The sequence below is a fragment of the Sceloporus occidentalis genome, unplaced genomic scaffold (assembly GCF_023333645.1).
Source record: "Sceloporus occidentalis isolate IW3139 unplaced genomic scaffold, rSceOcc1.0.p SCAF_232, whole genome shotgun sequence".
Lineage (NCBI taxonomy): Eukaryota > Metazoa > Chordata > Lepidosauria > Squamata > Phrynosomatidae > Sceloporus > Sceloporus occidentalis.
The window spans coordinates 467,528-611,706 of NW_028317212.1; the positions used below are offsets into that span (position 1 = coordinate 467,528).

At 46.9% G+C, this 144,179-nt stretch overlaps 7 protein-coding genes across 8 annotated transcripts; 5 read left to right on the plus strand and 2 right to left on the minus strand.

The window, feature by feature from the left end:
- The first annotated feature begins 11,987 nt into the window (after positions 1-11,987).
- Positions 11,988-20,996, plus strand: LOC149276639 (atos homolog protein B-like). The gene is made up of 8 exons (XM_089503419.1): positions 11,988-12,129; positions 12,569-13,860; positions 17,690-17,742; positions 18,174-18,273; positions 18,898-19,056; positions 19,723-19,791; positions 20,288-20,499; positions 20,843-20,996. The coding sequence occupies exons 1-8, from the start codon at positions 11,988-11,990 to the stop codon at positions 20,994-20,996; spliced, it is 2,181 nt and encodes a 726-aa protein (XP_089359545.1).
- Positions 20,997-25,565: 4,569 nt separating this feature from the next.
- Positions 25,566-38,266, plus strand: LOC149276640 (stomatin-like protein 2, mitochondrial). The gene is made up of 10 exons (XM_089503420.1): positions 25,566-25,607; positions 26,351-26,503; positions 26,885-26,984; positions 27,448-27,506; positions 28,011-28,112; positions 28,274-28,408; positions 35,096-35,240; positions 35,490-35,569; positions 37,588-37,716; positions 38,144-38,266. Exons 1-10 carry the CDS (start codon positions 25,566-25,568, stop codon positions 38,264-38,266), a joined length of 1,068 nt encoding a protein of 355 aa, XP_089359546.1.
- A 3,641-nt stretch (positions 38,267-41,907) lies between these two features.
- LOC149276641 (transitional endoplasmic reticulum ATPase) lies at positions 41,908-100,637 on the plus strand. Of its 2 annotated transcripts, XM_089503396.1 has the most exons (22): positions 41,908-42,382; positions 42,859-43,002; positions 43,117-43,240; positions 43,562-43,721; positions 44,167-44,319; positions 44,905-45,992; positions 93,056-93,167; positions 93,263-93,435; positions 94,115-94,257; positions 94,829-94,959; positions 95,050-95,181; positions 95,667-95,769; positions 95,881-96,014; positions 96,391-96,526; positions 96,762-96,874; positions 97,283-97,447; positions 97,764-97,886; positions 98,169-98,381; positions 99,058-99,366; positions 99,643-99,798; positions 100,071-100,225; positions 100,535-100,637. In XM_089503396.1, exons 1-22 carry the CDS (start codon positions 41,908-41,910, stop codon positions 100,635-100,637), a joined length of 4,545 nt encoding a protein of 1,514 aa, XP_089359522.1. The 2 variants fall into 2 exon arrangements, with proteins under 2 accessions (XP_089359522.1, XP_089359523.1); XM_089503397.1 differs by lacking the exons at positions 41,908-42,382; positions 42,859-43,002; positions 43,117-43,240; ... (1 more) ...; positions 44,167-44,319; positions 44,905-45,992 and adding an exon at positions 89,219-89,235.
- On the plus strand, positions 57,497-58,516 carry LOC149276642 (mitochondrial amidoxime-reducing component 1-like). The gene has a single exon (XM_089503402.1). The coding sequence runs from the start codon at positions 57,497-57,499 to the stop codon at positions 58,514-58,516; it is 1,020 nt and encodes a 339-aa protein (XP_089359528.1).
- On the plus strand, positions 64,402-65,394 carry LOC149276643 (mitochondrial amidoxime-reducing component 1-like). The gene has a single exon (XM_089503403.1). It carries the CDS (start codon positions 64,402-64,404, stop codon positions 65,392-65,394), a length of 993 nt encoding a protein of 330 aa, XP_089359529.1.
- A 6,009-nt stretch (positions 100,638-106,646) lies between the features above and the next one.
- LOC149276644 (protein huluwa-like) lies at positions 106,647-109,104 on the minus strand. Its single transcript, XM_089503421.1, has 3 exons — positions 108,460-109,104; positions 106,987-107,203; positions 106,647-106,807 (listed from the first exon to the last, which is right to left on the minus strand). Exons 1-3 carry the CDS (start codon positions 109,102-109,104, stop codon positions 106,647-106,649), a joined length of 1,023 nt encoding a protein of 340 aa, XP_089359547.1.
- A 6,231-nt stretch (positions 109,105-115,335) lies between these two features.
- LOC149276645 (dnaJ homolog subfamily B member 5-like) lies at positions 115,336-120,284 on the minus strand. The gene is made up of 3 exons (XM_089503399.1): positions 120,074-120,284; positions 118,444-119,045; positions 115,336-115,569 (listed from the first exon to the last, which is right to left on the minus strand). Exons 1-3 carry the CDS (start codon positions 120,282-120,284, stop codon positions 115,336-115,338), a joined length of 1,047 nt encoding a protein of 348 aa, XP_089359525.1.
- Between the last annotated feature and the right edge of the window lie 23,895 nt (positions 120,285-144,179).

The following is a 144,179-nucleotide window of genomic DNA, read 5'->3' on the forward strand; positions in this document are numbered from 1 at the left end:
GGGTTAATGAACGGGCTGCCATGTTTCTGGTTAAGCGCAGCATCCGTGGCCCCCGGTAGCGAAGGGGGGCTCCACAGAGAACGGCTAAAACCCAGCTCTCTGACTGGTTTAGGGTGGGGGTGCTGTCTCCATGGTAACAGACAACTTAGGAGTGAAAGGAAGCAGGAGACTTATTCGAGGTGGGGGTAAACCCTGCCAGGGGCAGAAAGCTGAGGGTAACAAAGTGCAGGGGGTACAATAAAGCGAGTATAGAGTGATGGGGGGGGTGAAACGGCGCCATGGAGAGTGCCCCCCCTCCATCATTTAACCTCATCCTCACTCGCACACCCAGCTATCATTTACGGGGTTAACTTCAGCATTTAACCATTTAATAGCGTTTCACACAAATTCTCTTGTATTTGCTCTCTAACGGCGCCAGCCGAAAGGTTCTCATAACGGTCTTTATGGAGACCGGAACTTGTCAGGAGGTGAAGATATTCTGAATGAAGTCACCTGTATTCAAGCAGGGATTCCAGCTGTGCTATAGCAGGTATCAGGTTAGATTATAGGAGAATAGGAAGCGGTCGGTTTCAGACTGTGCCATTCACTCCCAGACCCTGAGACTGGGGTAAAAGTCCTGAGATGGGGGGGCAAACCCTAAGTGCCCCGGGGGGGGGTAGCAGTGAGTGTCTGGCGGGCAGTATTCTCCTTTCTCCTTACACTACCGCGTCCTCCTCCATGCTCTGCATGCGCAGCCTCCTCCATGCTGGGTGCTGCTGGTTGCACAAGCGGATTCTGTGCAAACTTCCTGTTATTTACGGCCTCTGGAAACCAATTAAAGACCCCGAAGTCTGATATTTGCCTGAAAATGCCCAAAATTACGAGGCCAGTAAATGAATATTTATTATTATTATGTATTGTTTTATATAGCGCCATCATATTCCGCAGCGCGGTACATGTACTTGCATCAGCCGTGCACACTTTCTAGCACCGAGAGATGTGTCGCGATTTTGGAAAAAATAACCGCGACGGGAAGTGTGTGAAGCTGTGAATAGACATAAAGGGGAAAGTCGCAAGTGCATAGCGTGCGAATAGTAAATGCTGAGAGCCGATTGGCTGGCCGTCGAGGACCCTGTCGCTAGGAACGCAGCCCCATGCATGCGCAGTACAACCCGCTAGGAGCAGAGGGAGGGATAAATGGAATGTGTATCCAGGGGTTTATAATACATAATAATACCCGCGGTCCCAACACGCAATCAGATACAGTATTTAGTTAATAAAGCCTGCTGAGAACGCTGATACTTTGTTGCTGAGTTCTGTTACCGGCTGAGCATTATGGGAGGTGTAGTTCACACACAAAAGGAGAGAGGCAGGTCAGCTGACCTCACGAAGGCTTCACCTATGATTGGCCGCTAAGGACTGGAAAGCATTGCCACGGCCAGAGGCGGCGACGTCGCCCCGGTGGCATGTTACAGGCATGGTGGAATGTGGAACAGCCGGGGGAGAGATCGGCCATATATATAGCGGGCCAAAAATAACAACATGCCCGGTGTTCACTGACCAGTCCTGTGTCCTGCGGAACCGTGTCCCAGCGCTTCTCTCCACCTCTCAGTGGACCAGTCAGGGGAGTCTGATTACTACTATTGGCCCATAATCACCTCTGCAAAAGCAGGATACTGGGGCGGATCAGCGGAGCAGTGCCTGAAAAGCGGGACTGTCCCACGTAATAAAGGACAGTTGGCAGGCAGTAATATTTATATCTGTAGTAACATGCTATTTGCCTCTTTATGTGCCTTTTACAGTGATGGATGATGGGAGTTGTAGTTTTCAGCAGCTGGAGGGAGAGGGCCCCGTCTCTGCATCCAGGACTTATATCAGCGCATACACCATGCGGGAATGTGACGTTCTGCCGGTGTCACCGGAACGAGCCCCGGCGTACAGAGTGCAATGCACGTTACACTACATAAACCAAAACTCTTATTCCTCCCCAATCCTCCCTGCCTATCACCAGGCAGAGCAGCGAGGGAGTAACCGCTGCACCTCACCAAACACACGCCATCTGCCTGCATCCCCACCACCGATCGCAGGCAGCCATTTAACTCTTTATTTAAAGATTTACTATTATTATTATTATTACTATTATTATTATTGGTGAGAGGGATATGGAGCCGCGCTGCGCCGTGGCGGTGTATATCAGCGATTGGGATATGGAGCCGCACTGCGCTGTGGCGGTGTATATCAGCGATTGGGATATGGAGCCGCGCTGCGCCGTGGCGGTGTATATCAGCGATTGGGATATGGAGCCGCACTGTGCAGTGGCGGTGTATATCAGCGATTGGGATATGGAGCCGCACTGCGCCGTGGCGGTGTATATCAGCGATTGGGATATGGAGCCGCACTGTGCCGTGGCGGTGTATATCAGCGATTGGGATATGGAGCCGCACTGCGCTGTGGCGGTGTATATCAGCGATTGGGATATGGAGCCGCACTGTGCAGTGGCGGTGTATATCAGCGATTGGGATATGGAGCCGCACTGTGCAGTGGCGGTGTATATCAGCGATTGGGATATGGAGCCGCACTGCGCTGTGGCGGTGTATATCAGCGATTGGGATATGGAGCTGCACTGCGCCGTGGCGGTGTATATCAGCGATTGGGATATGGAGCCGCACTGTGCCGTGGCGGTGTATATCAGCGATTGGGATATGGAGCCGCACTGCACCGTGGCGGTGTATATCAGCGATTGGGATATGGAGCTGCACTGCGCCGTGGCGGTGTATATCAGCGATTGGGATATGGAGCCGCACTGTGCAGTGGCGGTGTATATCAGCGATTGGGATATGGAGCCGCACTGCGCTGTGGCGGTGTATATAGGTGATTGGGATATGGAGCCGCACTGCACCGTGGCGGTGTATATCAGCGATTGGGATATGGAGCCGCACTGCGCTGTGGCGGTGTATATAGGTGATTGGGATATGGAGCCGCACTGCACCGTGGCGGTGTATATCAGCGATTGGGATATGGAGCCGCACTGCACCGTGGCGGTGTATATCAGTGATTGGGATATGGAGCCGCACTCCGCCGTGGCGGTGTATATCAGTGAGTGGGATATGGAGTCGCATTGCGCCGTGGCGGTGTATATCAGTGATTGGGATATGGAGCCGCACTGCGCCGTGGCGGTGTACACGGAGTTGCAGTATAGAGTCAGACTCTGCGGTGGACGTGATGTTCTGCAGATCTCGGGGCCACGTGCCTGTAGCTCATCCAGGCCTGCTCCTCAGGATCCAGCCCTGTTGCATTCTGGGCTGCTTTGTAGTTTGAGGCCCACGGACTAGGATATCACCAGGGTGTAACATGTAGTGGCGTGGCAGAGCCGGGGGCGACCAAGAATAACAGGAAAGGGTTAATGTGTCCTCTATTAAATGTACAGAGAGATTAAAGGGTTAATGTGCAGGGGAGGCTGGCATTTCATGCGGTATGATGTGAAGCTGGCACAGAGGAAAGAGTTAATGCAGCCACCCTTACATGGGCAGACATCTTGCTTAACCCTTTCAGTGATCTGGCAAGGAAACAGTTAACCAGGAAAGACTCAAACAAAAGTTTAGCATTCAGGGTGAGGGGCTTCGCAGAGGGGGAGGGGTGTGATGGGAGGGGCATTATGGGGTAAATCTGAGAGGGGCAGGTCCTGCATTTCCCAACAACAGCAAAGTAGGATAGGGCTGGCGGATTCTGCCCAAATACCCCCAAGTGTCAGCAGCACCGGGGTAACCTGCAGGATGAGATGACACAGAACAGAGGGTAAGAGGGGCTGGGAGGAAGGGGTTAAAGAATACAAGAATGTGGGAGATGGGGCAGAGTGTGGGTGTAAAAACAGCTGGTTTGTGCCCCTCTTATTGTCTGTAAACGTCACGTGATACCATGCACTGTCCCTTTAAGAGCAGTGACCTAGAGCCTTATGTATCAACAAAGTAGCGAGACGGATTCGGGCTTCCTTTGCTCTTAAAGGGACAGCGCGCAGTTAGCGGGGGGGGGGGGCATGTACGGGATCTGATTTATTTAATTAAACTTGGTAAAAGCGGTGCAGGGAACTGAGGGGTTAATATAGAAGTGATTCAATACATTACTGGCAGTGCCGGGGTTAATTCGGCAAGGAGCACTGGAATAACGCAGTGCGGGGGTTAATGTTGAATGCTGAATATGTAAAGACTGATGTACAGAGTAAGGTGGGAGGACGGTATGTTAGGGAGCTGATGGGTTAATTCTGCAAGCTGATCTGGTAGCATAACGAACAATTCAGAGAGTTAAGGGTTAAAAAGGATTGTATGAAAAATACAGTTATTGTAGTGTAGGGGTTAACGTTGCTGCTTCAGATGGAGGTGCTGCACTCTGCTGTGGGGGTTTAGGGGTTAATAATGTGCACTACAGGGAGAGCAGGGGTTAATGCTGCTGGATGGAATGGGGGGTTAATAGCAGAAGGTGAAATGGAAGGCAGAGTGCTGCTGGTAGTGCAGGGGTTAATGCTGCAAGGTGAGCTGGGAGGATACAGACAGTGTCAGGGAGGCTGCAGTTTTGCAGTGGCATCCCTGCCCACCAATCGGAAAGGAGTGCCCTCCGCCAATCAGAGTCCTTCTTGTGCTTGGGGGCGTGGTTTTGGGGGGGGCGAGTACAGCTCCACAATCAGCTGGCAGCCAGGCGGAGTATCGGAGTGAGTGAGCAGAGGGGAGCCGGGCACAGATACCCCATCCAGCACTGGAGCAGATACCCCACCCCAGCAGCTGCCCCTGGGCCACCCCGTCTGTCCCCCCCCCTCCCAGCTGCCAAACCCAGGACCTGCGCACTCACATCCCCACAGTGCACTCACTGAAGTGCTTCCACCCCCAGGGACCTCCCTGCCCCCACTCACACTCTACCACCTGCCCCTCCTGGAAAGTTTGGGGTAAGTTTGAGTCAGTGTTGCTTTGCTTTGAGGGAGGAGGCTTTAGCGGGGTTGGGGGTGACTTGCAGGGGAAGCGGGTGAGTCAGAGCTGTGAAGCAGGAATCCTCACTATGAAATGGCATCTAATTATTGGCCCTTGACCAAGAGGCTTGCAATCTGATGCTGACTCACATCGTGCTTTGTATGGCATTCTGGTAGGATGGGGGAACATGGGGTTAACCCTTTTGCTGCTGTGCTGTAAAATAGGAAGTGGAAATATAAAATCTGAAGCAAATTGCTTTCTTTGTTCACCATCAAGGTGAGGTTGGTGGTTAAGTGGTGCAGCCTCCCAGCAGAAGTGGTAGAGGGTAATACAGTGAGAGTATTAAACATGCATGGGATAGACATACGGCTCCTGAATCTAAGACGAGACCAACGACTGATTAAGGTTTGAGTCGTTACAGCAGGCAGTAAAATGTCAGATTCTCTGCTTGGGCCTACAGGCTTTGTAAAGTCAGAGCCTCCATATTTAACCTGGTGGGGGGCAGATCTCGGTTGCCCTAGGGGGGCTTTGTGGGATTCCTGCTTAGAACTCTAGACCCTGCGAAGTATAGCAGTGTGTGCCCGGCGCGGTGGAGCAGCACCTGAAGCTGGTGGTTATTGGGCAAATCTTGGGGGGGGGCATTGACTCTGTATTGTGTACCTTTGCTAATATTATTCATACAGAGTCCGGGCCCCAGAGAGGTAAATCTCCCCCTCTCGGTCTCTCGCTTCCATTATAATTCCTGTTAGATCGTAAACTCACGCGCGGGGCCCCCAGGAGCCCAGAACATTGTGCCGGGTGGCAGCTCGTGGGCCGGCTCCTCTTCTCTCTGTATGTGTCTGTAACCCCCGCCCCCGGTATTTAAATTGTACAGCACTGCGGAATATGTTGGCGCTTTATAAACGATGATTGTTTTTAGGAACCTTAATAAAGATTTGGATTCTTTGCCGGAATCTTCGGAGAAGTTGTTTGTAACCCTTTGTTTTCTGTAACTGTGTTGGTGACCGTCTCAGCCAATCAGCTGATCCCCCTGTGCGGGCAGAACAATGTAATCGCTCCTGAGCGGCTCCCTCCCGCTCTCGGTGAAAGGCGCATCGGTCGGCGACCGGGTCGCAGTCTGAAGCCGCGGAGGGCTGGTGGCCCCGAGAAAGCAGTCTAATGAGCCGCTCTCTCAGAGAATAACTTTTAGCTTTCCCAGATGGAGCCAAACAAGCTGCGGCGGCGGGGTGTCGGGGTATCCAAGTGCCAGCCGTGGGGCAGAAGTAGTTGAGAACAAGCTGTTTCCTCGAGGCGCCCGGCGCGGATCCTTTCCCCGACAGATGCTGTTCTGCCTCCATACTAAATATGGGGCCAAAGCGAGCGGCCTTCGCTGCAGGACCCGTGAGCGCACGCTCATAGCTGATTGGCTGAGGCGTGTAATCACCCCATCAGCCCGTCTGCAGCCCGCTAGCTGCAGGGGGTCTCGGATCCTCTCGCTGGATCCTCCTGGTGTTTCTGGATGAAGACCGCCACACGCGCAGGGCTGCCCTTCATGGTCTAGGCTCCGCCTACGCAGTACTCGATAATATAACACATAGGACCTCGGGGGTCTCTTCTTCGGATGATGATTTTTGTTTGAATCTCGATGAAAGGCTCTGTCTTCTCTGGGGCCACTTCAGGCGAATCCATTCAGTGAAAGTGGGTGACAGTGTCGGGCTGATTTATCTATACAGGGGACAGGTCACTTATTTATCTATACATTATACAGGGGACCGGTCACTGATTTATCTATACATTATACAGGGGCCGGTCACCGATTTATCTATACATTATACGGGGGGGGGGCGCAAACCCTTTCTGCAAGTGAAGCTTTCCAGGGTCGGCCCTTCATGATGTATGGTGAAGTTAAGGAGCAGAAAAACAACTTCCCTTAGTGAATCGAGCCCTCTGTCCTGGTGATTTTCCCGGTGCGGACACAGCACTGGTTTTTGCCTGTCTGTAGTTCCTGTATGGAATAATTAAGGCTTTGCTTGTGGCCCCCGAGGGCCAGAGGTTTACGTCCTTGTGGACTGTAGTTCGGTGTCGTTGAGTTCAGTGACAGCAGATTATTTGGATGTTTGTGTATGAAGAGCGTGGCCGGGGGCCGTTACCGCCCGGGGTCTCTGGGGTCACGCCGCCGATCTGCATCTCCGTAATAATTATGGTCGCTGCTGGCTGATCGGAATCTAAACCCTACTCTGAGACTGTCCGTGGAAACTCAGGACAGCTGGCAGCTATATGAGTGACGTGTGAGTCACTGCAGATGCTCCTGTACTCGGCACTCGGCTCTCATCTGTCATCCTGTGCACACGCACCCCGAGCAGCGAGGCATCAGATAAATCACCGCTGGGGAGGATGGCCCCCTGGTGCCATTGGCGCAGGCCACTGGGGAGGGGGGTGGCCCCCTGGTGCAGACCGCTAGGAGGGGGCTGGCCTCCAGGGGCCATTGGCGCCCCCCCCATTATAACTTCTTGCCTCCGGGTCCTGCTGCCTTTTCCCCTGTTCTAGATCCCTTACAGAAAACACTAACCATGCGGTTCTAGAACTCGGCTGGGTGATTCCGGTCCGAATTCCTGAAATTAATCAGTTTTCATTTATTTTCATTCTGGGTTTTTGTTTTTTTTTTCTCAATATAAAGAACTTTATTGTAAGAAAAAAAAACATTTTAAAAAATCACGTGTAGTCGCAGCATTGGATTCATTATGATGTCATACTTTTTACAGATAATTTAATAAAATTCAGTTAATTGGCCCGTAAATGGATTCCTGATCGTTCTGGGCCGGGGTGAAGGTGGAGTTTATAAGCCTCTGACTGGGTACTAGGCTTTTAGCTCAGATTACAGCTGAACAAGAGACCTCTGAGGCTCTTTTTATTTTGGTGACTGAAAGGATTGACACACAGGTCACACCCTGCGTGGGGCAGACACGGACGGGGTACTACCCTCGGCACTCGCCTCTCGGGGATGTATAAAGTTTCGGTGTAGGGACTGGGTGTGGGCGAGCTTTCTCCTGTTATTAAGGTGCTTGTGCAGTTACAATGAAGTTGGGAGTCGTTTCCGTGAACGGGGAGAGGGGGTATTTCTTAGTTAATGTGTCAGGAGGGATAACTTAATGGGGAGGAATAATCATGTTGCTCTATGCCGATCCTGCTGCTGGTGGTTGAGTGATAAATAGGAGGCTGCAGTTTTGGGGTAGTTGATACTGTGCTTGGACACCCTTGAGCTGCCGGTTCAGCTTCCTCCTTTTACCCCTCTTATAGTAACCGTGTCTGAAGGGGGTTTGTAACGTTGCGATTGGATATAAGATGGTTCTAATAATAAAGATCCCGCGTTAATTGTTCGCTACGGGCCGTGACGCTATAGAGGTTAGTGAACGGAGAGCCTCAGGGAAGTCGGCGGGTGCTGCTCTAAGGGTTTCCCTGGGCGGCCGATAGGAAGTGGTTTCACCAATACGGCTTCCGGTGCTCCAAATACAATGCGTACCTGCCAAGACAACTAGACTTCAGCATCAGTCCTGGTTGTTACCTTGTTTCAGGAAATACCTGGCCTGTCAGCGGCCCCCGAGGACTGGAGGTTGTGCCCCGGTCTGCATCCTGGTGTTGGGGGGATAAAAATATCGTTTAAAGGGACACATACCCTACCGGCTGATCGTCCCCATCCGGCCCCCGTCTAGTCGCCCGTTTCTCCTGCTGTAAAGACTCAAACCTTAATCAGTTGTCGGTCTCGTCTTAGATTCAGGAGCCGTATGTCTATCCCGCGCATGTTTAACACCCTCACTGTATTACCCTCTACCACCTCTGCTGGGAGATTTAAAGGGACTGAGCAGCTTTATCTGCATTAAAGTACATATGATGGCTGGAGCGTCCCTTTAATGGCTTGTGTTACGGTGGGCTGCACGGAAACCCTCTGTGTGGATTATGGGGGCCGGGAACACAATGCCGCCTCTTTTCTTTGCTTTAGATGCACCCTACCCGGACTAATCCTGGAAAAGCCCCCAGTGACCTGCCGGAGGGGAGGCGCTGACCGTAGCATCAGTCAGCGATGGTCTCTTCCTCTGACTTTCAATTGGAATTTCTACCAATTTGTTAAATTATTGCGTTAAATTTGCGTTAAATATTTCTAAAACATCGCTCTGTATTCGTTTTTATGATTCTCGCTCTGTTATCTGATCCCCGATCTACTAAACCCCCCGACTCCTTATCATACTGCCTGTGGGGAACAATAGAATGGCTCGGTCTTGATCACCCAGCTGGACTCTCTGACTAATGAAAGTCTATGGAGGAACGGACTTCATTAGCATCGCCATAAAGCATAAGAACATTTCAGAATTTTTTATTTTTTTTTAAAGCATAATTTATATGGATTCATCAAATACAGGAAAGGGGAATCTTAATAAAACCCACGTGTCGCACGGTAGCTGGCGGTACAAAAACCCAGGTAGTGAAAGGGTTAAAATGTGAAGCGGTTCCGGCATGCAGCACAACGGAGACCGAATGCGGTCTCTCCGGGTGCGGGAAGCGTTTTACGTGCTGCCCATGCGTGTGTAAAGGCCGAGCTTGCACCTGTCTCTCGTCAAACTCTCATCTTTGCACTAAAACCGTTTTAAGTCATAAGCGTGAAAATGTCAAACGTTTTGGGGTTTATTCACCAAGCAAAGAGTTGGTGAGAGAATCACAAACAAGACCAAACTAGCCGAGTCGGGATAACGGCGCAATCTGAGATTTTTCCAACTCGGCTATTTTGGCCTAAATTTTGAAACTCCTTAAATGCTCCTGATATTTGCTCCCGTCCGTTACTGTCCCCCCCCTGTATTTGTTAACCCCCGCAATGCCGTCTCCCTCATCTACTTTCTGTAATAACCCCGGCCCCTGTATTGTAATGTTTTTATTTAAACTTGTACATACATACACACTCACACGTGCGCTTGATTTTGATTCTGAAATTTGAATCTGAAATTTCAAAATATATATTTTTTTATTTTGTATCCTTTTTTACACTCACTCACTAACGCACTCACTCACACTCACTAACGCACTCACACTCACACTGCCCTGTCTGTAACCCCCAATTGCACTGAAAGCACGACTCTTGTAAATATGATGTGTATCGGAAATCGCTCCCTTTTGGGGGGGGGGTAGCTGCAGGGGGTCCAGTAGAGGTTCCGGTGACCCGGGGGCCCCGCGTCGCCTAGGGGTGCAGCCCCAACAAGCCCGATCCCGAGGATGAGTGTGGCCCGTTGTACACGCTGCGGAATATGATGGCGCTATATAAATCTATAGTCTCCATAATGATGGGTGCAGCGCGGCCCCCGGGGGCCCTCCATGTCTGTATTTAATCCCCAAGCTATTCCTGCAGCGTGACCGCGGTTATCTCACCCGCTAGGAATTCCCTGTCTGCTCGCTGTGACTCGGTGGCCCCCGGGGGAAGGTCACAACCGGCTCCGTCTGGCCCTCGGGCCGCTTATTTCCCCCCCTGGGGGTTGCCGCCGGGTAATCCAGTGTCTGCCGGTACATCGTATCCTATTGGGTGGCGGGCGTCCCTTACTGGTCCCGTCTGCACTACAGATCCACATTTCCTATGGAGTATAACTTTCAATTAACCCCTTTAATGCTGTCTTTCTACTTAACGCTCCCCACTCCTTACTTCGCCCATTCTTTATAAAGAAGAGACTGCTGAGCACCTCGAAACTTATAAACGTCACGTTGTTTTCTGTTTGCTAGATGAGCTCCAACTGGGAGCCCCGGGTTACTGCTCTGGGAGTTATGGTGTTAAACAAAGTGGGCCGTCACTAACCCTTTCATTTCCAGTTTCATGTCATACTTTAAAAAAATAAAAACAAAAATCTTTATTTTAATTTTCCCCTTCGTGCCGTCTTCCCCTTTAAGGGATGAGGTCTCTTTGCTGTGTATAACTCACGCTCTCATTCGTCCGTCGTACCCCCCCCCACTGACGGCTGCCCCTGACATTTAGTTGCCCTCGGCTGACACCGGTGTAAAACTGGCGTTCCTCTGTTTCCATGCACCGGTTCTCGCCCGCCTTTGTGATGGGGCGTACCTGCTGCCCTGGCAGTGGCGGGGTTAAGGGGTAATCTCGCTGCAGAGTGCTGACAGAAAGTGCTGACCCCCGGGGCATGTCCTCGCGTGACTGGCGGCCCCCGCTTTTATTTGCCCCGCCGCGGTGTGAATTCATTGTGTTTCGGCTCGCGTCTCTCCCGCTCTCGTTGACACCTCTCTGTCTGACGTACGACTTTCTTTGTCTGGAACTTCCTTTCTTTAAATCTTGGATTTTTCACCCATTTCTTTGTTCCGTCGCCCGTTCCGCTCGTCTCTTCTCCGCCAGAAAATCCTCTCTGAATATTCTCAAGAAAGCGCTAGTCTGCCCGTCCCCTTATTCACTAAAAGCTCATTTAGTTAGGAGGTTTCTACTACTCTCGCCCATCATCTCGGAATCATGACCTCTGTTACTTAACGTTTTAAGGACCTTTTTTCCATAGTTACTGTTCCCGACCTCACGGTGTCCGGGGGATCGGCGCTGCGTGAAGGGCCGACCCGAGCAGTAAGAACCCGGCTTTAAGCGTATAATGCAAACCTCAGCCAGTTGGACCTCTTGAAAAGTACCCCACCGGTTAAACTATACATTATACAGGGCAGGGGCAATCTCTGGGGCGAGGTGTAAATCATTCATACCGCATAAGGAAGTCGGAAGATGAAACTGCAGCTCCTCACGCTCCAGCTTTAGTGAATTTAACCCCATTTGATACTTTGTATCGCACCAGTCAGAGCACTCTGTCCTGTAGAGCTTACAATCTAAATGATTTTGTTATTGGATATTCTGCTTCTGCTGAGGAGAATCAATCCCCCGACATATTTGCAGATTGTATCCGCTGCATTTTCTCTGTCTTATTGAGTGTTTGACTCTCTCAATAATAATATAAACCGGCTCTTCCTATTGGTTCACGGCTTTGTTTGTTTGTTCTCAGGGTTCCGAGTCTTTCCTCCGCACCGGCTCTGGTTCCGTGTTCTCGAGTTCTCTCCGGCATGGTGTGGAGTATCGACCTGAAGCCGGATATTGTCTGCAGGTGTAGATACCGTCATGGCCGGACTCGCCAGCTAGATGTGCCAGGGGTGGAAAGAAGCTGCCACAGAGGGGGCATTTACCTGCCACGGGCAGCGCGGCAACGTACAGGGGTAAGTGGAGGGGGGGTGGGAGAGGACCCTGATGACTCAAACCTTAATCAGTCGTTGGTCTCGTCTTAGATTCAGGAGCCGTATGTCTATCCCATGCATGTTTAATCCCCTCACTGTATTACCCTCTACCACTTCTGCTGGGAGACTGCTCCGTGTATCTACTACTACGTTAAAAGGGATACCCTTTTATACATACTATGGAACACATAATTTTCTCAATATTCTAGAGGTATATAAAGAATAAATTGTGATATAAAGGTGGATTTATTTATAGCGATACATTTATACGTTTTGTATACTTGGTGATGTAACGTTGTGATAAGTCTGGATTTATACAGTATAGTGTCCTGTTCTAGACTCCTCAGCAGCTGCCTAGGAGGAGGGGGAACGAGGTCCTTCTCTAATTTCTTGTGTTCTCTTCTTGCCTCCAGATGTGGAGCTCCGTCGAGTCCTCGAGGTTTGTGTGAACCTCAGAAGCGAATCCCCTCTCGGCTCCAGAGCTCAGATTCCTCCTCGTCCTGCCGTGAATCCTCAGCATCTCCTGCTTCTCCACCCGGCTGGATCCATGAGGCACATCCAGATGGAGACCGCGTCCACGGAGGAGGCAGGAGCCGACGGCTGCCTCCCGGCAGATATCACTTCAGCCGCCCCGGGCCAGCCTGGCTTGGTGGGCGGTGGGCCGGACCGCAAGGTACACTATCCCGAGAACGAGTTGAAGCTTCATAAAGTCTATCACGTCTCCATCACGTCTCCGCCGTCATCTCCATCGCAGGCTGGGCTGAAAACCTGCCACCGCCAAGCCTTGAAGAGAAGTCCGCCGCACCAGCTTCCCCCGGAACCCGCCAGGAGCCCAAAGAGAGCTCTCTGGGGACAGTCCCGCAATGATGGCCCGTATGGACAGTGTCATTTGGATGGAGACCGTCCAAGCTGCTCGAGTCTTGGAGAGGAAGAGGAGGACCAGGATACCTTCGACGACGGGCTGCTTTCTGACGAGATGCCTTTGTGTGGCTCGGCTCAGCATTTCTCCCACAGCGGGCTGCGTGTTATTGAGCACAGAGCGGAGGGCTTCCCACCCCGGGACCCTCTGCGCAAGCGCCTATTAGTCCATGTGCACACAAACCTTGGCTGCAGAAGGACGGACGCCCTCTCGCCTCCTCCATACACGTCTTTGCGCAATAGCCCCCCAAGAGATAAACCACTGGTTTCCCCCGAAGGATTGTCCGCATCATGTGAAGACAATGGGGCAAATCACCAGGCTGAGGGGGCAACTGCCAGCCGCCGGCACAAACTTGATAACGCCTTGCACAAAATTGCACATTCAGAGGCTTTCTTGGAAAAGGATGTCCATGACCCACAAGATGGTGGCTATTCTAATGGCGGTGGCATGGAGGCCGGGACTGCTGTAGATGAGATCGTGAAAGAACCGGTTACCCCGCGTGTGTCGGCTCAGAAGCTGCCAGATGGGGAGGACTTGGGCTGTTCGGATAAAACCCCTCCTGGGCTCGGCCGGCTTTGCCCCCCAGGGTGCAGCAACACGGGGGTGAAGCGGAAGCTGCTGCCGTCTGGCGAGGCGGCCGACTCCTGCTCCGAAGAGGAGGGTCAGAGCAAACGCTGGAGGCCGGGGCAGAGCTGCCAAGCCCTACACGGAGCCTGCAGGAGCACCGACTCCAAGGCTGCCCCCTTCTGGAACCATCTGTTACCGGCCGCCAGGAACCCCCAGAAGGTAAGGTCTTTCCTACGGTACGTGCGGGGTAATGAAAATAATCGCAGTTGTCCCTGGTATTAGTACATGATATGCCTCGTTACCTCCTGCCATTGGCGCATGCGCCTGTTCTGTTACCTCAGTTACCCCTGCTCTGTTACTTCATATTACGGTCCCCTCTGCCCTCTTACCCCCCCCCCCCCCCGGATCCGCTACTGAAAGGAAGTGTACAGTGCTGACAGGGGCTTTACTAGAGCTTGATTGCCATACTGTGTTATCGGCCCCCCTAATGGGCCGGTTGGGAGATCAGAGATCTCCTGTTAAAATGGGCCCGGTTGAGCTGGGAGTGTTCTGATTGGCTGTCGCTGCTCCTGTGTTTTCTAATGGTGCAGAGTGAATGGGGCAGATTTTCAGTCACACAGTCTGGAGCTTTCATATTCTCCTCTGATTTAACATTATCTGAGCGTCCCTGCTTGAATACAGGTGACTTAATTCAGAATATCTTTACCTTCTGACAAGTCATGTTTCCATTAGAAGGTATTTAATGTCTTAAGAGTCTCGGGGGCGAGTGCAGCACGATGGGCGGCCCGGTCCGGTCGCGCAGGCACGTATAGCGCCCCCTGCCCATTCATCAGCTCACTCGCAGCCACAGAGTCGGATCGCCTCCCTTTTGATTTTGAGAAGTCATCTGAAGCTGGAAAGCGTCCCCGTCCACATGTTGGCCAGAGACGTCTGCTTTGATAGACAGACATCTGTTTGCGGTTATGAGAATTAGACAGTCTGCAAACCGGGCGAGACTGCTCTGACTTATACCCTCGGCTGCGCCGGGCTAAGATTCCAGTGTGTTTTGGAGAGGAATTTTAGATTCCAGAGAGAGACGGCATCTGATTCATTTACAGAAATGCGCGCTGTCTAGGATAATGTGCACCTACCCCCCAATACAAATATTTCCTGTCACAGAAACACAATGTGCACCTACCCCCCAATACAAATATTTCCTGTCACAGAAACACAATGTGCACCTACCCCCCCAATACAAATATTTCCTGTCATAGAAACACAATGTGCACCTACCCCCCCAATACAAATATTTCCTGTCATGGAAACACAATGTGCACCTACCCCCCCAATACAAATATTTCCTGTCATAGAAACATAATGTGCACCTACCTCCCCCCCCATATTTCCTGTCACAGAAACATAATGCGCACCTACCTTCCCTCCCCCCCAATATTTCCTGTCACAGAAACATAATGCGCACCTACCTTCCCTCCCCCCCCAATATTTCCTGTTACAGAAACATAATGTGCACCTACCTTCCCTCCCCCCAATATTTCCTGTCACAGAAACATAATGCGCACCTACCCCCCCCCAATATTTCCTGTCACAGAAACACAATGTGCACCTACCCCCCCCAATATTTCCTGTCACAGAAACATAATGTGCACCTACCTCAGTTCACATTTATCAGTGCAGGCAGCAGAAGGGACATAAGGCTTTTTCCTCCGTGTCCAGTCCCCCCCCCCCCCCCCCCCCGGCGATCGGCCTCCGCCACAAACGAGGCACCGGCACATAGACATAGCACTGCGCTAGGCTCTGGGCACTCCCCCTCCTGCCAATCAGAGGGTGCTCGAAATACCGGCCAGGTGGTAACCCTAGCGCCGTCTCTTGAATGCGGGTGAAAAGGTTCCTGGAGCAGCCATTTTTTAAAATTTAATTTTAGGGGGGCATGGGGGGTGGAGCTTGGGAGGTAGAGTGTCACTCAAACTGGCAGCGCTACTGTGCATGCTCACAATTCTGCACATGCTCAGTATGCGTTCCCTGGAGAATGTAATCGGGGTTACGCTCCCGCTGAGCTCTGCCACTGCTGGGACAGTAGGACTGAGTGGCAATCTATTGAGGTAAATGATGATCTCCTCTAATAGATGTCAAAGTTAACCGCATTTTAATGAATGGAAAACAGAGGACGTGAGCCGGCTGTGGTTGCTGCGGCACCTCTTGGGAAGCGGAGCCGTCAGTCACTGTTCCGAATCAATGTTGTTGCGGCCTGCGCTCTGTTTACGAAGCCCCAAGTTTACCTGACGCGATAACGTTCTCAGAGATATGAAGTGAGCCAGAGCAGGCCTTGTATGATGTATAGATAAATCAGCGAGCCGGGCCCCTGTATAACGTATAGTTAAATCGGCGGGCCGGCCCCCTGTATAATGCGTAGATAAATCAGCGTGCCAGCCCCCTATATAATGTATAGTTAAATTAGTGTGCCAGCCCCTTCCACTTCCCAAGAGGTGCTGCAGCACCCACACGGCTCACGTCCTCTCCAGTTTTCCATTCATTATATAGATAAATCAACGAGCCGGCCCACTGTGTAATGTATAGTTAAATCATTGTGCCAGCCCCTGTATAATGTATAGATAAATCAGTGAGCCGGCCCCCTGTATAATGTATATAGTTCAGGACACAAGCCCTGAGTATGAAGATTCAAAGTGTCTTTTTACGGAGTGTAAGCGGGAGGGCCCCGCGGTTCCTGCTCTCCTGCCCCCTCCACACGCAGACTGGCTGGGTATTATAGGGCAGATCTCATTGTGCCCCCACACCTGGAAAATTCCCCCCCCTGTGTCACAGGTGTGCACAATGCAGAACAGCCTACAAAGGGTCAGGTGCAAGGGAACCAGCGCAGCTATACATCCCGGCATTCTAGGCAGAGTGGGTGGCTTTGGGGCGGCGTGTGATGCGGCTGTGGGTTAGTTGCCTGGTGTGTTGGGGTAAAAAGTCAGAGGAAGCGGATTCGCTGAAGCTGAAGAAACTTGGGGTAATGGACCCTCCTCTGCTGGTAGGTGGCTTTTAAACTGTGTGGATAAGACCCGTAGCTGCGAGTTGTGTAACTGGATCGTTTTAGGTAAAAGTTACGGGATAAAATTTAAAATATGCCTTCTTCCCCCATTATACCAAAACTGTACCCCCACCCCCACCGCGCGGAACTGTAACACGCGTTAAAGATGTAACGTAAAGACGTTTAATTTATTGAAAGGATGGTACATAAGTGGATCAGCCTCCCAGCAGAGGTGGTAGTGGGTAATACAGCGAGGGTATTAAACATGCATGGGATAGACATACGGCTCCTGAATCTAAGACGAGACTGATTAAGATTTGAGTCGTTACAGCAGGCAGAAATGGGTGGATTAGATGGGGGGCCGGATGGGGCCGATCTGCCGGCACATTTTGTCCATCTTTTCGGCAGCCGTTTTTGAGACTCCTTCCAGAAATATGAGATAAAGGTTGTTGTGATAGATTTGCAGCAAGACGGGCTGACGGCCAACCAGAACAATGTGAGGAATGTGCGCGGCTCCCGCTCCAAATCCGCTTCTGAAATAGCTTATTGTTATTAAATTACTTCTGTAGCACCATCGTACTCCGCAGCGCTGTACAGCGTGAATATTGGGGGGGGGGTTATATTGTGCCTTTAGTGTGACGTCATAAGTCATCTGGCTCCTCGTGCAGCTTTTAGCCTTGTAGCTCCCCTGTCTGCCTGCTTTGTGATTGGCTGAGATTCACTTATAGGAATTGTACATGCCAATCGGATGCGGACTGTTCCATCTGCTCACAAACTTCAGGTGACGTCGTGGAGCCCACGTTCTGGATAGACGTTAATATATCAGACACTATATCACAGTAAAGCTATGGCGCTGTCTGTCTGTCTGTGTGTCCCGGGCAGTATTTTTCCTGCCCTCTCTCTCCCACCCTCTCGCTCTTTGTTCCAGCCAAATGTTTTCTAAAGGTCTTTTTTTTTTATTATTTTTTTTCTCCCCACTGATTTCATTAAACTAACACTTCATGTTGCCTTTTGTATCAGAGCCCATCAGACTGCGCCCCCCGGAGGCTGAAAAGAGGACTGCGGTTAAAGACGTAAGCCCTGATCTGTCATATATATATATATATATATATATATATATATATATATATATATATATAATCTCTATTTATATTTTTTTTTTTTTCCCCTACTAGCACGGAAATATATAATTTTTTGCTGTTTCTATGGTCCCTATTTTTTTTTATTTTTTTTTTGCCCTTAAGGATGTATCATTTGTGTGGTTATATCAAACAATTAAAAAACTTAATTAAACCCACATGGTAAAAATGGCCAAAAAAGAAAAACATCAAACAGAAGAAAAAAAAAGTTAAATCGTCGGGGTTAATCAGTGTTTGGTTGATCATTTCAGCTGCACCCCAAAATCTACAATTTTTTTTTTTGGGGGGGGGGGTTGCATGACCCCAGTTTAAGTGCTCCTTCAACCCCGCCCCCGATGACGGTAACCGCGCGTCTCTTTATACAGGAGATCTCTCCGTAGCCCCAGAAAAGGACCTTCGGGCAGAAGCTGCGCCGGGAACTGGACGTCTTCTTGTATCAGCCGCTCCCTGCTGGGCAACTTCGAGGTACCTTCCACCCCGGAGCTCATTCGCTATCGTCCCCGTTATGGCTATCGTCCCCGTTATGGCTATCGTCCCCGTTATGGCTATCGTCCCCGTTATGGCTATCGTCCCCGTTATGGCTATCGTCCCCGTTATGGCTATCGTCCCCGTTATGGCTATCGTCCCCGTTATGGCTATCGTCCCCGTTATGGCTATCATCACTATTTTCGCTTTATCCTTTAGAAGATTTATTAAGCGATTCTCACCTTAGGCGTTGAGATCTTTCATCGATTGATCCTCGCCGCCCCTCGCCGCGTCGTCTTGCTGCCCTGGTTGGCGGTAGAGGCACCGGAATGCGGTGGCGGATCCTCTCTATGTGATTCCGGTCGCCGACCGGGACAGCAGGAAGCCGTTTTACCTGTAACCGCAGTTCAGTCGAATTACACTTTTTTTTTTTTTTCTTCCCCAAAATCCTGCATGTTATTGGTCAGGTTTTGCCGGTGACGGCTGCCGGCTTAACCGCCCGTCGCCCTTCCCGTTAGACGCCGTTCCCCCCCTCGGCTCGTGTGATGGTGGGGGTGACGCCGCTCCCCTCTCGGCTGGCTGTCAATGTGTGAGGATACAGCAGGGGTCTCTTGTCTTTCTCAGGAGTCCGTACTGAGGGGCCGATTTCCTCCATCCGGTCAGATCGAAGGATTCACGGCAGAGATCGGCGCCAGCGGCTCCTACTGCCCCCAGCATGTCACCCTCCCAGTCGAGGTCACCTACTTCCATATCTCCGAGCACAGCATGCCCTCGCCTTTCCTGGTAAGAACTTTATTAATAGCTGGTGGGATTTAACGCACTCGGTAGTAGGTAATAGATTGTAAGCTCACGAGATCAGGGCCTTATTCTCCTTTTCTACAAATATGTATGCCTGGTCCTGCTGTAAAGACTCAAACCTTAATCAGTCGTTGGTCTCGTCTTAAATTCAGGAGCCGTATGTCTATCCCATGCATGTTTAATACCCCTCACTGTATTACCCTCTACCACTTCTGCTGGGAGGCTGTTCCACTTATCTACTAGTAAAGTAAAACTTTTACATTATAAATTTACAGAAAAACGCCATCAACTTCCAGAATCCCAAACATTTCAGTTATTCTCGGGAGGGAAATAAAAACCGGTGAAACTATTTCAGGTCCCTGCAGCTCGTAATATTATCTGATTCATCTTGACGTAGAGACGTAATCTCTGATTTTATCGACATTCCGTTTGTTTTAATCTGTTTTTAAGCGGCCTGTTTAAGCACGGCCCTCCTCACCTGTTGCTTGTCCTGTCCTGCTTTGTACGGCGCTGTGGAATATGACGGCGCTATATAAAACAATAACTAATAACAAGTGTTCCCCACACGGGGTTCTGATACTTTTGTAACATCGTAACTTCGGTAAATCGCCCGGACTTCACTAAACGTTCCTGATTTTTCTTTTCCGGCAGGGAGTCGTTGATCTGGAAGCCGTGGGCAAGAAGGGTTACAGCGTCCCCAGTACTGGAACCATTCAAGTGGTAGGTTGGGGGGCATCGTGCTGAGTCCCGGACTTCACCCCCTGTTACATTATATATGAATGTATTCTATTATTAATTTGGGAGAAATATGTTTATTTTATGTAAATATTGCACCAGATTCGTGTTATTTGAACTGTTTAGGAAATAAAAGAGGCCTCTGTGCTGGAAGATGAACTATTAACTCTCTGTTTGCCGGAATGGACTTCTGCACAAAAGTCAAACATTTTGATTACAAATAAAAGGGCCGAGTTAAATAATAATAATAATAATAATAATGTATAATTAAATATTTGACTTCTGTGTAAAGTCCTGGTGTGCCTGCTTTTTATGATTTTACGAGATAAATGAAAGAAAATGTGGGAAAGGGTGAGCATCGTTGCACTGGTTTCCATAGCGATTGCTCCACGTTTAGAACCGTTCTTTTGGGATAAGGGCTGTTGCTGCCCCCTTAGTGTTTTAACTAATACAGGTTCCTGTCGCTGTGTCTCCTCCTCAGACCTTATTTAACCCCAACAAGACCGTGGTGAAGATGTTTCTTGTCACGTATGACTTCAAAGACATGCCACCCAACCACGTCACCTTCCTGCGCCATCGCATCTTCCTGGTGCCCGTGCAGGAGTCCGGAGAGGGGGCTGCGCAGGAATCTCCGGAGAGCGGGGCCGCCAGGGACCGGGCCAAAAAGATTCTGTGCTACCTCATGCACCTGAGGTACGGGTCGCCGTCCAGACCAGCCGCCTTTCATGGTTCTCACGCCATTAAAGGCTTATTATTCGTTTTTTATAGTGCCATCATATGCCGTAGTGCTGTACAACGGGTACTCAGTCGCTTTGCTGTTCCACAACGGACATTCCCTAAACTGGGTTCTCTCGTGTACCCGACTGGTGAGGGAGGGAGTGCGTGCCCGGCCCCGGCCCCCACACATAGCTTTCCTTTCTTACTGGTGATGTCATGCGTGATGTCATACGCAAACTTATTGTTTTATTGCTCAGCATCAATTCCCCCTTTTTTTTGTTATTTTTCTCACTTTTATGTTTCTTTTCTTGCTTTTCAGGTTTCACCGGTCCAAGTCCGGGAAGATTTACCTCCATGATGACATCCGCCTGCTTTTCTCTCGTAAATCCATCGAGGTGGATACCGGGATTCCTTACGAGCTGAAATCCTTCACCGAGTCCCCCAAGAACCCCAAATACTCCCCACGGCTTTGAAGGACGGGGAGCGGATGCTGCGGAGGCGCCCTGTCCGCGTCTCCCCCACTTTACCTGTCACTCGCTCTATCACCTGCTCGGCCCCGGACCCTGCGCTGGCGGCCCCGCCAACAGAACCACACCACGGAACCTCCTATCTAGTTCTGCTTCTCGGACGCTGCGAGGACCTCCGAGCTGGAAATCTGTTTAGAAGTTTTTGTTTTGCCCTCCCGGACCCCTGAAAGCGAGACCAGCTCTGATAATTCTCCGCTTAAGAGGGGGGAACCGAGTTTCCGCTGTATATTTAAGGAGACGATGTATGTGAACATGATGACGATGATGTCCCTCTTTGAGGATCTAGAATATTTAATTAGATGTGGATAGCAGGCCCACCCCGCGCATGTTGGAATACGTCGTTGGGTGATATCATGGAGTTTCAGAACTCTTATTGCCGGTTGCTGAGACGTCCTAGAAAGGGTTGATTTCTGTTCTTTGCGTCGGACCTCTGAAGTCCTTCCATCTTTTGGATTAAATGTTTGCGGTGGGGGGGGTCGGCTAGAAACACAAAAAGTTGGGTCGGCTGGTACTGGAAGACGGGCGGTCGTGCCTATTGATCACCGAGTATAAGTAAATGCCCTAGCTGATCCAATGTGGGGTACTATCCCTTTGCATAGAGGATTGTAGGGATTGTAGTCGACAGCTGAAAAAAGGCCTGTAGGCTGAGTTTCCGTCTGATTTCTCTGCCCGGACCGCGAGGGGCAGAAAGCGATGACTGCCCCCCCCCCCCCCGCGTGGAATCTCTGTCTGGAAGGGAAGCTGGAACCGCGGAGCAAGCCGAGGTTGTCGCGTTTGTTTGAAATCAACAAAAAAAAAAATGATCAGCCGTTTCAAGATTGTGCCCGAATGTTACCGTTTTCTTCCTAATTTACCAATTCTTCCCCAAACAGGTGATCAACGCTTTGAATTCCACTGGGATTCTCAGCCCTTCACGTTTTCAAAGTATTACAGCTGCTTAGATGTCCAAAAATAACGCAAATGGCAGAAAATGATGGCTGCCGAATAATTTGGCCGATCGATCGATACGCTGCTGCAAAATTAGCCATTTTACCGAAAAGAACTCCTGTGCTGCGATATACATTGTAACGTAGTTTACGAGACATTAAGCATTTAAAACGGCAAATTCTCCTAGGAGGAAAAGGAGGCGATCGGTCAGCGGCTGGATACGGATCAGACGCTGCCTGCGCGTACGTTCGGTTAATCTGTTTTATTTTTTTTATTTTATCTTTTTGTAAGAGCAGAAAATCCCTAATAACAAGAATTCCAGGAATCATCGTATTCCCGCACCTGTGCCAACTCCCGGCCGTGCCAGCGGGGACCCTCCTATGCTTCCAGTAGGGAATAAGCGGAGCAAGAATTTTTGGCTGTAGCCACATGGGATTTTTTTTTTTATTATTATTTAATTTAAATTATTTTAGTCCCTACCCAATAATATTGCATCATCATAACAAAGGGTTTATTTTTATTTCATTTTTTTTTTTTAGCCCCCCTTTTCTAAATATTATATCTTGTGTATTTATTTGAAACATAATATTCTACCTCTGTCAGGCGCTTTTTTTTTTTTTTTTTTACTTTTTTGTTTTTTTACATTTTTTTTTTTTTAGGCTAGTTAGCATTCCGGCACACACCATCCTGATTTGATTAATGTGCTTAGAGTGTTAATGAATAATATATACAACCATAAACATATATTTTTGTTTTCCCCAAAGTCCATTATCTTCGTGATGCCAAGAAGACAAAAATCTGAATTATTCTACCCCCAGGGCAAAGGAACCAGAAGATGCCCCCCCCCCCAGCAATGGAGGAAAGAATTATATTTTTTATTTTATTTATCATTTAATTTCTTGTAGAACTAGCAAACTTCTTTTAGATGATATTGTATTAAAAAAAAACACTTTTTTTTTTGTGGGTAACAAAGTACCCAACATTTCTGCAGATGGCACGGAACCCCAGTGATCTGGCTGCCTGAAGGTTGTAGGAGTTGCTGTTCTTTACAGACATGGTGCACTCGAGCGCGTCGCTATTCCTACGGAACGTATTCATACATTTCTTACCTCGTTAATGTTTCACTTGTTGCTCGTTTCTTAGGAGTTTCGGGCAGAATGTTTATCGCTGTGCTTTGTATATACGTTACGGTTTGTACCCCGGCGCACGGATTCTATATAAAGGAGAGATTCTTAGATATATAGAGGGCGTAAGATTGGTCATTTTGCGGAATAAAACCAACGCAAGTTCAGATCAGATAATTAATTTAGGACTAATTATTACTAATTTTCGTTGGCCTCTTACACATTGTACGCCCCGTCTCTCAAATCCATTCCTGGAAAAATTTTGACAACTTATAAGATATATACAATTTTATTTTTTATTGTGTGATCCCTATAAATAGTGTTTTAATGAAGTCATGACCAATCAGAAAGCACTGGGGTTTTTTTACAGTTCAGTTTGGGGTTGATTTTCAATTCAGATTTTTTTTTTATTTTTTTTTTTTTTTTTTTTTATTTCTGTTACACAGTGGTCTGTTTTTTTTTTGTTTTTGTTTTTTTTTACTGCTGGCATCCATATAATCAGATTTTTTTTTTTTTCTCTCAATATATTTTATTGTACATTGAGGATGTCATTATTAAGCCCCCCCCATCAAAAAAAATCATTTAAAATAAGTTTCATTGGACTGTTCATAAAGGTTAAGCCCTTGAGATGGGCGGAAAATTTGCTTTATTTCATTGTGTGGGGCTTTGATGACCAATGCGCAAGGTGCCACGTATAGGTCAATTGAGATTTTATTTTAGGTTTTCTTAAAATTGGTAAAAAAATAAATCATTGATTCTCCCCCATTAAAATAAAGGAGACCTTGGCACAAAGTAAAATGTGGAGAAGGCCCTTTGAATATCTGTAATAAGATAATCTAAAGTGAAATGAGGTATAGCGTACAGTACAGTGTATACTGGCATGTAAGAGGACCCACAAATCCTAGCCGCACCGGCTGAGAGTGGCAGGAGTCGGGTTCTAGGTTATCATCGCTTAGCGATTGGGTTGACTTTTTTGGATGTAAAGACTCCCCGGTGTAATTATATTCAATGGGTTCCAGCACAAAGATCTCCTTCACCCTAGGAAGCGCGGGGGTTAATTAAATAGCACATCCCACCTTTATTAAACAAGACACCCGATTGGCCTTAAACTCCAAATCCCCGATTGCACAGACCTATCAGAAATGTAATTCTCCGAGGGTTGGGGGTGCGAGACTTGAATTTTTGTAACGTGTTTATTTCCCATGATGGTTTTGGGAGGGTACGGCGTGTACCCCAAATACATGTCTGTCTGCATTTCACGGTGTAAAGAAAGAGTTAAATGTCTGAATAAACCCACAAAATCTCATTAAAAATGCGTTTTTGTCAATTAATCCAAAGTTTGTAAAAATAAATAAATGTACTTTAAACCCCATTAACGCTTTAGTATTCAATGCGAATTAATCGTGCCATCTATACCAACGGTCGCTGCCTGGTTTCCATGCTGACCAGCAAACGCCCGATACACAAAGGCTGCAGATCTCTGGATCAGAGCGCCGGAACCTCTTCCCAACGGATGGAGCGGGATCTTCGCTTCTCTCGTATGGTCTGCCGCTCCTGTAACGACTACTTTTGTATTGTTTTTTATAGCGTCACCATATTCCAGAGCGTGATCGGACTAAGACGGGTAATAATGGGCTGAGTGCGGATCTCCCCCTCCCCCCACGTATTCCCTTACGGTCCGGCCCCGGGTCGAATTATGCGGAATGCGCAGCGCGGGACAGGAACGTTGGGTTTCAGGATCCTGGACTTTAAGAATTTTAAGAGCGAACTAAATGGGGAATTATAATTCACAACTTGTTACTAGAAAAAATAAAGACCCTACATCTGCCAAGTGCCCCTGTTTCCTCTGGCCAGTCCCTCTTTGGTTCTCAAATACGCCCTCTTAACTCCCCCCCGATGCCCATCTTTCTAGGAGGTCAGAATGTTTGCTGGGTATGAGGGGATCGCAGGGTTCTAGGGCCCTAAAAGCCCCGATAATGTGTATAGAAACAGCAGGAAACGGCTTTATAAATTAAACGGGGTAAATAAAACTCATTATTCTAAATGCCCCACTCAGTTACGCAAATACCCCGCAATAGGACATAAAGTCCCGCCCCAGACACGCCTCTAACTACACCCCCTTAAAAAACGTTTGACGTGATTTCTTCATTGCAAAAGTTTCACTCTGAAAACTTAGCAGCTCCCTGGACCGTTTTTGCCACTCGAAATATGGCGACCTGTGACCTCAAGTGTCAAAGCTTCCAAACTCTGCGAGACGGAGTGCTACAGTCAAGAGACATAAGCTGTAAGCCTTGTGTGTCGCCAAAACTGGGGATGTTAGAGACAATGTACGCCGAAGAGTACGAAGCCATCCAAGTTATTTGTCTCTACTGTCTAGCGCTCAGTGTGGCCGATTCCGTCATCTGTACGCGCCATGACATTTCTGTTCACGTGACCCGGGGGCAGGTGTAGCCGGTGACAGAACATGTTGCGGATCGTGAGGCGAGCGGGGAGTGCGCTGCTGCGGGTGAGAGGGGCCCCGGTGACCGCTGGGGCTAGTATACATAGCGGGACAGGGGTACACTGACCGCTAGGAACAGTATATGAGACCAAACACGGGCACACTGGCCGCTAGGACTATTATGTAACGCTGTAGGGATGATGACTGTTATGGGGTACGCTGACTGCCAGATATAACAGAATAGGGGGCGCTGACTGCCAGGCACAGCATATATCTACTTATATGTATCTTATCATGGTGCATGCTGCTAGGACTGGTGTATGTAACTGCTCATTGACCGCTAGGACAAGTATACATCAGAACATGGGGTGCAGTGACTGGTAGGACCATTATAGGCCTGGCCATGCTGTCCCCCTCTGTGTGTGGCATATATACCCTGCGCTGGCTTCCAGAAACCTCACGTCACGGTAATGGATCCCTGGGTTAAATGCTGACTGCTAGGACCGGCATCTGGTGTTCTTTGGTTGTGGCGAGAGGGTGAAGACTTCATTTCACAGAAATTAAAAACTTCACATAGGGGCCGACTCGCACTGTGTATTTATTTCTATCGCACCGAGGATGTTGTACAGAGTTCTAAACGTGCATCGTTACTGACCCCTAGGACCAGTAGCGGTCTGTAACGGGGTCGGAAGTCTGGCTGTCAGCGCCTAACCAGCTGTTCATCACCTCGCCGGCCTCCTGCTTTTGGAAGCTCTTACTATTCACTAAGGTGTCTCTGACCTCTCACCGGCTGTCTCTTTTCTCCGCAGGGCTCCAGCATACATGGCCCCAGACCCTGGAATAGCGACGTCCAGCGCTGCCTCGCCTCCGGCCTCCCCATGAACACCGTGGTGCTGTTTGTACCCCAGCAGGAGGCCTGGGTGGTAGAGAGAATGGGCCGATTTCACCGGATCCTGGAGCCGGTAAGCGATTCATCGCCGCGTATTTAACCCAAAATACCGATTTGCTGCACCTGAGAACTAAATCCGGCTCCTGAAATGTATAAAATCCCCAAAAACTGCTCCCCGACTCACATGGGGGATCACACAGGTGCTTAGTTATAGTGTCCACCTGCACTCGATGACCTTTTTATTACATGATGTCATCACTTGAAATGCTGGGAAGGAGAGTTACTCCGGCTTTGAAGCTGGGTCTGGATGATGTAAGATGTTGAAATGGCGTATAAAAGCCTGATTACTGCATGTGTCACTATGACATCATCCCAGAAATCTATTTAAAGTTCCCCATCATAAATGATAGAATTCGATGTATTTGCTGAAATGTAAAGCGTTTTCTGGTTCCAGGGCCTGAACCTCCTCGTTCCCGTCCTCGATCGCATTCGCTACGTGCAGAGCCTGAAGGAGATCGTCATCAACGTTCCGGAGCAGTCCGCGGTGTCGCTGGGTGAGTGTCGCGTCTGTGTCTCATCGCTTGGCTCTGTCTGTCTCACGGGGGCTTTTAAGGCAGGTTTCCTGGATCTGGTCCGGGGGTCCGGCGCATTAGTAGTGGGTGTAGGATGGTTAACCCTTTATACAGTGAGCCGGGATGTAGGGACATTATGTTCCAGATCAGACCTATTTGGGGGCTCAAACCCTAATCATCGGTCTGGAATCTGGACCCAGCACCTCGTCCAAAGCGAGAATCCAACCCCTAGAACCCCGAGCCAGAAACTGATGGATTCTGACCTTCTTGCTATAGGTTTTTGGGAAAGGTTCGTGCCTTTGTAATATCCCCCGTACTGTGTGTTTGGGGTACATGCGAGTGTCCGTGGCCCTCGGGGTCTGTGTGCTGCTAATAATGCCACAGCCCGGTAGACCGCAGGGGTAAAACAGAACGAGTTACCCTGTTTGTTTTTTTTCCCATGCAGACAACGTCAGCTTACAGATAGATGGAGTTCTGTACCTCCGGATCATGGACCCCTACAAGGTAACCAATCCCCCACTAGCTTCTCAAGGGTAAATAATGCGTGGCTGTGTTCAGGGGGGGGGGGATAGTCTGAACATCCACCGGTACTTATCATTTATGTGAACGGAGGACATCAGTCCGGCCAGTACCGTAAGGCTCCGTATTGAACAACTGGGGAGTGATGGCTTAAAGGTGCTGTCCCGCTTGTACAAGCACAATCTAGAAATGTCTATTTCCTTAACATACTATAATTTATTCTTTCCGACACTGTATGAAAGGTGGTAAATTTAGTAGATGATAGAGCTCCTTTAGAGGGGAGGAATAATCATGTTTGTCCCGGGAACAGGATGTTAATTGGCTTCTTCCATAGTATACGCATTAGGTGGGTTTGTGATAAATATATGCTGCTTATTTTAATACATAAATACCCTTACACGTGTTCTATTTACCCCAGGGTGCCATAAAATGTAGGCGTTAGAAATGTGACTGATGCGCTTTAACGTCTTGTTTGCGGTTCCATCGCAGGCCAGCTACGGGGTGGAGGACCCGGAGTACGCGGTGACGCAGCTCGCGCAGACCACCATGCGTTCCGAGCTGGGCAAACTCTCGCTAGACAAAGTTTTCAGGGTGAGTTATTGGTTATTGAAAATTATAGATTATTAGATAATTAATCGGATGATTATCAATAACCCACGGGAAAAAAAAACTATAGAAAGGTAATCTATAGAGAGGGGTAAATAATTTATTATTATTATTATTATTATTTTCTTCTATATCTCATTAATCAGGAAAGAGAGTCTCTGAATTCCAACATTGTTGAAGCGATTAATCAGGCCGCGGACGACTGGGGTATCCGATGTCTGCGTTACGAGATTAAAGACATTCACGTGCCTTCCAAGGTCAGAGACGCCATGCAGATGCAGGTACGTGATGCATGCCGGGGACTGGCGGCCCAGTTCAGAAGACTCTGGTTAAAAAAACGTATTTTCCCTTGCCATTCCAGGTGGCACATGAGAAGAAGGCTCCGCCTACCAGGTAGGGCAGGAAACACTATAAAAAAAGGAGACCTCCCCCTTCCTCCCCAGTGTTGTTTCCTGCCCTACTCAGGTAGCGGTTAGGCTTTAGCTTACCTTTTTCTCTTCTTTTTTGTTTTCCTGGAGCCCCGGGGGGGCGTCCTTTCTCTCCGATCCCCGATAGTGATCCCGGGGGATCCAGGGTGATGCGGCAGCCTCGGAGGCTGTAACTCCGCGTCCTCGCGGTTACTCGAGGCTCAGTCCTCGTTAGATGCTGCCCACAGCCCAGGGGGCTCACTGGGAGGTGCATCCCCGGGCTCCGGTTCTCTCCGTCCCGGGGAGGAGGAATCCTCAGCGTGAGTCACGGCAGGAGAGCGCTCCGGAGGCGCTGCGAGCGGGACTCTATAGCCGGCTGTGCCGGTTTCACGGCACCCGTTTTTTCATTATTTCTCCTATCTGCTTTACTTCCGGCACTGCGTCCGGGGTCACGAGAGGTCAATTGACAGGGAATTTCCGGATGTGATGTTTTCCGGGCCTGGGCGCCTAAATGCCGCTATAAAACCGCCAGAATGGGTAAGATCTTTCCTTGCTCTCGTTCCTGTACTGTATTTTTGCTTTTTCTACTCCTTTTTTTGTGCCTGCCTGTGCCTGAGGATTGTATATTGCCTTTTTCAAGTAGGTTTTCCCTCCTGGGTTGAAACCATTGCCTATTTCTATTACTTTCTGTGGTCTCATCCTTGTGTTTTTTCTCCTCAGTCATGTCAGACAAAAATCCAGACATTCCTCCTGAGGCCTCCCCACATAGGAAGTCTGTGGGAAAAACGAAACACAAAGCCTGCTCTTCCTGTAAAAAGACCCTACACGACCCCACGGCCAAAATGTGCAGCTCCTGCTCTCGGCCTAAAGAAGTTTCCGCAGCAGAATTTACCTCCTGGTTGAAGGGAGAACTTCAGTCTACCTTTGACTGTTTTCGGGCCATGGCAAGCTCCCCTCAGGCGCCGGTGCCTCAGCATCAACTTTACCAGCAGGGTCCACCAAATGTTCTTCCAGATGCCCTGGAAGATTATTTGGCTCCTTTTTCGGAATATGACTACCAGTCGAATGACCCCCAGTCTTCAGATGAGGAGGGGGAAATTAAAGAGGAAACCTTTTTCTTCCCAATCGAAGAAACAGGGAAGCTCATCTCTGCAGTCAGATCTACTTTGAATCTACAGGATGACATGCCAGTCTCAAAACCGGATCCTTTTCAGGGTCACTCTAGGAAACCGCAGACCTTTCCAGTTCACGAATCACTTTCAGCAATAATTACGGAGCAGTGGAGATATCCTGACCGGAGATTCTTCACGTCTTCCAGAATCAAAAAGCTGTTCCCTTTTGATGGTAAGAATTCCGATGCCTGGGAAGTTCCGAAAGTGGACACCGCAGTAGCCAAGGCTACGAAGAAAACAGCCATTCCGATGGAGGACGCGTCCCATTTCAAAGACCCCATGGACCGGCGGGCTGAGAATGCCGCCAAGAGGGCTTTTGAAGCAGCAGCGGCGAACTTTCGTCCAGCCATTGCCATAGCGTCAACTTCTAGAGCCATTAAGATCTGGCTTCAACAAGCGGTGGAAGACCTGGCAGCTATTCCAGGGACTGAGCAGGTTGCAAGAAACCTGTCCGACACCTGCTTAGCAATTGACTTCATCTCCGATGCCTCCATTGAAGCTGTCCGTGCATCTGCTAAAGCTACGGCACTTTCAGCGGTTTCTAGACGAGCGCTTTGGCTTAAGTCATGGTCTGCAGATAATGCCTCAAAACACAAGCTGTGCAGCATTCCGTTCCAGGGGAATCACCTCTTCGGCAGCGACCTCGACACGATTCTAGAATCCACCACGGGCGACAAGCACTGGTTACCTCAGAGGAAAGGACCACCTCGTTTCAGGTCTAATTATTATAGAGCTCCAAGAGACAGGGAGTTCTACAGGGCCTCTACCTCCAATCAAGACTACCAGTCCTTTCGTGGTAAACCCTACGCAAGAGGTAGATTCCAGAGAGGAAGAGGCAGAGGCAGGGACGGTAAATCAGGAAGGTTCTGACGCCAGCAGGCTCCAAGTAGGGGGCAGGTTAACCGGTTTCTTTCATGCCTGGGAAGAGATCACCTCAGACCCCTGGGTCCTTCGCATCATCAATCAAGGCTATGCACTGGAGTTTACTCACCTACCTGCCCAGAAATTCCTGCTGTCCATGCCTCCTGCGGATCCTTGGGAAAGAGCGGGATTTTTTTCCACACTCAACAACTTAATTCACGAAAGGGCTCTAGTCCCGGTGCCTCATCTAGAAATAGGAGAGGGAACCTATTCCCACGTCTTTGTCGTGCCAAAACCGTCCGGGAAATTCAGATTAATAATCAACCTACAGTTGGTAAATGCCTGTATAAGATACAACAGGTTTCGGATGGAATCCCTGAAGTCCGCCACAGAGATTATTTCATCGGGGGACCTCATGGTCACTATAGACCTGCGGGATGCCTATCTACATGTCCTCATCAGGGAAGACCACCAAAGATTCCTCCGTCTGGCCGTTACACTGCCTCAAGGTGTTCGTCATCTTCAGTTTCGGGCCCTTCCTTTTGGAATTGCTTCAGCACCACGGATCTTCACGAAACTCATGTCAGTGGTCGTGGCCTTCCTGAGGCAAAGAGGCATCAAAGTGGTCCCATACCTGGACGATTGGCTACTAATTGCAGCCTCGGCATCATTGCTCCAATCCCATCTAGAGTTTTCCCTCAGGACTCTCCACAACCTGGGATGGTTGGTGAACTCTCTAAAGTCAAAGTTACTTCCAAACAGACGTCAGACCTTTCTGGGAATGATCCTCGATTCAGACGTACAGAAGACGTTTCTCCCGCAGGACAAAATCCTAAGATTACGGGAATTCACACATGCGGTCCTACAGAGCAAGTCAGTGTCCCTCAGATCCGTCATGTCTTTGCTCGGTCTAATGACCTCCTCCATCTCGGCGGTTCCCTGGGCACTGGCTCACGCAAGACCTCTTCAACAGTTTTTACTGGATCACTGGGATCGCTCCAGGACGTCCCTATACAAGAAGGTCCGGCTTTCTCCCTTCGTTCGGGAGTCACTCCGTTGGTGGCTGTCAGCCAAGAAGCTTTCACAGGGACTCCCTTGGCACACAAGAGATTGGGTGGTTATCTCCACCGACGCCAGTTTGACAGGCTGGGGTGCTGTCATGGGAAGCCATATTACCCAGGGAACCTGGTCTCCTCAAGAATCAAGCCTGCACATCAATCTTCTAGAACTGCTGGCGGTCTGGAGGGCTCTAAGGTTCTGGTCTCCAATCCTGCGGCACAAATCCATCAGGATCCTTTCGGACAACGTCACCGTGGTGGCCTACCTTTCCAAACAGGGTGGCACCAGAAGCAGACGCCTGCAGACCCTGACTGCTCAGATCTGCCGATGGGCGGAGTTCAGTCACTGTACTCTCTCCGCGGTCCATATCAAGGGTTCACTGAATCAGGAGGCGGATTACCTCAGCAGGAACTCAGTACCTCCGGGAGAATGGTCCTTAAACAAAAAGGTCTTCGCCTTCATCACAAAGAAATGGGGTACTCCCCAGATAGACCTGATGGCCACGCATCTGAACACTCAGGTAAAGGAGTTTTTCTCTCTTTCACCAGTCGGCCGTCCCCGAGCCCTGGAAGCACTCTCGCAGACCTGGGATTTCGATCTCGCATACGTTTTTCCTCCGCTTCCCCTTATCTCCAGAGTGCTCCGGAAAATTCGGGAAAACCCTCAAAAAGTCATCCTGGTTGTTCCTTTCTGGCCTCGAAGAATTTGGTTCTCGGACCTTACCACCTTGTCCATAGACAAACACATGCTTCTTCCTCAGGTGAAGGATCTTCTCGTTCAAGGTCCTGTTCTCCACCCAGATCCCTTCCGATTCAACCTCTCCGCATGGCTTCTGAAAGGGAGATCCTGACCTCTAAAGGATTAGCTGCACCAGTAGTGCACACCATTCTCTCCAGCCGCAAAAATTCTACGACCGCCAAGTACCAGAAGGTTTGGGAAACATTCATCGCCTGGTGCAATGTGCACGAAGTATCCTCTCCATCTATCCGTGAGGTGCTGCGCTTTTTTCAAGATGGCTTTGATAAAGGATTCCAACCTGCTACTATCAAGGTCCAGATCTCGGCACTGAGCAACTTCTTGGACTTCCATCTGGCTTCCCATCCTTGGATCTCCAGATTTTCTAAGGGAATGTGTAGACTTCGCCCTAGGCTCCGTCCGTCGGTCCCGCCTTGGGACCTTAACCTTGTGTTGCACCAACTCACCACGTCTCCCTTCGAGCCTCTAGAGGATACCTCTTTCAAGCTGCTCACCTACAAGGTTGTCCTCCTAGTAGCCCTCACTTCTGCTAGGAGGGTGAGCGAGCTCCAGGCTCTCTCCAGGGTAGAACCTTTTCTCAGGATTCTGCCGGACTGCATTATCCTTCGTTTGCCTCCGGAGTTTCTCCCTAAAGTAGTCTCTCCCTTCCATTCGGATCAGGAGATCGTTCTGCCTACTCTCTGTCCGGATCCCAAGAATCCCAAAGAACTGGAACTCCACTCGCTAGACCTGCGGAGATGTATCCTGTCTTATCTCTCACGTACGTCTGCCTGGAGGAAATCCGATTCTCTCTTTCTGTCCTTTGCGGGAACCCGCAAGGGCAGATCAGTATCCAGGGCTTCCGTGAGCCGCTGGCTTAAAGACGCTATCACCTTGTGTTACGTCTCTGCGGGAAGAGTACCTCCCTCCAGCCTGAAGGCTCACTCGACCAGATCCGTCTCGACTTCCTGGGCTGAACTCTCCGGGGTGTCTCCGTCTCTCATTTGTAAGGCAGCGACCTGGAGGTCGATTCATACGTTCGTAAGGCACTACAGGCTGAATCTTCATCTCTCAGATGAGTCTCAATTTGGTCGTTGTGTCCTACAGACTGGAATCCTTCCCTCCCTATCTTGCTAATTCTTCTCATGTGCCACCTGGAATGGCAAGGGAAAGAAGAAAGAATTCTTACCTGGGAATTCCTTTTCCTTGTCCATTTCCAAGGTGGCACACTTTTTCTCCCACCCATTAAATTTACTTTGTTTGGTTTTTATTTGTCTGAGTCTTTCTTTTTAACCACACTGGGGAGGAAGGGGGAGGTCTCCTTTTTTTATAGTATTTCCTGCCCTACCTGGTAGGCGGAGCCTTCTTCTCATGTGCCACCTTGGAAATGGACAAGGAAAAGGAATTCCCAGGTAAGAATTCTTTCTTTCTGTAACTCTTTGTGTTATCGGTATGCATGCGCCTGTATAGATGAGGGCTGGCGTTGTAATCGTCCCTGCAGGTTATTTGCTGTGCCCGGACGCCAAGGATTTTAAATTCCTCCCGCTTGTATCGCCGATTAGTAAATATCTCATGATGTTTTGTTCATGGCTTTAGTGAAACACTATTTAGTTACACAAGAATCCATCGTTTACCTAGAAGGAAAGTTGCAGGATATTATAGAAACTTTAAAGGGATTTAACAAAGTGGATGGAAGGATATATGTCCTTTATATCTATATACACTCTACCATTCAAAGGTTGGCTGTAACATAATTACAGAAAGGTTTTCTGACTATCAATTAGCATTTTACACTTAAACTTGGATCAGTGAACACAACGTGCCATTGGAACCCAGGAGTGATGGGAGTGATAAAGGGCCATTGGAACCCAGGAGTGATGGGAGTGATAAAGGGCCATTGGGACACAGGAGTGATGGGAGTGATAAAGGGCCGTTGGAACCCAGGAGTGATGGGAGTGATAAAGGGCCATTGGAACACAGGAGTGATGGGAGTGATAAAGGGCCATTGGAACCCAGGAGTGATGGGAGTGATAAAGGGCCATTGGGACACAGGAGTGATGGGAGTGATAAAGGGCCATTGGAACCCAGGAGTGATGGGAGTGATAAAGGGCCGTTGGAACCCAGGAGTGATGGGAGTGATAAAGGGCCATTGGAACACAGGAGTGATGGGAGTGATAAAGGGCCATTGGGACACAGGAGTGATGGGAGTGATAAAGGGCCATTGGAACACAGGAGTGATGGGAGTGATAAAGGGCCTCTGAATGCCTATGAAGAGATTCCATTAAAAATCAGCCGTTTCCAGCTACAATAGTCATTTACAGCATTAACCCCATCTGCGCTGGATTTCTGATCCATTTCATGTTATCTTAATGGACAAAATTGGCTTTTCTTTCAAAAACAAGGAAATTTCTAACTGTGTATCTATATCTATCTATCTATCTATCTATATATATATATATATATATATATGTGTGTGTGTGTATATATATGTATGTGTTGGACTGTAGTCTAAAACTAGAGGCTTGGTAGTGGTTGATGAGTGGAACGGACTTATAGTAGGTGTGGTAGTGGATAATACAGTAAGGGAATTTAAATACGCATGGGACGGGTCTGTGTGAATATGTCTGCATATTCTGGAGTCCATGGATCCCTTTCCGTGTGCGATGCGTTATTTCTATACATCTGGCAATACGCCTCCTGGAAAGACTCAGACACTTTCTGGCTTTCTTGGCAGGTGGAGGCAGAGAGACGGAAGCGAGCGATGGTGCTGGAGTCCGAAGGGACCAGGGAATCGGCCATCAATGTGGCAGAGGGGCAGAAACAAGCCCAGATCCTGGCCTCTGAGGCTGAGAAAGCAGAGCAGATCAACAGGGCGGCCGGTAAGTGAACCCTAAACATCTGCCCGGGGTGTGGGGCGCAACATTAGGGTTCCAATGTCTAAATACTTGTTTATGGTTACTCTCTCGTACACTTCTCTTGCTCGCTCTCTGTCTCTCGTGCTCTCTCTGTCTCTCCAACCTATGGTGGAATTATAATATTTATACATTTGGCCTGGCTTTGTAAATGGAATGTCTCGGTGCTTTCTTTGTATGGATATGAAATCAGATGTTTGTTTTTATCCCCTGAAGGTGAAGCCAACGCTATCCTTGCACGAGCCAAGGCCAGGGGAGAGGCGATCCACATACTGGCAGAGGCTCTAATGCAGCAGGTAATATGCCAGAATCTGGGCACAGACCCCAATGCTACATTAAATGGAAACAACCGACCGGCTTTTACAGTCAAACCGCCTGATCTGTAACTTAATGAACATGGGGCCAAAACCAGGGCCGGACTGGGACTGAAAAGCAGCCCTGGAAAAATTTGGAGACCAGCCCCATATAGTTTATCTCACGGTGAAGCTCTTATACCCACACGCAACCCTTATACATACCCGCGTCACACTATTCGCCATTCTTTTTATCTCATTATTTGTCACTGCATCCAGAAATGCCTTATACCCCTATATGCCACTCTGGCATATAGGGGGTTAAAAGGCATATCATGGGACAGAGTGGCATATAGGGGGGTATAAGGCATTTCAGGAGGCAGAGTGGAATAAAGGGGGTTAAAAGGCATATCATGGGGCACTCTGCCTCCAGAAAAGCCTTATACCCCCCTATATGCCACTCTGCCTCCCTGATATGCCTCAACCCTCCTATATGCCACTCTGTCCCATGATATGCCTTCTAACCCCCTATATGCCACTCTGCCATATAGGAGGTTAAAAGGCATATCATGGGACATTTTTGTTTACTTTATATGGCAAGCCGATCCAACTTGCCATATTAAATAAAAAATAATATATGCCACTCTGTCCCATGATATGCCTTCTAACCCCCTATATGCCACTCTGCCATATAGGGGGTTAAAAGGCATATCATGGGACAGAGTGGCATATAGGGGGTATAAGGCATTTCTGGAGGCAGAGTGGCATGAAGGGGGTTAAAAGGCATATCATGGGGCACTCTGCCTCCAGAAAAGCCTTATGCCCCCTATATGCAACTCTGCCTCCCCGATATGCTTTATACCCTCCTATATGCTCCTCTGCCCCATGATATACCTTTTAACCCCCTTTATGCCACTCTGCATCCAGAAATGCCTTATACCCCTATATGCCACTCTGGCATATAGGGGGTTAAAAGGCATATCATGGGACAGAGTGGCATATAGGGGGGTATAAGGCATTTCTGGAGGCAGAGTGGCATATAGGGGGACACACTTACATACACACACACATGCCGATTTTTTTTGTTTTTAACAAATACAAAAAACATTATACAGTACAAAAAATACATTATTTTACTCACCTTCTACTTCTCTTGACTTCCTGGTAGCTGCACACTGTTCTCCTCTATGCTGACAGGAAGTCACTGACCTGACATCCGGTGCTGCAGCAGTCTGAGTGCGAGGGGGCGGAGCTTCCACCTCACGCTGCTCCCATCACTATGCAGCCATCAGACTGCTGGGAATGTAATCTAAACGGCCGGTGCGTGCTGATGCCGCCGGCCGGAGCTACTTTAACACTTTTTTTTTAATTTATATGGTAAGCTGGATCGGCTTGCCATATAAAGTAAAAAAAAAAAGTATTGAAGCAGAGCCGGCCGGCGGCATCAGCACGCACCAGCCGTTCAGATTACATTCCCAGCAGTCTGATGGCCGCATAGTGATGGGAGCAGAGTGAGGGGTGAAAGGTCAGTGCGAGGGGGCGGAGCTTTCACCCCTCACACTGCTCCCATCACTAGACGGCCATCGCACACGGCTGCTGGGTGCTGATGCCGGCCGGCCGCGTCAGCACCCAGCGGCCGCTTTGATTAGATTTCGGGCAGCCCGGGGGGCAATTGCCCCCCTGCCCAGCCCGCCCCTGGCACCGAGGGAGGCGTTCAATGCCATTTGCAGCCGCTCAGCGGCTGTCTTCATGGTTAGTCTGCCGGCCGCCCAGCCCACGGACCTTCCGGCCCACCGGGAAATTTCCCGGTATCCCGGTGGGCCAGTCCGGCCCTGGCCAAAACTCACCTCTATCAAAGGGGGGGGGGGCTAAGCAAGAAACCTTTATTGTACGGCACGGCTGGACCTTGGCGAGTGAATGTCTGTGATTAATTCTCGTGTGTTTATAAAGTAGACGGGCGGTGCAGGAAATGTTGGGAATTCACAACGAAATGACCATGAAATGTGTTCTCTGCTCCCCAGAGTGGGAACGCCGCAGCGTCGCTGACCATCGCCGAGCAGTACGTGTCTGCCTTCTCCAAGCTGGCTCAGGAGTCCAACACCATTCTGCTGCCGGCCAACGCGGGAGACATCACCGGGATGGTAACGCAGGTAAGCGGTTCTTTGTAGGGCAAGCAGCCCAGTACTCGACCAGTGTAACGGGATTGTCCTACATAAATGTTTACATGAAACAGAATGTCTTAGAACATTAAAGGTGATTTTAAATATACTAGAGGCTTAGCAAGATGTTTTACTTTACCAAGAGGGTGGTAGATAAGTAGAACAGACTGTCAGCAGAAGTGGTAGAGGGTGATACAGTGATAGAATTCAAACATGCATGGGATAGACATACGGCTCCTGAATTTAAGAGTAGATGAGCGACTGATTAAGGTGTGAGTTGTTACAGCAGGAGAAATGGGCCGATTGGGACCGATCTGCTGACAAAATCTTTCTATTAAAGCCTTGTCAGTGATGGCGGGTGCGTTGGGGCAATTACTTGGCTCACAAGAGTTTTGTCTACTTTTTTTTTTCTCTGAAGGCGATGGGCATTTATGGGACGCTGACTAAAAACATGCCACAAAAAAGCAAAGCTGTCCAACTGGAAGAGGGCGACGAGTCAGCTGGTGCTGAGCCCGAAACAGACGGAGCGCGTCGGAGATAGCCGCGGACGTTCACGACGAATCATCGGCTGGAACGCTAGCCCCGGGCCGACGGATCATCGGCTGGAACGCTAGCCCCGGACCATTACCTCTCCATACAAAACCCAGCTTCCAGAAAAGTTTTTTTTATTTTAAATATGAATTGTTGAATTGTGTAATATAATGATTTAAAACAAACTCTTCCTGTGTTTTGTTTGATTTCTAATTACATCGTGAAGAGATTTCCAAATGTGCCCCAAAAAGGGAACAATTCTTTCCTGGCTCTGATTTCACTCTGGGTCATCAACCTCTCACTAATCCTGTCCTTAATAACGGGTTATATTCCTCATATTATATAAAATATACTCTCCCCCGTATAACTAATCCTGTCCTTATAACCCGTTATATCCCTGTATATTCCGCATATTATATATATTATATACTCTCCGGCCGTATAACTAATCCCGTCCTTATAACCCGTTATATCCCTGTATATTCCTCATATTATATATTATATACTCTCCGGCCGTATAACTAATCCCGTCCTTATAACCCGTTATATCCCTGTATATTCCTCATATTATATATTATATACTCTCCGGCCGTATAACTAATCCCGTCCTTATAACCCGTTATATCCCTGTATATTCCTCATATTATATATTATACACTCCCCGGCCGTATAACTAATCCCATCCTTATAACCCGTTATATCCTGTATATTCCTCATATTATATATTATATACTCTCCCCCGTATAACTAATCCCGTCCTTATAACCCGTTATATCCTGTATATTCCTCATATTATATACTCTCCCCCGTATAACTAATCCCATCCTTATAACCCGTTATATCCCTGTATATTCCTCATATTATATATTATACACTCCCCGGCCGTATAACTAATCCCGTCCTTATAACCCGTTATATCCTGTATATTCCTCATATTATATATTATATACTCTCCCCCGTATAACTAATCCCGTCCTTATAACCTGTTATATCCTGTATATTCCTCATATTATATATTATATACTCTCCCCCATATAACTAATCCCATCCTTATAACCCGTTATATCCCTGTATATTCCTCATATTATATATTATACACTCCCCGGCCGTATAACTAATCCCATCCTTATAACCCGTTATATCCTGTATATTCCTCATATTATATACTCTCCCCCGTATAACTAATCCCATCCTTATAACCCGTTATATCCTGTATATTCCTCATATTATATATTATATACTCTCCGGCCGTATAACTAATCCCGTCCTTATAACCCGTTATATCCCTGTATATTCCTCATATTATATATTATATACTCTCCGGCCGTATAACTAATCCCGTCCTTATAACCCGTTATATCCCTGTATATTCCTCATATTATATATTATATACTCTCCGGCCGTATAACTAATCCCGTCCTTATAACCCGTTATATCCCTGTATATTCCTCACATTATATATTATATACTCTCCGGCCGTATAACTAATCCCGTCCTTATAACCCGTTATATCCCCCTGTATATTCCTCATATTATATTATGCCTTGATTGTAAGGCTTTCAGCAACACAGAAAACCCACCCCAGGATAAGGAGAGCTGTCACAAGCTCCACTGTGAGAGACTTTGCATCCAGACCCTCCTGAGAACTCTGGCTGCCCTTGCAGGCTGAATACAGGTACTGCATCCAACCATGCAAGTCAATGGAGCCCAGCTTTCTAATCACAATGTGATTAGTAAAATATAAAGAAATGGAAAAATTTTTAAAAGGTAACATTTTCAAATAATTATGCAGTGATGTCACGATCAGAGAAACCAGTTTCAACAAAATGTAAAAAGCAAAAAAATCAAAAATATAACAAAAAAATAGTTTATTTTCATCAGCTAAAATTAGCAGTGTATCTTAACCTAAACCTGTCCCAGCTCTGCCCCTCTGGTCTGTGACCCCTCGGCCCGGCTCTGCCCCACCGGTATTTGACCCCTAAAACCCGTCCCAGCTCTGCCCCTCCGGTCTGTGACCCCTCAGCCCGGCATACACCGGTCTGTGACCTGTTCTCCCGGCTGTATCACAGCTCGGCCATCAGGTGCCGCTGTCATTAACTGATCTCCAAGAAGGGTCAATCTGTTCTTCCCACGTCTATGGTTTTTGCCTGTCTAGCCCAGGTCTCCGTCTTGCTGCTCCGTTACCCTGGTGACGTTGTTCCAGCTCTTCCGGGTTTCTCTGACCTCGGCTCAATGTGAGGAGGACTCTGGCTGCTTCGGGCGCCGGGTGGGTGAGTATAACACCTGTCACCCAGGTGTACTCAGCGCTGTACACCACTACAGGCCGGGTACTCTGACCATAATGATTTCAGCCACAGGCAGGGGAGGCAGTGGCCCTCTGGCTGCTAAATCTGGCTGAGCGCAGTGGGAGTTGTATCTCCTGCAGGCCCCAGGTATTTGCACTGAATGTAACCCGTGCATGCAGTATATAATAAAGAGTTCATCAGCAGAGCTCCGGTGCAATATGATGTTTGCCAAGTAGCAGCATCGGCTGGTAGGCAGATCTCCATCTATTACTGGACTACAACTCCCATCACCTGGAAGAGTCAGGGTTAGATTTTCTAGAAGAAGAGAGCTCATTGAGTTTATTGGTGCATGAACTTTTAGCTGACATTGGGGGAGGGGTTGTTTTATACTACACATTGTTATATACTACTTATGACCTGTCTACCCGTTGTACAGCGCTATGGAATATGATGGCGCTATAAAAAACGATAGATGGTAGTTGCTGTCACCACCTGATTAGCTAGGAGCAGTTATGGTAATGGCGGGTTTTTGTGCCCCAGGTATTGGGGTAATAAGTGGGCCAGCTGGGCCGGAGGTGGGCTTCTAGAATTCTTTGCACGGAGATTGTGATTTCCAGTGTGTTCCATGCCGCGTCCTGCTGCCGGCCGAGGCACTGACCGCTCCTGGTTAAGGACTACTAGTCCTTGTTACCGAGTCTCTCCTGCCCAAGGTCAGCTCAGCATCCTTTGTTCTCTTATCTCCGCTCCTTCAGGTTCCCGCAGGGCTGATAGCCGTGACTCGACCTTCAACAATACAAGCCGAATAATCTTTTTATGAGCAACGAGGATCCATGTTTTAGGGGGGGGGGGGGGAATGTTTATATTAATACTAGGGCGGGGGGCAGCGAAGCCTCTTTATATCACCTAAACGAGGTGCCTGCACCAAAGAGGATGTATCCATAAATCAAACACTTCCTGACGCTGCATCGCTGTGCGTTGTGAAGGATTTACATCATACATTCTATATAAGTCTATAAACTATACATTATTCAGGGCCAGCTCAGCCCTTTCTGCGGGAGAAGCACCCTTGGAGTTCGATGTTCACCTCTCCTGCTAACTCTCAGTTTAATTATATCCCAATGGCGTTGGGGTTTTCATTAAAGTCAGTCCTTGACCATTGGTGTAGGATGTAAATGTCCTGAAATTTGGGCTAGTAAAGAAAACCACCTGACAAGTAACAAATCCCCCCCCCCCCGCAACCTATCACTGGGGCAGCTGTTCACTTGGGGTCTCCACGCTGTTTCTCTTATGATGGTGAATAGCTCCTTGTGAGACGCCTCGTGTCGTGACCGCCCTTTTTATTTTTCATTTATTTAGATCTTGCGGGATGAAGAGAGCTCCGGTGGTCCTCTTTTTAGGCTGGCTCTCGCTCCTTTTCTGTTTAAGCATCTGGCTTTTCACGAGTGGATTCCTTCTTATGAGAATTGAGCTCAACAACCAGAGCTCGTGCTCCGAACGCCCTTCTTCAGGGTCCCGGCAAGGCGACTGCTGGCTCCCACGCAAGTTCGAGAAGGCAGTGGTTGTCATCGTAGACGCTTTGAAGTACGACTTTGCCAAATATGACCCCAGAAACGCCAGCCCCAAGCCGTTTCAAAACAAGATGGCGGTTATACATCAGCTCACTCAGTCCCAGCCTAAACATGCCAGATTATACCCTTTCAGGGCCGACCCTCCCACCACAACCATGCAGAGGATTAAGGGTCTGACCACTGGGTCTCTGCCAACATTTGTTGATGTGGGCAGCAACTTTGCCAGTTATGCCATTCAGGAGGACAACCTGATCCATCAACTGGTGCAGAATGGTGAGGACAGAATCCCGGGGGGCATTATCTGGTTATTTGGGAGTTTGGCTCGTTGGGGTCTTGGCTCTGCTGAGATCTTTTACAGAGTCCGTGATATTGAAGCATTCAGAATTGCTGAGATGAGCACCAATGGGTTGGCGGGTTGGAACCTGGGACAAATTGAATGGGTTCTTTAGTAACGGTGGTGCCCGTATGGAACCCGTATAGCGGCTAAACAATACATTTGTCTTTCATCTTTGTAAATGTGGATATTTGTGTTATTTTTAATGCTTGGCAAAGGGGCGCAGGGCAAACGTGCCCCTATAAACTCTGCCTGAGAGGGATTTTAATCATTTTTACCTGATATTATAAAACGTGTGTTTCTGTGCATTTAACCAAATTACAGAGCTTTTGCTGTGATGTCTTCTCTCAAATACAAAAGGTTGTCCTTTGCTGCCCCAAGCGTTTTGAAATTCACCCGTTACATCTTTTTGTAGGAAGGAGAGTTGTCTTTATGGGGGATGACACGTGGGATGGCTTATTTCCCAAAAAATTCCACAAATCCTATTTTTTCCCTTCCTTCAACGTCAAGGACCTCCATACAGTGGATGATGGGATCCTGAGGCACCTCTACCCAACTGGTGAGTTAAGGGAACATCTTGGGATCCTTCGACACAGGCCTGGTGGGGTTCATCTCTCCTCTGGGTGGGAAACTTGTGGATGTTTACGCAATTTCTTACCATTCCTTTACACAGTGGATGGAGGAGACTGGGATGTCCTGATAGCCCATTTCCTCGGCGTCGATCACTGTGGTCATAAGCATGGACCGGACCACCCAGAGACCGCTAAAAAACTAACACAGATGAACCAGATGATAAGGTAGGTCCCTGCTGTCCTGATGCCAAACTATGTAGTTTAAGGGGATATCCTGAGACGGTTAGAATCGCAGCTCTTAGACACTGTTGTAAATCAGCTGCCTTTGGCTTTTTTTCTATTTGACCATCATTCAGGTTTCTGTTTGTTTCTGGGAGATAATTATAATTTTTTAAAGCTCTGGTGATCTCATAAACTGTAATTTTTCATGAATATGGGAGACTCACAGGAATAGAACATCAATTTTATCTTCCTCTGTTCTGCTGATATAACAGAAGTGGCAGAGCTCTTATGGAACTGTCCATCCTTCATCCTTTCTATGCTTAGCTCTCTGATAGAGCACCTGGATGAGAAGACACTGCTGGTGGTGGCTGGAGATCACGGGATGACCGACACTGGAGACCACGGAGGAGACAGCGAAAAGGAGGTCACGGCCGCTTTGTTCCTGTACAGCAAAGCACCGCTGTTTGACGGCAACCTGGAAACGGTACTGAGAGAGCATTAGACCGGCTCAAAGAGACCCGTGGCTGATAATTAAGTGCTTCTTTATGTTTGGCTTCATTATAAGGCTGTAGTCGTGACCTCTTGCACGTAATGGGGGCCTTTCAGCTGTTCCATGTTCCCGGTCTATTCAAATAACCTCGGTGTCTCACCAGAGGGGTGTAAACGTTTTGGGCTAAAATGTAACTTTACTGTATGGTGGATCACAGCATTAAATACAGGTACTCCTGTGTCTGGAGGCGGTAGTCCTGGTGACATCTATTGTAATGCATCTGATGTTTCACACGTGTTGTATGTAAGCTGGTTCAGCTGTACCTTGCCCTGTAAAGGAAGGCTCTACCAATCCGTGTGTCCGTTATAGGCTTACACTGCGATCCATACATTTTCTATGGCTGTTGTGAAGTCATTTGCTTGTGTCCGTGGCCTTTTAGGACCCGGAACCCGTCCCTCAGGTGAACCTGGTTCCAAGTCTGTCTCTCCTGCTGGGAGTTCCCATCCCGTACAGTAACCTGGGAGCCGTCATGGAAGATCTGTTCTCCTCAGTCCGCGCCAAGGCAGCCGCGTATCAGATCAACGCATGGCAGGTAAATCCGTGTCTGGTTGTTATACACGTGGTGGTTGGTGACGTAACCATATCTGTTATATTAGCCTTAATAAACCCCCGGGCAATGTTTCTTTATCGTACATCCAAAGAACGGGAAATGTTATATTTGTCAAGGTATTTAAGTGAGCATTTCTATAATGTATTTTAAAAATAAACTTTGTATGTGATGGTAAGGAAGAGCCTCCCTGGCAGCTTCCTATATTTAGTGGCAGTAATAAAATCCTTTCTCCTTTCAGATACTTCTCAAATTCTCCGTGTCACTCCTTTTACCCTCAATGAACCAGGCTATATATATGAAGTGATTCTGATGCAAAGTTTGGAAACTAGTCTCCTCATCGTAGCAACCAATGGAATGGTTGCTATGGTGATCACATTCTAGACTTTGCACTAGAATTATTTTATACATAAAATTAATCACATTTTAGTTGTTAATCTAGGTCAGAATATTTTGCTGTACTGATATCCGCTGCCGTTTCTGTGCCGTGTACATGATGTTCGTTATGTGCTCCGTTGTCCGTGTTTGACTTCCGTCAGCTGAGGTCACCATCTTGTCTTCCTGCTTTAGGTAGACCGCTTCTTGCATTCGTACTCTTTGGCTGCCGGGGATCTGCCCCCCGAGAAGGTGAGACGTTTGAGGGACGTATTCTCCTCGGTCACAGGGGAGTACGACGACGTGATGTCCGAGTGGAGCAAGAACTTGGTCACCGAGTTAGAGCTTGAAGTCCTTCTCCAGAAGCTGCTTCCCAGACTGCAGTCCTACCTCCTGGAGGCCAGATCCATGTGCATGGAGTCCTGGGCCCGCTTCCACCCTGTGCATATGCTGGCCGGCTGCCTCACTCTCTGTCTGTGCTGCCTCGTTTGTTACCTGGTGGCAGAGACCTGCACGGCCTTCAGTTTCTCATACAAGTATCTGCTGGCTTTCCCTGTAATGTGGTCTCTGGGTGCAGCCGCTTTGCTCTGGGTATGCGCATGGGCCTCGGTGGTTGAATTGGATCCTGTCTCCTTATGCGGTTTGGTCTCGTTTGCCTCTCAGCTGAGCTTCTTCTACTATTTCAGGAAGCAGAGATTCGCGAAAGCCAAGCCACGTTCACCTACCGCTTTTCCTCTGCTTTCCGTCACTTGCGTAATTCTTTTCTTTCGATGTTGCTCTCTGTTTTCAGACAGCTTTGTAGTGGCCGAGGGGCACGTGGCTCCCTTCCTTTTGACTTCGTTACTAACCGTGACAGTAGTCACGGTTTACTGGGATGGCAGATTAACTCTACCCACCTTCACCCCGTTTGGGAGCGAGTCTCTGAAACCTTCCCTCAGTCCGAACTACAAGAAGGACGGTCCGCGTCTCTTGGGGCTGCTGGCGGCCTTGACGTTCTGCGTCCGCCTCTCGGCGATCTTTCATAACTGCCGCGAGGAAACCCCGGACTGCCAGCCCTCCCCGTTTTTGGCACCGCTATCCAGCGTACAGGACCCCCAGACGAAGAATCTCTCCTACCTGGTGTGTGTGCTGTGCCTGGGCGCTATCGTCTATCTGGTTAGAAAGTGGATGCAGCATTATGGAAACCTCAACAGCCCCTCGCCGCTCGTGCTGTATGTACGTTGGGGTCTTCCTTTGGTGGCTTTGGCCATCTCTTGCTATTGGGCTCTGGGCTCAGGGGCCGAGGATAGTTTTGCCAGGCTGCGTGAGCTCACCCAGCTGGCCCTCGTGGCCTTTCCTAGAGCCATATACTGCTTGGCAGGGCTGGGTCTCCTGCTCGTATTATGCAGCCCCGTGACGGTGTTCATGAAGAGGAGCCGGGACTATGAGGCCGATAACACGGTAACTACCTACCGAGGGGCACCGGCCTCGCAGGCCGAGTTACTTCACGTTATCCCTCAGATTTACAGGAAGATGCAGCGGACGCTGAAGAGCCGCTTACAGCGGGAGCCAGAAGAGGAAGGGAAGAAGCCGGCCGCCGTGGAGGCCTACGGTCTGGGCAGCGTGTATTCGGCCGCCATTCTGGTCACGCTCACTTTGCTCTCTCTCGTCCTTCTCTTGCTTCACAGTGAGAGGCTCGCTCCCTCCTTTCTTCTTCTGCTTGTCGAAGCCGGAATTATTCTGCATATACACGGCCACGTCTGCAACCTCCGCGCTGCACCCAACACGGACGGTAAGCTACGTACTGAATATATATATATGTTAGAACAAGAGCCCAAAATCTAACACTAGAGGGTCAAAGGCTTAAATGGAATGTAAGGACGTTTTACTTTACTGAGAAAGTGGTTGATAGGTGGAAAGGCCTCCCAGCAGAAGTGGTAGAGGGTAATACAGTGAGGTTTGACTCTTTACAGCAGGAGAAATTGAGACGAATGGGGCCGATCTGCCGGCAGATTCCATGTGATTGGTGAGACACAGCTCCATAAACATTCCAGAATCTATACGTGGAGCAGCAGATATTGTATGATTTATTGTTAAGATCTTGTCATTTACAGTCATTTCTTCCTCAGACCTGTTCTCAGTGCCGTGGTACGCAGTCACGGCCTGGGGGCTCGCAGCCACTCATGGCTTCTATGCCACGGGGCACCAGCCGGTCTTCCCAGCCATTCACTGGAACGCGGCGTTCGTCGGCTTCCAGGAAGGACACGGCAACAATATAATCCCCGCCATCTTCGTGGCCGCCAACACCTTCTCCGCACAGATTCTGTTCTCAGGTAACTGGACTCGGCAAGTGGGCTTTCGCTCTGAATAAGTCTGTGGGGTGGGAGGGACAACTCGGTCAGTGGAACCATCGGGCATGTTGGTGGCAAACATGAGAGGTGTGAATAGATCGGCCCAGCTATCCATATATATTAAAAACCTTGTGTAATGGATTAAATGTTTTATCCGGAGGAAGTTGGATCCTCTCTGCTGCTCCTCTGGCCGTTCCTGTGCGAGGCTTCCACCAGCAGGAGAAAGAAGGCAAAGACCGAGCCGCGGGAAGGCAAGACGGAGGAGGATGAGGCGCCCATGATGGAGATGAGGCTACGAGAAAATCCAGACCGGTTCTCCGCAGCTCTGCTCCAGCTGGGGGCCAAGTGCCTCTTCGTCCACGGCGTGCAGGTCAGTGGACGGCACCCGGGGGCCAAAAATCATTGCACGGGGGGGGGATACGTTAAATGGTGTTTCAGAAGAATGAATCGCAGGACAGGGAATGGCAATATATATATATATATATATATATATATATATATATATATATAACAGCAAAATGAAATACACTTATTATGGGCTAAATACATCCAGGCAAAACGGATATAACGGCATCGGTCCAAGAGAGGATGGAGTCTTCAGTCAGAGGTAATACATTTTAATAAAGACTTTTGGGACCCCGGATGTCTCTGCAGAGGAATACTATAGGTTAATGTACTGGATCACGAAGCTCAGAGGGAAACGTGACGCAGTCAATATGTGATATCGGGTATATGTAACGGGTGGGAAGGTTATTGGAATGAGTTCTATAATGTTCTCTTTCTAGCTCGCTCATTTATATTGGGGCAGCTCTGTCTCTCATACATCTTACCTCTGACATGCGCCTCTTTATCCCGCAGCTGCTGTCATGCGTCTGCGCAGCCATGATTCTCCGGCGCCACCTCATGGTCTGGAAAGTGTTTGCACCAAAGTAAGTTTGCATGGAAACTGCATGTTTATATGAAGATGCAAATAAGAATTGAAAACATTGCAATCTTTAGAAACTTTTATTTTTTTGCTTTTTCCTACTCCTCGGTCTTCCATATCCCACTATATATATATATATCACTGTCTTCTCTCTTCCTCAGGTTCCTTTTTGAGGCTTTGGGGTTCATGGTCAGCAGCGTGTTTCTTCTCCTGGGCATTGCACTGATTTTGAGGATAGACTGTGCCGTCAGCAGCTGGTTCAAGACACTGATCCTTCACCATCCCAGGTAGCACCAGAGGGCAGAAATGTTACGGAGAAGCCCCTCGGAATTCACCTTGTGCCTAAAATCCTTCTCTGTGACGACTCGGACACATCTAACGGTGAAGACACTCCAGCTAGACTGCATGAACTACGAGGCCCGATCTCTGCAGTTGGGTTTAATCAGACCAAACGTGATATACGGCTGCGCCTCGCAGATGCCAGATCCATTATTGATAGAACTTGGACCCGTTCAATATATTACAAGCTCTTCCAGACCTCAGCCATCACTCGTCAATGCTGGACAAATCCTAAAAACGTTACTGCCGCCCGCCGACTTGGAATATTCGATGCAGAAATCAAGGGATGTAGATTTCTCTGCCGCCATTTATCAACCTCATGTGGTATGTCACGTTATCACACGCAGACGGGTGATAACATATAAAAGGCAATTCCAACAGAACAAACTGCCAGCAACGCAGCAATCAAAGCAGAGACAGGAAAAATTTATAATATTTTTCAGATGTCGCATAGGGCCTTAATCTTTTTTTTTTAATTTATTTAAATGTGTCAGCGAAAACGTATACTTTTTATACAACAAAACAATGTAACAGAAAAAAACAAGAAAGTTTCCTGTAGAATTCTGAAACATCACTGCAGCATGGGAAGCTGTATCTGAATCTTTCTATACATAACCCATTGTCTAAAAAAAAAAAAAAAAAAAAGTTTAAAAGGGGGTCTTATAACCCTAAAAAGAAATGGAATGTTCTCGGTGATGAGACTTTTTAAACAATGCAGCGAAATCGCTTATGATACCTAACAGTGAGAGCGAGTGAATGAAAGTGCGAGAGTGTGAATGATAGCTGCTCTGTTACGTGGCAGCAGCTAACGGCTACATTTCATTAAAGGGGGGCATTTTTTCCACTAAAATCAAGTTTGCTTTCATTAACCAAATTTCAGTGGAACTCCCCTTTATGACGTTGTTTGCGTCACCGTATTTGTATCGTGTACAAAGGACGTTCCAGTTTTGCTTAGTGCTTCTTTTAAGCAAAGTGGCAAAAAGCTTTGGCTGCGAATCGTCTTCCCTGCTTTTCTCGTTACAGCTCCTGGGTTACGTTATCGCCGTGCGGCTGGAATGAACCCAAATGTTTCAAGGTATTGGTGCCTGGCAGGCGCGTAGTTAAGTTAACGCACCCTTACACGCTGCTGACCGAATAAAAAAGGGCTTATTCAGTGTTGAGTGCGGTTAGATGTCTTCGGGAATGGAGCTCATAGAGAGGAGTCTGTCTCTCTGTGCGTTGCAGCGTTTTGAGGCACAGATCCACAGCTTCATCCGAGAACTGCAAGTGCGAGGAACCGGTGCCGTCAGGCGCACGCCGTCGGCTTCTGGGGTTGTAATACTTGTGCCAAAAACAGGTGAAAGAATTCATGTTTGACTTAAGTTTTGTCCTCCTGCGATGTATGTTACTCGATGTTTGGCAATAAAATGATGGACTGTGGAAGAATTTGACTGGTTTCGATGTGATCAGGAAGCAGCGAGCGTCGGTTACAAATCTGCCCTAAAACCGGAGAGATCCGCCAAATACTCCATCAGTCGCCGCTGCGATTTCTCCGCCGTATAGCAGAATTGCATCCTCAGTGCCGTGAGTTCATAGAGTTCCTTGCAAACCTTTACTGACCATTCTTTTTATGCCATTGACTTTTCAGGATTGTTATTGAATGATTTATATAGCACCATCATATACCACAGGGCACTTGGTAAACGGGACATAGCGGCCCATCACATAAGATTTTGGGCCAAAAAAGCAGTAAAGCTGTTCCTCAATGCCATGGGCTAGGAGTTTAATGGTGGCTTAAATGCTATGTAGCTATGCAAATTAACTCTGTTCCTAGATACCCCTGGGTAAAAAAAAAAAAATACTTATTGTAAATGCTGAAGGATTGGTCATTTTTAATTTTTAATACATTTTTAATTTTGTAGATGCAGGTGGCAGTCTTTCCATTAATTCTCTTGGTACCTGCAGGTGCCAGAAAGCACAATCTGTGCCCGTCCCGCTGACGTCAACGCCTGGAGTCTGTGATTTAGCAAAGTTAAGGGAATTTATTTCAAAGGAGGGGTAAAGTTACTTCGAACGGAAGGAAATTATTGTAATTGAGAGATGCCTTTCACATTTATTTTGTATAATATGCCCGAGACCGACGATTAAGGTTTGAGTCTTTACAGCAGGAAAAACAGGCAGACGGGGGCCGATCTTTATATTCTATATACTATGTATGATTTATATACTTCATATATGTGATAAGTTCTCATGGTCACCAGTAGGGGTCAGTATTGCACATTCTCCGCCGGCAAATCACAGAGCGGCAGTCGGCGTCATTCATCGCAGGTAACTAAATAACGGCTTCATTGTTCTAATTCCATGTCTCTTGATTTAACTCCGTATTATCTGAGGGAATGTGCCTGGAATACATATACAGACTGTGTATATACATATATACATATCGTGTTTTTGTTAATTCCGTTAATTGTTCTCTCTGTATATATTATTATTATCTTTAATATAGCGCCAACAGTTTACGCAGCGCTTAATACAATACAGAGATAGTAAGAGCTCGATACGACCCGCCATCTATCTCTGTGTTTTTTGTACGTAGGGGCTGACGGGTACCTGGTCTTGGACGCGCCGGTTTTGGGGTAAATGACGAACGTAACGGGACACTTAGAGCACGCACAGTAAATATATTGAACGAAGGCACAAGGGGGCCGCCACTGTCACTCTCTGAATAATGTCGGTGACTCCAAGACACGTTTATTTAGATTTCAGGTCGTTAACTCGCCTGTCACTTCAGTGTGACAGCTTCTCCCCTCCTGTGCACCCCACGTGCACACGCCTATTGCCATGGCAACATAGCTGTTTCCGAAGGTGGGATGCCCACAGCCGGACTTGTCAAAGAGAAATGCCCCTGGGGAGGGCGGTTAAGGCAGAGAAGAAAATAGAGTGAAATGTAAAAAATGGGTTATATTACTGTATACAGCGCTGGGGGTTATATTACTGTATACAGCGCTGGGGTGGGTATATTACTGTATGCAGCGCGGGGGGGTATATTACTTGTTACAGGGTAAGCGTACCCAAGGCTGGGTACCCCTGTTTGAGGGCTGAGGAATCACCAGTCAGTCCCTCATACGGATCGCACTCAGCTATCCACGGATCATCCAGACCACCATTCGTAGTAAACCAAGAAGAACTCTCTTTATTACAAACACACAGAACTTTATACAATCTCAATGCAATGTGCACCGAACCCAACCCCCAATCCCATCAGCCACATCCCATCACAAATCCCATCGGTATACAGGGGAGTAGGTGAAGAGGACCTCGGTCCCACTCCCGCAAGTTGTAGTACCATGCTCCCAGTCTCCTTGTAACTCCTCAAGCTCCACTCTCCGCAGCAATTCTTTATAGTCCCTCTCGAGCTGCCATTCCTCTTGGACCAGGCAATCCATAACAGCCTCCAGCTCGGGGGGAATAGCATAAACCAGGACTTCTGCACGGTTGTCCCAGATTGTATCCCTGCGGTACTGGCAGGGGCTTCCGAAGGACGAGTCAAATTGGAAGGCATCATATATCAGTCCTGGGTCGATGGGGCTATACAGCATCAGAGGGTCGCTGTGGTCTTCACCTGCTAACTGCTGGGAGAATCCCTGGTAGCGGCTCTGGAGGTCGAGCTCTGCATATATGAGACCCCTCAATTCGTCTTCCCACTCCGGCAACGGGTTCTCCCCCAGGAGTGGAACTCGTAGATCCCACATTGTCCAGTATTGTGCCCAGTACGTTTCAAAGTGGGGATGGGAGAAATCATCCCTCCAGTCTGCAGGCGCAGACTCTAACTGCCATTGCTGGTGTTCCAGCTCACACACCTCGGCTGTAACCCGGTCTCTCTCATCCTCTGGTTCTCGGAAGGGTTGGATATCCTGGTATGATATTTTGGGGGTCTGTTCCCCTAGTCTGGGAGATACAGACCCACTCTGGCTCAGTTCCTGGTGACACATTTTAATCACCGCCGTCACTTGCTCCGATGTAGCCCCTCCTGGGTACAGGGATAGGTGCCATAGAATGTTCTTTTGTAGAGCACTCAGTCCGAGGCTCTCCTCTGGGGCATCCTGGTGCCGGTCCATCTCTCTGCAGTCCGCAATCAGAGTAGCCTTTCCTTTGCTACAAACCTCCAGGAGCTCTCTTGGTGTCTCTCGTCTGCAATCCCAGTTGGTGGTTTGGATTTCACCCAAGTCGTGGGATTCATCCCACCGCTGCCACCAATGTTACAGGGTCACCGTACCCAAGGCTGGGTCCCCCTGTTTGAGGGCTGAGGAATCACCAGTCAGTCCCTCATACGGATCGCACTCAGCTATCCACGGATTATCCAGACCACCATTCGTAGTAAACCAAGAAGAACTCTCTTTATTACAAACACACAGAACTTATATACCATCTCAATGCAATGTGTACCGAACCCAACCCCCAATCCCATCAGCCACATCCCATCACAAATCCCATCAGTATACAGGGGATGTATCAGGTGAGGGGATTACAGAATACAATAGGTTCCCCCACCTGTGTTATTCCCCCTGTAGTGCGGGTGCCGTCTGGGCAGACAGGGCTGTGTTGGCTGATTAAGAGCCCCAGCCAGATTATAGGATCGTCTCTTTGAAGGCTGGAGCTGCAGCCACATCAGTCTCTGGGCCGAATACACAATAAAACGTCTTATAAAACAGGGCTTGACAAATTTGTTGTGAATCTCGGCACCAGGTAAAAAAGTTAGGAGCCAGGATTTTTTTAAAACTAACAGTTGGTTAGGAGGGATTGGATCATCATCAGCCCACTTACTAAACTCACAGCATTTGACCTGGAAGCACCCTGGACTTTCAGGTCAGTGCTGTTTTTTTTTTTATTGTTAATTATTTTTTTTTTTAACTCTTTCGATGCTGATGTTCCATTGGAGCACAGCATTGACTGATATTTAGTCCCCACAAGGTTGTGGGGAAAAATGTTAACCCCTGCAATGCCACGAATGTGTCATACACAAGTGTGGCATTGAAGGGGTTAACGCTGCACTGTCGCTCTCATGGAGCGATCAGGCAGCAGTGGGGTGTTGGGGCTGCCCTCCACACTCATGTGGAGACCAAAGAACCTTCTCCCCTGTCCCTGAAGCTGCCTCTGGCAGCTGGGACGCAATTACTGGTCTATAGAGCAGCCATTGCAGGGGGGAGTCTTTGATGACTGCTGTAGGCTTCCATGCCTACAGGAATCATCAAAGGGCTTGTGGGGGGGCTCGTTTTTGCTGTTGCTGGTCTGCCTGGGCTTCCAGGCAGACCACCAGTAGCAGAGCCCCGTACAAAACGGGAATTAACCCCTAAATGCCGCGATCGTGGCATTGAAGGGGTTAACGCTGCCCTGCCGCTCTCATGGAGCGATCAGGCAGCAGGGGGGTGTTGGGTCAGGTCCCCACACTTGTGTGGGGAACCAATCAACACACAACCCCCTTCCCTGAAGCTGCCTGTGGCAGCTGATAACACGATTCCTGGTTTTGCAGCAACCGCGGTTTCAGCCTACAGGATCACTCCGTGGGAGGGGTCTCAGGCTCGGCCATCCACATTTTTTTATGGATGTAAGAGGCTGACAAAACCTAGGCGCCATTTGTCGAGCCCTGTTATAAAATATTACCAGGTCACGGTATACGGAACCGGACACAAAAGTGCTCCATGACCCGGCTAAACTTCATATGACACATGAGCCAGCTAGCCTGGCCCTGTCACATTACTGTATACAGCGCGGGGGTTATATTACTGTATACAGTGCTGGGGGGGCTATATTACTGTATACAGCGCTGGGGGTTATATTACTGTATACAGTGCTGGGGGGTATATTACTGTATACAGCGCTGGGGGTTATATTACTGTATACAGCGCTGGGGGGTTATATTACTGTATACAGTGTTGGGGGTTATATTACTGTATACAGCGCTGGGGGGTTATATTACTGTATACAGCGCTGGGGGTTATATTACTGTATACCGCGATGGGGGTTATATTACTGTATACAGCGATGGGGGTTATATTACTGTATACAGCGCTGGGGGTTATATTACTGTATACCGCAATGGGGGTATATTATTGTATACAGTGCCGGGGGTTATATTACTGTATACAGCGCTGGGGGGTTATATTACTGTATACAGCGCTGGGGGGGTTATATTACTGTATACAGTGTTGGGGGGGCTATATTACTGTATACAGCACTGGGACTCGACTATAGACCCATCTGATTACAAAATTGATAAAAAGGTCGAAGATCAAATCTGGTTTGTGTGCCGTGGCGATTACACGAGCCGCGCAGATTCCCGTGGCAGGTGAAGCCGTGGACTTTGCTCAGCCTCACAGGCGGCCGGATCATGTGAGACTCCTTGCGCTCTCTGAGATTCCAGCTGCTTTCTGTAGGTGAGCGATTTTCATTCGTGTAACACATATAATAATAATACATATAATAATACAACACATATAATAATACTATATATATATATACACTCTCACTTTCTCTCCGCCTCAGACTTTCTATAGGGGTTAAAGTGAAGCTATAGATACAGAACGTTCTATTTCCAGCTCGGCTTCAGTTATTTTTCCTCTTTGTGCTCCTGATCTGCACAGAAAGCAGGAACAGGAACTCCGTGACGCCACAACAGACATTCCTGGCAGCACGCCGGATGGTTCCGGGCTTTACTCAGACTCTGTAAGTGACTTGGGGCACCTATTGTGGGGTATTTGTGTGACTGGCGGGGCATTTAGAAGAATAATGGGGTTTATTTACCCCGTTTAATTTATAAAGCCGTTTCCTGCTGTTTCTATACACATTATCGGGGCTTTTAGGGCTGTAGAACCCTGCGATAACCTCATACCCAGCAAACATTCTGACCTCCTAGAAAAGAGGGGCATCAAGGGAGGAGAGAGGGGCATCAGGGGGGGAAATAGGGGCATTGGGAAAGGAAAGAGAAGGGCACAAGGATTTGAGGACCAAAGCGGGACTGTCCTAAAAAGAGAGACCCTTGGCATATGCAGTTGGCTCCTGAGTAGTTACATAACTCCTCTTCTTCTTCTTCACTTCTAGTCTCCCTCCTCCTTGCCTGCAGAAGCTGTGAGTATGAGTAGGTGTATGTGAGTGAAGGCAGAGACTGTAAGGGCAGGTGAGGCTACCCCCACTTTTAACTATTAAGGGAATGAGTGCGCAAACCTTACTTTTAATATAGTTACAAATTATAATACATAATAAACATAAATGAGACTGTGAGTGGGATTCCAGATAGAAACCTAGAACCTGCTGGCAGATCGGCCCCCCCCGGCCCCCGTCTAGTCCCCCGTTTCTCCTGCTGTAAAGACTCAAACCTTAATCAGGCGTTGGTCTCGTCTTAGGTTCAGGAGCCGTATGTCTATTCCATGCATGTTTAATACCCTCACTGTATTACCCTCTACCACCTCTGCTGGGAGGCTGTTTACATCTTAGCCCCAGATTGACTTCAACTTCTAGATCTGAATTATTACTTTATACTCTTTAGGGCTGCAACTAACAATTATTTTCATAATCGATTAGTTGGCCAATAATTTTTTCGATTAATCGTTTAAAAAAATAAATGTAAATTTTTAATTTACCATAACTGCCCCTTAATTAACCCTAGGAGACCAGTGGAGTTTGAATGATACCTTTATTGGCTAACTGAGTAAATATAGATTGCAAGCTTTCAAGACCTCTCAGGTCCCTTCATCAGGCATGTTGCAATCTATATTTACTCAGTTAGCCAATAAAGGTATTCAAACTCCACTGGTCTCCTGTAATTCTACGGCTAACACAGTACCAGCTCTCATCTTTAATTAACCCCATTAACCATAACTGCCCCTAAATTAACCCCCACCTCCCCTAACTTTCAGCAGCCTAAATATTAATTTTATACTTACTGTTAGATGAGTTGCTGAGCAGTGTGGATGCTATAAGGAAAGGGGCGGGGCCAATCATCAGAGTGACTGGAGGGAGGGACTGGGAAGTAGAAAGGGGTGGGGCCAATCATCAGTGTGACTGCAGTGAGGGACTGGGAAGTAGTAACTGCTGTGAGTGACATTGAGTGAACCAAAGAAATGGATCTGAAATTCATCGCACAGACACCCCCCCACCGGCTGTCAGAGAGGAGGATCCGGGTCCCCTGCAGCGCTGCGGGGGGTCTGGATCTTTGTGTTATTATCCAACCTCTATATTATTTGCTCTGAAAACCCCCCATCTTATAAGCGATTAAATCGATTCAACTAACCGATAATGAAATTTGTTGGCAATGATTTAAATTATCGATTATTATCAATTTTATCGATTAGCTGTTGCAGCCCTAATACTCTTTATAGGAGACGGTAGATGTGGTATCCCATCCACCTACTCATATCATTGCTGCTAACACAGCATGCAAGCAGCAATGAAAGGGTTAAAAGACAGCTCTACATTAACAATAGTGTTGCCTATAAGTATATTAAAATTCCAGTTTAGCAACTAAGTCCGATTAACTATTTGCTTGCGGATTATACTACTCAGAAACAAAGCAACCATTACAGTACTTCAGACTGTACTAGTTACCGTTAACCATTTACTCACTGGTTATACGGTTATTCCAATATATTCAATATATGAATTCACTTTTTTAACCGTGTTAACTGGTCAGATTGAGTTAAATTAAACACCCCCCATGTCAGAGATTGACAGGTATGCTGACCAATGCGGGAGGAGGAGGCGATCTGGATTTGTCTTTTTCAGTTCGGTTCCTATGATGAGGCCAATTTTTTGTGGAACGCGTCGGGTTCTAATTAGTTTTTTTTTCTCCAGGTCACTGAATGACTGTGCTGATACAATGTAATGACTTAGTTTATTTGTAGCATTTGTAGGAAAAATCTTTGTTTTTAACCCTTTTACTGCCACATAGATATTTTTTGCTTTTCTGATTTTTACAATAAAAATATTCTTAGAGCTTTTTAAGTTAAAGTTTTAATTTAGTAATTATCCGGACTGTTGGTTCTTCCAGCATTTAGTTCCTAAGCTTGTTTGGTGGTTGTCATTTTCATATAAAGTTAATATTAATGTCAAATGTATTTTGTTTTATTCTAGGGTACTGGGAGATTTTGATTTAAAAATAACATATTGTATGAGGCCAATTTGATCAGATTATCCTCTGATTCACCAAAAATCAGTGAAAATGTCTTCGATTCTTTCCTACGTGTCCATGGCCATGAAATCCGCAGTGCAGTCCTTCCCACGGCAGCGCTTACCCTTACTGTGCGCGGCGGGAGTGGGTTTAACGGCTATAGCCTCTTGGATGTGGTGGAGACGGAGGAGCAACGAGGAGCTGAAGCAGGTGGGGGTCGTGTCCCAGCTCCTGATTTACCCCATTAAATCTTGCCGGCCAATATCAGTCCAAGATGCAGACTGCCTGGACATGGGTCTCAGCAAAGGTGAGCTGAAGGACAGGCACTGGCTGGTGGTGACAGAGGCTGGAAATATGGTGACGGGAAGACAGGAGCCTCGTATGGTCCTCATCGATGTGAGTGTAAGAGGAGAATCTCTGTGCCTTAAAGCTTCGGGAATGGAAGAGCTTCTGGTTCCCATGTCACTCCCCAAAAGCAACAAAGTTCGTGACTGCAGGGTGTTTGGGAGAGACATCCAGGGTCGAGACTGCGGAGAAGAAGTTTCCCGCTGGCTGACATCTTACTTCCAGAGTGATCAGCCGTATTACTTGGTGCATTTTGAAGCTGATACAATGCGTCCTCGTAAATGCGTGGAGGCTAAGGTATTGTTCAGAGAGAAAGATGTGATCGCTTATCCAGATGCTAGTCCCATCATGCTCCTCTCTGAAACATCGCTGGAGGATCTCAACAGGCGTCTTGAAGAGCCGGTGTCCCTGATGAATTTCAGGCCTTGCATCGTGGTATCTGGCTGTGAGGCCTTTGCAGAAGATGGTTGGGATGATATCAGGGTTGGAACATCAAGGATGAAGAGGACCATGGCGTGCGGACGCTGCGTCTTAACTACAGTGAACCCGGACACCGGCGTCATGAGTCGGACGGAACCTCTGGACACGTTAAGAACCTTCAGGAAGAGTGACCCCACCTTGAGCCATCTCTATAAAACTGCACCCCTCTTTGGGCAATACTATGGCGTGGAGAAGACTGGGACACTTAAAGTGGGGGATCCAGTTTATCATGTGATCAAACATTAAAACAATCGTTAGGAAGCAGAAGAGATAAAACTGGATACAAATTGATACATTTTACATTGATTAAAAAAACACGCCTTTTCAGTTTAAAAGTTTGTAAGGTATGGATCAACCTACCTGTTTGCGACAATGGCTGATTTTATTTTTTGGACCCTTCGTGACAATGGCATTAACATTCCTGCGGTGCTCGTGTTTAGCTGTGATTTTCTTCTCTCCCATTTACTGAACCCACACAAGTTTTATATTGGGTTTTTTCAGGACAAGAAGGGCTTTCTTTAGATGTCATTATTTTAATTGTATCATTTCATTTACTATGGAAAAATTGAGAAAGGACTTTTTGTGAATTAAAAGCTAAGGAAAAAACCTGCTAAATAGATTCTACTATTTGTCCTGAGTTTAGAAATACCGAATGTTTTTACGGTTTGTTTTCTGCACGTTATGGGGGCAATAAGTACAAGTATAAGTATAAGAAAACTCTTATTTTTTGAAAGAACGCGCCTCCATCTTGCAATGGGTGTTCGGTGTCTTTAAATGTCTCACTATCGAGGCATTTCAGCGACACCATTGAAGTTTAGGAGGCGATCGTTGATCTGCCCCAGGGAGGGGCCAGACGTGGCCCCTTGATGCCGATCTCTACATCGAGGCATTACAGCAACACCGCTTGGGTGCAGAAAGCGAACGCAGATGGCATTTGCACCTGTTTTAAGCCATGACGTGCCCGGACCGTCAATTGTCATCAAGGGGGTTTATTATATTTGAGCATACAAACAAAACAATAAAAATATGAATTGGACAAGAGAGGTTTTACCACTGCAGCCCCAAAAAAGGGCACAATTGTTTATTTGAAACTGGAAGTCTTTACAAAATAGGTAACACCCAAGAGTCAGACAGACACCCCTATATAACGTCTCTTTTTATTACGGTTATCAAGGAACATGTCGCCCACTCTAACAAAATTGCTTGCCGTGTTATTGTTCCTGTAGCCCCTAGCGGGCCAGCTAAATAGGAGGTACAGATATTCGTGCACGGAGCAGGCAGATTAATGTGGCTGCTCGCTACCATGGTGTAAAAAAAGAAGCGATAGAACGCTACCGGTGGATTGTTATACAAAAGCAAATGGGCTGATGAGCATCATGGGAATGAGAGTGACAGGAGTTGTAGTTCTTAAAGGCAGGTACAGCAGAGACACAAAGAGGATGTACTGTTTGTGTAAATGTGTATATTTTACCCATATTTTGTTTCTTTAGTATAATTCTTAGGTTTACGGTCAATGAAATTTGAGAACGCCCGAACCGCTAAACGGTTATCAGAAACATCGATCACATAATTTAATCATGATCTGCTTTACTGTGGCCGGGGAACGTTAATAAATCCACCGCTCAGCGACACTGTGCTGCCGCCGTTCATCGATTTCCTTTTTTCAGCAGCGTATTAGACCGGCCCCAAACCGGCAGCCAACCGCGTACGTTTCCACCCAACCGGGACCTCGTCGGTGAGATGCGTACGAGTTACTGAGGGGCAGCGGGAACTCCTTCTACCTGACAAAATCCTACAGGGGCCACAAAACATTCACTTAAACTATAGTAACAAGCGCCAGGAAACAGGGGTATCGTACATCAGAATCAATGTGCTGCATGACATCAGGAATATGTATACCTATAATACAAAAAAACTATGTTTTATCTTATTTGTGGCTTCAGCAGGGCAGAGGATGCAACAGAACTACTACTACCAGTGCTACAGTCTGTCAAAGCAGAAGGTAAAGCTCTGGAGCAACACGAGCACCTAGTAAAGAAATGACTGTCCCTACTAACCAGGGTCAGCTGGGAGGTACTGTATGTCAGCCGGCTTGTATAGATAAATAGAAGAAGCAAATGGAACCTACAAACTCACATCACATAAAAAAAAAAAAAAATGCCTGAAAAGCCCAAGAATGATGGGAGTTGGGTGCCGGAGCACTATACCCACTCACATGACAGAACGAGGAACATGTTTAAAAAGTCCCCGGAGCGGGTAATAGAAACACGGCCCGTGATTTATTCGGTCTTGGACACGAAGTGTAGGGTGTACCAACATGGCCGCCATGTCTGCTCAGCGCACAGGATAATCGCATGCATGACGTAATATCACATGGGGGAAATCCGGCTCGAGATATCAGAGTTCCGGTTGGTTTCAGCGGATGGATACAGCCGCGGCGGACCGATACTGTGCGTGACGCTGTCCCTATGTATATATATATGTGTCTGTGAGCGGTCTCTCTTTATGATATTGATGCTGTACGTTTGTGGGTGAAGAGGGTGCTGTCTGTGTTACCTCATGCTGCCTCCCCGGGCCTTTTATTAATTGTTCTGCAATTACGTCTTTTTTCCACTTAAATTGAACTGTTTCCAAGCAACTTAGTTTACTTCTTTGCTGCTGTAAATAATGCCTCTCTGATGTTATGCCCCGACACCTGTTAAGTCTAAGATACCCCCCCTCTCTGTTGAAGTGTGAAGAAGAGACACCTGAGGTCTCAAAAAGAGGGGCAAAAACTTGTATGTGTAGGGGGATGTCTGCCTTTACGGGGTCTTTTCTGGTCATGAATTTAACCCCTTCATGTCCAATGGCAGGCGAGGCACACACCAATGACGTAGTGCGTCATTTCATTAAACAAGCTTAGAAAGTGATCTACGCTTAAACGGTGTTGCTGCGGTGCCATGTCTGCACCTGAAGTGCAATTTTTGTGATTAAAAAAACCACAAAATGAATTACCAGTACTTCAAAAAAGTTTGAGAAAGGGTGGTAGTAAAATTAGTGCACAGAAAGAGTTAAAATACCAGCATTGGAAATACAATGAGTTGTCTAGTTTTCAAAAATACATGGTTTGATGGGGTAAATTGCATTTTCTGGCTTCAAAGATATCCGAAATGACGCATGTGGCAGAACGACCAGATTTGGGGGGAAAAATTGGTTTTGAAATAGCAAAATGCTACTTGTACTTATTGCCCAGAAAAAAGCATAAAAACATTGGGTATTTCTAAACTCGGGACAACTAGAATCTCTTTAGCAAGTTTTTTCATTAGTTTTTTTGGATGAGTAAAAGATTTTTCAAATAAAAATGAGAAAAGACTGGTCCTGTATAATGTATAGTTAATCTGGGGTGATTAAATTAAACAGGGGCCGGCTCACTGATTTAACTATACATTATATTGGGGCTGGCTCACTGATTTTCTATACATTATACGGGGGGCCGGCTCGCTGATTTACTATACATTGAACTGTGAGATAGATTTTGGGTCGTTTCACGGATAGTGAATTTCTAGTGTGATTTTTACCTGTTTAGAAGTTGATTGATTCATTCATTAATTAGTGATGTACAGCAAATAATGAATTTAAAACGTGAAACGCCGGGGCGGAACACGCAGAGATATTTCCCCCGGGGCTTTTACCCGTTCCCTGCCAGGAGCCGCCACATAATCTCTTTCTATTGCAGGCGCGTTGGGGAAATTCAGATATGGAGGACGCCCCCGACGGGGATCGCTGCCTGAATCGCTGGGCAGAAGAGAACAATCGCATTGTGTGTGAATCCTCACACGCTGCACGTTATTTATTTCTTGTATTTGCACGCGCCTGATACGCTTTTTGTATTTAATATATTTATTTCCGAGGTGATAAACGCTCCGGAAACACCTAAAATTATTAAGGCATTTAGAAGAAGAATGGGTTTTATTTACGGTTTATTTTATAAATCCGTTTCTTGCTGTTTCTATACACATTATCGGGGCCTTTAGGGCTGTAGAACCCGGCGATCCCCTCATACCCAGCAAACATTCCGACCTCCTAGAATAGAGCCGCGCAGATTCCCGTGGCAGGTGAAGCCGTGGACTTTGCTCAGCCTCGTGGGCGGCCGGATCATGTGAGACACGGGGAATGTGGCTCTCACTCCACGTCTCCCTCAATGAAAAGCACTTATGTAGGTGAGCGATTTCCACGCGTGTAACAACACATATAAAAATACTATATATATATATACACTCTCACTTTCTCTCCGCCTCAGACTTTCTATAGGGGTTAAAGTGAAGCTATAGATACAGAATGTTCTATTTCCAGCTCGGCTTCAGTTATTTTTCCTCTTTGTGCTCCTGATCTGCACAGAAAGCGGGGAACATGAACTCCGTGACGCCACAATAGGCATTCCTGGCAGCACGCCGGATGGTTCCGGGCTTTACTCAGACTCTGTATGTGACTTGGGGCCCCTATTGTGGGGTATTTGTGTGACTGGGAGAGGCATTTAGAACAATAATTTACAGTTTAAAGCCATTTCCTGCTGTTTCTATTATCAGGGCTTTTAGGGCTGTAGAACCCTGCGATACCCTCATACCCAGCAAACATTCTGACCTCCTAGAAAAGAGGGGCATCAGGGGAGGAAAGAGGGGCATTGGAGAGGAAAGAGAAGGGCACAAGGATTTGAGGACCAAAGCGGGACTGTCCTTCCTAAAAAGAGACACTTGGCATATGCAGTTGGCTCCTGAGTAGTTACATAACAACTCCTCCTCTTCCTCTTCACTTCTAGTCTCCCTCCTCCTTGCCTGCAGAAGCTGTGAGTATGAGTAGGTGTATGTGAGTGAAGGCAGAAACGTGTTAGGGCAGGTAAGGCTACCCCCCCCCTTTTTTAACTATTAAGGGAATGAGTGCGCAAACCTTACTTTTAATATAGTTACAAATTATAATACATAATAAACATAAATGAGACTGTGAGTGGGATTCCAGATAGAAACCTAGAACCTGCTGGCAGATCGGCCCCATCCGGCCCCAGTCTAGTCGCCCGCTGTAAAGACTCAAACCTTAATCAGTTGTTGGTCTCTTTTATAGATTCAGGAGCCATGTGCCTATCCCATGCATGTTTAAATCCCCTCACTGTATTACAGTCTACCACTTCTGCTGGGAGGCTGTTTACATCTAAGCCCCAAACCCTCTAGTTTTAGATTGACCTCAACTTCTAGATCTGAATTACTTTATGCTCTTTATAGGAGAAGGAAGATGTGGAAATGTTATGTCGTATCGCATCCACCTCCTCATATCATTGCAGCTAACGCAGCACGCAAGCAGCAATGAAAGGGTTAAAGAGACAGATCTCGATTTAGCAACTAAGTCCTATCAACTATTTGCTTGCTGATTATGCTATTCAGAAACAAAGCTACCATTATAGTTCTTAAAAGTGTACATGTTACTGTTAACCATTTACTCACTGGTTATACGGTTATTCCAATAACTCACTAATATATGCATTGACTTTTTTAACCGTGTTAATTGGTCAGATTGAATTAAATCAAATAATGTAACAGTAACCAGGGCAGCTAATTAGATAATTACAAACACACCCCCATGTCAGAGATTGACAGGTATGATGACCAATGCACCCTTGGGAGGAGGAGGAGGCGGTGGTGATCTGGGTTTCTCATAAAAATCTGGGTCTTTTTCATTGAAGCCAGTTTGTGAAACGCGTAGGGTTCTAATTAGCTTTTTTTTTTATTACCTTTATCCTATTTGATCTCTATTTCCAGGACTTTGAAAGATTGCGTTGATGCAATGTAATGATTACATTTAATTTGTAGCGTTTGTCGTTTACCCTTCTATGTAGTCATTTGTTGCTGTTCTGATAAGAATATTCTTAGGGTATTTTTTAAATAAAAGTTAGTTTTAATTTAGTTATTGTCCAGAGAGTTGGTTCTTTTGAGGATTTCGTTCCTAACTTTGGTGGTTGTCATTTTCATATAAAGTTATGAATCTTAACATGTATTTTGTTTTATTTTAGGGTATTGCTATATTGCATGAGGCCAATTTGATCAGATTATCCTCTGATTCACCAAAAATCAGTGAAAATGTCTTCGATTCTTTCCTACGTGTCCATGGCCATGAAATCCACAGTGCAGTCCTTCCCACGGCAGCGCTTACCCTTACTGTGCGCGGCGGGAGTGGGTTTAACGGCTATAGCCTCTTGGATGTGGTGGAGACGGAGGAGCAACGAGGAGCTGAAGCAGGTGGGGGTCGTGTCCCAGCTCCTGATTTACCCCATTAAATCTTGCCGGCCAATATCAGTCCAAGATGCAGACTGCCTGGACATGGGTCTCAGCAAAGGTGAGCTGAAGGACAGGCACTGGCTGGTGGTGACAGAGGCTGGAAATATGGTGACGGGAAGACAGGAGCCTCGTATGGTCCTCATTGATGTGAGCGTAAGAGGAGAATCTCTGTGCCTTAAAGCTTCGGGAATGGAAGAGCTTCTGGTTCCCATGTCACTCCCCAAAAGCAACAAAGTTCGTGAGTGCAGGGTGTTTGGGAGAGACATCCAGGGTCGAGACTGCGGAGAAGAAGTTTCCCGCTGGCTGACATCTTACTTCCAGAGCGATCAGCCGTATTACTTGGTGCATTTTGAAGCTGATACAATGCGTCCTCGTAAATGCGTGGAGGCTGAGATATTGTTCAGAGAGAAAGATGTGATCGCTTATCCAGATGCTAGTCCCATCATGCTCCTCTCTGAAACATCGCTGGAGGATCTCAACAGGCGTCTTGAAGAGCCGGTGTCCCTGATGAATTTCAGGCCTTGCATCGTGGTATCTGGCTGTGAGGCCTTTGCAGAAGATGGTTGGGATGATATCAGGGTTGGAACATCAAGGATGAAGAGGGTCATGGCGTGCGGACGCTGCGTCTTAACTACAGTGAACCCGGACACCGGCGTCATGAGTCGGACGGAACCTCTGGACACGTTAAGAACCTTCAGGAAGAGTGACCCCACCTTGAGCCATCTCTATAAAACTGCACCCCTCTTTGGGCAATACTATGGCGTGGAGAAGACTGGGACACTTAAAGTGGGGGATCCAGTTTATCATGTGATCAAACATTAAAACAATCGTTAGGAAGCAGAAGAGATAAAACTGGATACAAATTGATACATTTGACATTAATTAAAAAAACATAAAATAATCACGCCTTTTCTAGAAACAGTTTAAAAGTTTGTAAGGTATGGATCAACCTACCTGTTTGTAAGCAGGGATATCACCCAACCTGCTAGGACTGGCCACGGTTGTTGCAGTGTTGCAGCCCATCTTCAGGGCTACCTTGGAACTCTGCCCCCCCCCCCCAAAGAGTAAATTCCCAGGGTCACACAGACTGGAACTTTTTTATCTGATTTAATGATATTTGAGTGTAGAAACAAAAAAAAAACGGTTCATGGGAATTTGAAACTGGAAGTTTGTGCAAACAACCTAGTTTTGTTTTTCTATGGTTATGAAGCAACATGTCACCCTCCCTAACACAATTTCTTGATGTGCCTTGCTGTATTATTGTTCCTGTAGCCCCTAGTGCGCCAGCCAAGTAGGAGGTACCGGTCTGTCTGACTTAAGGCAGATATTAGTGCACGGAGCAGGCAGACTAATGTGGCTGCTCGCTACCATGGTGTAAACAAGAAAATGTGATCCAACGCTGTCGGTGGATTGTTATACAAAAGCAAATGGGCTCATGAGCATCATGGGGATGAGAGTGACGAGTTGTAGCTCTTAAAAGCAAGTACAGCAGGGATGTCCTGTTTGTGTAAATGTGTATATTTTACCCATATTTTGTTTCTTTAGCATAATTTATAAGGTTTCCTTTCAATAAAATGGATTAGTAAACTGCATGTGCTTCCTGGCCAGACACCTAGCCATGTAAATCCAAAGCTCCCAATGTGACTTGAGATATAAATAAATACACTTGATCTAACAGGGGTGTCCCCAGCGACTCATTTATGACCTTTATTAATGCAAGGTACATGATACTGGAAACCAGCGGCCGTACGTGACCTCTAACCGAACCCAGACTACCCTACATCCACTCAAACCCCTCTAACGGAACCCAGACTACCCTACATCCACTCAAACCCTCTAACCGAACCCAGACTACCCTACATCCACTCAAACCCTCTAACCGAACCCAGACTACCCTACATCCACTCAAACCCCTCTAACCGAACCCAGACTACCCTACATCCACTCAAACCCCTCTAACCGAACCCAGACTACCCTACATCCACTCAAAACCCTCTAACCGAACCCAGACAACCCTATAACTCAAACCCCCCTAACCGAACCCAGACTACCCTACATCCACTCAAACCCCTCTAACCGAACCCAGACTACCCTACATCCACTCAAACCCTCTAACCAAACCCAGACTACCCTACATCAACTCAAACCCCTCTAACTGAACCCAGACTACCCTACATCCACTCAAACCCCTCTAACCGAACCCAGACTACCCTACATCCACTCAAAACCTCTAACTGAACCCAGACTACCCTACATCAACTCAAACCCCTCTAACTGAACCCAGACTACCCTACATCCACTCAAAACCTCTAACTGAACCCAGACTACCCTACATCCACTCAAACCCCTCTAATGAAACCCAGATTACCCTATAACTCAAACTCCTAACCGAACCCAGACTACACTACATCCACTCAAACCCCTCTAACTGAACCCAGACTACCCTACATCCACTCAAATCCCTCTAACCGAACCCAGACTACCCTACATCCACTCAAACCCTCTAACCGAACCCAGACTACCCTACATCAACTCAAACCCCTCTAACTGAACCCAGACTACCCTACATCCACTCAAACCCTCTAACCGAACCCAGACTACCCTACATCCACTCAAACCCCTCTAACCGAACCCAGACTACCCTACATCCACTCAAACCCCTCTAACCGAACCCAGACTACCCTACATCCACTCAAACCCTCTAACTGAACCCAGACTACCCTACATCCACTCAAACCCCTCTAACGGAACCCAGACTACCTTACATCCACTCAAATCCCTCTAACCGAACCCAGACTACCCTACATCCACTCAAACCCTCTAACCGAACCCAGACTACCCTACATCAACTCAAACCCCTCTAACTGAACCCAGACTACCCTACATCCACTCAAAACCTCTAACTGAACCCAGACTACCCTACATCCACTCAAACCCCTCTAATGAAACCCAGATTACCCTATAACTCAAACTCCTCTAACCGAACCCAGACTACACTACATCCACTCAAACCCCTCTAACTGAACCCAGACTACCCTACATCCACTCAAATCCCTCTAACCGAACCCAGACTACCCTACATCCACTCAAACCCTCTAACCGAACCCAGACTACCCTACATCAACTCAAACCCCTCTAACCGAACCCAGACTACCCTACATCCACTCAAACCCCTCTAACCGAACCCAGACTACCCTACATCCACTCAAACCCCTCTAACCGAACCCAGACTACCCTACATCCACTCAAACCCTCTAACCGAACCCAGACTACCCTACATCCACTCAAACCCCTGTAACCGAACCCAGACTACCCTACATCCACTCAACCCCTCTAACCGAACCCAGACAACCCTACTTCCGCTCAAAACCCTCTAACCGAATCCCAGACAACCCTACATCCACTCAAACCCCTGTAACCGAACCGAGACTACCCTACATCCACTCAAATCTCTCTAACCGAACCCAGACTACCCTACATCCACTCAAACCCCTCTAACTGAACCCAGACTACCCTACATCCACTCAAACCCCTCTAACTGAACCCAGACTACCCTACATCCACTCAAACCCTCTAACCGAACCCAGACTACCCTACATCCACTCAAACTCCAACTGAACCCAGAGTACCCTACATCCACTCAAACCCTCTAACCGAACCCAGAGTACCCTACATCAACTCAAACCCTCTAACTGAACCCAGACTACCCTACATCCACTCAAACCCCTCTAACTGAACCCAGACTACCCTACATCCACTCAAAACCTCTAACCGAACCCAGACTACCCTACATCAACTCAAACCCCTCTAACTGAACCCAGACTACCCTACATCCACTCAAACCCTCTAACCGAACCCAGACTACCCTACATCCACTCAAACCCCTCTAACCGAACCCAGACTACCCTACATCCACTCAAACCCCTCTAACCGAACCCAGACTACCCTACATCCACTCAAACCCTCTAACCGAACCCAGACTACCCTACATCCACTCAAACCCCTGTAACCGAACCCAGACTACCCTACATCCACTCAACCCCTCTAACCGAACCCAGACAACCCTACTTCCGCTCAAAACCCTCTAACCGAATCCCAGACAACCCTACATCCACTCAAACCCCTGTAACCGAACCGAGACTACCCTACATCCACTCAAATCTCTCTAACCGAACCCAGACTACCCTACATCCACTCAAACCCTCTAACCGAACCCAGACTACCCTACATCCACTCAAACTCCAACTGAACCCAGAGTACCCTACATCCACTCAAACCCTCTAACCGAACCCAGAGTACCCTACATCAACTCAAACCCTCTAACTGAACCCAGACTACCCTACATCCACTCAAACCCCTCTAACTGAACCCAGACTACCCTACATCCACTCAAAACCTCTAACCGAACCCAGACTACCCTACATCAACTCAAACCCCTCTAACTGAACCCAGACTACCCTACATCCACTCAAACCCTCTAACTGAACCCAGACTACCCTACATCCACTCACACTCCTCAAACCGAACCCAGACTACCCTACATCCGCTCAAACCCCTCTAACCGAACCCAGACTACCCTACATCCACTCAAACCCATCTAACCGAACCCAGACTACCCTACATCCACTCAAATCCCTCTAACCGAACCCAGAGTACCCTACATCCACTCAAACCCCTCTAACCGAACCCAGACTACCCTACATCCACTCAAACCCCTGTAACCGAACCGAGACTACCCTACATCCACTCAAATCTCTCTAACCGAACCCAGACTACCCTACATCCACTCAAACCCCTCTAACTGAACCCAGACTACCCTACATCCACTCAAACCCTCTAACCGAACCCAGACTACCCTACATCAACTCAAACCCCTCTAACTGAACCCAGACTACCCTACATCCACTCAAACCCTCTAACCGAACCCAGACTACCCTACATCCACTCAAACCCCTCTAACCGAACCCAGACTACCCTACATCCACTCAAACCCCTCTAACCGAACCCAGACTACCCTACATCCACTCAAACCCTCTAACCGAACCCAGACTACCCTACATCCACTCAAACCCCTGTAACCGAACCCAGACTACCCTATAACTCAAACTCCTCTAACCGAACCCAGACTACACTACATCCACTCAAACCCCTCTAACTGAACCCAGACTACCCTACATCCACTCAAATCCCTCTAACCGAACCCAGACTACCCTACATCCACTCAAACCCTCTAACCGAACCCAGACTACCCTACATCAACTCAAACCCCTCTAACTGAACCCAGACTACCCTACATCCACTCAAACCCTCTAACCGAACCCAGACTACCCTACATCCACTCAAACCCCTCTAACCGAACCCAGACTACCCTACATCCACTCAAACCCCTCTAACCGAACCCAGACTACCCTACATCCACTCAAACCCTCTAACCGAACCCAGACTACCCTACATCCACTCAAACCCCTGTAACCGAACCCAGACTACCCTACATCCACTCAACCCCTCTAACCGAACCCAGACAACCCTACTTCCGCTCAAAACCCTCTAACCGAATCCCAGACAACCCTACATCCACTCAAACCCCTGTAACCGAACCGAGACTACCCTACATCCACTCAAATCTCTCTAACCGAACCCAGACTACCCTACATCCACTCAAACCCCTCTAACTGAACCCAGACTACCCTACATCCACTCAAACCCCTCTAACTGAACCCAGACTACCCTACATCCACTCAAACCCTCTAACCGAACCCAGACTACCCTACATCCACTCAAACTCCAACTGAACCCAGAGTACCCTACATCCACTCAAACCCTCTAACCGAACCCAGAGTACCCTACATCAACTCAAACCCTCTAACTGAACCCAGACTACCCTACATCCACTCAAACCCCTCTAACTGAACCCAGACTACCCTACATCCACTCAAAACCTCTAACCGAACCCAGACTACCCTACATCAACTCAAACCCCTCTAACTGAACCCAGACTACCCTACATCCACTCAAACCCTCTAACTGAACCCAGACTACCCTACATCCACTCACACTCCTCAAACCGAACCCAGACTACCCTACATCCGCTCAAACCCCTCTAACCGAACCCAGACTACCCTACATCCACTCAAACCCATCTAACCGAACCCAGACTACCCTACATCCACTCAAATCCCTCTAACCGAACCCAGAGTACCCTACATCCACTCAAACCCCTCTAACCGAACCCAGACTACCCTACATCCACTCAAACCCCTGTAACCGAACCGAGACTACCCTACATCCACTCAAATCTCTCTAACCGAACCCAGACTACCCTACATCCACTCAAACCCCTCTAACTGAACCCAGACTACCCTACATCCACTCAAACCCCTCTAACTGAACCCAGACTACCCTACATCCACTCAAACCCTCTAACTGAACCCAGACTACCCTACATCCACTCAAACTCCAACTGAACCCAGAGTACCCTACATCAACTCAAACCCTCTAACTGAACCCAGACTACCCTACATCCACTCAAACCCCTCTAACTGAACCCAGACTACCCTACATCCACTCAAAACCTCTAACCGAACCCAGACTACCCTACATCAACTCAAACCCCTCTAACTGAACCCAGACTACCCTACATCCACTCAAACCCTCTAACTGAACCCAGACTACCCTACATCCACTCGCACTCCTCAAACCGAACCCAGACTACCCTACATCCACTTAAACCCCTCTAACCGAACCCAGACTACCCTACATCCACTCAACCCCTCTAACCGAACCCAGACTACCCTACATCAACTCAAACCCCTCTAATGAAACCCAGACTACCCTATAACTCAAACTCCTCTAACCGAACCCAGACTACACTACATCCACTCAAACTCCTCTAACCGAACCCAGACTACCCTACACCCCCTCAAAATCCTCTAACCGAACCCAGACTACCCTACATCCACTCAAACCCCTCTAACCGAACCCAGACTACCCTACATCCACTCAAACCCCTCTAACCGAACCCAGACTACCCTATAACTCAAACTCCTCTAACCGAACCCAGAGTACCCTACATCCACTCAAACTCCTCTAACCGAACCCAGACTACCCTACATCCACTCAAACCCCTCTAACCGAACCCAGACTACCCTACATCCACTCAAACCCCTCTAACCGAACCCAGACTACCCTACATCCACTCAAATCCCTCTAACCGAACCCAAACTACCCTACATCCACTCAAACCCCTCTAACTGAACCCAGACTACCCTACATCCACTCAAACCCCTCTAACCGAACCCAGACTACCCTGCATCCACTCAAATCCCTCTAACCGAACCCAGACTACCCTACATCCACTCAAAGTCCTCTAACCGAACCCAGACAACCCTACTTCCGCTCAAAACCCTCTAACCGAATCCCAGACAACCCTACATCCACTCAAACCCCTCTAACCGGACCCAGAGTACCCTACATCCACTCAAATCCCTCTAACCGAACACAGACTACCCTAAATCCACTCAAAACCCTCTAACCGAACCCAGACTACCCTACATCCACTCAAACCCCTCGAACCGAACCTACACTACCCTACACCCACTCAAAACCCTCTAACTGAACCCAGAGTTCCCTACATCCACTCAAACCTGTCTAACCGAACACAGACTACCCTATAACTCAAACTCCTCTAACCGAACACAGACAATTCCTCTTGATATTTATGGCCGCGCTATAACGGATCTTTGAATTCCAGCGGAGGTAGAATTTTGGACAGAAGTGCAGCTCAGCCATGATTCTGTCCGGAAAAAATGTATCCAGAGTTGTCTGATTTCGTACCTCCGTTGACTCAGGGCAGATTTCAACACAATTTTCCAATGAATCCAGTTTGTGCGAGGACATAAGTTCATCAAGTTCAACGTTTCCAAGATATTTGTACTTGTTTGCACTGAACCGTTTGACGACAAACAAAGCCACCCCTTTTCAAACTCTAGATCGAAAACGGCAATAACATTTTTTGTTACGTTCCCAAAAGTATTGCAGCAGCCCGAAAAAAAACAGTCCTCTTGATGTTTAAAATGACAATTAACACAACATGGGGAAAAATGGTCACAACACATATGTTATGCACAAACGCTCAATAACTTGAATGAAATCCCACTTCTCATCACAGGAATAAATATAAATCGGTCACTGTAGTAGTCCAGATGATCGCAACGCGTTTCGCCATAATAGTGTAGAATCTGTTATAAAAAGAAGTATATACAGAGTTCTGTCTGTTGTTTATATTGGTTAAATACTTCCTCCCCTTTGCTGATTTCTTATAAATAATATTATTTCTATCGGGGAGATAATCTCTTAATATAGTGCCTTGTTTTAAAATTGGCCAACATTTCTTAATGGCTCTTTTAATATCAAAAGCTTTATCATTATATTTGGTTAAAAAGGAAATAATCAAATATCTGTTTAGGTTTTTATTTTTCAAAAATTATACTGTATGGTTTTTTTTTTATCTGTTCTAAATTTCCGTGGAGTAACTCCTTAGGGTAGTGTCTTTCTTCAAGCTGTCCTAGTGATTGATGACTTTGAGTTGAAAGATCATTATCATCAGTACAGTTTCTTCTAATACGTGCCAACTGCCCCTTTGTTCAACATTCTTTTGCCCCTTTGGTATATTGCGTAACCAGTTGGGATGGCGACAGCTGGAAAAATCAATGAATCCACTGCCGTCTGTGGGTTTAAAGGTTTTAGATTTGATTTTATTGCCAGAAATAAAGTGAGATCTAAAAAATGAATCGTTAATACACAATGTAAAACTTGATGTAAAAGGTATACTGATTATAATTAACAAAAGCTATAAAATCCAGGAGATTCTTTCACAACTGCCAAAAAAATTTGGTTGAATAATTGAATATAAGGCCTCTAAATAGAGAGAGAGAGACTGGGTCTCCGCTGTTCTTCTAGTCAATGCCAAAGCCTTCATTAAGATCTATAAAACAAACAGACTGCGATGGTGTGGTATCTCTGGTAAGGTGGTCTCTGTGCACCTAAGCCTGAGTGTCCCAAAGTCCACAAATGTCCAAAGTAGTCCAAATAAAACTTTTAAACGATCAAATCTCTTGTTTCTCAACGCGTTTCACCTTTGGCTTCATCAGGAGAAATAAAGAGGTAATCGGTGTGTATCTGCAGCATGTGTTCGGAATTTTTTTTTTCTCCAAATCTCAGTTTATTAAAAAAGATATGAAATACATACACGGTATTGCAAGTATACATATGAATCATATTGGTCCATAAAAGGTGCATAATATATATGTAGAAGCATACAAAGTCACGGTTAGGAAACAGTATACATCTCTTATTGAAACACACAATCTGCAAAGTCAGCAAGTAGTAAAAGTATGCGACCACATCCCAGAATGGTAAGATCGGGGTAAGTATACAAATATAGTAAGGTAGCAGTACAAAAATTACCAGATAGTGTATTTTCATAACAATCCTGAGATTATCTGGAGTCAGGAAAAATTGTAACGCCGTAGAAAAAACAAAACAAATAAGAGAACAGAAAGTATGGACTATAAGTCCAGTCCGGTGGAGGAGCAAAAACCCATTATATAGAGAAGTGCATGAGTGGAACATAGGGTCGTTCGTCAGCGGTGCTAATCAGTATCAGTACCGCCATGCATACAGTCGGGAAAGAATGGGCATGTGATGAAGGACTGCCTTCTTCAGGCCGTGTTTATATTCGAGGCCCTTAGAGGACATGACGAGCTCCTCCATCTGGTGTATAAAGTTGAGCTTTTGTACCCGCACGCACCCATCCTATATACCCGAGTCACACTATTTACCATCCAAATAACTATAAATCATTGGGTTTTTTTATTACATTATTAGTATTAAAATCCCAGAAACCAAAAGCATTAAAAGGCCCAAATAAATTACAGAGATAGACATAATGGAATGAAAACATTATTTAGATGAAAAGTTCCAGTTCTGCCGGTGTGTATGAAAAAGGTTCTCCCTTAGGGGGAAAGGATTGTGAAACCAAAGGGAATTGTCCTGTGTAGAGCAGAATGAAATCAGGCCTTACAATTAAATTGGGTTTCACAGACTCTGAAGATCCCAACCACCATCCAAGTTTCTGCGACGAATCCTTTGCTATAAGATCTGCTTATTGAAACAGAGTAAATAACACAAAACCATTTCTGGGCCAAGAAAAAGTTTTGCCCTCTGAAGTCACTACAAATTCAGGAGGGCGTAAATAGTTTATTCCTACAGAGAGTAACGTGCCAAGAAATAGATGACCAAATACACACCAGGACAGGCTCTGCCACACCGACACCCCAACACACACACCAGGACAGTCTGTGCCACACCGACCCCCAAACACACCCACCGGGACAGATTCTGCCACACCGACACCCAAACACACACACCAGGACAGGCTCTGCCACACTGCCACCCAAACACACTGTCAGGAGCAGGAATCAGAAAGGACAAGTTCAATAGGGAGCAGAGCTCAATATGCAGGCAGAGGCGCTTAGCAGATAAGGCCAACAACGCTGTCAGGAAAAGCCGAGGTACGGTACACAGGCGGGCCACGAGGTACAGGAGGAGCAGACGAGCCAAAGTCAGGACACAAGCCGAGGCACGGTACACGAGCGGGCAACGAGGTACAAAAGGGTCAGGCAAAGCCGTAGTCAAAGGAGAGCCAGGAATCACGAACCGTTTAGTAGATAAGGGTCAGGCAGGAGCGTGGTCAAAGGAAAGCCAGGTAGGTACACGGAGAATCACTAGAAAGGCGCACTCAGGATGTAGCAGGGAAGCACAATAACTGAGCACTGAGCAAAGCTCAGTGCTTGGTTTTAAACTTGCCGCTCGGGGGAAGCTCCGCCCCCGAGCGGGAGGCTACAGCGGCGAGCTCCCGCGAACCTTGTTCGGGGAACAATAAAGTTAATAGAGGGCGCGCACGCGCGCGCCTAGCAAAAGCCGGTCGAGTGGAGAGGCCGGTAGGACACCTGCTGGATCCGATGCCCGCGGGTAGCGGGCATCCAGGTAAAAGACCGCATCGGGTCGCCGGACCCCGGCGGGTACCGCATCGGGTCGCCGGACCCCAGCGGGTACCGCATCGGGTCGCCGGACCCTGACACACACACACACCAGGACAGGCTCTGCCACACTGCCACCCAAAAACACACACCTGGACAGGCTCTGCCACACCGACCCCCAAACACACACACCAGAACAGGCTCTGCCACACTGACACCCAAAGACACACACACCAGGACAGTCTCTGCCACACTAATACCCAAACACACACCAGGATGGGCTCTGCCACACCGACACCAAAACACACACAAGGACAGTCTCTGCCACACTAATACCCAAACACACACCAGGATGGGCTCTGCCACAACGACACCAAAACACACACCAGGACAGTCTCTGCCAAACTAATACCCAAACACACACACACCAGGATGGGCTCTGCCACACTGACACCCAAAGACACACACACCAGGACAGGCTCTGCCACACCAACACACACACCAGGACAGTCTCTGCCACATTGACCCCCAAACACACACACCAGGACAGGCTCTGCCACACCGACACCCAAATACACAAACCAGGAAGGGGCTCTGCCACACCAACACCCAAATACACAAACCAGGGAGGGGCTCTGCCACACTGACAACCTAAACACACACACCAGGACGGGCTCTGCCACACCGACACCCAAACACATATACACACACACACTAGGACAGTCTCTGCCACGCCGACACTCAAACCAGGACAGGCTCTGCCACACTTGACCCCCAAACACACACACCAGGACAGGCTAAGTCATAGTGAAGCATAAAAAATGTATTTCCTACACTGCTTTGTCATTAAACCCCCCACTTTTGTATTTTTGTGTATTAATGCCCCAGCCAGGACCCCCCTTTAGTATTGATTAATGTGCCCCCCCAACTTTGTGTATTGCCCCCAGGCAGCCCCCTTTTAGTACTGATTTATGTAATGCCCACTCTCTCTCTTGCCTATTGATGCCCCCACTGCCATGTGTATTACCCCCCCCCCAGTTTATATTGATTTTGTGATGCCACAACCGAGCCACCCCCCTTTTGTATATTTTATACGATTTCCCAAGGGAATTCCTCCCGTGAATATGGGTCCACTTTCTTCTAACCTTTTCCTATTTTCTTTGGAAATAAATTTTTGATTTTCTTTCTGTTTCCCGCTCTCCTCCGATGCACGCTATGCTCCCAGTCACGAGGAACTGTTCTGTGAGCCCGCCCCCTTAAGCGTCACCTCTTGAAAGGGGCGGGACGAAGAGCGCCTATTTTCATTAGGCGGCCGGCGGAGGCGGTCTTACGGGTGCTTTGAATGTTGTTCTGCCGGCCCTATTCACAGCACATGGAAATAAATGCCTGAAAAGCCCAAGAACGATGAGAGTTGGGTGCAGGAGCACTATATCCACGCACATGACAGAGCGAGGAACATTTTTAAAAAGTCCCCAGAGCGGGAAATAGAAACACGGCCCGTGATGTATTCGATCTGGGACACGGGGTGTAGGGTGTACCAACATGGCCGCCATCTCCGCCCAGAGCAGGCAGCAGGGCACAGAATAGACGCATCGATTACGTCACATTACATGGGGGTGGGGCTTTAGAAATCAGGCGCGAGATATCAAGGTTCCGGTTGGTTTCAGCGGATGGATACAGACGGGGCAGGCTGACACTGTGTGTGACGCTGTCTATATAGATATTTAGCGTCTGAGCGGTGTCCGCCCGTGGTGCTGTAACCTTGTGGGTGAAGTTTGGGCTCTCTGTGTTACCTCAGGCTGCCGCCCCGGGCCTTTTTCCCGCTCAAATTGAAATGTTTTATAGCAGTTTATGTCTTTTCTGCCGTAAATAATGCACTTCTGAAGTTTTGCCCCCCGCGTGCCCCGGCACCTGTTAAGTCTGGGATACCCCCCCCCCTCTCTCTGTTAACATGTGAAGAGGAGACACCTGAGGTACCAAAAAGAGGGACGAAAACTTGTGTGCACGGGGGGCATCCGCCTTTATGGGGTCAACGCAGGGACATTTCTGCTCTTGAATTAAATGCGTCACAGGAATGGCCTGCTGGAGTTTTATTATTTAAAAAAAAAAGTTTTTACATATATATATATATATATATATAGTTGGCCCTGTATAATGTATGGCTAATGCGGGGGTGTTTTCTTGAATGGTATGTCACTGTTTTATGTATACATTATACAGGGGCCTGCTCAATGGTTTAACTATATTATGCAGGGGCCGGCTCGCTGATTAAATGATGGATCTCATTAATTAAACTATACATTATACAGGGCATCTCATTAATTAAATTATACAGAGCTGCCAGGAGCCGCCACATAATCTCTTTCTATTGCAGGCGCGTTGGGGAAATTCAGATATGGAGGACGCCCCCGGCGGAGATCGCTGCCTGAATCGCTGGGCAGAAGAGAACAATCGCATTGTGTGTGAATGGCGCGGGGTAATGTGCACCATTCCAGGAAACGCACATCCTCACACAATTTATTTCTTGTATTTGCATGCGCGAGAAACGCTTTTTGTATTTAATATATTTATTTCCGAGGTGATAAACGCTCTGGAAACACCTAAACTGATTAAGGGATTTAGAAGAATAATGGGGTTTATTTACCTCGTTTAATTTATAAAGCCGTTTCCTGCTGTTTCTATACACATTATCGGGGCTTTTAGGGCTCTAGAACCCTGCGATCCCCTCATACCCAGCAAACATTCTGACCTAGAAAAGCGGGGCATCAGGGGAGGAGAGGAGCACTGGCTAAACTAACAGGGGTACTCAGGAGGTATGGTATATAATCTATGGAGTTTTCTAGATGAATTACTGGTAAATATTTACAGTACTAAATTATTTAGAGTCTTTGGGTCAAGCAGAATATTGATCGTTCTAAACAGGAACACTCAGAACTGTTATTGCACCTGTCCATTTCCTCTACCACTTCTGCTGGGAGGCTGTTCCACTTATCTACTCGGTAAAGAAACACTTCCTTCCATTACATTACTTATAGTGTCTTTCTCTGCTCCACTCAGCAAGCCAAGATTTGCACCGATCCAAACCTCCTGTTTCAGAGGAGGCAGCGGTGTCGCTCCGACTTGGACATCCTGCTCCAGAAGATAAAAGGTACCGGGCATCCTATTGAGTTTATCCGGTGTGGAAGCGGCTGTCCAGGTGTAAACCTCTGCCAGCAGCGGTCAATAAACAAGCCTCGGTCACTGGGCATACCCGGGGGCTTTCTAAACGAGAGCTGAAATATTAACCCTCCAATAGCCCATCATGAAGATTTTATGTAGCGAAATGGCTCAAATTCAATCACTAATATCAGACATACAATTGGGGAGTCTTCTGTATGATCGCAGCGGGGTAGAATAGGAAGGAGTCGGCTCCAGACGGTGTGACCCTGAGAATCTGCCCCTTCACCCTGAAATTGGGGCAAAAACCCTGAGGCTCAGCGTCAGACCCTGAGAGTTCCTGGGTACGCCGGTGCCGGACACTGGAATTTACCACCGCAGTTTACATAACGTTGCGCGTCTCGGAGAGACTTTATAGCGCTTTCCCTTGATCCCTGCAGCTTTCCGTAGGTTGAGCTCTCGCTGTTTGTGGATCAGTGATTCTCTGCTGTCCTGCCAGCCGTGTCCGCTATTTATATATATTTATATAGTCCATAAATCCTCCTTTTACTTTCAACTTTATTTATATACGGTTTATATTTGTGTATATATATATATATATATATAATTTTGTCTTTTGTGTTTTCTTAGGTTTGCCGCTTACCAGACCCAGTGCTTCTTTGGAGCTGTCTGTGACTTATAACGCAGTGATTTTACATATTAATTTGGGAAACGGTGTGACGGATGAATGCAACCAACTGATAGAGAAGACGTTGGTAAGAGGTGTGGATATTTGGAATTATTTGTTCTTTTGTACTGTTAGCCGGTTTAAGGCTCCGTCATTTGATGAAATGTCAGGCTTTATACAACATTGGAAATCCAAATATTTTCTAAAAGTGTGTTTATATATAAAATCTGTTTTCATGGAAAACGAGAAACTTTCTGGCTGTAGCATAATAACAAAAGGGTCAATCGATTAGCCGCCTTTACTGAGGGTGTTTTGTGCCGCAAAAGCTGAGAATTTTTCCACATTTTTACACTTTTACACGGTTTCTTTGTTCCCCCCTCACAAATTATAGAGCCTTCTTTTGATACTATTTGTAGTCCAACATTTAGTATAAATAATACATTAAAGCAGTGAAAATATTTGAAAACAAAACATTTGCACTATTTTCCTATTATAAGTGTCCCCAAACCAGTTGAGTTGACCAAAGTTTTGATTTTGGGAACAAAACCCAACATGCATAGTTTTTGTTTTTTTTTAATGTTTTTTGGAAGTTATGGTGCACAAAATGGAACATGCCGGTTTCCCTTATCCAATTTTCAAATTTTATTTTGTGACAACTAGGTCTTATTTGGGACTGTTTAGTAGCCCACCCGCTCAAAGTACCCTCAAAAAAAGTATATATGTTTTTCTCCAGGAGAATTTGGACACATCATGCCACCAGTTGGTCACTAGTCCTGGCAATAGGAAGCCGAAACATTCATTTTCTTTGCTTCTTTCACCATATTTTCCAAGATATTTTAGTATTGTTTGCAAATATTACATGCAACTGCAGAGTAACTCAAAATGCATTCAGCTGCATCTCCATATTATACGAATACCCAACATGCGGAGGTTTTTGTATATTTTTTTTTAATTTACAGGGCATTGTAATAGGGCAGAGTAGTCACAAAAGGGTTAAATGACTTATTACAATGTACAATACAGATTAAAAAAAAAATAGATTTTCACAAGTATGCCAACCGTTTGCTTTTCTCGTGCACCTGCTTTTGTGGGCCACAACTCCCATTATTCTTATTATCTGAGGGTGATGGGAGTTGTAATTCTGATTTCTTTAAAAAATGTAAATGTTTATAAAATGTGAACGTAGGGTATTTTTTCTTTTGTGTTTTACTATTTATTTTATTTGCATGAGGGACGTGGCGGGCTGCGCGTGATCCCATGGTATCATCTTATCCCCGCTATCCCTGCCTAAGTAATTAATAAATGTTCCCCGCAGTTTTGGAAGCCCACGGCCTGGATTACAGCAACGAGACGAGCTCCGCTCTCTGGAAAAAGGCTTTTCTTGCTGAATGTCTCCAGGAACTCTCCCCAAACCTGCAGGCACTGGCCGCTTTACAGTCTCTGGTCTGGGTAGCACAAGGGAACGTTGAGGACATTTTGGGCTTGTTTCAGCTGTTTGTTAGTTTTCCGGTAAGTCTGAAGCCTCCGTTTGTCATGCTGGTGATGCCTTGATGGCGGCTCCAGACTCCACGTGGACTCCTCTCTCACCCGTGTGCTTCCATTACCAAACGAGGTTCTAAAAGCAGCTGCTGACTTGAATGCGCGCCATCGGCAACAAGTATATATTGCTGCTGTAAGAATGTTTTATTCATCTAAGAATTAAAAGTATCCTGATACCCGATCGGAGATATAATACTCCTTTTAATTGAGTGTTTGTTTTATTTTAGTGTAAAATAATAAACGTGATAATTTTCCTAATTATAAACACATTAACGGCAGAGACTGTGTTGTGTCAGCTCCATATTGAAAAGGTTGTTAAACTGAAACTTCCGGGTCCTTGTTGTCCGGACACTGAACGTTCCTTCCGTGCCGTGACCAGGAGTATATGGGGAGCGCGTGCTCAGCCCAACTAGTGCCAATGTTTATTTTTTCTACGCTGTCGGTAGCTGATGGCTCCAAAGCTATTGCTGATGTTCATGCAACCGGCCCACTGGCATTTGTTAAGTGCTATAACACGCTTTCAGTGAGCAGCAATCTTACCCTCGTTAGTCACTGGATAGAATGTTCAGTTATACGTTTCTTTTTAGGTTAGTAACACAGGTTCCCCGACGTCCGTCCTCAAAACATGGGCTCCTTCCGAGAGGACGGAGGCTGCGGCCAAAGTGCTCGATCCGATACGGCTTAAAGAAGCTCTGTGTGTGGCCGTCGCTTTGCAGCAAGGTAACTCCATATTCTGCATTATCGCCTTATGGGTTAGGGAATAAAATGTTTCACCCTCTGCCACGTTTTGGTCATCAACTAGTAGAATTAAAATGCCACAAGCTTTTACCTAGAATGACTACATGCCGTCCAGGAAGTTTACATTTGGTATATTTTAGCAACAGCAACATAAAGATTTTAATTCTTCCTTCATGGGATGATTACCCTTCAGTTTCCTTATTCCAAACATGCGGTAAATCATTTTTCTTGGCAAGCACATGTCAAGCCCTTTATATGTAAATGTTCATGCTGCGCACCGTACACGTTAACACCTTTTGTCTATTCCAGGCCTCCATAGAATGGGTGCCGGCGATCCCATCAGTGCCTTCGATCTGTTCCAGGAAGGTGTAGACGGTCAGTGCACCAGTGCTCTATTGGCCAAAATCTACAATTGCCAGGGATACTGTTTCATCAAGATGGTAAGATCAGGAGCCGGTGCCCGCCGGGCCCTAGGGGCTGTGTGCTGGGCATTGCTTGTTCCAAAAGTAGGGAGGTTTTATCTGCAGCATTAGTCTTTCCCTGTATATTCACGTGATGGTGACCCTCCAGCTATCAACTATACTTCATCAGAATGCAGTGTGTTAAGATGTAAACCAAAGTAAGAGAGTGTAATGAGGCTTTTCCACTTATTTACCAGCCTCTGTTTTACTTTAATTAGATGGTGGTACATCAGTGGAATAGACTTCCAGCAGAAGTGGTAGAGGGTAATACAGTGAGGGTATTAAACATGCGCGGGATAGACATACGGCTCCTGAATCTAAGACGAGACCAACGACTGATTAAGGTTGGAGTCTTTACAGCAGGAAAACCGGGGCGAACTAGAAGGGGGCCAGATGGGGCCGATCTGCTGGCAGATCCAATGTTTCTATGTTTCTGGGCTTAAATAATAACTTTGCTTTCTGCATCGGAGATAAACTGGCGCATCTTGTGTTTCCCGGGGGGCCGGTGGAGAATGTTTTACAGCGCAGCTGCACTCTCTGGGGAATGTCATGGCTGAAGTGAAGATTGTCTCCCATCTCTTTATGCACGAGCTGCCCTCTTTCTCGTTATTGTTTAGTTGTTGTGATGTGCAGTTGGTGTCGGGTGATCACGCTGATGTCTCTTTTTCCCAGGGGAAGCCACAGCTGTCTCTGCAGTATATGAGGCAGTCTCTGCAGCTGGATTTCAGGTGTCTGTCTGCGCTGTATAATAGCTCTCTAGCGTACCGCGAGCTGGGCAGGTTGGAAGCGGAGATCGAGGTGTTAAATCTGCTTTACAAGGCAAGTCACCGCGCATGATCAGTATCCATGTCTGCACAATGTATAGCTAAATCAGTAGGCCGGCCACGTGTAATGTATATTATACAGCCGGCTCGCTGATTTAAGTATAAATTTACTGTGAAGGAAGCATCTGCTTGCATCGTAAGAAGCGTTGAGCCTTTAAGCATTTCTTCTTATTTTTATTCCACTCCTGTTAGTAATCATGCTGTTTCCCACCCAGGCTTTGTGTCTTTCCTCCCCTGAAGCCCCAGCAGAAGATCCAGGCTTACTAATTAAGCCCGAACAGTTTGTGGATATCGAGCGTTTGAACTGCTGGGCTCGGGCTCCTTGTTCAGCAGAAATAAAATATTTATTAGCGCGCCGCTGTCTCCAGAGCCAAAGGTCGGTGTTATTTTGTGACGTTGATTTGCAAGCTGCATAAATGAAAGCATAGTTGTTCATCAGCTGGTTAGAAAAGTCCAATGGCTACAGGTAATACCTACCAGCATTAAGATACTATGTTCAAGGTGCTGTTCCGGTGGTACCTGGTTCTACAAAGGCTAGTGAACTCCCACGTCGTGAGCGAGGATCCCCGTATAATGAGTAGAGGCAAAGTTCCAATATTAGAAAATCACTCAGGCTGTACATTTTATATACGGTGAATTAGAGTGAACCTTTTCTCTTCTTGGTTCGAGAAGGGAAAGCATTGCTTATTGTTTTAAATAGCGCCATCATATTCCGCAGCGCTGTACAACGTGATTGGAAGTGCCGCATTGTGGTGATCGCACTCTACATGTGTTGTAACGTCTTCCGTTTATTAAAAGGGTGGCCGAGGCAGCCGAGAACTTCACGGAACTCCTGGAAGCTTTAAGGCACGGATCGTACCAGGAAGTAAGTGGAAAGGGTTAATGCGGGTGGTTTTATGCTTCTGGAAACAAAACTACAAAAAAGGCTATTCTGTTTGGTTGCTAACCCCCATAATAATGTAAAAAAAAGTATATGGAAATCAGTTCCTATTTCGATACGGATCCGTTGGGATGTTCTGCCACTGGAATTCCTCTTTATGTTTATAAAAGAGAGAGCGAGCTTTTTAACATCTAGACCTGGAGACTTAAAGTCCCAAGACCATTATCCACGCAGACTCATGGGAATTGCAGTTCCCCGGCGGTATGATTACATTTCATGGTTGGCATTTTCTTGTAATGTGCAAATAAATTTGTTGGTTCTTTTTTTTGCTTTTGGAGCAAAATCAGCTCTTTTTTTATTGGATTAAATGAAGCAAGAGGGTGATGTGAAAGGTGGAACCCGATGAAGTTCCGTCTTGTACCCTTCCCTGTGTAACTGTTTATTGACTAAACCCTGAATCGCCCCCCCTGAGCACTGGCCTCGGTTTTTCGCAGGCTCTGTTACCCAGTCCTGCTCCTCTCCCTGCGATCGCGGAGGTGTTTCTCGAAGCAGCCGCGAGTTTCATACATGACGAGAAATTTGACGAAGCCGCATCCGTGTGCGAAGACGTCCTTGCCAAGTCACAAGCGATGATCCCAGGCAGACTCGTCATAGATGGAGCCCAAGAAGCACGAAGCCACACAGAAACTGACCAAATAAACTGCGTCCTTTGGACATCCGCTGCCCATCTATTCCAGGCCATGATTCAGGGGCTTCTGGGTGAACGCAAGAAATCTGTGGAGGAATTCTCCAGGTACGGAGACATTTTACCAGTATATGAACCGTTTACCATCCGCTGGTTCATTGGGGTCACGAGACATTCAGATCGTATTTAATGAACCTTTTGCACTTTCCCAATAAACATAGAAACCTAAAAATTTCAGATCGGCCCCATCCGGCCCCCATCTAGTCCCCCGTTTCTCCTGCTGGAACCTTAATCGTTGGTCTCGTCTTAGATTCAGGAGCCGTATGCCTATCCCATGCATGTTTAATACCCTCTCTGTTTTATTTATCTACAACTTCTGCTGGGAGGCTGTTCCATTTATTCACCACACTCTTAGTACAGTAAAAATATCTTGCATTACATCTAAAATAGTTCTCTCTTTTTTGTTTAATCTAATCTAAGGCTGTTGAGTAGGGTGTTTTCTGTATGTTTTCAGCACGTTCTCATCTTTCACCGCATTTCTTCGTTCCGGTCAGCTGGCCCGTGTAGCAGGAGCTCCCGGCCTCTTGTTGTTTGTTAGCAGCTCTGTTTCTTCCGTTACGAGAAATCAGCCAGACCCCTGTGCGTTCCGCATTTCAATGTCCCACACAAAACATCAACTCCTATCAACAGCGATGCCTTAGGGCGATCTGCCGGTTTACCCTCTCGCTCTTGTACTCCGTGCCTTGTTTCTACTACACCGCGGATACATGTTACTTCTTGTTTCGTATTGTTCCCGCAGGTCCCTTAATGTGTTACTCGCTGTCCAATTCACAAATGCAGGTGAGTGGATGCTTAGCTAATGATGTTCAAATGTATCATTTTAGAAACAAAATATTTAAGGGGAGACTTTAATGTCCCAGACAGCCTCACCAAAAAACAATGCATATTACAGTACCTTAATTATTAAAAAAAAAAAAGGGTACCTTATGGAGAAGCTGCAGCTGCCAGCCTCCTCCTGGTCCAGCTATTCTTGGCGATGAATGAAGCACCCAATCAGGTACAGGCAAGCACTCTGATTGAAATAAGTGGGAGCGCTTTTCCCTACCTGGGGTGCGTTTTACCAGGCTGATTTTTTTTTTTTATTGAAATATAAATACTGCCAGAGTCGCAGAGTTTTGTAATGGGAATGTAACTGGTTGTGGCTGACGGAAGCGCCGCTGTTTAGTAGATCGTGGCCGTGTGATCGATCCAGCTGCCGGCGGGGTGCAAGCGAAAGACATGCTAGTCTTCGATGTGCTGAAGGCCTGCAGCTTTATCGGCAGAGGACGCCAATTCTTGGAGCTGGAGAAGGGACGGGATGCATTGCTGAATACCCAGCTCGGCTTACAAACCTCGCCAGGTACTTCCCCAGGGATCGGGGGGCAACACCGTGCGATATGTGTCCTATGCGACTGGCCGGAGTGCTCGCGTTTAGTGGCCGAACGCAGAGATGAGGCCCCTAAATGCCAAGTGGATTTTATAAATGCTTTTTTAATTGTTTCATTCATTGGCTGCAAATAAATAATAAGCCAATGCAGCATTTATCCTTTTTTCCGTTACTTTTGCGGCTTTGTTTAGTGAACGATGATAAATGGTCACTGAACTTCTTGCCGCTCCGTGGGCAGGAATTGATCTTCCGGGTTGGACGCGTTGCCGGTTTCTTTTTAACGTGTATATTTTCTCCGCAGCCTTCCCGCAAGCGACCGCCGTATTCCTGAGTTGCCTTTGGCAGCTGAACCGGAAGGAAGAAGCTGTATTTCAATGGCGGAGATTTCAGGCTAATAAAACGCTCTCGGATCAGCAGTGGAAAGCGACTGAGCAGTAAGTCTGCTTCCCAGCCGACATTCTGCCTTTGCTTTAGATGTAGAGATGTCAGAGGGATGGTAAAGGTCTGATGGAGGGAAACGTCCTCTCAGTCCCCACGTACACTATTTCAAACGTCCACATCGTATGGGTATTCCACAAAGATGCATTTTGTCCCAGTAATGGTGGGATCTTGTTTGTCCGCTGAAAGGGATGATAAAACTTATCATAGAACCCGCCAGCAGATCGGCCCCCGTCTAGTCGCCCGTTTCTCCTGCTGTAACGACTCAAACCTTAATCAGTCGTTGGTCTCGTCTTAGATTCAGGAGCCGTATGCCTATCCCATGCATGTTTAATACCCCTCACTGTATTACCCTCTACCACCACTGCTGGGAGGCAGTTCCACTCATCTACCACCCTGTCATGTAGTAATGCTAGCACATTTTTACTTGGTGGCACATACCGTTCACAACTTACTGGCCAAGGTGTAATTATAGCATAAAAAAACTGTTATGCAATTTTTGGATTTAAAAGTGAAGAAAATACATTTATATAAATATATATTAATCTCATCAGTTAAAAATTATTTCTTATATCTTACACGCTGTGTACCATTTGTTTTGGACATGTATACCATATGTGGGTTTAATTATGATTCCCCTTTTCCGTGTTTGATGAACTCACACAAATAATACATATCCCTATTTTTTTTCTGGGCTTCTGACACTCTGTGACTTTCCATCGCAGATTCCTGCCGCTGTTCCTGCTCCAGCACATAAATCACAAATTCTATACGAATGAAGCCATAATGAAAGCTGTCCGGAAATCCGCGGAGGGAGGTGATGGAGGCGAGCGGATGGAGCCCTAGGAGGAAGGCGGCTCGCTTGTATCGTTCCTTTGCTTTCGGACTTTATAAGCTTCGCCGTACTGTCAGTGTTTGCGAAGAAGACGTGAACTGCGGTTTATCAACAGGGAGGCCGGCTACATATTCTTACAGGGGGTCTGTGACACTTTGTGACGAGCGTTTACCTGGTCCCTGTACCCCCAACAGCCCGAACCACTGAGAGAGGGGGAGACAAGCGTATTTACCTTACAAAAAAATAAAAAAAAATATCCGCCTTTAAATTTTTGTCCAGAAGCCCCCAACAGGAGGCGCCATCTTGCACCAGAAACACCTGCTGTAAGTGCTGGCGGCTTCAGGATGCTTCAGCCGGCCGAACTCGTGATGCCGTCAGTCGCTAATGCAAACGTGGCAGAAGCAGTGATTTATTCATCTTTACTGTTGCCTCAGTGCAGGGCAGCAAACCAGACTGGACTCGCCTCTGCGGCTTTCATCCTTATTGCCACGTGCCAGCGAATGCCGACGTATCCCGAGCCTCCGTCTCTTTCGGTTGTGTGGCTCTGCGAACGGCGCGCTAGGGAGCCCTCCGTAGTAAACTGAGCAGCTTTGGGGGAGATCAGAGATCCCTCTTGTATCTGACTCGTTGAGCAGACATGTCGCTCCTGTGACCCAAAGACCGAGCACAGTGACCCGGAGAGAGCCCAGCTACGGGCAGAAATCTTATTCTGTGGACAAATAAAAAAAAAAAAACTAAAAAGACCTTTTAACGGGAGTTGTACTTAGCGACACAAAAACTTATGTATCGGCTTGTCTTAGTCTGTCAACTCTCGTCAGATCCCTAACGTATATATTGTATGAAGCGCTGGGTAAAGTGTTGGCGCTATATAAATAAAAGATGTTACTGTAATAATAATCGGAGCAACCAATGGAATGGACCTAAGTCCATCTATTAGAAATTGCACTTTGCACCCCCCCCCCCCGCACTGTGCAAAGTAATATAACCCTCCTCCCCAGTCCTGTATACAGTAATAGCCCCCCCTCCATTGCTGTGTATGGTAATAGCCCCCCCCAGCCCAGTAATATCTGCTTTTATCTCATTTTGTTACAAAAAACTCCCTTTATCTGCAGACCTGGAGCTGCCGTTGCTGTCAGTCGTGATATTTTGCTGAATTTACTGGCGCAGACACTACTGAGCTGATGCTTTATGGCAATGCTGATGAAGTCCGTTCCTCTATAGTCTTGCGTTGATTAGAATGTCCAGCTGGGTGATTAAGACTGAGCCCTATTGTTCCACGCAGGCAGTGTGATAAGGAGTCGGGGTGTTTAGTAGATCGGGGATCAGCTTCTAGGCCGGTACACACTACTGTGCAGTGAGAACAATATGTGTGTGGCTAGTAAATACCAGGAACTGACTATACCGATCGTTTCACAAAGCAGCCGGTGTACGCAATGTTGTTATAGGCTTCGATGGTTTGAATGACAACCGTCACATCCAGTGAGCTAGCGCATCCTAGCGATTCTCCTGAGCCACGCCTATCACACATTGTAACCAATCAGACGTAGCCAGCATTACAGTTGCTAGGCAGCTTTGCATCAGACTCTTGCTTCACCAATGCACTGTTCAATAAACAGCAGGCCAATCGCAGGCGGCAAACCAGAAGCAACGATGGGGCGTCATCATATGCTAAGACACTTAGTATTGGTCCAGGCTTCTCCGCACATGCGTAGTTGGAGTACATGACGCAGCGCTTTCCCGTATGGTAGGCTCCTCCCTCCCAAGCAGTCAGTCACACAGTAAGGGACAGACCGGGTACCCGGGCATCGCAGGCAGCGGCGGTACGAGGGTAGCGGACAACAGTGACACAGCGGCGCGAACCACCGGGGCAAGAGGCAGCATCAGCAGTACGTGACTAGAGACGGGAAAACCGGCGGTACCGGCAACCAGTGCTCAGCGGCACAACCCGGACACCAAACATGGCCTCCGGATCAGAGTGAGTACGCGCCTCGGGTAGACTCGCCAGGGGCCTCAGGGGAGGTGGAAGAAAAAGAAGAGGCTGTAGCTGGGTCCTGGCAGTCACAGCACTTACCTGGCGGTAACGCCTCCCCTGCGCTGAGTGCGGCCTAGTGAGCGCATCCTGCTGTGTCATGCAGGCCCGGCCTGGATGCGGGTGGACTCAATCCTGTCACTGCTCGGCCTGGGCCTTAGGCCGCAGCCGGTGATCCTCTCTCCCTCATGACGGGGAGTCACCTGACTCTTACATCCTGGTCTCCTGCCCGTTTGCTGGTTCTCTTGCCGGCGGAGAGGCCGAAGCCTGATGCCGGCATTGTGTCAGAGGCCCTGATCCCCGGCTTCCTGTCAGTTACCGGAAGCTTGTGGTACCGGGATACCTGCCAGCAGCCGGTACCCTGTCTAGCTGTCCGGGCCCGGTCTATGCTTTATCATCCTTGTATCCCAAAGAATAAAGCATCCTAACTGATAACATGCCGAACTCTATACTGATCCAGGAGGAGCCCCTGGGCGTGTGAGCTTACAATCTATTCTGCGCACTCAGCCTTATGTATAAACTTTCAGTGTCAGACTATTATATTTTCTTTATACAGTGCCAACAATTCCTGCAGTGCTTCTTACAGTCCCTACATTCAAAGGGTCTTAGCTAACAGCGGAGCTCTCCTGACCCTCTCTGCCGGCTGGCAGCCCTTTGTCCATCTGGTATGCTCTGTAATGTTTTATTCAGTAGCATCAGCAAGTACAGCATGTAGGTGCCCCTCCCCCTACATCTTATATAGAGGGCCCCTATATACATTACACTGGGCATGACGTTAGAAGGACACGTGCAACGTCTGCTGCACATTGCGTCGTATCGCGCATGTCCATGATACTCGTTCCAATAATCTTTGTAAATATTTATTTTTATTTTCTGTAGGTACAACATATAGGCTACAGTTTTAATTTAGTGAGAATTTGCACACTTTGGCAGTGAAAGGGTTAAGTAGCAACCCGGAGGGAGAACATACAAAGCGCCAGCATCGCTACCCCGATACGGACCGGTCTGAGCGACGATATCTCCCCGTTTTACCTTTTGGTGTGAAGTCATCCAACGTGCCGGTGCCGTATCACGATCTGTGATAAGTCTGGGGTCGGTTAGAAATTTCCTAGTTTATAAAAAGAAAAGCTAATTTTGTCCATTAAAATGACATGAAATGGACCAGAAATCCAGCGCAGACGGGGTTAATGGAATCTCTTCATAGGCATTCAGAGGCCCTTTATCACTCCCATCACTCCTGGGTCCCAATGACCCTTTATCACTCCCATCACTCCTGGGTCCCAATGACCCTTTATCACTCCCATCACTCCTGGGTCCCAATGACCCTTTATCACTCCCATCACTCCTGGGTTCCAATGGCCTTTTCTCACTCCCATCACTCCTGTGTTCCAACGGCCCTTTCTCACTCCCATCACTCCTGTGTTCCAACGGCCCTTTCTCACTCCCATCACTCCTGTGTTCCAACGGCCCTTTCTCACTCCCATCACTCCTGGGTTCCAATGGCCCTTTCTCACTCCCATCACTCCTGGGTTCCAATGGCCCTTTATCACTCCCATCACTCCTGTGTCCCAGTGGCCCTTTATCACTCCCATCACTCCTGTGTTCCAATGGCATGTTGTGTTTGCTCATTCAAGTTTAAGTTTAAAAGGCTAATTCATGGTTTGTTTCAGGGCTTAGGGGCTGGAGTGAGAAGTTTTAATGTATTTTGACCCAATTAGAAAGCGGTGCGAGGACCCCAATCGTTGGTGTCTGGTTATATTTGGCTGGATGGAGAATCTGTTCCGTTGTTACCCAGAGTGCGAGTTTCTGTTCCTCGGCCGCTCCTTTAACCATGAAATAGAAAGTGATGCAGAGGACACACCGCGGATACGAACAGAAAGTAAACAGCTGAGATACGACGACGACGACGTATACGAAAGAGCTATTATTATTTATATAACGCCATCATAACAAGGAGAGCTTCACGCAAAAATTCAAGGGAGGGAGGGCTCTGTGCACAGGAGCTTACAATCTAGAGCGCGTTAGGATGTATTTGTTAGGGATGGACCAGCCGCAGTGGTATAAGTGTTAAAATAACTCCTGAAGCGCTCAGGCAGCCGGTGAAGAGATAGACAGGGGGGAGAGGAAGATACGTCTGGCAGCAGCGTTCATGGTGGGTTGTATAGGAGGGAGAGCAGGTACAGCGGGGTTACAATAGTCAAGGCGGGAGGTAATGAGGGCACGTACCAGAGCCTTAGTGGCATCTTGTGTTAGGAAGGAATGGATGCGGGAAATGTTTGTGGGATGGAGAGGGCAGTTTTTAGAGACAGAATGTGGGGGTTAAATGAGAGGTCAGAGTCAAGGGCAACGGGGGGAGGTTTCCGCCATTGACATCGGAGGAGACTGATGGGGAAAAGTAGTTCGGGATTGGGGGGATCCCTGCGGCGGGACAGCCTGTTACACGAGTATAACTTTACCGCCTACTCTGTAACGCCGCTTTTATCATGTTTGAAATCGGGCATTTAAAACAATTGAATTCAACCTCTGGAAAGTTATTTTGCTTCCAATTCATTTTCCTTTATATAACCTTCAAACTGCAGCTTCACCTGCAGCACTTCCCGCGACGTTAGATTCAAACTATAAGGAAAGCCTTAAGGGCTCAGCCGCTGTGCTGATACTCTTTAGTGGCCAGTAAATTTACAGTAAGATGTAAAACCTCATAGGTCTCCTGTTCGTTTATTGAGTGCTTATGAGCACCGATGACCCCCGACGCGCATGTCCTAGCGGGGGGCGCCGTCACCTCCTGTGCACCCGTCTGCCTCGCTGCTTTTCTTTCAGTCTGGATCTTCTGGCCGAATCCTTTGTAAGATGTTTGCTTTCTGACCTAGTTTCTGTGCCTCGTCTGCGTTAGTCGTCTGCTGTACCGGTTATACCTGCCGGGGGCCGGTGTGGAGACCGGTAGGTACCCCTCCCCCGGGCAGTATGTTGGTGGCATCGGGGGCTGACCTGGTTTGTGTTACGTAGCTACTCTCTACCCATCATGCCTTCTATACACGCGTGTGTTTACAGGAAATCCCCCCCCCCCCATCAATCCCACGGGGGCCACATTTAAAACGGTCAGCAAATAGCAAGGTCTGCGTCCGGCCCGGCTAGTCTGCTGTGAAGACCGAACCTTAATTGATGTCAAACGATATTTTGTGTTCCGGGAGTGGATGAGCTCCTCAGACGGACATATTTCAAAAATACATCAAAATAAGGCACGCAGCACATTAAGGGGGGTTTCAGGTACATGGGGTGGTCCGATGTCCCGCGTTTTGTTTCCGCTCCGTCGGACCGCACCTTACTCCGTTTAATAATGTATACATCGTCCGGGGTCATTGTCTACTAAATAAAAGGGCTATTGTAACCTTATTCCACGGAGCGTACCATGCACCCTTTCCTTTCTGGCGCGGTTTACAAGCTCTGCCTGTTACTACAAACAATGTCTTCGAATATAGTCTGAAAATAGAGCGTGCCGTCCACACCGGCCCCTCGGTCTTCTGTATTTTAAATGAGTTGCTGCCACGTATAGGAGCTTTAGCTGCCTTTTAGTGTACAGCAGAGGCATACCACCGGCCAAGAGTAACGGCGTTTCCCCGGTCGGGGGCATTTTAGGGGGAGGGGTGCAGAGGATGCGAAACTTGAGTTCTGGATAGAGGCGTCTGTCTCGGGGTCTCTTCGTTTCAGAATTCTCTGCGACCACCTATGGATGCGACCTTTAAACTTCATTTTTTCCCCCCCCACACAGTTCTAAAGCAGATGACTTATCCACTGCAATTCTCAAGCAGAAAAACCGGCCCAATCGGTTGATTGTTGATGAAGCCATCAATGAAGACAACAGCGTGGTCTCCTTGTCCCAGGTGTGTATAACGCGCCTGGAGGGTTGATTTATGTCTCGGGTGTTGTTTCTTTTCTGTCTTCACTTGGATCTTACCTGCTTGACCATTTTGCGCAGGCCAAGATGGACGAGCTTCAGCTGTTCAGGGGAGACACTGTTCTCCTAAAGGGGAAGAAGAGGCGAGAAGCCGTCTGCATTGTCCTGTCGGACGACACCTGCTCGGACGAGAAGATCCGCATGAACAGAGTGGTCCGTAACAATCTGAGGGTCCGACTAGGAGATGTGATCAGGTACGGCGCTGGGTTTAAACTGTGTCCTGCGGACAGAGAGGGGCAATGGGGTAACGGTCCGTATCTTTATATAAACATATATCTTACTCAAGCTCTGCACTGGCTTTGTAGGTAAAACCCGTGTATAATAACTCCAGTTTCACGGGTTACTTCTATGATCTCGCCTATACATACACATATATACACTCGCTCACATATACCGATACTAAAAAGTGTACTCGCTCCTCACATCTACATTCAGTAGCCTTTGTAGGATCAGCAGGAGGGCCCATCCTTTGTTGCCCGGTGGCCAGCGTTGGGGCGGTCAGCATGCTGGGACTGAAGGAACGTCGATGGAGAAGGCTTTGCCTTCAGTCCCAGCATGCGGAGTCTGATGATATATTTTATATCTCAATCTCTCACTGTAATTTCTCAGAAGTCATGTAATGTACACAGGGTAATGTATATGTGTGTGTGTGTGTATGTGTATATATATATATATATATATATATATATATATATATATATATATATATATATATATATATAGTGTGTATACATTCTCTATCTCTCATAGTAGCCAAGAGTCTAGCCACCTTTTATTGAGCCAGCAATATATAAAGTTGCTGTAATTCAGAAAGATGAGCCGAGACGGGCTCTGCTCTTATGAAGTTTAACCGGGGAATTGTTTCGCTTGCAGCATCCAGCCCTGCCCTGATGTGAAGTACGGCAAACGGATCCATGTCTTACCCATGGATGACACCGTCGAAGGGATCACTGGGAATCTGTTTGAGGTTTATCTTAAGCCTTACTTCTTGGAAGCCTACAGACCAATCAGGAAAGGTACGGACCCTCGGAGTAAAGCCGTCGCCCCGCAGCAGAAATTATAACATATATGTTATAACATCGCCTTTTGTATATTATCTCCTTGTTAGTTGCTGTCGGTTTTCTTTTTGTTATTAAAGGAGAGGTAACCATGTTTTTTCTCGGTATAATTATTCAAGTACTAATTTTATTTATTTATTGCTATCATAAATTGTTTTTGTGTTAGTTTTATTCAGGAGATAATTCGTGTTTTGCCAGGATGGTCAGAGGAACAACAAGTACCAAAAACACAATAGTAACAGTATAGTAATCTTTTTGATGCCTCCTAAACTTTAGTGTGTGCCGGTTCTAGACCCAGTTGTTCTCACGATCTTTAAATGTGATAAAGCCGAAGAGGCCGATTTGTAGTTTTTACAAACTCTAAAACCAGATTATATACCGGATTAGAGCTTCACGAGGCGACGTTTGTGTGTTTGTATGTATGTTTGTTTGTATGTATGTATGTTTGTTTGTATGTTTTTGTAAATACTTTGGCAGCCTTGTGTTTTCCGCCCGTTAAACTAAACAGGAGGTCCTTGTTTTTCTGCAGGGGACATCTTTCTGGTGCGCGGTGGGATGCGTGCCGTGGAGTTCAAGGTGGTGGAGACCGATCCCAGCCCATACTGCATAGTGGCCCCAGATACCGTAATTCACTGTGAAGGAGAGCCCATTAAGCGTGAGGTAGGAACGCGTAACGAAATGTTTACACGGAGCATGTCGCGTCCGGTGTCCGGTCTCTCTCCCGGTACTGATTCTTGCCTCCTTTCGCAGGATGAAGAGGAGTCCCTCAATGAAGTGGGTTATGATGACATTGGTGGCTGCAGAAAGCAGTTGGCCCAGATTAAGGAGATGGTGGAGCTGCCGCTGAGACATCCAGCGCTTTTCAAAGCTATTGGTGTGAAGGTAAATGGTAGCCTCAAGTAAAGCCTTCAGGGATTGGATCACTAATCCCTTAAACTGAATTGGGTATTATGCTGCCATATAACAGTCTGTCGCCTCTTCATGGCCAAACACTTGGTATTTATTGTATGGGCACGAATTCTGAATTCTTCTGCGTTAGACGTCACTTTTCACGCTATTCTCACAATTTATTATAAACTGATGATGTTTCCGCTGCAGATTGTACTGTAGTTCCTGAAAGGCTGCGTGTACATATCTAGGGGCGCTTAATTTAGAAGAATATCTTAAAAAAAACTTTCCAAGCCGCATTTTCTACCCATGGGTTGGCTGCTGGTGTCAAGGCTGCCGAGCTGTGATGTGAGAGCATTTACCGTATTGCAGTCTTACGCCTGCTCGGGGGTGCAGGATTATGTCTTTCAAAATGCTGTATTATGACATTATTTCACTTATTACCAATACCGTTCATATTTTCTACATTTATTGTGCAGCCTCCACGTGGTATTCTGCTATACGGACCCCCAGGAACTGGAAAGACCCTCATTGCTCGGGCTGTTGCTAATGAAACGGGTGCATTTTTCTTTCTGATTAATGGTAAGTCTCTGTAGTAACGAGAACTCGCAGGTAGCCGGCGGACGCTCTCATGCTGTGGCTCTCGCCGGGTCTCTGAATGTTTGTGTTCATTTTGCCACCTGCTGTTTCTAGGCCCGGAAATCATGAGCAAACTGGCTGGTGAGTCCGAGAGCAACCTGCGCAAAGCGTTCGAGGAGGCCGAGAAGAACGCCCCTGCTATCATCTTCATAGATGAATTGGATGCCATTGCCCCGAAGAGAGAGAAGGTGCGTGGATAAAATGACTGGCGATGTTCTCGGGCACTTATTATCCTCTTGTGTTATATACAGAGCTTTTATAAGTAACTATAATTGGGGAGTGTGAGCCGGTAGGCAATGCTGTTGGTGGGGGGGGGGGCCTGGAAAGAGCAGCATTTCACCAAAACCTCCCGATATCATCTTGTCCCTCGGGGCTGCCAGGTATTGGGGCAGATAAAGTCTTATTTGCGTCTGTAGGTCGGTGTTTTTTCTTCACATGGAGATGTAGTGTGTGTGTGTGTGTGTGTGTGTGTGTGTGTCTTGGGTTTGGACGGAGCCGTATGCGAGGAGATGCGGGATATACGTTTTGGGTTTCTGTCCGTAACGCTGCCTCTCTCTCTTTCAGACGCACGGTGAGGTGGAACGCCGCATTGTGTCGCAGCTGTTAACGCTCATGGATGGGCTGAAACAAAGGGCGCATGTCATCGTTATGGCTGCAACAAACAGACCCAACAGCATTGATCCGGCACTCAGGCGATTCGGTGAGTCCTCCATGTGCCTGCTCACACCATGCTGACAAATATCATCTATACCAAGCTAAGCCCAATCGCATTTAATACTCGTTGTCATCCCTGGTAGGATCAGTTTGTGTGAATAGCTTTCCCCAAACCAGTGCTCGTTATATTGGGCTTTAAGGGGGGGGGGGGGGGTTATGACTTTAGCTTTGTATACACCATATATTAAAGTGCTAGACTGATGTGTATGCTTTTCTTCTAGGTCGCTTTGACAGGGAGGTTGACATTGGAATCCCTGATGCCACCGGTAGACTGGAAATCTTACAGATACACACAAAGAACATGAAGCTGGCTGATGATGTCGATCTAGAACAGGTTGGTCGAGTGTTCGGCTTTCACACTTTCCACAGGGTGCTTTGAGGTTGTTGGTGGCTAAACATGGTATCTTTATACGGTAAAAATCTAAATGTTGTACCTGTTATGACAACTAGGGGGCAGTATGCTGCCTCAGAACACTTACCCCAGCAGCCCCGATATCTGCCTGATCCCTTCGCTTTGTCTCCGTGTTTACACACAACTCGCTGATCTGTTCATATTCAGTGGTTATTATAACGTTTTAGTGTAAAACTGTACTTGTGCTTTAAGCAGGTGGATGATATCTATATATACATTTTTTTTGCTATAAAACATGGCACTCTGAGTGCTCGTCTTTAATTCCCAGTCTCAGAAAAGGATGAGGATGAGTGTCTCGGCTCCCACACGCTCACTGCTTTATCCCTGCAGGTGGCCAATGAAACCCATGGACACGTAGGCGCCGATCTGGCCGCTCTGTGCTCAGAGGCTGCCCTCCAGGCCATCCGCAAGAAGATGGATCTCATCGATCTGGAGGATGAGACTATAGATGCCGAAGTGATGAATTCGCTGGCTGTCACCATGGATGACTTTAGAGTAAGTATTAGAGCGCCCGGCCGTGTGCCTGCGCATGCGTTTTGGCTTATGACTACCAGCTGAGTGACATTTAGGTCACAGAGATTGGTATTGAACACCAGTCTGTTTTTAGTGTGTAAATCGCGTAGCTTTTTGCAGCTTAATAGATGTGAATTTCCAATCGATTCTCCGTATTATTCAGACCGGGGCACGGTGTAGCTGTGGGTGCTGTGAGGTTGTTTCACTTTGGGATATTTTGTATTTAGGTGGGTGATCCGTTGAGCTGCAGGTCTTAGCAGTATGTAGTTGATGCATTTTGTGCTCTGTTCTCTATCAGTGGGCCCTGAGCCAGAGTAACCCGTCGGCGCTGCGTGAGACCATTGTAGAGGTTCCTCAGGTTACCTGGGAGGACATTGGCGGCCTGGACGATGTGAAGAGAGAACTCCAGGAACTGGTGCAGGTGGGTGTCACAATGGCTGCTTTCTGATGTCATTCCCTTCGGTGCTGGCGTTACGGTGGGTTTTCCAGGGTGGGGGTATCCGAAATGTATTCACCCAACAAACAATACGTTTCCTGGGTGTTTAGGAGGTGACCACTTACACCAAATAGTCATTTGAACACGTCTCTAAAGCTTTAGCAGTAATGGATAGTAATACCAAATTACAGATTGTTAGATTGTAAGCATGGGTGAAAGGCTCTTGACCCTATTTTAACCTCTTGCGTTCACACTCTGTTGTTTCAGTACCCCGTGGAGCATCCAGACAAGTTCTTGAAGTTTGGAATGACTCCTTCCAAGGGTGTTTTGTTCTATGGGCCTCCTGGATGTGGTAAAACTCTCCTAGCCAAGGCCATTGCCAACGAATGCCAGGCAAACTTCATCTCCATCAAAGGTCCAGAGCTGCTCACCATGTGGTTTGGAGAGTCTGAGGCCAACGTCAGAGAGATCTTTGACAAGGTGAGTGTGTGTTTGCCAAGCACTTAGTGTGTGTGTGTGTATATGTATATATGTGTGTGTGCGTGTATATGTGTATGTATATATATATATATATATTTAGATGACCGATTTATTTAGGCAGAGGTTTCTGAAAGTTTGCATCTTCCTTCATAGATTCTTCTATATTGAAGTAAAGAATATGTAATCCTTATTCTGTTCCCTCTGTGGCTGATTTGACCGCTTATAATTACTTATTAATCATTATTATTATTGCTCTTACAAATGGAACCTGGCAGGGCTAGAAGCGCAGTAACTCTGGGATGTGAGCCATCAAATGCAGGTGCTAAAGCACGGACGTTCAGTCCTTGTTAATGGGACGTTCTAACTTTAGAAGCGTTTGTACCTGTGCCAGGTGTGTAACGAGGACTGATTGTGCAGTTGCATTACGTTAACAGCGTCTCGCTGTAATTGTTGGCATTGAAGAGCTGCTCTTCTCTGTCCGGTCTGCAGTTCTTTTCAATTCCTTGGAGAGTCTGTAGGATCCTTTTTATTAAGAATTAGTTGAGTGTTAAATGTGTAGCAGTTGTGATCTCTTCAAAAAACTTGTCTTTTTTTTATATATATATATTGCCTATTTTTTACGTTAACTTTCTCAAGTGGGAGAACTAATGCTGTTCCTCTCCCTTTTGACCCACAGGCTAGGCAGGCTGCTCCCTGTGTACTCTTCTTTGATGAGTTGGACTCCATAGCCAAAGCCCGAGGTGGTAACGTCGGTGACGGCGGTGGAGCCGCTGACAGGGTTATCAACCAGATCCTAACAGAGATGGATGGCATGTCCACAAAGAAGAACGTGTTTATCATCGGCGCCACCAACAGACCCGACATCATTGACCCCGCCATCCTGCGTCCGGGACGTCTGGACCAGCTCATCTACATCCCCCTGCCAGACGAGAAATCCCGCATGAATATCCTGAAGGCCAACCTGAGAAAGTCTCCTGTTGCTAAGGTAAGGAAACACAGCTGACATACCTTGCGATCTGGTGAAGATATTATCTCGCTCTCATCAGAAACTTCACCATTAAAATGAGTTTCTCTGCTCGGCCCAAATATGAGTTTGTCCCTCATGTGATAAATGTGTGTATAACACGGGTTGTGAAGACAAAGGAAATAAACATTTGAATTGCATTGGTTTGTGGGATAAAATGATCTCTGCTAAAGTGTATCTGCAGAGTTCTGGTCTCGGTCATAGTCCTCATTCTGTCTGTCATGCGTTTTCTTCTAGGATGTCGACCTTGACTTCCTGGCCAAGATGACCAACGGCTTCTCTGGCGCTGATTTGACAGAGATCTGTCAGCGCGCCTGCAAACTGGCCATCCGCGAATCCATCGAGAACGAGATCAAGAGGGAGCGGGAGAGGCAGACCAACCCTTCCGCAATGGTATGACCCAAAGCTTCACACACCTGTACCATCCGGATGGTTTCGCCTTCATGAAGGCACTCGCTGCATCATATAACGCCACAGCTGGCAGTGGGGCCAAAGACCCCGTAGTATTCCCCCCTTGGAAGGAAGTTGGCGAGACGGATTGTTATGTATTTACTATCACAGGCCACAGGAGAATTGTGCACCTGGACCATATGACGCCGTCTGCAGCTACATAACCCCTGACCTTCTCTTATTCACCGTTTGTGCTCCGTCCTTTTCTTCTGCAGGAAGTGGAGGAGGATGACCCCGTGCCAGAAATTCGCAAGGATCACTTTGAGGAGGCCATGCGCTTTGCCCGCCGCTCTGTCAGCGACAACGATATCAGAAAATATGAGATGTTCGCACAGACCCTGCAGCAGAGCCGCGGATTTGGCAGCTTCAGGTAATCATCTGCGGGATAAACCCAGTGACGGTCGGTCTGCTGCCGAGGGGTGTTCTATAGTCCGGTTGAATGTTAACGCAAGGCTTTGGTGTCTCAAGATCGTAAGCCTGCGAGCCGAGCCTCTCCACCTTATGTATCAGTTTGTCTTAGTCTGTCAAGTCTAGTCTTACCAATTTAATACACGTATAGTACGAAGCGCTGGGTAAATTGTTGGCGCTGTATAAATATTAGATAATATCTAAAGCTGAAGGCCTGGATTATTACACAGTACAACACTTTGGGTAATTATTGTATTTTTTCCCCCCGCAGATTTCCATCTGGTAGCCAAGGAGGAGCCGGTCCCAGTCAAGGTGCCGGTGGAGGCAGCGGCGGGAGTCATTTTACCGAGGAAGAGGACGATCTCTACGGCTAGACGAGGCCTTTCTCACCGTCCGGGTTGTACAGAGAAGAAATTCCTGCGTTAATGGACACTCTGCTTTTCATTCCTCAGTCAGACCGGCGTAGCTGCACACACCGCTCCCGATTTATTGTTTTGTTGTTACGGGTCTGTGAAGAGGGGAGCCAAATTTTGTCAGGATCGGGCTACAACATTTCTTTCCCTTCTTTCCGCCCGTCCCAAAGCTGCTGTAGCTCTTTGATAAAGGAAAAAAAAAAGTTTTGCGCAGTCAACGAGTTCCTGTAACGTGACATTTTGTACTGTTCCTTCAGCACCTGGGATGCATGCAATGCGTAGCCGTGACGGCCCTCAACCTCCTGTTGCTTATCTTTCGGCAGCGATGTCCTCCTCCACTTGTGACGGGGGGCGGCGTGCATCTGCTGCCCTCGGACAATGTGACGGGGGGGGTCTATTCGCGTGTAAATGCTGAAAGATAGTAATAGTGTTGGCGGGAAGATCAAGCGGCCGCGCTTTGGCTCTTGGCATTGTAGGCCTCTCCAGATCTGAAAGGATCTCCCCCCTCGGGTGGATTTAAAACAGAGTGGAATTTTTTTATGTTGGTATTGGGCTTATAATGTTATTGGATCCAAGCGAAGAAAAAAATAAAATACATGCAGGTTGTTGGAATCTAACGTGAGAATAAACTGACTGATCACTGAATTTTCTCTTTATTGCGCAATCGATTTTTGGGAGTTTAGATCGTCCCTTCACCCGTCCCTATCCTCAGCGTGTGCTGTAGCGTTACATTATCACAAGAAGTCAGTAGGATTTCCTGCATTCATGCAATATAATCAAAGATATTTGATTTCGTGGTGGTGCTTGAGAGAGAAGATATGCCGCCGTTATTTATTTATTATTTGATATAGCACCATCACATTCTGTAACGCTCTACAATGGATAAACAGGACATGACTAGCAGTATATAACATCATTCCTACCTTTATGGAAAGAGGTAAGGAGGCCGCTGCACAAAGGATCTTACAATGTAGAGATTTTGGGGTGCTGTTGAAATGATCTGTATCCCCCATACAACAAAAGTCCCACTGATTCAGCTCAATGGAACTGTTATAAGATGGGACTCGCCGAGATTACTTTGTCAAGCAAAATATCAGCACATAGCAAGACTGGATCCCCGATAATTTTGCGCTGGTATCTTGCTTCGCTTTGTAACAATCTGCCGCAGATATCGCCTTCCTCCAGTCAAGAATTATTTACCTCTAAACTTAATCTCTCTAAAGTTCAATGACAAAGAGCAAAGTAGATCTAATACCTTTTTAATAAAGGTATTGTTGGCGCTACATAAATAAAAGATAAGTCTTTCGCGATGAGGCAGACATTCCTGGTGGAATTGGCCAAAAGGTGAGTTTTCTAAGTAAATTAGAAGAATGGTTGAGACTGGTAGTTGTGGTTTAATGTTGATAAATGCAAAGTAATGCACTTGGGATGTAAAAATCCTAATTCAGAATGTAGCATCGGGGGCGCTAATCAGACAGTGACTGCAGACATGAGAGGCCGGGGGGGGGGGGTTATTTTCTATGACTTAAAGGTATGCAGACAATGTAATAGAGTCAGAAAATGCAAGTGGGGTGTAATAGCAAGAGGCATTCGTAGAAAGAAGAAGGTTCTGCTGCTGATCAGTCCTCATCTTGAGTATTGGGGACAGTTCCCCACAAAAATGAGTGATGGATTCATGAAGATCATGGAAAATGCGGGATATCCATAACGTCATAAAAGTAGATTATCCCAAACGTTACAATAATATAAATTACAATATATTTGCTTTACCGGCGTGAATAAGAATTCCGTTTAATCAGAAGCATCAGCCGTAAAGCACAATAGAATACGCCGAAACCTGCGAGATCTTCCCAACGTTACGGTAAATCAGATCTCCAACTGTGTCATCACACACGGCAGCCGCCATGGACATTGGGGGGCGTGTCTTTAATGACATCACGCCGCCCACCGGGTCCAATTAGTTCTTTGTGTTAAATGTCCATATTCCGTACATCGCAAGCGTAATCATCAATAAGTCTCCAAAGTCCCTATTTCCTGTAATCAGAGATCTGAATCCGTTCCTAAGAATCGGAGTAACTGCCCCTAGAACGCGATGTTCAAAATGTAATTATCAGTAGAAGTCTCCGGAAGATCCACAGCGCCCAGGGCTGCATACGATGTCGCGAACATCTGCAATTAGTGTCTAAAGGAATAAAATGGAATATTTACTGTATATCAAACCGAGCCATGTCTAAAATGGACAAAAGTATCAGGACACCTGTCCATTACACCAACAGGGACTTTGATGACATCACATTCTAAATACACAGACATTAGTATGATGTCATCCCCCCTTTGCAGATATAACGGCTTCCGCTCTTCTGGGAAGGATTTCCACAACATTTTGGGGAGTTTCTGTATACATTTTTGCACATTCATCCAGCATTTATGAGCTTGGGGGACCAACTTCATATTAATGTCTATGTGTTTAGAATGTGATGTCATCAATGTCCCTGTAAATGGTCAGGTGTCCCAATACTTTTGTCCATATAGTGTAGTTGGATTTTAAGCAAAGTATCAGTCCGAGCAGAAGAGTTCTTTTCCTTGTTGAGTCTAAGGTTGGCCGGAATAGATTGTTTTGTTAAATAAATGGCCCAACTTTTATTGGGTTTAAAGTAGTCACCCCCTTTTGGGTCCAAAAAGCTGTGAATTAATCCCTAAAATTGGCCACATTGCCGGGGTCCATTCTGCTGGCCTGTCACGGACTTTCTAAACGTTCTGAAAGCTGTTCTTCAGCTGCATTCAGCAGATCCTTTAATAGAGAAACTAAAGGACTTGTTTATTACGAGAGCCATGAAAGCGGAAACCTCGTCGGCTCAAAGATTTCCACAAGTTCTGTCGGAACGTTGAGTTTCAGAGTTGCATGTAAAGGGAGAATGGGTTTTATTCCCGATTTCGTTGAAGTAACCAAAGTAACCTTATCCGTCTCTGTGCTGTATGCGGGAGCCGCCATCTTGCTGCCCTGTCACAGGGTATAAATCTCCCCGTCGCCCTCAGATATCTGTGATAATAACATTACAGGGGGGACCTGCGCGGCTGGAAACAATCTCTAGCGCTAGAGGTTCATGCGTCATCCGCTAAAACAACGCGGGGAGAGAACAGGAAGCGGCTTACAACTTCCTGCTTGGGCTGACACAGTAAGAGAACAGGAAGCGGCTTCCAACTTCCTGCTCGGGCTGACATGGAGAGAACACGAAGCGGCTTACAACTTCCTGCTCGGGCTGGCCGGAGGATTCTGAGGCCGCCCTCACTGGGGGATCATGGGAGGCAGAAGGGAATTTGCATGAAGTGAATTAGAGTTTGTTTAAAGGCAGCGTACAGGGAATATACAGTAACAATAACTGGTTTCCGTAACACAGGGGGCTCCTTGTCGCGTTACACCAGGCTTTGGGTGCCACTATAACGGCTTTCGGCCTTTTTGACGACACACAAAGGGTCGGCATCCACTAAAGCACAGGAGGCATCGGCTAAATCTCCTTCTACATGGTTCAGAAGCCCCCTGGGACCCGCATCATATGTATCCTAACTTATACGGGAGCCATGGGGGGTCCAGTTGATAATAGAGGGAAAATGTTTCTCCTACCCCCGGCTCATAATTATCAGCAATGGGTCTCTACTTGGCTCCACTGGAAGGAATTCACGTTCTCAGACGCTTTCAGTTCTTGGTTGGGAAAACAGATTAAGGGATCTCAAAACATCCAGCTTGGGGGAGAGAAGAGAGATAGAGGATGGGAGAGAGACTTTTAAATGTTAGAAGAAGAGGCCAGAACCTAACACTAGAGGGTTAGAGGCTATGGTGGAATAGAAGGAATTTTTACTTTACTTAAAGGGTGGTAGATAAGTGGAGCAGCCTCCCAGCAGAAGTGGTAGAGGGTAATACATGCATGGGATAGACATACGGCTCCTGAATCTAACACAAGACCAACGACTGATTAAGGTTTGAGTCTTTACAGCAGGAGAAACGGGGGCCGGATGGGGCCGATCTGCCAGCAGATTCTATGTTACTATAAGTAACTCTCTACATTCCAAGACAATGTATCAAATGTGTTTTATTGAAACAGTGACAGATCTGATTTAATTAATGCAGGCGTCGCATTTACTGATCCGTGCCAAAGAGAATGCATGCGTGGCTTGTCCCTTTAAATAATATCTTTAAAAAGAAAATATAAAAGGTATCATAACAATAAGATTTAATATTGGATCAACTGGACACCAAGTCATAAATGTTTCCTATAAAATGTAGGCATTTTACATTATTATATTATATATATATATATATTTTATTTTTTTTTTAACAGAAAGGGGCATCGAGGTCACAGTAACTCCCAACCTATCCTATGTTTCTGTCATTGAAAAATAAATAAATACAAGTTTGAGCTGTAGAATCTTTAATAAATAAAATATTTTAATTACATTTACAATATATTAAGATTAAAATAAATTTTACATTTATAAATTATTATTATACACAAAATACTCGAGACATTAGCCGGTACCGACACTCAGTGAAGCAGCCGTCGGAGATGACACACAGCAAGGATGTGACAAACAGCCGTGCACAAATCATGGAGAAAAAAAATAAATAGAAAAAAATTAAGAATTAAATTCCTTGGAAGAAGAAAAAAAAAAAATGTGGACACCCCAAAATAATTGTCATAGTTATTATAAATAAAATAAATTATTATTATTATTTTAAATATATAAAAAAATATAATGAGAAAATGTGGCAGAAAATAAAGCGATCAGATATTAGCTTTAAGTGATAAATTATTTTATGTCTAATACAGAGGTATTAAATCTATAAAGAGCAATTCTGTTACATAGTGACACAAGTGGTGCAATCCCCATAGCAACCAAAACATTGCTTTACCGCTGTGGTTTTTCATGGTTGCGTTCGGGGGGGGGGGGTGTTTAATAATCAGGACCAATTAAAGCAGGAACTGTGCGTCTAAACTAATGTTTTGGAAACAGAAACACAGGAATTGGACAGGTTTTAGTGCAGAAGAGCAGCATTTTGGGGGACGGAGTATACAAAATCCTACAAATCCCAGCCGGCATTAATTGTGCATTGTGGGGGTACTATTCCAGCTGTGTCATACGGTTTACATTTAAATCTAGACTGAGACAGACAAAAAAATATCTACGATACGCACACAAATACGAGGAAAAACATTAAAAAAAAAAAATCAGTCATTTGCATTAAAAATAAAAAATGACGTAAATACATAAAAAAAATACGTCCAGAGGTGAGCCGCCTCCTCATCGAGCAGAAAAAACATAAAATGCTTGTTGTATCAACAAATACAAAAAATCTTTTTTTTTGTAATATAAATTATAAAAAAATATATATTTTCATAAACTAGAATACTAAAAATATCTAGTTTTTTTGTTATATAAAAATATATATTTTATGATTTTTTAAAATATTATGTAATTATACATTCCGGTCGCCACCCTAATATCCGATGATGTGCAGGAGATAGTTTTAGGGATACTTTGTTGCTTGTGCTGGGGGGGGGGGGGGGGGACTGTGAAAATACCCGTTATGTGCAGGATTTGGGGGGCATGTGGACCCCCGCCTGGTGTGAGGATGACGGGGGCACTATAGGTGGGGAGCTTCACGGAAACGCATCGGATGTCTCCATGGGTGGAAGGCAGCCCTGCAGTTGCGTGTTGGGGTATAGGGGGTGCAGATGGTGTAGGGGGAGGGGGGAAGATACTGCAGGGTGCTATGTGAATGGGGTAGGTGTCAGGAAGCGAGGGGTGGGTGAGGACGTGCAGAGGGCTGGAGGGTTTCTCTGGGCTGGGGTGCGAGGTAGGCCGGGATGAGCGTGCTCAGTGTGCATATCGTAGGGTGGTGGCGCTGCTCGATTGCGTATTGCGCAGAAGGGCTTCCAAAGGCACGTTTGTGGCAAGTCCTTCTCCTAAGAGTCAGACCCAGTACTGCTTGCTGCACAGAACCGGGAGGTGGTGGTTCTGCCGGGTCCGGAGCCGGTTCCTGCGCAGGTAGCATGGGTCGTAATGATCCCACTCCATTCCGGAGACCCAGGAGCAGGTGTCGCTGTCAGAGGACAAGATGTGCACGGAGACCCCTGCAAGAAAGGAGGACAAATAGCGCCATCAGATGGACCGGGCCGGGTTCATTGGTTCTGTTAACTCTTTGATGCTCAGAGAACCATCACACACATACTACGGCCAGTCTGACCCGCGGAGTCCGCGTAACACAACAACACAGGGGCTGGTGGTCTTCCCGAGCGCCGCAGAGACTCACCTGCACTGACCCCAAAGTCACTGTCCAGGCCTGGACCCGGCAGGTAGCCGCTGGCCGAGAGGTAGCCGCTGGCCGAGAGGTGGCCCAGCGAGTCCTCCCGGTGAACGGTGCCGGGACGGTCAAAGTTTATGGAGCCCAGAGGGGTAAACGGAGCCGAACCCAGGCGGGATTTCCTCTGAGTGCTCGTTTTGTTGGAAAATGTCACCTTCGGAGTCACCTGCCAAAAAAGTCACAAAAAGTCACACTTTGCCACTGCGTATGCGGCCGACACTTGGTTAGTATAGCTCTGCCCGTCCGGCACAAAATGTAACACTTCTGTAATGACCTCCTCCATATCACAGGGAGTATCATTCCCGACCCCCAGTGCCCAATACTGAGTGGGCCAAATAAATAAAACAAAAGATTTAAAAAAAAAAAAAAAAAAAAAAAAAAAAAAATCAAAAAAAAATAATCACTATTTTACCCACATTTCAAACTTATTGTTTTGTTTGAATTGTTATTAAACATTTTATTTTAACCCCATACATAACCAGCAGTTTCCTTTCCTTGTTCAACGAACCCCACAATGGGATTATAAATAAAACAGATGCTGGGGCAAATGGGGTTCTTATTGCCGTAGCAACCAGCAGAGCGATGCAGTCACCAGGAAAATAAACCTCTCAGTGTCCCAAACAGTGAAAGCTCCGTGAAATCTCATCCACAATGAGGGTAACTTAGAAAAAGGCAGCAAAGAAAGTAATAAATAGCAATCACCATGGAAACTAATTTGAAACCTCATTCTAATTAGTCTGCTGTTAAAAGCGCAGTGTGATCCCTGCTTGGTCACAGGTGACTCAAAAATGAATGAAGTTAGCTAACCTTTGCTCAAGCAGAGATTTCCAGAGGTTCTGAATGCTTTCAGCCCGACACCCCCGGCATTACGTGATCACATAGAACCCTAGAACCGCCCGGCAGGTCCGACCCATTTGGGCCCTCAGTTTCTCCTGCTGTAACGACTCAAATCTTAATCAGTCGTTGGTCTCGTCTTAGATTCAGGAGCCGTATGTCTATGCCATGCGTGTTTAATACCCTCACTGTATTACCCTCTACCACCTCTGCTGGGAGGCTGTTCCAATTATCTACCACTCTCAAAACTCAAGTAAAAGTCTCTCCTCTTCCTACCCCAGCAGTGATCGGCAGACGTTTGCTTCGTTATATTTACATACAAACTCCTCATCCCAACTCGTAAACATAATAAAAGCACGTTGAAAACACATTATTTAGCTATTTACATAGCGCCGTCACTGTCCGTAGCGCTGTACAAAGGGTAGACAGGACGCAACAAGTAACGCATCACATAACAATTCGACTTACAGAAACGAGAGGCGAGGAGGGCCCTGCGCACAGAAGCTTACAATCCAGAACCTGTATACCGGCAGCAGGAAGGGGTAACTGTAAAAAGGTACCCCCAAACAGTGCACGCGAGGTACTTACTGGGGGGGCGGCAGCGGCTTCCGGGCTGTTGGGGGGCACGGCGTTCTGCCGGGTCTCCAGCTCGCTGTAAGTGCCGTGCGAGCCGCCTCTCCCTCCATCGCCGGCCGCCCGGTCCCAGCCCGGGAGCTTCTCCTGGGATCTGAGGCGGCAGCTCCGGTGGGTGGCGGAGCAGCACGGCGCGGAGGTCATGCGCGGGGCCCCAGCGGAGCACGACTCCCAGTCGCTCGTCAGGAAGCTCAGCTTGTGGTCTCGGAAGCCCGATCTGTCCGGGGCCCCTCGACACGATTCCCCCAGAGCCAGCGTAGCCTCCAAGCCGTGGCTGAAGCTGGCCGTCGGCCGGCGGCGGTCACAGAGCGGCTTGTTGGAGTCCAGCCTGGCGCGTCCGTTCTGATCCACCAGAACGCAGGGGTACTTGGACCTCGGCGGCCCCCTCCGCTTCGCCTTTTTCTTGGCGGGGAAGACCGGAGAGCGATGGATAAGCAGGAAGCAATTGAGTAAAAAGAGCAGAACCACGCAGGGGACGAGGATCACGACGAGGAGGGCCAGAGACGGCTGGGGCCACAGCTTCTCCTCCGCCGAGGGCTCCACGTGGGGGGCGAGCGTCCCCCCATCGAAGGAAAGGTTAGAGGGAGCCGCGGTCACCATTGCGATTACGGGGCTGCTGGGGTATTTGGAAAAGATTAAAGGGGGAGGGGTATCCGGATCAGTTGTAATACTTGGAAACAGGAAGATTGTAGGGGGAACGGGGTCACCCACACCCTCGAAACGCGGCTTTGTGTGCGAGGTCAGCCGCTAAGGGCGCGTAAGATGCCCCCAACCCTGACCCGGTCCCAGTCACAGGGGCAGATTGTACCCAGCTGCACTGCATACCCCTCCAGCACCCGTAGGGTTAAGGGACAAATGTGGGCCACATTCAGCACCTCTATGCAGGTCAGGATTTCTGGCGCATGCCAAAGGATGGCCCACTGGGGGGGGGGGGGGGGTGTGGTTGGCGTTAACCCTGTAAATGCCAGCAAGCGTTGCGGTTGGAATGAATTACATGTGGCAATAAAAGAGTTAATGTAACATTTTGGAGCAAAGGAAGTCACACCCTAATTAACCCATTCAGGGGCGGGGGAAAAAATCCGACTTTATATTCCCAAGTAACTTGGCCAAATCCACAAAGCAAAACGTGAAACCTCGACAGAAACCTCTAATCCGCGATTTCCTGGGGGTGAAAGGAGGAAATATTGCCACTAAAACTTGGCTTTGATTGTTGGGCTGCAGCCAGCCGGCCCCCTGTATAATGTATAGATAAATCAGCGAGCCGGCCCCTGTATAATGTATAGATAAATCAGTGACCCGCCCCTGTATAATGTATAGATAAATCAGTGACCCGCCCCTGTATAATGTATAGATAAATCAGTGACCGGCCCCTGTATAATGTATAGATAAATCAGTGACCGGCCCCCTGTATTATGTATAGATAAATCAGTGACCGGCCCCCTGTATAATGTATAGATAAATCAGTGACCGGCCCCTGTATAATGTATAGATAAATCAGTGACCGGCCCCCTGTATAATGTATAGATAAATCAGTGACCGGCCCCTGTATAATGTATAGATAAATCAGTGACCGGCCCCCTGTATTATGTATAGATAAATCAGTGAGCCGGCCCCGATTGCTCGGCGAGGCATTTTTAAAATGAGGCTGTTTCTATACACATTATCGGGGCTTTTAGGGCAGTAGAACCCTTCAATCCCTTTATACCCAGCAAACATTCTGACCTCCTAGAAAAGAGGGGCATCAGGGGAGGAATTAGAGTCATGGGTAACAGGGGCACAAATATTACTGCATATAGTAATATAACCCCCAGCGCTGTATACAGTAATAACCCCCAGCGCTGTATACAGTAATATAACCCCCAGCGCTGTATACAGTAATATAACCCCCCCAGCGCTGTATACAGTAATATAACCCCCCAGCGCTGTATACAGTAATATAACCCCCAGCGCTGTATACAGTAATATAACCCCCAGCGCTGTATACAGTAATATAACCCCCCAGGCGCTGTATACAGTAATATAACCCCCAGCGCTGTATACAGTAATAACCCCCAGCACTGTATACAGTAATATAACCCCCAGCGCTGTAAACAGTAATATAACCCCCAGCGCTGTATACAGTAATATAACCCCCCAGCGCTGTAAACAGTAATATAACCCCCAGCGCTGTATACAGTAATATAACCCCCCCAGTGCTGTATACAGTAATATAACCCCCAGCGCTGTATACAGTAATATAACCCCCCAGCGCTGTATACAGTAATATAACCCCCAGCGCTGTATACAGTAATATAACCCCCCAGCGCTGTATACAGTAATATAACCCCCAGCGCTGTATACAGTAATATAGCCCCCAGCGCTGTATACAGTAATATAACCCCCCAGCGCTGTATACAGTAATATAACCTCCCAGCGCTGTATACAGTAATATAACCCCCCAGCGCTGTATACAGTAATATAACCTCCCAGCGCTGTATACAGTAATATATCCCCCAGCACTGTATACAGTAATATAACCTCCCAGCGCTGTATACAGTAATATAACCCCCCAGCACTGTATACAGTAATATAACCCCCCAGCACTGTATACAGTAATATAACCTCCCAGCGCTGTATACAGTAATATACCCCAGCACTGTATACAGTAATATAACCCCCCAGCGCTGTATACAGTAATATAACCCCCCCAGCGCTGTATACAGTAATATAACCCCCCAGCGCTGTATACAGTAATATAACCCCCAGCGCTGTATACAGTAATATAACCCCCCAGCGCTGTATACAGTAATATAACCCCCAGCGCTGTATACAGTAATATAACCCCCCAGCGCTGTATACAGTAATATCGCTCGGTGACAAAAATCTTTTTTTTTTTTTAACTCCCTTTATCTGCAGACCTGGAGCCGCCGTTGCTGTCAGTCATGTGATATTTTGGGTAACTCATTGGTCACAGTGTCAGGGACGGTGATTTAGACTGAGACATTCTATTGTTCCCCACAGGCAGTATGATAAGGAGTTGGGGGGTTTAGTAGATCGGGGATCAGATATTAAGATTAAGATAATATTATGGGGGGAAAAAAAAACTACAATTGGTTTAAAACACTGCAAGTTTTTTGAGAATTGTATTTTCAACCTAATACAAGGAATAAAAGGTCTGGTGGGAGATGACGCTCTGTAGCGCGGGAGAGGGTGGGATACAGAGATTTGGGTGATCAGGACACGGGGGAGATTTACAGAAAGGTCTCCCTGCAACAGGGGCATACCTAGAGTATTTGGCGGGGGTACAACATAAATGTCACTATATCACTATATACTGAGGCACGCATTGACGGTGGTGCAGCATAACACCTATCACTATACATTGAGCCAGACATTGACAATAATGCAGCATAACACCTATCACTATATACTACGCCAAACATTGATGCGGTATAGGCCTAACACTTCAGTGACTTGCTTAGTATATAGCAGGGTTGCACCAAAATGAAAATTCTGGACCAAAATGGAAAATTCTGCATTCACTTGGTTGAAACCAAAAGTGACCCCCCCCACACCTTTAAAAACAAAAACACTTTCATTAAATTTAAGTAGCAATCGACAAAAAAAAATCAACAATATATTTATATATATTTATATGATTGTTAACAGCAATCACAATCCTATCATACCCAGGCATACCCAGCATGCACTGGCTGACTTAGCATGATAGTAGTATGATTGCTATTAGCAATTATATATATATATATATAATTATTTCATTTTTCTGTCCAATTTTGGTGTGTTACTTTTAATAAAAGTGTGGTTGGACCAAAATTGGACAAAAAAATCAACAACAAAATCAACCAAACTACAGCATAACACCCATCACTCTCACACACTTCCCAATCCACTCTCACTGAATGTTTTCTTACCTTTCCTCTGTCACTTTTCCTCCTCCTCTTCGTTCTTCCTCTTGGCTCTTCTTCTTCTTCTGTGTGTTTGGGGTTAATTTGGGGGCAGTTATGGTTAATGGGGTGTTAAGGGTTAATTTTAGGGGGCAGTGATGGTTGATGGGGTGTTAAGGGTTAATTTTAGGGGCAGTCATGGTTGATGGGGTGTTTAGGGTTAATTTAATGGTGAGGGTTAATTTAATAAAGTTAGCTTAAGGTGCAGTTGCAGGTAAAGGGGAATGTAAATCCTGGGGGCAGTGATTATTAATGTATTATTTATAACAGTATGGTGACATTCTCTGACTGATTCGAATCCCAATGAAGGCAGAGAGTCGTTCAAAGATCCGGATCTTACAATCATCCGGATCTTACAATGATCCGGATCTTACAGTGATCCGGATCTTACAGTGATCCGGATCACTGTAAGATTCGGATCCCTGTAAGATCCGAATCTTTGAACGACTCTCTGCCTTTATTGACATCACTGGAGGCAGGGGGGAGGATTCATAATGAAAGGGGCGGGGCCAATCGTTAGTGTGCCTGCATGGAGTTACTGGAAAACAGTAACTCCGTGCAGGCACACTGAGTGATCCGAAGATCCGGATCATGAATCGGATCATTTCAGTGAACGAATCGAAATGATCCGATTCACTTTAATGATCCGAATTTCCCATCACTAGTGTTAGCGGGATGCGCTGCTTGCCGGGACTTTTTAAAGAGGGTGGAAGAAGCGCGCCGCCCCCGCTCGCCCCTTCAGCTCTATCTATGGCCGCCTGCTGGGAGTCAGAGACGATGAAGAGGCCGTCATCCTGCCTGCACGTCCCTCTATTATTTTACATAATAGGAGCCCCCGGGCCACTAAGCAGCCTTCCAGGATACAAATAGTTAACATGTAAAGGGTTAAGGGCTTTTAAGTCCTTGAGGTAAACGCGCAGAGCCAAGAGCCGGGGTCAGAACTATAAACGGTGAGGGTCTGCTCCATAGTTTCAGGGTTTTTACCCCAGTCGCAGGGTGAATGGGGCAGATTCTCAGGGTCTCGGGGTGAATGGGGCAGATTCTCAGGGTGTTGGGGTGATTGGGACAGATCCTCGGGGTGAATGGGGCAGATTCTCAGGGTCTCGGGGTGATTGGGGCAGATCCTCGGGGTGAATGGGGCAGATTCTCAGGGTCTCGGGGTGAATGGGACAGATTCTTAGGGTGTCGGGGTGAATGGGGCAGATTCTCAGGGTCTCGGGGTGAATGGGGCAGATTCTTAGGGTGTCGGGGTGAATGGGGCAGATTCTCAGGGTTTCGGGGTGAATGGGACAGATTCTTAGGGTGTTGGGGTGAATGGGGCAGATCCTCGGGGTGATTGGGGCAGATTCTCAGGGTCTCGGCGTGATTGGGGCAGATCCTCGGGGTGAATAGGGCAGATTCTTCGGGTCACACAGCCTGGAGCCGACTCCTTCATATTCTCTAATTTAATGACATCCGAGCAACCCGATTGGTGCTTTTCTCCCTGCTTCATCACAGCTGCAATCCCTGCTTGAATACAGGTGACTCCCTTCAGCATATCTTAACCTCCTGACGAGTGATGGTTTCCTTAGTGACCGTTATGAAACATTTACGGATCTAAACGGAACGTTTCCGGTTTCTTTACATTTGAAATAGAACCCAATCTTCAGCAAAAAGGAACGATCCTATCACAGATTATCGTAAATCTTACCCCTGCCCCCATTATCATTCATTTTAAATTAAATATTTAGGTAAAATCCCCCATTAACCCTTGTTGTGCTGTACGCGGGAGCCACCATCACAGTTTAAATCTCCCCCTCGCCCAGAGATATTTGTGATAATAGCGTTACTAGAGGGTCATGCGACATCCGCTAAAACAACGCGGGGAGAGGACAGGAAGCAGCTTCCAACTTCCTGCTTGGGCTGACGCGGGGAGAGAACAGGAAGCGGCTTCCAGCTTCCTGCTTGGGCTGAAGCGGGGAGAGAACAGGAAGCAGCTTCCAACTTCCTGCTTGGGCTGACGCAAGGAAGAAAACAGGAACAGGAAGTGGCTTATAACTTCCTGCTTGGGCTGATGGGAGGATCCTGATGCCGCCTGCTGGAGGGATCATGGGTAATGGAGGGGAATTTGCATTATGCCCCCTCAATGTACTATTGATGTGCCCCAGGAACATTAACTCTTTCCGTTGACATGCGCAGAAAACACACACACTCTTACGTAAAACAGGAGGCGATAATATATCCAGGATCCTAAAGTTTTATTTCTGTTTAGTGTAGAAATGTTAAAATTTGCCGGTCGGTTTTAAATTATATTTACAAATTTGTTTTTTATTTTCTTTTATTTTTAAAAAAAACGTTCCTTGAAAAGTCATTTACAACAAAAAGTTCCTGTCTTTTGAAGCTACGGTTAAAAACGGAGACAGCCCACCGAGGGCCGAAGGCGTGTGCAAATCAAAGCGGCCACAGCCCCCCCCCCACGACTGGCACTCAAGGGGTTAAAAAAGTGCCCGGAGGGGCGCGTCTTACAAACGTTAAACACCTGAAAAAAGTTCATTTATCTATATATATATATTTACTATAAATTAAAAGACTAAAAAGATGTCCGGTTTTAACCCCTGCACCGCCGGTACAGCCTAAAAACACATGGAGGTTCTAGAAGGGAGACGCGACGGGCCAACACAAAGGTTCCGTGTCCCCTTTGTCGCCATTATCGTGGCGGTGACCTGAACACGCAAGGATGGGGCACAGGCCGTGGGAGCGGCCCCTGTGTACTTGGGCTTGGGTGACCTCTGCATAGAATGCACGTGGAGCGAGGAGACGACGGATTGGGGTAGAAGTCGTGGAGTCTTGGCACAGGTTTGTGACGTATTGCTTGGCCTCTGGCGCCCCCAGCTGTCCATGGAGGGTACTACGAGCAGGGGAGGTGCTGTTTGAGGAGTTCGCGAGTCGGTTGGGGTATTCTGTCCGGGAACCGTACTTGAAACTCCACAATTAGGTCGCCCCGCTGATTAGGCACTTTGGGGAAGGGTAGCCCCTCGCCCCGCAATCTCTTCACGGTGCCCGGCTTGATGACATCGCTACAGGGCAGCGGGATGACGCGGCCGTCGATGGTGGGAATGTTCACAGTGCAGCCGCACAAGGCCTGGGAAGAGAGAGACGACACGTTACAGCCTCTCATAACGACAACTCTGAGCCGAACACGCGCCGTGTACACACATAAAAAAAACCCCGGCAGATCGGCCCCATTCGGCCCCCTGCAGCCTGCCCAATTTTCCTGCTTTCTGTAGAGAATCAAACCTTAATCGGTCATTGGTCTCGTCTTAGATTCAGGAGCCGTATGTCTATCCCATGCATGCTTAATCCCCTCACTGTATTGCCCTCTACCACTTCTGCTGGGAGGCTGTACCACTTATCTAAGATTTTCTCAGTAAAGTAAAGCTAGAGATATTTGGGTGACATTTTCAATACAATAAAAACAGAAACGTCCATTTACAAATCTGTATTGTAATAACGTGGCATTGACTTATTTCTCTATAATTGATGCAAAAAAGAAGCACAGCATTCACATCCGCCATAACGAGGCAAAGTGGTTTTATCACCATGGCAACTAATGGAATGGTCCAATCAGCAAGAACACGCTACAGCAATAAGAGCACTTTTTGCACTAGAATTACTGTTTTGATCCATAATTTCTGATCTGTTTGTAAAATTCCCAATAATTCTGACCCGGTATTTGTCTGTTTTAATGTATAAACAACAAAAAGATTTCTTTGGGGTGGATTAGAACCTTTTGGCTCATCTAGTAAACTCCAGGATGTAAAATGAGTCGCATTATAAAATTTGGGATTTTTTTTTCATGGTTTTTTTTTTGGAAATCAGGTTAAAATCACTGTGTTTGGGGCAGACCCCGGGTCCCCTCCAGGATTACCCCCCCAGGTGAATAAAAGAGAAATTTCTGGAGTTTTCCGTCCGGACTATTCCTGGAAGTGATCCGAGCAGCTAATTCAGGCACTCAGCGCCTTTCTAACCCCTGGGAAACACTCACTGGCACACGGAGCGCATGCGCGTCCCATGCTTTATCTTTAACCCCCTGAGTGCCGGTAATGCCCCTCGACCTTGATTCACCAGCAGGCATTCGGAAGAAAAAATATATATATATTCCAGCCCCTTTCTGATACCGGGAAAAAAACAAAACCTTGAAGTTTAGAGAGTTCATTAAATATTAAATATTCTTCTCCATGTTTAAAAGAAGCAATGAATTCAACATGAGCCATTGCATACTTGCCAACAGTCCTGGATGTCACAGGACAGTCCTGATTTATTGTCCCTAGTATTGTTTGTTGATTTTACTAGGAATAATATGGGGTCTCTCTAGTCCTCCGGGGCCCCATGCTCTGTCTCGTGGGAGCAGCGTTTAGACACGCCCACTCCCCGCCCCATTTCCCCACCTACCTGGTGCTATTCCCGCCTGTAATTGTGGCAAGCCCTGCCCCCTCGCTAAGCCACTTTCCCAGAGGTGCGCCCATCCGCGGCAAGGGTTTCCACTGACTTCAGTGGAAGCCTTTTTGGCTGCTTACTGGCTGCTTCAAACAGCCAATCAGCAGTAAGAATCGTTCGACCACAGAGGAGGCATGGAGCTGCAGCTTCTCCTGAAGTCCCCCCCCAGTTAAAGAATGCAGGTTAAGGTACTCAAAGTTCTTTAATATGCAATCCTTTTTGTCAAGGCTGTCAAAGAGACAGAAAACTGTTTAATGGGGAGGAATAATCATGCAGACCCTGTGGACAGGAAGTTAAAATGGCTGAGACAGAAAACTGTTTAATGGGGAGGAATAATCATGCAGACCCTGTGGACAGGAAGTTAAAATGGCTGCTCCCGCAGTAAACACCATACACGGACACACGTAACGTATAGAACTGTAATGCACGATGCGGTTATTTCCATTCCTGGCCATCGCGCTCCATAAACAGCCTTTAACCCTTTCATTGGCGTCTCAATCCTATCACCCTCAGCTTTCTGCTCTCTGCAGGCAGTGCTGCTCTGGGTTTTTTTTTTTAAATTTATTTATTTTTTTTATTAGAAGCCGTGCCTATGGGCCCCGCGTGTCGCCGTGTGCGCCCCCCCCCTCCAACGCGTGATTCTCTGCAGCTCGGGATAAAAATACCCCCAGCTTTAAATAGCTCCGATGGAAATTCTCTCCGAATCTACCAGGTGGAAGCGAGGAAAGGTCATCACGGAGAACGAGGCAGCGGAAAGCAGCGCGGACGGGACGAAGATTATCAGGAATACTCCTCATAATAAATATCTTGTGACCGCAGGGAACGGGGGTCCGGGCTGCGTAACGGAGTCCCGCACAGTTACCGTATCAAAGCCCTGAATGCCCACCATGGAAACAAAGTATCCCACCCAAAATAAACCCCCCCGCCCCCGAGTTCTGACTCCAGCTAGCATTTAACCTCTTTTCCCCCATCATCCTCCAATCTCGGTCTACGTGAATGCTCCTGCTTGCACACAGGTGGTGCCACTGTTTGAATGGGGTGAGGTTGGTGGGCAGGCTGTGTATGAAGCGGACATGCAGCCACCACCCCTAGGCGACGTATCACGGGATCACTCGCTAACTGAGAAGAGACCGCGGCTGCTTCAACCGAGGACTCTAGGAGGGGAGGGGGGGCGTTTAACTCCACCACACGGGGGGTCCGGGCGCCCGGTAACGGCCACTAATCCACCCTCTGAAAGCTATAAGTGTCCAAGCACGGGGGCCAGGAGACGGATCAAGAAAGCCCACCGGAGCGTCCGAGGAAAGCAGCGAGAAGAGGCCAAACCGTCAGCTTCCTCGACACGTCAGGAGGACAAGCAGTTTATCAGTAACTACGTATTGGTACGGAATTGGGCAGGATCCGTATGATAAAAAAGGTTCCGGTCTGGGAGAAATGCTCTCTTGGACCCACTCATCCCGACCCCTGCATGATCATTCTAAGTTGGAGACATCCAGCAAAGCTCAGCGAGTGCTGCACTCACCTCTTTGAGTGCGATCTTGGCGGTGTAGATCACGTTGGAGCCGTCCCTCTTGAAGTGGGCGTGAGGTTTATCCTTCAGCAGAAACACGATGTCTGCCGGGATGTTGTCGGACGTGGCGTCGCCCTCCTTGGGGAAGGTGATCTTGGTCCCTTCCTTCCAGCCTCTCTTAATGACCACGTTGAGGATCTTGTCCTCGGTTCTCAGCGACCTTCCGTCCGGGTTGAGCCTCCGCCGCGTGATCTTCATGCGCTTGGTGCAGCCGTGGAAGATCTCCTCCAGGGAGACCTTCAGCTCGTGCACCACGGGGGGGTCCTGCACCTTCCGGCGGGAGTGGAGCTGATCGCCGTGCCGCCGGTGAAGCCCGTTCACGCCGTTGAAGCCAAAACGTCCAAAGCCCCCGAAGGGGTCGCCGTCGTCGTCGTCGATGTCCATGTCTTCGTGGTCGAAGCCGTTGTGCGTCCGGGAGCGGTTGGAGCCGAAGAAGATGTCGAAGGGGTTCGAACCGCCGAAGAACGACGCGAACGTGGCGTGGGGGTCTCCGTGGAACGTGTAATGGAAGGAGCTCCCGGTGTTACCAGACGACCCTCCACCTGTCTTCAGACCTGCGGGAAGACAGACGCATCGGGTTAAAATAGCACATTCACGCGGTAATTAGAATTTAACCCTTTACCCTTCTAGTAGCTTGCCATAGTTAGAGACAGTTGCTGGTTCCATTTTTACTTTAATAAAAGAGTGGTAGATAAGCAGAGCAGCCTCCCAGCAGAGGTGGTAGAGGGTAATACAGTGAGGGGATTAAACACGCATGGGATAGACATACGGCTCCTGAATCTAAGACGAGACCAACGACTGATTAAGGTTTGAGTCGTTACAGCAGGAGAAACGAGCGACTAGGCGGGGGCAGCTAGTGGAGAACGCTGCGGCGTGCATGCGCCATGTGAGTCTGAGATGGGCCCCGGGCCCCGCGTTTCCCAGAGAGGCAATTGCTGGTTTAGCTGAATGAAAGGAAGAGGCAAACAATGGGATTTAAGTTAAATTGTTGCTGCCGCTTTAAATGGAAATGCAAACGTGTCTCTCCCGCAGCTCGGAACGTTCCAGAACCCGAGGGTATAGAACGTTCTCTCCTGCGCCTGGATCCTGGCTCGGCGCCCCTTTCAGAATAAACAGAGCCGCCGTTTTGTACAAATACAGTCCGGTTTAGAGGAGCCCCGGAGGATATTAATAACCCCGAGAGCAGAACGAGCAAGTTCCTTCTGGGTCACGAACAAAAAGGGCCAATGGGAGTGGCTTACGTTACATCACAGGATTATAAACGGAATTTCCCCCTTTTCTATTGATCTTAAAAGTAACGATTTTAGTTTGTTAGATTCCAAATCTATAGCGCTAGGGACCCAAAATATCTCATCTCTGCGATGTCGCGCATGTACCCGGCCGTACGAATGGATGTCGCCACCAACAGCCCACCCTGGAAATTAGTCTAAATTTAGCATTCTCCCCTCGTGGAAATAAACGAGATTCCGCCATCGGAGGTCGATAACGCGCAGGTTCTGACAGCTTTCACAGTCGTCGGGGGTTACCGCGAGATTTCCGCTGTAACCCAAGAGCGTTTATTAACCCCCCCGGCTCTCCTCACCTTCCTCCCCGTACTGGTCGTACACAGCCCTCTTTTTGGGGTCACTGAGAACGTCGTAGGCCTCGGCGATCTCCTTGAACTTGTCCTCGGCGTTGGCGTCCTTGTTCTTGTCCGGGTGATATTTAAGCGCCATTTTTCGATAGGCCTTCTTGATCTCATCCTCGTTTGCCCCGTTCGGGATGCCCAAGATCTTGTAATAGTCCTTCCCCATTTCCACCGTGTGAGGTTTCTGATCGAGAATCCTCGCCCCTGGGGTGAAAAAGAGAGCTCGTTATTAAGACACAGGCGCACACACACACACGGACACGCACACGCACACGCACACACGCTAACCTTCATTTTATTAGCTATCTTCAATTTAAGCGTAACAAAAAACACAAAATCCTTCTTTTTATGCCAGAAATATATTAAAAAGGCTTTATTTTAGGCCCGCCTCCCCAAACACATTTACAGCTCCTTCGATCATGCGCGATCTTGAGCAATCTTATCCGGAATGCTCGAACAACACGCTGAGACGTCGGGACATACAAACGGGAACGCGGTGCGATGGTCACGGAAACCGTATTTCATTTCATAACAAGTATTAGCCAATCAGGGTGTCATGAAGGGGGGCTTTCGGAGCCGGCCCAAAATAGCCGGGGGGGGGGGGGTTAAGTCACCTTATTGCCATCTGGCTGAGACGCTCATTAACACCTAAACTCCTGCTGCTTTTTACAGAGAGTATCAAGCTGTTGAGTCAGTCCGCGTTTAATAACGCTCGCCCCCTAAGATGGAGTTCCGCGAGGCGCAGCGACCGACATTAAAAAGATATTCACTAAGGGGCGAAACGGCGGGCGAGTAAACAACCGAAAATAACCCCGCAGCCAAGATTCACCAAAGAGTCATCTCTATTCCAGTCCGATTCAACATTTACAAAAGACATGGCCTCGATCGCGCATGATCCCTCAGCGACCCGCAGGCTGGACACATCACGCCATAGAACGTCTCTATAGAGTAACGCAAAGATTCTATGGAAAGCGACAGATCTCAAAATCCATGCAACCCGCATTACAAAGGAGGAGACGTTTTAGAACAAGAGACCATAATCTAAAGCCAGGGGTCAGAGGCTTGAAGGATGTTTTACTTTACCCAGTGGTACAGCCTCCCAGCAGAGGTGGTAGAGGGCAATACAGTGAGGGTATTAAACATGCATGGGATAGACATACGGCTCCTGAATCTAAGACGATACCAGCGACTGATTAAGGTTTGAGTCTTTACAGCAGGAGAAACGGGAGACTAGACGGGGGGCCGGATGGGGCCGACAGGTTGTAGCTTCATGGAGAGACTATGAGTAATACGGAGAGCTTTGCTTGGATTAAAACCACATTTGGGAACATGAAACTACGGAATCCAAGGGGTTAAAGCCTTGGTTGTGAAAACGGATTGTTGTTTTTGCTCTTTTATTAGTTTAGGAAAATATCCGTCGCCTTCGCTGAGCTTCGGGCTGCGAGATGCCCGATTTAGGAGAGGCTCCTGTAAGGAAGATCTATTATTTTTAGAGACGGGTGAGTAAGAGTGAACGACTCCAAAACTCCCCCATGAGATCAGCATTAAATAGTTTCACGGGTGGGTAGGAAGGAGACCTCTCACCAGAGCGCCACGCGTTAACGCGCTGCGTGATCTCGGAGTGGGACTCCACAGCTGGTACGAGAAGATCTGGACCTAACCAAGTCTCATCGACCTACGCCGGCGGGAAAAAGTTAGGGTTCTTTGGGGAACTTTAGGTCCGAATGATTAACGTCGAACGATTTAAGATTCTGTTTATCGATCGCGGCCAATGAATTAGAACACGAAAGGTGATGACTTGGTGGCCGGCTTCCAGAAGACGTTGACTTGGACAACCCCACGATCACAAGACACGGCACGATCACAAGACACGGCATGCAGGACTGAATGAACCCCAGAAGTATACCTACCCCCGAAATGAGCAGATAGGATGCCTAAGGTAATACCCACTCTGAAAAAGGTGGTCCGACGCTTTTCTGCCGCGCCGTCTCCGATAGACTTGATGAAGAAGTCGTTGCCCGCTCTTTGCCTGGGTTCACACTTGAACATGACTTGTGTGCTCCAGGCTTGGCGACTCGGGACGGAAGCTTTTTTTCCTCCGGAGCGGCAGAAGCGGACGTTTCCTCCTAAATCTTACTCCTAGATCTATGGGGGGGGGGGGGGGGGGAGAAAGCAGAGGGGCGAGACAACAAGCAGGCCACGTGAGTCCTCCGCTCACATTCCCATTCCGTCCCCCCCGGTAATGAAGCGCCAGTGACGACGACACACGGACGGGGATGTGACAGCCAGGCCGACCCTTTACACAGACAGCTGAGATGTAACAAAATGAAAGTGATGCGATGGAGGCTACATTCACATAGGCGCCTTCTTCCTCTATGACGCAGGGACTGTCTAAGAGGGTCTTCTGACCTCCAAGTCAAAGTTTTTGTTTGATTTTTGATGAATAAAACCAGGTATGACCTGGAGATCAACCAAGTAGAAGAACGTTCCTCCTGGCTTTCCCTCAACTTCTGCCAGGAGATCCGGCTCGCAGGACGTCTCCTGAACTCGAGAAATTTCCGTATTAAGAGCAAATGTTTCTAATTGTTCTGCACAGGGTAACAAAGAGCGCATGGTTACTGTGTTACTTGGGCTAAAAATTTACTTTTTGAAGTCATAAATTATAATCCATTAACGCGTATCTGAGACTAAAAGGTCTTTTAGGTGGCAAACTCTAAATGTTAAAATAATTTGAACTACGCAAGAACCAAGCATAAAGATTGTAGCCGACTCCTCGCCCAACTTGTGATGCGCTGGTTACATCAAGATCCAGAAAGCATGAAGAATGAAGAATGGAATGAAGGCTGCGCCGGATGTTTGACAGAAAAGAAGCAAAAGCATGAGATTGTTCAATGAGTTTGATAAATAACATGAAATAACCCCCAAAAATGTAAAATTAAAAAAAAGAGGGACACGCAGTGTGATTCTTGCTGCCACGTGAAAACAATACACGAGGAATGGCACAAACGACATGTAATGATATATTATGCAATAAAAAAAAAGAAGAAAACAAGATTCCATAATGTACAGCACTGATACTTTGTCAACAGTTTTTAAACGCAGCATTTTCTGCATAATCAAATATTTCTTTTAAAAAGAATATAAACACCTAGGGTCAGACGGAAATCTACAGAAAGTACAGAGACAATTCCAGCCGCTCTCTGATGTCATGTTCATTCAGGGTTATAAGGACGGGATTAGTAATACGGGGAGAGTATATAATATATAATATGAGGAATATACAGGATATAACGGGTTATAAGGACGGGATTAGTTATACGGGGAGAGTGTATAATATATAATATGAGGAATATACAGGGATATAACGGGTTATAAGGACGGGATTAGTAATACGGGGAGAGTATATAATATATAATATGAGGAATATACAGGATATAACGGGTAATAATGTATTTGTGTGTATATATATATATATATATATATATATATATATATATATATATATATATATGAAGGTATCCCCCCCTCCCCTTTCTCAAAGTCATAATTGGAACTTGGGGGGGCGGGTTGTGGTTCTTCTGGAGGAACCGGATGGATTTGGGTCTTTTTTCAATGCGAATCGCTGTGTTCCGGTGTAGCCATCGCTCTCCTCCACTGGTTTAGTAGTTTAGAATGTTCTGGAATACTTGAGTGGGAGAAGAGATTTCTGGCCCCGACAGGGTTTGGGGGAAATCACTTTCATACCCCGGACTCAGCAGACGGCACACAACAGAGAGGCCACCAGAATAAACGGAAAAGACGAGCTCAGCGGATTGGGGATTTATTGTGTTTGGGGGAAAGCCAACATGCGCGATCGGGTTCAGCACAATTTTTAGACAGAGAAAAATATCAGAGAGCTATCGGGTGCCGGGAGTCGGATGTCACAAGCTGACCTCTGACCTGATGGCCTGCTGTATATTCACATAAAAGTATCATAAAAAGGTGAAAACAGACAACAGCGCGATTATTCGTCCCCCGAACGCTCCCTAAATCCACAAAAATCATTCCTCGTCCCAAAAATTATAACCCCGTGCAAACCACGGAGCGCCTGCGCCTTCTTCTCAGAAATGGTGGTGGTCTTACAGACACGGGGACCCCCTGTGAATAAACCAAGCGGCGTCAAACATCACATTCATGATTCCGACCAATCACGTCTCTCCCTCGTTCTTTTGAGGGTCCGATAGGGTCCGTCTCTTGAAGGGACTGCCAGTCGTTAAATGCAATGGCCGAGGCTACACACAACTCGTTTGACCAAGAGACAGTCACTCTGATACATAAAGAGAGCGCCGGCCACAAGGTGAGACAGCGTTAGCCTCTCGCTCGGCTTCCAGCATTCTGTGTTCTCCTGAAAAGTGAAATGACCAAGAAACGTATGAGAAAGACATGGCCCGGGGCAGAGCCGAGCGACGGGATATACAGGTCCATGACCTGCTGTCTGCAAGCTTAGCTGAGAGGGTGGTAGATAAGTGGAATAGCCTCCCAGCAGAAGTGGTAGAGGCCAATACAGCGAGGAGACTTAATCATCCAACGGATAGAGGAGACCAACGACTGATTAAAGGTTTGAGTCTTTAAAGCAGGAGAAACGGGCGACTAGACGGGGGCCGGATGGGGCCGATCTGCTGGCAGCTTCTGTGTCTATGTGATTCCCATCTACATTTGCTGGTCTTATTTGGGCCATAGGTCAGCTCCTAGGCATCAGGGTAGTTTGGCTCGGTGTGGGGACCAGGGCTGCGGCTTTTTTATTATTCTATACATTATACGGGTTAAATTACATAATAAAAGGGAATAATTACCCAAGTTCCTCCAAAATAACAGTAACTTCTCACTGTAGTTATTTTGGTTCACCAGCCATTCGTTGAGCCACCCCACAATATCGCATTACATGCACTCATCTCCCTTGCTTTCATGTAATTATTATATATATATTATATACTCTCACAACGGATACATTTAATAATAAAAACAAAATATGCCACTCGTGGTCTCCAAGATTCTATTTCCTCCCTTTTTTATTTCAGCGACATCTGTTAACGGGAATGATTTAAAAAGGATCTGATCAGCGGAATCTTCTGCAGACTGATATAATTAACAAGAAATAAATATTCGGAGGTTCTAATCGGGGTGAATAATCTGCATAACAAGCAAATAAAGACGGCCGAGCGCCCCGGATCACAGCGCCCTCCCAGATAACATTTCATTGTCTCGGATAATAAGGGTTCCGCGTCGGCGTTCTTCCCTTGGCCTCGGTTCCCAAGACATCGCCGAACGCACTGTTCCCGTCAGACGGGTAATTAAGACGAAAGGCGCTAGAACCGCACGCCCTTCAGCACCGAAGGGGTTAAAGGTCGTATTTTGCTGGAGAACATTAAAAAACGTGTTTGTTGTGGAAGACGCGTCTCTCCTCCTTCTTGTGCGAGCCGCGAGCTGAAACATTTTGTGCTGGGAACGCTCCGTCGGGTGGGCGGTAAGCGATAGTAAATACGGACTTCTGGGACCCCCCCGCACCTCTCTTGTGGCCCCTGCTTGCACATTTTGTATTATTTATTAGATTTAGTTATATATATATAGCGCCATCATATTCTGCAGCGCTGTACAATGGGACGGGACATCTCTCCCCAGGCAAGAGGGGCATCATAACCCCAGGGGTATCATTTATAACGAGCAATTCTGGTAGAATATTACCAAGCAGTCACCATGGAAACCAGTGGAACGCTCCCGTTGATTGCGGTACATTATTATTTTGTTCCGGAAGGGTGCCTTGGCGTTGCACACATTTCTCCAGCACTCCAAGGGTTAGCAAGTTAGTTCTTTGATGCTCTGGCTTGACACTGGTTGAGTAAAAGCTTCTAGTTGTCACAAGGGGTGGTAGATAAGTGGATCAGCCTCCCAGCAGAAGTGGTAGAGGGTAATACAGCGAGGGTATTAAACACGCATGGGATAGACATACGGCTCCGGAATCTAAGACGAGACCAACGACTGATTAGAGAGGCAGACAAGACGGGCCGAATGGGGCCGATCTGCCGGCGGGTTCTATGTTTAAGACAGTCTACCTCTTACCCACAGCTGACAAAACACCCACCCCGTTCTTGGGCAATTCCTGGAATTTCTCAAGCATTTGTCGGCCAGCCGTGTGCGGCCCCCGTGCGGCCCCTGCTAGGCCCGATCCACACGCTGCGCTCTCTGCCGTATTCCAGTTGTTGGTGACGGGAGGCTATTTATAACGAGTCACGCTTTAATAACGCTTTAAGTGGACGGGGGGGGGGGGCGCTTCTCGAGAACGAAATCCTCTGCGCTTCTATCACATCCACTGTGTTTGCAGACAGAGACGGGCCGGACGGACGCGTTCAGAAGAAAACCAGTGCCTTTCTCTCCAAGAACAGATATAATTAGATGCGTGAATCAGCCGCCCAGCTGGGAGGTGGAAATTAACATCAAAAATACCAAGATCCCCACATCAGGGATCAATATTTGCCCCCAATGGGGGGGGGGTGTATCTGGGTGACAAACGCACACCTGGGACCTGTCAGAGTTTGCCTTAGGGTTTTTGCCCCAATCTCAGGGCAATTGGGCAGATTCTGATGACTTTTTTTCTGGTCTTTGGGGGAATGGGGCAGATTCTCAGGGTGATTGGGGCAGATTCTCAGGGTCACACAGCCTGCAGTCGACTCCTTCGTATCCTCCTCTTATATAATGATATCTGAGAATCCCGATTGGTGCTTTTCTCCCTGCTTTATCACAGCTGGGATTCCTGCTTGAACACAGGTGACTCCACCTCCTGACCAGTGACTGTTTCTATAAGAACGGTTCATAAAACCACTTGCTCGCCGTTACAACAGAATCTGTTGGTCATTAGAGGGTTAATATTTGGAATCTCAAGGACAGCTTGCAACGTATGACCATGCGGCCAGTGCAGCCAGCGCTTAAATAGTTAACGCAAATATGCTCGCCGGTCCTTCAGGATGTCAGAGAGACGCGACGCAAATGAGCCAGACCACAAAAGCGGCGTGAACGCTATTAAGGCGTAGGTGCCGCTCCATTTAATAGTTAATGAGGAGGAATTACTGGTCTGGTGGCTTTTTTGGATTTTTAATTAGCGGGATCGTAGAACCGGTTTATTCTCGGAACGCCAGCTCTGCACGTCAGCGAGCGGCCGAGTCACAAGCTCCAGGGGCAACCAAAAAAGGAAGCGCAGGGGCATAGAAGCAGCCGTTAAGGGCAAAGAATGGCATTTTCCTTGGATGCGTAATGACGGCTGTGAGTCATGCCTGAGAGGTGCCGGATACCACCGTCCCCAAACGAGAAAGGAACAGGGTATCTCCGCAAACACTACCATTCAATAAGGGGGTCCAAAAAACCAATGATGGGGGGGGGGGGGGGGGACACAGATCATATGTGCCGATGCCTGAAGGGGTTAACACGTATTCCGGGGGTAGGAGGAAAAAAACTTGCCCCTTCCTGCCTCCAATAAAACGTTAAGGCGTGTTCCTTGGGTCCATGACCTTTAGTGTCAGTTGGGCACTGAAACAGTTAACTCTCTAAGATGGTCATGTATGTGAACCTGCAAACACACCCGACCAAGACAGAAGCACAGCTGGGATCCCTGCTTGGATACAGGTGACTCCATCCAGAATACCTTCATCTCCTGACAAGTCACGGTTTCCATAACGACCGCTATAAGAAGCATTTAGTCGCTACAATGGCATATGAAATGGCCTATTAAAGGGTTAATAGCCTATAGCATCTCTCTCAACTATCAATCAGCATTCCTGCCACGAGACCACAACTCCCAGCCGAGACCACAACTCCCAGCCGAGACCACAACTCCCAGCCGGTGGGGCTCATGAAATATGGAAATTCCCAGGGGAAGGAAAGCGCATTCCGATCCCAGAAGATCAGGAAGGCTGGAAAAGACGGATACGTCTCCAGCGACGGACTGCACCATTCATCCGCATCCTCGTAATGCACCGCAGTGCATGCCAGGATCCACCACTCATCAGAGAGGGTAATCTGTGCCAAGCTGGGACTGCCACGTGCCATCTCTCCAATCTGGAGAGCGCCAGTGTCTATGAAGAACATTAGGGTCCCCAACATGTCTGAACCAGCTGGAGGACAGGTTGCTTGGAAAGGTCTACGCTACAGCAGGCTGTCTTCTCCATATTTCCAAGGACAGCAGGCGACCGACAGTTCAGCAACGCGCCAGCAAGCAGTTTACCACCCGCCGGGGGGTCGGATCAAAGAGGAGTCGAGCGGTAGACGAGGGGTATTCAACATCAAGGCTCTGGAAATGGGGTATAACTGCATTCCTGGGAGTGCCGACACGAAAGGGGTTAAAAACATGACATCATAACCTTGTCTTTTCCTGCCCACGCCTCCCCATCACTCCCATCTTTGTCAGGACTCCATGACTCTACGCCGTTTAACATGCGAAAGGGAATCGGATGGAGAGGGGGGGCGGATGCCGGGAAACGCGCCCCCTCTAAGTATTCAGGAACGCACCATTACATACCCCGAGAGGGGCAGGAGGGGGAGACGCGGGCGCTTTCTGCTCGGTGGGCACCGATTCGTAGGCACCCTGCACTTGGTATATCCCTGCGCTTACTATCAATGGAGCTGCCAGTCACGTTACCAGCCATGAACCCACCGGTGAGGACATCGCCGGGCAGGAGCGCATGCGCGGGGCTCCGTCAGGACAGAAGCCCGTTCCGACTGCCCCCCGTTCCCCGGTGCTCAGAGCTAAAAAAAAACATTTACAAAAATGACCTTACAGACAAAGTGATGGCAGCCGCCTGGACGACTGCACCCGATGGGGCGGAATAAACCAAACATGTTATCTCTATCAGGGAATCGGTGTCTCGCGCTGTGCCATGGATAGGGCATCCAAACCGGCATATACAGAGTTAATGCAATAACCAATGTGCAAACAGTATCAAGGGGTTAAAGCCACACGGGGCTGTGGTGACACGCGGCTGGCACAGACCCAAATTTCCAACCATTCACCCCGTGTCCTTGCCATTTTAACCCTTCACTGCCCAGTACAACCGCACAAACAGCCTAATATTGTTGGATCTGCCCAGTTACCCTAAACACACCGGGCCAGCACACCCAGGCTGGAGCCCTCACGCCCCATTAGCAATAGTAATAGCGCCCCACGACCATTTCAACCCCCCGTTATAATCACTAGATACCCCACAAACCCATCAGCCCCATTACCGCCAGAACTTGGACCACAGCGATTAAAATACAATGTAGCACTTTCTGGGAATATAAAACTAATAATAAAAATAAATAGACATAAAATAACAAAAATAGACAAAAAAATTAAATTAAAATAGAATAATGGCTAATGAAGCAGGTGTGACAGAAACATAGCAAATATGAAACACTAGTCACTGTAGCAACAATGTAACAAACTCCCCAAATATATTAACCCATAATTAAGGCCCTGTTTGCCCCTCATTAACATTACAGTGACTGTACGAGTGAGAGCGGTCACTCACCCTGAGGGGACCCCCTCCGCGGTCAGCCGCCTTCTAATAACCCCCCTGCCCTTCCCACACGTGGTAATTAGGGGTTATTATTATGCAAATAAGGGCAGCCCCGCTAGTCAATGGTCCGGCGCATGCGCACAGCGTTCTGCTCTCACCAGTCCGCCGCCCGGCTTCTCCAGCACCAACTGAAGCAGAACTCAGAGCGAGAGCCGGCAACTAGCCGCTGCGTGACGTCACGGGGAACCCGCCCCCGCAAGCGGCTCGGCCGCGCCCGCTCACCACTATCTTTTTCCTATAGGGTACCAGGAGGGGGCGTAAGCCAATGAGTGCAGGCTTCGATGAAAATAGCACCGCCTACTCTGCGCTCTAGCAGGGCGGGGTTACAGCAATTTAATTCAAAAAGCGTTCCATTAGACTCTCACCACCTCCGTCGTGATTGGGTGGAACAGTGGGGGCCCTTGCTTCTGAGTGGGTAACTTTGAGTGGGCGGAACGGAATGGTTGGCAGGTTCTGGCAGTGATAACACCGGATGGCTGCCACAGAAAAGGACATAAGAGGAGATGTTGCTTCCTAGTGATAGCGGCTGCCCTCTGCTGGCAGCAGCCGCCATTACACCCTAACCTGTACCTATGTTATATAGGCGCTCTGGAGCAGTTACTAATACATGTATTTATATATTTATGCGGGTTCCAATATATCACTTGTTGACATAAATATGGCAGAGACAGAAGACAGAGGGCCCTGCTTACTGGAATTTGCTTCTGCTCCCAATCCCATAATGCCCACATACCAGGACCGCCTGTGAATTAACATTTACTGGTAAAACTTTTTTCCTATAGGGTAGTCTTATATTCAGGCTTTTCCTTTTTTTCCTAAATTAAAATCCAATATCGTCTTATAATTGAGCAAATACTGAACTACCTTATAGGGTACTGTGTAATGGATGGATGCGGCCCCCTAGAACACAAAAATGTGGGGCATGTCTGTAAATTGGGTCATTGTTCATCAGGGGCACCTACTGTGCAGAAACATTTCTAAGAGTTTTTTTACGGTGAGTATAATTTTTTTGCATACTAGAGCTCACAATAATTATTTTTTGCATGTTTCTATGGTTTCATGGGAATCTTAATTAATCTCAAATATGGCAAAAAAGGTGATAAAAAGCCTTGGTAAGGAAAGGGTTAAAGATCTACACAACCAATTATACCAGTTAGATAACAAAAAGCGCACATTTTAGCTCTCTAAACTCTATTCCAGCCCGGCAGTGAAGGGGTTAGTAAATGCTGACGTATTCCGCAGACCCAGATATTATGTCATCTGATGTAAGGTGTCCCCCCACAGCAGTGGGAGGTGAGTCGTGGGACTGATTGGCGATGTAATCTACTCACACATTATGTCATTGTTTAAAGGCAGAAGCAGAGCGGGCTACGTGGTGCCAGCCGAGAGCGGAAATGACAAAGGGTTTCCATGGCAACCATGGAAACCAGGCATTTCAACGAGTAATTGTCAATAATTTAAACATGAAAATACATCGACGCAAATGTGTAAAAAAAATGATGTAGAGTTTATGTCAGAAGCATGACTATTAATCCCATAATATATATATATATGTGTGTGTGCGTGTGTGTGCGTGTGTGTGCGTGTGTGCGTATGAGGATGTTTATATACTGTGGACAGGGCCGGACTAGAAATAAAAAGCAGCCCTGGAAATATTTGAACACCATCCCCATATATTTTATCTCACGATCGAGCTTATGTGCCCACATGCCACATGAGGGGCGTAAGAAGAAACCATAGGGCCCCAGTGCGAAAATTGCCCTGGGGCACCCCAGCTTCACAAACAACATGTCCCACAGTGCCACGTCTGCTCCTAAACATCCTGCCTGTGCCACCTCTGCCCCTAAACATCCTGCCTCTGCCACCTCTGTCCCTAAACATTCTGCCTGTACCACCTCTGCCTCTTAAACAGCCTGCCAGTGCCACCGCTGCCCCTAAACAGCCTGCCAGTGCCACCACTGCCCTTAAACAGCCTGCCAGTGCCACCGCTGCCCCTAAACAGCCTGCCAGTGCCACCGCTGCCCCTAAACAGCCTGCCAGTGCCACCGCTGCCCCTAAACAGCCTGCTAGTGCCACCACTGCCCCTAAACAGCCTGCCAGTGCCACCGCTGCCCCTAAACAGCCTGCTAGTGCCACCACTGCCCCTAAACAGCCTGCCAGTGCCACCGCTGCCCCTAAACAGCCTGTGTCATCTGACTATTCCTACAGCGCTTTCCCTATTTCTACCTGCCTATACCCGAGCCTCCACACTGTTGGGATCAGAGTCTTTGTTCCCTTATCTTGGAGCTCGACCCCTTGCTAGGTGTTTCAGGGCGAACAATTTCTGATGTGTGTGTTCCTGGGTGACAGCAGACGTAACAGGTGGGTAACGGTTCCACACATGCACGGTGACATATTTGTCAAGACTGTAAGCTCTTCAGGCCTTTCATAATCCATTCTCACCTATCCTACTCCAAAGTGTTTGTAAACCCCTCTACCTACTATGAATGTTCTTACTCTACCCCCCTTTATTATACGTAAGGCGCTAAGCACACCTGTTAGCGAATAATAAATAAAAACATACATGTAATATACATCCAGCCATTTACAATGAAGGTGGGGCTTTCATTTGGTCCCCAGCATTTTTTATTACCCCATTGGGACAGAGGCTTTTGGGCATTTCTTTAGAACAGAACATCTTTAGTTCCCTGGCTAGAAAGCGAGTAACCATGCTGCAGGGTGCCCATGCGCGGCTGCACGTGACCCAGGGGATTAGGAACCGGGACAGAATGTGTCTTCTCATCTGATGCGTCCTCATTTCAACCTGCCTTAATTCTGCGCTTATTCTAAATCGATATCTGGCTATTTCAGGCTTTACTTTCCAATTATCCTCTCTGGCACGACTCCGATGCCTTTGATGTATTTCACTTCATCTCCAGCGAAGGCTTCTCGGAACGTTCCTCTATCGCTGCGTCCAAGCAATCAGCTTCTCTGAACAAATAGTGTTTCATTTCAACAAAACGCGGGCTCATATGCTACGTCTTGAGTATTCTAAGAGTCTTTCTGAGTACCTGGATTAGCCTTAACCCTGTGACCGTTTCGGTTTAATTTACTTTTTTTCCCCGAATGCTCATAAAGCCTGAAAAGAACATATTTTCCAAGTCCGATCGGGGCATGTAAGCAATGTTTGAGCAATGGAAGGGTTAACCATTGCAATAATAATAATAATACTAATAATAATACTTTTTTAAGGCAAAATAAACGAATTCAAGAGATGAGATTAGCTGTCAGATAGAGAAGATGCCCCGCAGAAGATGTCCTGAGGAACGCCAATGGAGAAGGGAGGGCGAGAGGAACAGGTATCAGAGAAGGAAACACTGAAGGTACCGAGCCAGGAGAGGGCCTTGTCTTGGATGCCATGAAGATGAAGGGTTTGCAGGACAAGAGGGAGGACAACAAAGGATGAGGGCGGGAGAAGGAGAGGGTATGTAGTAGGTCGGGACGGTCAGCGTTTGGGTAGATGATTGCCGCACTTTACATGGATCTGGTAAGGGGTGAAGAGCATGTGAAGGGACGATGGTTCATGGGTGGGAGAGAGCTGAAGTTCTGTGCACAGTCACGCTGATGGAGTTTGAGTTACCTTTAACTGTGAGCAAGGTCTGCTTTCTCTATTTTCTCTTTTCGCTCTCTTTTTTCTGCTCTCCTTTCACTCTTTTCTCTACATTTCTCTCACCTTTCTCTCTTCTCTATCTTTACCCTCTACCCCCTTTTCTTATTTATGTTTTCTCTTTCATTTCTCTCTTCTTCCTCCTTTCTCTTTCTTCTCCCTTTCCTCTACTCTCTCCACTCCTTTCTCTGTTGTCTTTCTTCTTATCCCTCCATTTCTTTTCCCTCTGCTAAACCAAACATTTTAGCTGTCAAAATATCCACGGGCCGCACTCCTGCCCGCACTCCATGGCACAACCTCTCAAACAACGTCCAGGAAAGGGCTTGACAAAAGGTGACAACCCTAGAGAGACCTCACCGTCACGATTTTTTATACAGAGTAGCATTTATCAGTAATAATTTATATGCCCTTTAGTAATATAAACCAAAGAATACGCATACTGAATAATCCATCCTATATACATACTTATCTATAAAAGCTGTCATTATGTAGTTTAACATTGTATTCAAACGCAGAACATTCTAGAAATCTTACAGTTTGGTTTTTTCCATCACTTATTCGAGGTCATATTACTCAAAATATTATTCTAGAACTTAGAATTCTGTCGTGATGGGAGTGATAAAGTGCCATTGGAACCCAGGAGTGATGGGAGTGATAAGGGGCCATTGGGACACAGGAGTGATGGGAGTGATAAAGGGCCATTGGAACACAGGAGGGATGGTAGTGATAAAGGGCCATTGGAACACAGGAGTGATGGGAGTGATAAGGGGCCATTGGAACCCAGGAGTGATGGGAGTGATAAGGGGCCATTGGAACCCAGGAGTGATGGGAGTGATAAAGGGCCATTGGAACCCAGGAGTGATGGGAGTGATAAGGGGCCATTGGATCCCAGGAGTGATGGGAGTGATAAAGGGCCATTGGAACACAGAAGTGATGGGAGTGATAAGGGGCCATTGGGACACAGGAGTGATGGGAGTGATAAAGGGTTCTCTGTACGCTTATGAAGAGATTCCATTAAAAAATCAGCCATTTCCAGCTGCAATAGTCATTTACAACATTAACCCCGTTTGTGCTGGATTTCCATCTTATGTTATGTTAATGGACAAAATTAGCTTTTCTTTCAAAAACAAGTGACCCCGAGTGATAGTGTATATATATATATATATATATATATATATATATATATATACAGTGTGTAGCACTGTTTGGTGAACGTGAGCAGCTCTCCCATCACCCCGAACCGATTCCCACACACTGTGTTCTCTTCCCACCTTTTCCTCTCCCATTCATTCTCCCCTCATCCTTTTTATCATAGCATTTGTACTGAATGTGCGTGTTTCCATGGCAACAGGGGATATTTGGGTACAGACCATCTGAACGCCAGGACTTCCTGCTGTGTGAGTGTCTGAGGATGAAGAATTGCCACAGGGTGGGGTGCTAAGTTGCTAACTGCCCCTCCGGCACCCGCACCCTAATACCTGGGTGCTATTTATACAAAAACAGTGCCTATGGAATGAAAAAGCATTTGGAAGAAGAATAATGGGGTTTATTTACCCCGTTTAATTTATAAAGCCGTTCCCTGCTGTTTCTATACACATTATCGGGGCTTTTAGGGCAGTAGAACCCTGTGATAACCTCATGCCCAGCAAACATTCCGACCTCCTAGAAAAGCAGGGCATCAGTTGAGGAGAGAGGGGCATTTTCATCTCGCCCCCCTCTGTAATCAATGATCACGTCTGTAGCGTGTTCCCATGGCATGTGAACGTCATGCAAAAGAACAATTTGATTGAGCGCACCATAGAAACATGTCCTTTCAGCTTTAACAAATCCGAACAAACACATTAATATCCGCTTGGTCGCGCCGGGGAGAGGATGCGTTACGACGTTAATCATTCATTGGCAATAAACTCATTTCGGGATTGTGAAAATAGCCGTTTATTCACTCAGCCGCTTGTCAAAATAATGAGAGAAGCTCATTTTCTACGTTTTTTTTTTTTTTTTTATAAAAAAACAATTATCTGTGAATTTCTGTATAATTTGCATCATTTTTGGAAGTTTAGTTGTTGTGGAATAATGGTGATTTAGCAGAAAATCAGGACTGTTGGGAGGTAACTGGCTAATATTTCTAATACGCACCTGCCCGAAAACATTATATTATGGAGCAAAAAAACTGAAGAAAACAATAAAATGGCCAAAGAGGAAGAAACGAACAAAGACGAGGAATAATATTTTTCACTTACACCGTATTTAGTTATTTTATATGTCGGGAGATATAAAAACGCTCAATATCCAATCTTAGACTATGAGAAACGTGTCCGTTTGGAACGTTAGCTTAGAACCTTTCGCTTCTTTGTTCAGGCTCTATTTCTTTTTCTCCTTATGATTTTTCTCTCTTGTTCTCGGATCTTCTGTTCCCGTTTACATGAAGCCGTCACTCGGTGTCCCCGCAGCCTCTCCTTTATGAACAATAAGTCGTAAAGGCATTTTCTGGATCTACCCACTCGCTCTCACTCGCCGCTCGCTCTCGGTGGATGTGACATCAGCAGGTACTCTATCGAGAAGCTCCTGGACCTTATAAGGCTTTCCAGAACTCAGATACTGCCTAGAATATCATCTGGTGACACAAAAGCGAAGCCGGGGGATGGGAGTCAAACAGAAATCATTCTTTATGCACTCTCCGGGTGTATACAGCATCGCCTCGCACATCGCTTTCACAAAGACACACTAACTCCCTCTAATGTGACGTCATTGTGAGTCTTTGTAAGTGAGCAGAGTGTGTTTTAATAATACGCGTTAATAATAATAAGTTTAACTACTAGGTGTTAATTAATAGGGGTTCTTACGATTATTTTATTGTGAAAATATGGCCTCTAAAGGAAACAGCAACATTTTAAATAATTTATATTAGGGGGACCACATAACGAGTACATTCTCATAAAACACTTCAGTACTCATGACAGGCGCGCAGTCGAATGTGCCCCCCGGATGACCGTACCCATAACTCCAACACCTTTCCCCAAAAAAGGGGCATACCAAGACACCCCTACCCCACACCGTTTAACCAAATAATAACCCATGTAGGGGCATACCAAGACACCCTTACACCACCAAATAACCAAATGTAGGGCAATACCAAGATACCCCTACACCACCAAATTAACCAAATAACCGATGCAAGGGCATACCGAGACACCCCTACACCACCCCAGGTTCTGAGCCACAGGCCAGCTCAAAACCTACCAAACTAGTCAAATTAGTAAAACCAAACCGAAACCCACTGTACAAAAACAATTATCCCAAACTATCCCCGCCGCTGTGAAATAACGGGGTAGACACCTCCACAGCCCACTAGGAAATCCCTTAGTGTTAACCCCACCCATAACAAAATTGCACCAATTAAATTAAATCAGTCCTTCATGCACACCCACTAGCTCTGTCAAGGCCCACTCCACTAAACTGCGCTGCTCCATGGGCTTCATTAGCTCTACTTTACAGACTCTAAAACTCCTTGTAACCCGTTATATCCTGTATATTCCTCATATTATATATTATATACTCTCCGGCCGTATAACTAATCCCGTCCTTATAACCCGTTATATCCTGTATATTCCTCATATTATATATTATATACTCTCCTCCCCGTATAACTAATCCCGTCCTTATAATCCGTTATATCCCTGTATATTCCTCATATTATATATTATATACTCTCCGGCCGTCAGGGGCGTAACTAGACGCCTCAGGGCCCGGGTGCGAGAATCTTTTAAGGGCCCCCCCACCCCCTCACCCCCCCCAAAAAAACATGATTTTTACCCAACAATTTTTTTTTTAACAAATTACATATCGAATAATATCTGTAAATTTTTTCAACTTACTTTATCTTCAACAATGCAGCATTCAGGACAGGTAAAAGGTGACACGTAACAGCCATTGATGGTGTGGTTCTGCAAATATAAAGGACAACCATTAATCAACCTGTTTTATACATTTAGTGAAGTTATTGTCAATGATGTATATTTCTATAAGAAAACCAAGAGAAATTCATGGCAATTATGGCAATGTTAGACAGGAACCAAAAGTGTTAAAAGGCCAAAATAAATAGCAGGGAATAGACAGAATATTAACTCCTCACCATCCATGTATGCTAGATAAAGATGACCTCAGAGCTCAGCAGATGTATGAGATAGAATCTTTTGTGATGGGATTGGGAGTACATCAATACACTAAAAATGTCATGTTACATCCGAAGCCACAATTTAGTGCCACTAATAATTTTTAATAAAATATGCAGATTGAAATAGAGTAAATAACATAAAACCTTTACCTTTCTTCTCACTGATTTCAGGGCCTAGAATGTTTTGTCCACTGAAGTGACTACAAATTCAGAAATGGCGTTTTATCTCTGGATAAATAAAAATTACACGGTTCTATTTATTCCTACAGAAAGTAAAAAAACATTAGGGTGCAGTCTTCCCTCCTTCTGACCCTGACCATGGTACTCTCCCCCGTAATCATCCCCAGAGTCCCCTTGTCCCTCATTAATTAAACCATACCTCTCTTGCTTACTCTCTGTAGTTCATGTATAGATCAAATAAACAACACATGTAAACAGTACGTTCATGTATAGATCAACTGAATAAGACATAAAAACCCTGTATTTACAGGTATACATAAATAATGCTTAAGAAATATAGATCACTCTATCACGTGATATGTGTTCAAATTAAAAAGTGAAAATTAAAAGTAAAAATAATAATAAACAAGACTCCTCAAGCAATGCACTGCAGCAACCTGACAAAACACTCCTCAGGATGTTCAAGACCAGACGTAATCAAAGAAAAAGGGTCGCATGTACATAGGGCGAAATCAAAGAAAAAGGGGCGCATGTACAAAGGACATAATCAAAGAAAAAGGGGCGCATGTACATAGGGCCCCTTTTGTACATGCGCCCCTTTTTCTTTGAATACATAAATGGAAACATAGCATAGTAGATATAGATCAACAGAATAACACAAAAACCCAGCTTTGCAGGTAAAGATCAAATAGAATTCACATAAAAACTCTGCATTAAAGGTATATTTAAAACCCCCTAAATTATAGGCATTGATCACAGGTTGCACCCCAAAACCAGCCCTGGCCTCCACACTGCCCACATAGAACCTGACCAGCACCCAGATAACACACGTAGGGTTTGCCATCTTTGTCCCCAAACAGCCCATCCTGTGCCTGGCTGGATGGGGACAAAGGTGACACTGGGGAGCTGAACTTGTGTGTCTAATCTATATAAGTGTTTATATATGTATATCTATATAAAAATAAATCTAGAAATCTCCATTTTTTTAAGAAAAAAAAAACTTTATGCGTTTTGTCCCCCTCCACAGACACACACATATATTTATTTTTATGTTTATAATTGAAATAATAATGAAATAATAATTAAATGCCATATACAATATTTTTTTTTTAAATACATTATTGTACCGACCTCCCTATTCCTTCCACTTTGGGGCCCTGATGAAGTGCTGATGGAGTGATAGCTCCAGCAGTCTGTGTGATGGGGCGGAGCTTTCAGCCCTCATGCAGCTCTTGTGGCACGATCCAGTGCTCCTGCAGTCTGTATGAGGGGGCGGAGCTTTCACCCCTCATGCTCTATGTGATCCGGTGATCCTACACTCTGAGCGTGAGGGGGCGGAGCTTTCGCCCCTCACGCTGCATCAATGATTAGGCGGCCGTCGCCAGCTCCGTGGCGCGGCTTGCCTTATTTAAAAAAAAAAAAAACATAAAAAGGTATCGGGCGGCCCCTTGGCTTGGGCCCCCCTTCCACCGGGTCCCGATTTCGTGCGGCCCCTTGGCTTGGGCCCCCCTGCCGCCGGGGCCCGGTCGCAGTCGCGACCCCTGCGACCCCGGTAGGTACGCCACTGCCGGCCGTATAACTAATCCCGTCCTTATAACCCGTTATATCCCTGTATATTCCTCATATTATATATTATATACTCTCCGGCCGTATAACTAATCCCGTCCTTATAACCCGTTATATCCTGTATATTCCTCATATTATATATTATATACTCTCCTCCCCGTATAAGTAATCCTGTCCTTATAACCCGTTATATCCCTGTATATTCCTCATATTATATATTATATACTCTCCGGCCGTATAACTAATCCCGTCCTTATAACCCGTTATATCCCTGTATATTCCTCATATTATATATTATATACTCTCTGGCCGTATAACTAATCCCGTCCTTATAACCCGTTATATCCTGTATATTCCTCATATTATATATTATATACTCTCCGGCCGTATAACTAATCCCGTCCTTATAACCCGTTATATCCTGTATATTCCTCATATTATATATTATATACTCTCCGGCCGTATAACTAATCCCGTCCTTATAACCCGTTATATCCTGTATATTCCTCATATTATATATTATATACTCTCCGGCCGTATAACTAATCCCGTCCTTATAACCCGTTATATGTTGTATATTCCTCATATTATATATTATATACTCTCCAGCCGTATAACTAATCCCTAAAACCTAAACCAGTGGTAGAACTAAATATGTCCAGAACAATAAACCAAGTCACAAAGAAAACATACCCCCCTGTATGTTCTGCTTTTACCCCTTTTGGAGGCATCCGGTGTATCTGATAGAGCACCCCTCTCTCGGCGGTGGATTCCGCACCTTTACTGCCCTCGCTGTAAATCTGAAACTAAGTGATTTGACCAAGGACCTCGGAGGAGGATCCTTCAGTAGAAGACCGGGGGTTGGATTTGCTGTCCCTTTAATAAATCTAAATGTTAATGTCTCATGTGTGACAATGTGTCACCGTGTCACTTCGGTGCCTTCATCGGGTCTTAAAGGGCACAGATGCTGAATCATTGCGTTCTCGCATTATTCACCGAGTGGCGCATGAAAAAAGACGTGTTTTGACACCGAATTACTTGTTTCCTTGCGTTCTAGCTTGTTCCCCGGTTTCGGAGACTCGTAACATTCTCACAATAAGGATGATTCATTTTTCCTCCGTCTTACCGCGCTGCATGCTGCGACAGCTGAGGGATTATCCGCAAGGAACGCTCAAAGCCAACATTGTGATTGTCAGGACCGACGAAGGACCCCGAAACACAAAAGAAACCGGAATTTTCACAATTCATTGACATGTGGCTCCAGAATTTAATTAATTTTTGAATGAATTAATTATTTTCATTAATTATAATTTTGTCGACCAAGAACATGTTCCTTTAATAGGCCAGATTTGATCATTATTTTTATTCCGAAACCAATTAATTCATATTGAGCTGCATGTCAACGAAAGCGCATAAAAACTTAGTGTTTGATCTTATTTTTTTCTTTCTTTGTACCAGATGTTAGATAACTTATTATTAAAAGAGATCCAAGAAATCATACGTTTTTATTTTGGATTGTACAAAAGTCATAGAATTGATCTAAGCCGGGCAGAACTGGTCTTTAAGTGCGAAAAAAAAGTAACAGTATTTAATGAACTGAAATCGTAAACTTTGGAGTAGAGCAGACGTGCGCCAGTGATGTCTTTAGGTTGGGCGCTACCCTCGGCGCTGGGATATGACCTCACCAGGGGTGACAAGTACCCCTTTTTTACCTACCTGTGCCCCCTTCCTACCTTACCCCATGCCCAGTGAGACGGAGGGGCATCAAACTTAATTAAGAAACCCTATGGGGAGGTGTCTGCGTTGTATGAGGGCATCTCGCGGGCACTGGGGCGCGCGGCGGCTTCCCATCCTGAATAAGTCAATAGACGTAGCTCTGAATTTTTGCCAAAACATTACGTTTTCATGTTACATTTGGATGCTGTTCAGGAAAATAAATCTTTTTTTTTTTTTTTAGGTGCCTGAGTTCTATAGGTAAATATGAGTGGTTACCATGGTAACTCCAAGACACTATAATTTACAAATCTGTGGGTTATTGAAAGAGAAGTCTTACTTCCAGTCCTCTTTATTTATCCACTTGAGTCCCGCGGTGCGGCAGGCGGTTGGCGGATGAGTTTTCCAGTGTGGGATAACCGTGTTACGTAATAGGGCTACGGAAAAATGTCCTCTTCCAAAACCGTAATTATAAAGTAAAAAAAAATATATAGTTCATCCAGCCATTAAAATATTTCTAAAAGTAATTGAAATGAAAGGTCATCTTGGAGAGAAAACTTGCCGGGTTCTAGATCTTTGAAAATTCCATAAAGAGTTGGCCTGAGATGAGGTCAACTCGGCCAATTTATGGAATCTTGGAAAAGCTTGACCTAGAGTGAATTTGACGAACGTTCTATCTACAGCAAAAAAAATGAATGTTGGCGTAACCCGTGGACTCGTAAATCTGCTGAAACATCTTTGCAAATCCCATGAAGTCATCCATCTGTTAGAGGGAATGATTATCAGTTTGGAATCGAGGTCTTTGCAAGCAGATCGTCCATCTGGTCAAAGTGACAGTCAAGGTGGTTCCAGAAATAATAATTAATTATTATAATTAATAGTCTCTTAATTGGTACTTAATTGTTCTGGTTACCTTTAGTGGGGCCAACATGTTCAAAGAGATGTTGGCGTTGAAGACCTAAGCGTCCTTCATATGGAGAAGACCTAGAAGACACCATTGAAGGGGGGCATACAAGACATATCCTGGGACAATAAGAGGGGGTGCTTCTTAAAGCCCAGGCTAAGGACTTAACGAGAAAATGTCATTACATCGAGCGCCATTGGGTGGGCCAGAGTCGTAAAAAGTGTTTTTTTTTAACCAACATCTTGCGTTATGAATTCTTAGGCTGTCTAGAAGTGGAGGTCACGAATGGTTGACAAAAAATCATTGAAATTAACAAGTGGGTGAATGTTTTTTTCGTATTTGGAAGGATTCCTCCATCTGATGCCCAATAACAGCAGTATCCAGGTGTCTATATAAAACTATAAGACAATGGCAGACGATGGAAAATGGGACGCCACGATGTCATGTGGCCGGTAAGCGTCCCTGCTCAGTCGGTGTATGTCGACGTGGGAAGACGCATAGAAAAAGTGTACCAAAAAGTCCACAAAAACACTTGTTAAAGCCCCAGTTCCTTCAACAAAAATCAATTTCTAAAAATATACACAAACGTGCGATGAAGGCCAGTAAGGATCGGGTACGCAACCATCTCTTATTCCCATTTTACCACTAATAGCGGTTGTCTGCCCAACAAGATCTCCCACCAAGTTCAACCAAGTTGATCTACTGTTTTAGTTGGCGGTGTTCTTGTTACTGTTTTTCTGCAGAGGATAATAATTCTCTATTTATTTCTAGTATTTTTAACCGAGAACTTCATGGCGTGGCTGCCCACGCAGTGGCCTCGTGCAGCACCCCTGCGGTGTTGCCGGTGTTTTTCGGAGATATGACAATAGCGCAGCGCCTTCTCCCACGTTGCACGATGTCTGCACTAGCTGTTCTCGCGGGTACCTGTGATTGGCGTGTGCTCGGAACATCCAGTTCCGTGACTGTTCTCTGATAACGGGAGGAAATCTCTTCTGTACCAAGCACAAAAGATCAAGGCTTAACCTCTTCAGTAACGTCTCCGAATCGCATCATTTGCTGCAGTTTTGGTAAATAAATGCACCTTTTCGGTAGAGACGCTAATGATATTCTAAGAGGTGGGCTTGGGGCAGAGGGTATCTCTGTGTCTGCCAAATGGGAAAAATGCATTATTTTTAAGCGAAAGACAAATCCATGAAAACACGCAGAAGAACTGCAGACACCTAGTCCGACGTCTCAACTTCCCCATTTAGCCACAAAGAACGTTGTCACCTTTCTCACCAAATTAGTATCATTTTTACCCTTTTTATCCCGTCACTCGGGTTCTTGTACTAGCGGACCTTAATAGACTCAGGTTCCTCCATTATTTTGTTTTGTTACATCATAGAGATGAATTGTATTAGAGATCACTTGGCTTGGTTCAGATAAAATCATCTTCCACAATCAATACCTTTGAACTTGGTTTCCCAAAGAAGATAATTTCCAGCATTCCATTGAATTCTGGAGTCTCTAGACTTTTATAATTACTCACAATGCACCAGCCCTTACGCGATTGTCATGACCCATGCACTACACATTATCATTACGGCACTGTGTATAAACTGTTCGAACACCAAATAAATGACACGGAGGCACATTGGATTTAGAATTGGCCACGGCACTTATTTACTAAATGCCGCGACATTGTTTATTACTCCAAATTTAACAGTATTAAAGAAATGTACACGTCTTAAAATTCTGAATTTAAAACTGAACTGACCATAACTTAATGGTCCTATTGACGACACCAGCCCCGCCAGATACCACCGGTCGTTGTAAAACTCAGGACACGATGGGTCGGGGCAATAAACACCTTGAATGTAGAAAACCTGTATGGGCATCACTCTAACATCTAACATCTAACACAACATGAATGTATGCCCATACCACAAACTAGATCAAGGTCTAAAAACCTCTGGATCACTCCGCCAGATCCCAACGCAATCCAATGCAGCCGCCCTCCGCTGAACTCCTAGACTCGGGGAGGGAGGGCGGGAATCTTCTCTCCTCTGTATATCAGTTTGAAGTAATAAATATGGTTATTTACACATAAATTTATACAGTATATTTTCCCTCCAAAATAAATCCCACCCAGGTGATACTGAGTCGCTGACCGATGTTTGACCCCAAATCCTCCCCCAGTTCCTTCCTGAGTGCATGGCTGGGTCATGTAACCCCTTCTGCCTATACGTCTCCAGGGGTCTCTGGAACTGGGTCCATACAGGCAACTGTAATGACCCAGCTTGCCCAAAGATGGA

Coding starts and splice junctions, on each gene's coding strand:
- LOC149276639 (XM_089503419.1), top strand. CDS start 11,988: ATGGTGTGGAGTATCGACCTGAAGCCGGATATTGTCTGCAGGTGTAGA. Junction 17,743..18,173: donor AGAGGACTGCGGTTAAAGAC/GTAAGCCCTGAT, acceptor CTCTTTATACAG/GAGATCTCTCCGTAGCCCCA. Junction 18,274..18,897: donor CCCTGCTGGGCAACTTCGAG/GTACCTTCCACC, acceptor TGTCTTTCTCAG/GAGTCCGTACTGAGGGGCCG.
- LOC149276640 (XM_089503420.1), top strand. CDS start 25,566: ATGTTGCGGATCGTGAGGCGAGCGGGGAGTGCGCTGCTGCGG. Junction 27,507..28,010: donor GGATCATGGACCCCTACAAG/GTAACCAATCCC, acceptor GTTCCATCGCAG/GCCAGCTACGGGGTGGAGGA. Junction 35,241..35,489: donor GCAGATCAACAGGGCGGCCG/GTAAGTGAACCC, acceptor TATCCCCTGAAG/GTGAAGCCAACGCTATCCTT.
- LOC149276641 (XM_089503396.1), top strand. CDS start 41,908: ATGAAGAGAGCTCCGGTGGTCCTCTTTTTAGGCTGGCTCTCGCTCCTT. Junction 44,320..44,904: donor ATCAGATCAACGCATGGCAG/GTAAATCCGTGT, acceptor TTCCTGCTTTAG/GTAGACCGCTTCTTGCATTC. Junction 96,875..97,282: donor ATGATGTCGATCTAGAACAG/GTTGGTCGAGTG, acceptor TTATCCCTGCAG/GTGGCCAATGAAACCCATGG.
- LOC149276642 (XM_089503402.1), top strand. CDS start 57,497: ATGTCTTCGATTCTTTCCTACGTGTCCATGGCCATGAAATCCGCAGTG.
- LOC149276643 (XM_089503403.1), top strand. CDS start 64,402: ATGGCCATGAAATCCACAGTGCAGTCCTTCCCACGGCAGCGCTTACCC.
- LOC149276644 (XM_089503421.1), bottom strand. CDS start 109,104: ATGGTGACCGCGGCTCCCTCTAACCTTTCCTTCGATGGGGGGACGCTC. Junction 107,204..108,459: donor AAGCCGCTGCCGCCCCCCCA/GTAAGTACCTCG, acceptor CTTTTTTGGCAG/GTGACTCCGAAGGTGACATT. Junction 106,808..106,986: donor TGACTTTGGGGTCAGTGCAG/GTGAGTCTCTGC, acceptor CCTTTCTTGCAG/GGGTCTCCGTGCACATCTTG.
- LOC149276645 (XM_089503399.1), bottom strand. CDS start 120,284: ATGGGGAAGGACTATTACAAGATCTTGGGCATCCCGAACGGGGCAAAC. Junction 119,046..120,073: donor CGACCAGTACGGGGAGGAAG/GTGAGGAGAGCC, acceptor GTCTTCCCGCAG/GTCTGAAGACAGGTGGAGGG. Junction 115,570..118,443: donor CCAAGATCGCACTCAAAGAG/GTGAGTGCAGCA, acceptor CTCTCTTCCCAG/GCCTTGTGCGGCTGCACTGT.